Below are 110795 nucleotides of genomic sequence, written 5' to 3'. Positions count from 1 at the left end.
AGGAATTCAGGGAATTCTGTGGCAGTGTCCACTTTGAGAAACTTAACCATACCCAAACCTAATAGTCAAAACCTTGTAAACATTTTAATATTCAATTGTTTTCTGAGAGTGGAAGCAATAACCAATATGTTTTTTAAGATGCTCTGAAAGCCGAGTCTCTGTGCTGTGATCATGACTGGCAGCACGTTTGGGACCACATTTTTTCTTCTATGGAAGATTTTGGGTCATGGAGAGCAGATCCCCACCATTGTTCCCTGCGACCACTAGATGGCAGGGATACACTTTTCTGCCAGCACAGAGGGGCTCTTCTCAGCCAGTCTCCTGGCTTCTCTGGGTCGCATCAGAAATGTTAAGGTGTCAGTGTTACTATGGTGTCAAGGAAGTGATATGTAGCCATGGCACTGACTAGAGGGAGCAATGGCCATGGTACTGTAGAAGAAAAAATTTTTTAGAATTGTACAAGTCCTCATTCTCTTGCAGAGCTAGATGACCATTTTTTCATAGCCCGGAGTCCTGGGGGCTGTCAGAGTTCTGGTCACTGGCCTTAATACCCTTAAGACAAGGGCTCATAACATAGCAACAGGGTATTTTCTTCTCATAGAAAGTCTAATCTGATTGTAAAGATACCCAGAAAAGAAAAAGACCTTTCTTTTTTTGTACTTTGAATTGTTCACTGGGAAGGTAAGTGAGGAAGCAGGAGGAGAACTGGTATTTAAAACTTGGATTTAAGTCAGGCTCTATTCCTGACTAGAGAGAGCTTTTGTCTGCTTCTGAGCCTCTTCTGTGACCCAAGTTTGCAGCCGTGACAGAAGAGTGTGTGCAACAGGAATAATGTTTGCACAGTTTCTGTTTCTTGAGTGTAGAAGCCTTCCTCCCGTTGCACATCTGGCAGCCCAACTTCTTCCCCAACATTAAGATAATGAGTGCCTGTAGTCTGCCTGAGGTCTGAGTTCATGGTGACTGGATAGAAGTCTCTTGAGCTGTGTGTTGAGAGGGATTGAGGAGGAAAGTACCTGAAGTTGGAGTTGCCATGGTGATAAGTCCTCAGTGGTGGGAATTTTCATGGCAATGGCACTTAAAGTAAACAAAGGCATGATGTTACGTCTCCCTGTCTTGTCATTCAGTGGTATTGTTCTGGTAACAAGCCTCCAACATCTTGGATGTACCTGAACTCTACCTAACACCTCACAAACACAAGGCCTTGGGTTCAAGTTCCTGGCACGGCTGGGGTTGTGGCTCAGTGGTAGAGAGCTTGCCTGGCATGTGCAGGACACTGGGTTCAAGCCTCAGTACCATACACAATACATAAAGAAAATAAAGGTATTGTGTCCATCTACAACTCGGGACCCACAGTGGCTCCAGCTCTTAAATCTGACGGAGCTAGCACTCCATACACCCAGTCTGAGTTGCAGTCCAACAATAGCTCCCAGAAATCCACGATGGACACAGGACCTCATGCAAGAGATTTTATTATGCGAACAACTAGTGCGTCCACTCTGGAGTTGGAAAGAAGGGAAAGAGCAGTAGTAACTTTTCATAATGTTACCTGTTAGAGTAATTGGTGTATTTCATTTTCAGGTTCCCAGTACTGAAGGAAACTCAAATTTTGCAGAGTAATTTTAAATTATGAACTTACTGTGTCTGAATTGGGATTAGTGTAAGAGGTAGAGTTTATCACAAAATATTTCTTAGGCACATATGTGCCTACTAGCAGTGGTTCTTAAACTTTTGAAGATAATAGTCCTTGAAAAGCTAATGAAATTTATGAAACTTGTTATAAATAACTTAGCATTTTATGTTTAATCTCAGGGACTTCCTTGAAGCCACTGGGTCCATGGCCTTCGGGTTCTGCCTACAGTGTAAGAACTTGATGGTGAGCTTGATATGCTTTACAGCATAGGCTTTTCAGTAGGTCATTCACTTAAGGTTAAGGTGAGTGAAGCAAGGCAATTGTCCTGAACTTATACAGGGAGGGGGTCTCCATATGGTTGGTGCAGACTGGTATGTAGACCATAACTGGGCACCAGTTGTAGACTGCCATATGAATGATATTCCCTAGGTGTGTAGTGGCCAGCTTTTCTGTGCAATCCTTAATGTTTTGTGACCTCTTTTTGGGTTTGGGGGGTCACTGCTAGGGTTGGAACCCAGTGCCTCATGTGTGGTAGTATAGTACTCCATCACTGAACAATAAAGCTACTTTTTAATGTGATGACACAGCATAATTTTTTATTTGCTGGGGTTTTGCATCCAGCTCACGTAGAGTCTTTAGTGCCATGGTTGAGTGTTGTCTTGAGACTAGAGAAAGGTAAACTGAATCTGATAACTTGGAGGCAAAATTTAAGTCAGTGCTTGGTTTGTGTGAGGTAGGAGGGGTGCTAGAATTGCAAAATCCAACTTGTAAAGTGCTACGAGAAGTTCAAGTCATTACAGGTTTGAGGATATGGGGATAATCTTGTTATGTACATCCCCAACCCTGAACTCATTGGATTAAACATCTCTGAAATAAACCTTAGAAGGTAAAATTCTTTACTTATGAAGTGTTGCCATGAGCCAGAGATGTCTTTGCACTGAGAATATAGCGAAGAATAAGGAGAATGCTCTTGGATTGCCTGCAGTCTTCACGGCGCGAGAAGAACATGAGTTTCTTCAGGGGTCAAGGAAGCACGTGAGGGAGCTGAAGGTGAGTGAACCGCTTGTTTGGAAAATTATATTGCCTGAGAGGAGCAAACTGATTGGAGAAGTGAAGAAGGGCCTGGAGTGGCAAGGGGACCAGGCAATGAAGTGTCATATGCTAAGCTATTAAGTTCGAGTCTTAGCCTAAAGGCAGTGGAGAGCCACAAATGGATTTTAAGGAGAATGACATTTCATTTGCATTTGTGAAAGATCATTCTGGCTGTACTGTTGAGAGAAGGGTGCTGGCTGGAGCAGAGGCAGGAACAACTAGGCTGCACAGCAACCTGGCCTGGAATCGATGACACTCCTGAGGTAGTGGCAGTGGACTAAAAAGAGTAGGAACATTCACTAACCACTTAGTGGGCACAGACTTGGCATCTGTTGTCACACGAGGCATTTTAAGGTGTAGAGATGTTGAATAACCTGTCCAAGGTAACCAAGAATTGCACTAGATTAAACCCAGTATGTTTCAGACAAAAACCCCCAAAAGAAACACACAGATTTGAGAGAAATCAAGGTGGAAAATAGGAATGTGGAGTGAGGGGAAGGGGGAGCTCAGGCCAGCTTGAGCAAATGGTGCATGGTGGTGCCATTCATCAGGATTAAGAATTGGGGCAAAAGATTAGGTTTTTGGCTAGGCATAATGGTACATACCTATAATCCCAGTGAGGCTCTGGCTAAGTGCCCCTGGTTTCAATCTCTGGTATGGAAAAAAAAAAAAAAAAAAAAAAAAAAAAAGAAGTAGGTTATTGGTGGTGGTGGTGTTAAGAGGGAAAAAAATGTAATTTTTTTTTGTTTTGGTTTGGTTTTTGCAGTACCTGGGGATTAGACCCAGGAGTACTCTATCACCAAGCTACATTCCCAGCCCCCCCTCCCCCCCTTTTTTTTTGGTACTGGGAAGTGAAACCAGGATCACTTAACTATTGAGCCATATCCCCAGCCCATTTTTATAATATTTTATTTTGAGAGTGGTTCTTGCTAAGTTGCTCAGGGCCTCACTAAATTGTTGAGGCTGGCTTTGTACTCAGGATCCTCCTCTCAGCCTCCCAAGCCACTGGGATTATAGGTGTGCACCACCATGCCTGGCCTCAGCCCTTTTTATTATTGTATTTGGTGACAGGGTCTTGCTTAAAGTGCCAGCATTGACCTGGAACTTGTTATCCTCCTGCCTCAGCCTCCAAGTAGCTAAGATTAGGAACTAGGGATGTTGACTCTAGGAATGTGACTCAGTGGTAGAGTCACATCCTTGTGTGTGAGGCCCTGAGTTTGATTCCCAACACTGCAAAAATACAAGAAAAATGCCTAGCTATAGGCATGTGCCACTGTGCCTCGCTGGGTATGTCAACTTTGTGCATATGACACCATCCAAATGGAAGTGGAGATTAAGAAAGAGACCTGTATTATAAATATTAAAAACCTGTTATGTAATCTTTTCTAGGTCCTAGGTATACAGTAAAGAAAATGGACATGATTCTTGCTCTCATGACTTAGGAAAACTAGTTAAATAATATTGTACTCAGTGTTATATTGGAGCTTCAATAAAGAAGTAATTCAAAACTTGTTTAGGGTCAAGGGGTGATTGCTATAAATCTTTTCTCCAGAATTGGGACAGGTACATGTGCAAAATTTTGTATGCTGATCCAAGAAACTTGGAAGACTCCCTAAAACCATCTCTGGGACCTAGGTCAAGAAACTTGTTCCATAACAGAGGCTTTTAAGCTTTAGCAAGCACCAGAATAACCTATAGGAATTTAATATTAGGCTACCTAGAAGTTCCAATCAAATAGGGCTGCCATGTGGGAGGGTAGGGGGAGGGCTGGAAAATATCTGCATTCCTATCACGTTTCTAGGGTGATGCTGGTATTGCTGGTCCAGGAATCACACTCTGAGAACTACTGTTTAAGTGAAGACCTAAGATGGAGGGAGAGGAACAGTGGGAAGTTATGAGGGACAAAGTCAAAACCATCGTGGGGGTGAGAATGGATTTTTGTTTTGAAAAGGATTTGTAGGTTTTAGTTAGATGTTCAGTTGGCCACGTAAGAGGTCATTCAGGACTGGAGAAAAGAAGGAAGAGTGAGCACTCATTTCAGGTTTAGGGCACTGTGTACAAAAAAAAAAAAAAAAAAAAAAAAATGTTTTAGGTTAACATGACCTTAAAGATGGTATTCTAATGACCCTCACTTTAAAAAGACAAGAAGTGATATCAAGCATTCCATGGCTGAGTGACATGTTTGATCTGTGTGGCCTGATCTTGCCTCCTCTCAACCTCGAGCTTTTTTCTTTGTCATTAATTTCTGAAAGAATCACCATTGGGAAATGAACCTACATTCAAATTATAGTAAAGACTTGAAACTTCCAGTACCCTAAATTGGGAAATCTTAAACTGTAGCAAAGTACCCTGTTCAGAACTGCTACTTTATAGGAGACACATTTGGGGGATATGCATCTGCTTGCCTGTTAATTTTCTTGTGTGCATGAGGGTGTACGTGTGTGTATGTTTGTGAAACATCATCAGTATTCCTGGAACTTTTGGTACCAAATTAGGATTGCCAGTTAGCAGCTTGCTGGGTGACCTTGGGCAATTCACCCAATGTCTGAGCCTTGACTTCTTGGTGTGTAAAATAGGCATGGTTACATGAGGTAGTGCACCTGATGTCCTTCGCACCTGCTATTTCCTCTACTTGGGGACTTGCCACTTCCTCAAACTTGAATGACAAAAATCTCTGGCCTCCTACCAGTGGTTAAAACCTTTATCTTCCACCAGAGGGCATCATTAACTTATAAAATCTAGGCGTTGGGTCCCTCTGCCCTTAAAACAATATAGTGGAATCTGCCTAAGTATAACCTGCTACGTGTAAGTCTCTATTTAAATATTCTTACTCCTGGTGTTTTGAGGATCATTTGTAAGATTCACCTAAAATTCAGCAGTACAAACTTCAGTAAAAGGGTACATGGTATTTTAACTGAACACCGGCTAACAAGAGAGTTAGATTTCCATTTTTTATTTTGTCCATTTTTACCATCCGTTCTTCAACTCCTCAAGACTCTCTGTAACCTAGTTACAAATTATTCTCTCAGTAACAACCTATGGCAGTTCCTTTCTTCCTGGTTTATTCAAATGAACTGCACTGCCTTTCTCCCCTTTGATATACAGTCTCCCCTCCTCCTCCAGTTCTGTGGCCGACCTTCCTCCAAGCAGGCAGCAGGGGAGGGATCTATTTCTGAGCCTCTGCGGAGGTTCAAGCTGTTTCCTGAATCCTGTTGTGAGAGTCTGGTGATTGACAGGTGCCCATCACAAAAGGTTATTTTACATAAGCATAGAGCAGTTAAATGATACAGGACAAAATTAACCAGCATTCCATTTAAATCAGTTTCTCCATGAAGGTTGGGATTTTTGAGTGAGACAAGTTTGTTTTTAATGGTACTCTCCCTTGCATAACAAGATATTTTATATCTCTGGATCCCAAGCACTGATTGCCTGAGTCATGACAGTAACACCAAACATTTCCAAAAACCCTAAGGTTCCAGTGAGAGGAGGTCTGGCTGGTGAGACCGTTGATTTAGGTCCTTGGGTAGAGGGAAGGGAGGAGTACGCAATGCTTTGCTGGCTTGGCTGTTTTATTAATGAAGACCCCAGCCTGGAGCAGGACAAGCGGAAGGGAGGAAGTCTTGGGGGGCAAGCATGGTTCTTGAAAGGTCTGGGCTACATTATAAAGGAAGGGAATGAGCACTGGGTGAGGGAGAAGCCTGGTACATGGCCGCTGGTAAAACCTGGAGCCTGACAAAGTCTGGCCTCAAAAAACTCTTAATATGAGATCTGATAGGGAAAGACATCACCTGGGCTGGGGTCAGTAATGCTGAGGGCTGGGGTAAGCTGGAGAGCCATGCCCACATCCAGGGGCAGCCACCGCCCTACTCCAGCTAGGTGTTTAGGTAATGCCAAGTTACTGTTGCCAATTTTTTCTTATATATCAGGAGAATTTGCAAGGCAGATTTTTCCAGGAAATCTCTGTTAAATATTAAATTTTTAAAAAAAGTTTTTATAACACTGGGTAGACCAAGAAAAAAAATGTTCGTGGGTGAATTTGTGCAGTGTGTGGCTGTGGGTCAGGTCATCTGTGAGGGCCAGTCCTATTGGGAGATTGAAGGGAGGCAGGTGTGTGTGTGTGTGTGTGTGTGTGCGTGCACGCGCGCACCAGTGTTTGCAGGGGTGAGTGTTAAGATCAAACCCAGGGCCTTGTCATGTTAAGCATATACTCTACCACTGAGCTACACCGCCAGCCCCTGACACACAGGTTTCAGTGCATATGGGAAAGATTTACCACTGGTGTAAACTGGCAAACAGCAGGCAGGCTGGCCAGAAGACTGGGGAGCATTCCCTGGGCACTGGGCTCTACTGAAGTGAGGATTCTTGCACCATTTAAATCCCTTCTGGATCTGAGAATACAGAATTCTGGTGCTGATTCCTTGAAGGCAGAGCAGGGGAACATAAAAACTTAGAGCCCTACTGATGATTCCAGTGCTCACAATCCTGTCATTCCTTCTGGTGTGCAGGACCAGGTTAAAGATGTTGCTCGAGTACCTACTCTCTAGAGTCCAGTGCCCGGTTCATAATACTGGCCGCTTACAAAATCAAGCAGCTTTTATTCTCTCTCAGCTACTGAGTTCTGCCACAAACTGCAGAGCCAAACAACCAATTTTCCAACCCCACTGTTCAGCTACACCATGAGTTAAGTTTAAATGCACTCTTCTTTAAAAAACCCCAGGAGCTGTCTCTTTCTTGCTGCTCGCCTGCTCTTCTGTTTGTACAGCAGGAAGCAGGTACTGCAGGATAGCAGTCCTTAGGGTGCTGGGTCCATAGACTCTTCACTGGATCAACCCACCTTCCCCCCTGGGGCCACAGCTTGTTTAGAACAAAACACGATGCTCCCCGTGCTCCAGTGTGAACGGTCTGCCTCTTCTTTCCCAGAGGAGCCTGTGAGGGCGTCTCACCCTTTGGTTGAACAACACTGTGCCTTTAAAACCAGGGCCTTTGATGGGTTCCGATTTTAGCAGCAGTGCTGCAGTGGAGGAAGGCAGCCAGGCTTTGCCAACCAAGCTCCTGACATGGAGAAGTGGGAAACCCAGGCTGCACATGTTAGTCCCTTAGCACGTTGGCTAAGGAATCTCAGCTCCAGTTCACCAAATACAAGTCAGTCTTTTCTGAAGCCTATAAACCCTCTCCTTTCTGGCTTTGCTTACATCCCTCTGCCCTGGGTTGGGTCTCAGGGAGGCAGAAGGTCCCTGTGTACCTGTTTTCTTCACCTGCATGCCAGGGTAGACAAGGTTTTACCGAGCCTCAAACTCTTGTTACAGATAGGGAGGATCGTGTCAGAGAAGGCTGTTGATAAGCTGTGTTAGACTGTTGGGGCTACTATAACAAAATACTTTAGACCGTAATTTATAAGCAACAGAAATATATTGCTCAGTTTTAGAGGCTGGAAGTCCAAGATCAAGGTGCTGGGAGATTCAGTGTCTGGGGAGGCTCATAGACGGTGTCATCCTGTGTGTCCTTGTGAGACAGAAGAGGCAAACAGACTCCCCTCAGTCTTTCTAAAGCCTATAACCCTACTCCACCCTCATGACTTGGTCACCTCTTACGGCCCCACCTCTGCATACTGTCACATTGGGGATTAAGTTCGACATGTGGATGAGTGAGAACACAAATATTCAGGCTGTAGCTCAAGCCAGGCAGCACAGCGCACAGAATCGGGAGGCCGGCACCAGAGAAGGTGATATTCCAGCTTCCCTCCATCTCAGCCTCCCTCTGCCATCCCCAGGAGAGGAGGAGGCCATAAGTTATTTTCTTCTCCTTTGTCTATAGGCCTGTGTATCTGAGTAACTGCCTGTGCCAGTCAGCTCCTATGCTCCAGTAAGACAAAGGGAACTCTAGTGGGCTAGGGGACCGAGGCAGTAAGCATCCTTGAACCAATTTATCTAAAACACAGAATTTCGGAATTTGAACTGAATCAGTGTTTCCAGACACTTGGCCCTCACAGATGAACAAACTTAAAAATAGTGGAGCAGCAAGAAAACCATACATACTCATTTAATGTGGGGACTTAAATAGGACTGCCAGTCTTTTCTCTCATCAAACAAGAACATTTAAAAAAGAATAGCAATTACTTTTATCATGTATTACCATCCTTTCACAGAGGAATGGATATTTATTTATTTGGTACCACAGATTGAATCTGGGTTGCTTACCACTGAGCCAAAATCCCTGTTATTTTAATTTTATTTTTTTTACTTTGAGACAGTGTCTCACCAAGTTGCTCTGGTCATGAACTTGTGATCCTCCTGCCTCAGCCTCCTGAACTGCAGGGCTGCCACTGAGCCTGGCAGGAGAGGATATTTTAAAGTCACAAATATAGGAAGGATCTAACCTCCAATATGGTTCACTAAAGGAAATCATTTAACTTTGTAGAAAAACTTACCTTGTTCTCAGTTTTCTAATTCCATTTCAGAGGTGACATCCTTGTCATGGACTTTCTTGGCCCTTAGGATGGGCACTGGACTGGATGACCTTCCCTTTTCCACTTTCTGTGCTTAATTCCATCCATTCTGCTTTGTCATGAAATAGGATGATCACCATGTTGGGGAAAGTTGTGGAAGATTATGAAATGATCAAAGTGTCCTGTCTAGTTTCTCTTTGGGTTATCTTTGCCTTTCATTGTCCTTGGACTATCTCATGACTGTATGAATTATAGAAAAATAATGCAAATGATTTTGTCCATAGAAAAGCAGATTATATCTTGGAGATGTAATTGATTATTGCCCTGCAGATATTGACCAGTTTTCCATTTATTAAGCAGATTAATTTCAGCATTCCTAATGGCTGATGAGTACATCTGCTCTTTGGATTCACCTTTGAGCCGTTCCCTCATTAATCGATGAGTTAAATAAAGTCACTGGCATGTGTTGTCTTTATATTTGTACAAGGGCCTTGGTTTTACTTTTTAAAAATTGTCCTTTAATACTAACTACCTTTTAAGGTTGTGAGGGTGCAACAAAGTTGTGGATAAGAAAATGCTTGGTTCAGGGCCAGCCATGTAATTCACCTTCCGTAGCTGGGATAATCCATGCTTTCTCCTGGTTTCTATACTCCAGGGTACCCTAGATTCCCACAAACACATTTTTTTTTTTTTTTTTTTTTGGATTAATGGGGCATGGTGGCATAAGACTGTAATTCCAACAGTTTTTTTGGGAGGTTGAGGCAGAAGGATTGACAAGTTCAAGGTTCAAGGCCATCCTGGGCAATTTGTCTCAAAAAAGAGGTGGGGAGTCTGGGAGTGTAATTCAGTGGTACAGACCCTGAGTTCAAGCCCCAGTACCACAAAAACAAAAAACAACTCTTGATTAAACATTTCATATTATAGAGTCAGTGTCTTTTTTTTTTTTTTTTTTTTTTTTTGGGTGCCTGGGAGTGAACCCAAGGTCACTTAACCACTGAGCTACATCCCCAACCATTTTTTTGAAACAGGGTCTCACTAAGTTGCATAGGGCCTTACTAAATTTCTGAGACTGGCCTCAAACTTGAGAACCTCCTGCCTCAGCCTCCCAAGTTCCTGGCATGTGCCACGCTTAGCATTTTTTCAAAGGGATTGTCATGGTTCAGAGGAGATCCTTGCTTATTTAGCAGAATGTAAGGGCAGAAACTGGAGGGGTGCAGTACACCTATGTTGCAGATATTTGGGGTCAAGTGCCTTTAAAATAACGTCCCCTGCTGTAATCAGAGGCAAAGGACAGTTTGATTCACCTCCTGGAAGTGCCAGCCTTACCAATGGTTTCATTTTTGTACCGGGATCTTAGGATATTCTCATCAATGCCTCTCCTCGGTTATATCTTTGAAGTGGATGTGTTTATTCCTGTTATTGATAAGAAACTAGGAGAAGCTCAGTGACTTGCTTAAGGTGATACAGTCAGTAAGTTGTGCAGGATTTAAATCCAGGATCTGACTCCAAAGGTCACAATCTCTTTATGGTAGCCATGAAGCGGTCTTCTAGGTAAGACTCTCCTCCCCTGAAAATCATCACCACTGCTGAAATCCGCTACCAGGTGTTAAATTTGGTCAGAGAGGTTGCTCCCTGCTAACATGGCATTGACCTGGAAGTCAACACACTTGCCATGAAGATAATGTCGGAGACAAACTGAGCTGATCCTGGGAGTATGTTTTGATGTATGGGTTGGGGCACAGCCTAGAGAGGACCAGGGCGCTGGGCAGGGTGCTCCCTTAGGCAGGGTCCTCTAGACTCAGTGGGGACTGAAGGGTGGTGGTCAGTTGCCAGGAGAGAGAAGCAGTGAGGAAGATCAGAGAAGTCAGTCAGTGGGAAAGCACTGAGAATCTATGCCTTCTCTCCTCCTGGGACCCCCTAACTGGGGGAGGTACAGGGCATGTGAAGAGTGGTTTGCGGGTAACTGAGGCAGGAATGGAGGTAGGCCTCATCTAGTAATGGCTGATTTAGGCCTGGCACAGCTGTGGCAGAGCAGGTGAATGCTGGGAGAGCCTGAAGGGCGGGGTCAAGCACAGCGCCGAGCCAGTCCAGGGCAGCAGCTCTGCCGAGCAGGGAAAACTGAAGTTTTGGGCCAGGCAAATGGGTGTTTTCATGACAAATAGGAGTCTCCTGGCAGGGTCAGCCTTTCCTTCCTCCTGGCCCAGCCGACAGAGCTGGGGGCTCCAGGCCCTTGCCGTGTTCACTGATTGCTTTGTGATTAATGCACAAGCCTCATTCCCACCTCCTGTCCCGGCTCCATTCTCTCCCAGCTCCCATGGTGGACGCTTCTGCACTTAGGTAATTTACTCAGAAGTGATTGTCCCTAGAATCTCTCAGTATACTCTGTGTACCACAGTGACCGGGCTGTGCCTGTGATTTCCCTGCAGAATTCTAACCAGGGACCAGCAGTGAGTCACAGCACTATGGAGAGACTTAAGTATCTGTGATGAGTAAATCAAGGCCTAGTGGAGGGCTGACTCTGTCATGCAGGAGTTGTCCCTTCTTCCTGGCACAACGTTGGGCTCAACTGGAGAACAGGGAGTTCCCACACAATGACTCTTTGCTGGAGCTGCCTGTGGGGTCCCAACTCAGTTCCGGAGAGAGGGCAGCCTAACCCTGGTTAGGACCCTCGTGGGACCAGAGAGCAACAGTTGTGGGGCAGGGAAGCTACTCTCAAGTCCCCTACACCAAGTCGGTACACCCTGTCCCCATCCTCCCATTTTTCTTCTGGATATTGAATTCAGTGGTGCTGCTTTACCACCGAGCCACATCCCCAGCCCTTTTTATTTTGATTTTTTGAGACAGAGTCTTGCTCAGTTACTAAGGGCCTCACTAAGTTGCCCAGGCTGGCTTTGAATTTGTGATCCTGGCGTCTCAGCCTCCTGAGTCCCTGGGATTACAGGTGTGCTGGGATTACTCCCAGCTTCTTATTATTTTCAACAAATATTTTCTTTTCCTGGGCTTGAAGTAAAAAACAAAGACTGCATATGAATGAGATTTGATGCTGATTTAGGTACATGAACTTGTGATTTATAAGAGCAGGAAAGATGGAATCAGATGCTGTTAACAGTCATTCAATCAACAAATATTTACCAAGTATCAGACAGGTGAGAAATTGTGTCAATTTGTTGGGAGGAGCGTCACATTAATAGCACTTTATGCTGTTCACTCTTCAATCCTACAGCAAGACTTGCTGGGTTATCGCCCACATCCTGCGCGCCTACCCTTGCCTCCCTCTCTTCTACAGGGTGGATGAAATTGCTTTCTCTTTCTCTCTGTTGAGGGAGTTCTGTAAGGTAAAGGATGTTGAGGAGGGGAATACTCTATCTCAAAATAAGGCCAAGGTTATGAGTTCTTGAAAAAAAGAGCCAAGTTATAATAATTGGAGGAACGTGAATGCCTTCAGTAGACCACATGGGAGCTTCAAAAAGAAATTAATCTTCTGGTAACCAAGGTGTATTTAACTTAAAACTTTCTCCTAAAAAGTTCGGAAGGAGGAAAGCCACATTTAAGGGTCCAGAGTTCCTCCTGCAAGAGCACTTAGAGCTCAGCCCTGGCTTCTGGGGACAGTAATCATCCCTTTTCCCAGGACTACAGCTTTCGAGGGCTAGACAGTCTCCGCTTCTTCCCCAACTCTCCCCACCCTGCCCTGCTTAATCCCTTCCGGTGAAGTGATGGTCCTGTCGGCCCATTCCCAGATGGGGCCTTGGGAGGACAGTGCGAGTGGATGCCCCCAGGGGGCAGCGCGGTGTGGCCCATCTGGCCGAGAGAGGCGGGCACAGCAGTGTTCTTGGAAAGCAGTCTCGGCCAGCTGGCCCAGCAGGCTGTGGTCAGAGCAGTGATGTGACCTGGGGTTTCGAGGTGCACCTTCTAATTCAGTATTTATAGGTCTGAGCTGACTAACCACACCCTGCGAATGAGTGACTGCCGCGACCCAGTGTGACAGATGGGGTGCGGAGACCTTAAAGGACCTGCCCGGGTTGCACGTCTAGCTAGTGATGGCACAGGGATTTGAGTCCAGGTAGTTTGCCTCCAAAGTCCACACACTTCTCGACAGCCCACCGCCCTCCCACACTGCGTTCTCTTAAATTAGGCTTTTTTAAATGCAAGAGAAACTTTCAGGTAAAGAGGGGGCAGTTGGGAAGACTTGGAGCCCAGCAGAGACAGAATGTGATCAGTGAGGGTTGTAAGGTCCTGGGGACAGGGGTGGAGGGAGGTCACTGGAGAGATCCTAAGTGGGGTCAGGTTTGTGCAGGCAGAGGGCACACCATTTGTCACTGAGACTGGGAGGAAGAGAGTACCAGGGAACGGAGCGTGGCCAGCACCTTGCCCCTGGCCTGCGCTCCTCTCTTCCTTATCTATTTCCGTGGTTCTCCCAGTCTTGTCTGCTGCCAGCTCCCGTGGAGAGCCAGCACTCCTGGAGACAGCTTTGATCGGCCCCAGCTGCTCCCAGAGGAGCAGTCTCCGGTACAGATTAAGTGTGTACTTGACACTGGTCCCCTTGTTCACCTGGCTCTTAGCGAAAGATTCGAAAGATTGGCCAGGAGGGTGGTTCTGTGTGGGGCTTTGGACGGCTCCCCCCACCCGTGCTCCTCTTCCTAAAGGAAGGCGCCTGTGGGCTTTGCCACTCCCCTGGCGTCTCTGCCCCTTTTGATCTCTGAGCTCTCCCAGAATCCGCACGGGAGCTGGTGAGCTCCCTCTTTCCCACCACCTCCCCTACCTTTCTGGGGGGTGGTTGTTGGAGGGGGGTGGTGGGTAAGGCCAGCCTGGCTAACTCAGGCCACTGAGTGGCTTCCTCCTCCTGATCCAGGCTTGGCCTGAGTTAGCCATGCAGCCTCCTCACTTGTCACTGCTCCTGCCAAACTTCCGCCCAGGAAGGGGCTGCAGCAAATGGAACCAGAGGAACTTCAGGAAGCAGGGGCTCCAGTTGCCCAGGCAGGGGCTTCCCAGTCCCCTCAGCTGCAAGGAGTTTACAGCTGTTTTTTACCCTGGACTCTGCACTCCTGTGGTTGGGCAATGGGGTGCAGGGAGGAGCGGGGCTGGAGCTGATGTGGCAGCAGAGCCAGGGGGATGGGGATTGGCGGGGGGACACTTGCTGGAGATGCCTGGGCGGCTGCAGCCCCTTCCTGCCCTCCACACCCAGCCAGCTGTGGTGCTGGCAGCAGACACAGATCTTCGTGGGTGCGGGAGGTTGGAGGAAGGGAAGGGTCTCAGGCTGGATTTACATTTCGCCTTACTCCACCTCTCCTGAATGCTTGGGAGCCCCCAAGAATCAGGGAAGAAGGGACCTTAGGGACTTCAGTGACAACTTGATTCCACAGGAGAGGATAGGGAGAACTGGAGAGGGAAAAGGTCAGGTTTGAGGTCACAGAGCCAAGAGCTAGATTATTGAAGAAAGGTTTTAGGTATTTCTGATCATCTCTCAAAAGGATCTCCCCCAGACCTAACCAATGCCTGAATTAGGGAGGGTGGCTTTTTTTTTTTTTTTTTTTTTTAAGGGAGTTGGGGACTAGGGATTGAACTGAGGGGCACTCCACCACTGAGCCACATCCCCAGCTCTATTTTGTATTTTATTTAGAGACAGGGTCTCACTGAGTTGCTTAGTGCCTCAGTTTTGCTGAGGCTGGCTTTGAACTCGCAATCCTCCTCTCTCAACTTCCTGAGCTTCAGGGATTACAGACATGCACCACCTTGCCTGACTGGGTGGGTGGTTTTTGGTGTGGGTTCTGATTGCTGGGGGCCTTCAATCTCTAGGCACCACACCTATTCGATCATAGGTAACTTCATGGGATAGAGAAAGGAGTCGAGCCGGTCTAGGCTCTGCCACTAGCTTGCTATGTGACCTTGGCCAAATCACTCCCCTTCTCTGGGCCTGGTTTCCTCATCTGGAGTAATTACACTTGCCTCTGTGCCTCATGAGGTCATTATTGAGAATTTAGAAAAATTTCGTTCCAGGTTCTTCGTAACTGTTGTTCATGTAAGAGTCACCATCTCACCATTTATTATTGTCCTCATTCTACATTCAAGGACATGGACTTGGATAAAGTAAATGTGTCAAGTTGCACTGTGGGTAAGCGGCAGAGCAGGGACTCAGCATGGGATTTTAAGTCTCCAGCTGCTTCCCTCAGCCTCCATGAGGCCTGGGCCAGATGGACTAGCACAGCAGTGAGAGCAACCCTGGGTGGCCTCAGGAGGCACAGGGCAGGGTGGGAGCTTTCCCTACTTGTCCCACAACTGAAGGAACGGCGGGGACACAAGGGCCAGGGCCAGGGCCAGGGAGGGTGGGCCCTGCCCAGGCTCCCCAGAGTTTCTTTTTTATTTTATTTTTTTTGCGGTGCTGGGGATCAAACCCAGGGCCTTGTAGGCACTCTACCGACTGAGCTATCTCCCCAGCCCCCCACAGTTTCTTGACAAGGCAGAGCTCAGCCACTCCCTCCGTGGGAGCCTTTCTGAAGCCCCCCGGGGAGCTGTTCGGGCACCACTTGCGGCCAGCCTCTTTTATAGCCACATTTATGTTAATATATTTGTGTTATTGTCATTTGTAGGTAATAAAGTTACATCATGGCTTCTTTCTCGTTCCCCTGTAAAGTCCTCGAGGACAAGAGGCTCCATTATACCTCGCCCAAGGCCTGTGGTTGAGCCTTGCAAAGATTAGTAGTTGATCAATGAAAATCTGCAGAATGAACTGTTAATCACGATCATTCCTGAGACAGTGAAAAGTGGCCTCATATACAGTACCTTGTTTACTCCTTCAAGTTCACCGGCATGTCTGGCCCACTGTAATACACTTCACTGGGGTCTGGGCAGGCAAGGACAAAGTTAGACTCTGTCTGTGCCCAAGGAGCTCATAGCAGGGGCGGGCACCCGGAGAACAGGCTAAAAGGAACGAAGCAAGATGAAACCGAAAACGCAGAGGACTTCCTACATGCAGCCAGGGGTCACCACAGGCTCAGGCAGAGCCCCGCGGGGGGTCAGGGAGGGCTTTCAGGAGAGGAAGCAGGGCTGGACTTTGTGGGCCAGGAGGAGCTGTGAGCCCAGGATGAGAGGGGAGTTGGCAGCTGGGGGCACTTGGGGAGCCCGTGGGGAGACTGTATTGTGGGTAGTTCAACATGGCAGCTGCCCTGGTGTGGGGAGGGGAGTTTTGAGGCAGGAAGAGGGATGAATGGAAATATCATCTTTTATTTGAACATGGAGTGCTTTGTATTTCTCAAAGCACTTTCACATCTATCATCTCAAATTAGCCTGAAAGCAGCAGCAGCAGCACATGCTGGCTCTAAGGTCTTTTCCTATTTTATCTTTTTTTTTTTTTTTTTGTACTGGGGATTGAACTCAGGGGCACTTAACTACTGAGCCACATCTCCGGCCCTTTTTGATATTTTATATAGAAGCAGGGTCTCGCTGAGTTGCTTAGGGCCTCACCAAGTTGCTGAGGCTGGCTTTGAACTCAAGATCCTCCTGCCTCAGCCTCCTGAACCACTGGGATCATAGGCGTGTGCCACAGCGCCCAGCTCCTGTCTTATCTTGCTGAACTCTTGCCCTAGTCTGTGAAAGAGGCACTTTTGTCACCTCCTCTGTAAAGAAGATGACACTGAGTCCCCGAGAGAACTGGGAAGGACAGTGGAGTGTGGATACTGTCCTTACCTTGCAACCGAGGACACGGAAACTCGGGGAGAAGGGACATGAGTGGGATCCCCTGGGACTCCGCTCAGGCCTCTGCATTCCTTGCCTGGCACTTCCCTCCGGAAGCCTCTGAACCAAAATATGTTAGAACCCAAGCAGGTCATCAGGCTGAGTAGAACTCAGCTCAGGTTTTCCTGGTAACTCCATCTCTGAAGGGGCCAGGGCGTCACCACCCTGGGCAACGAACCCAGAGTGTTTGAGTGGAACATTTCACCCGGACAGCCAGCTGTTGGGGGAGCAGAAATGAGTCCCTCCCAGTTAGACTGCCAGGCGGCTCCCACATAGGCATCTGGTATAGTTCCATTAGCAAAGCGAATCCGTGATGGCGAGTTCCGGGTCTCCAGCTTTACTCCTGGGGCTTTCCATTCCTTCGTGATTGCAAGCCTGGCTTCTTGGTCCCTGAGGAAGCAGGAACCTGCCTGTCAGTTTCTCTGGGAGGAGGCCATCTCAGTAGCTCTTCACAAGCCCGAGGCCCCCTGGGCTTGGGTCTGTGGCACCTCATTTCCCTCTACTTGCCCCTTGCTATTTGGAACCTTCTCTAGTAGACCCACCTCTGGGGCGGGGAGATCTTGTTGGCCGCAGCTGCAGCTATGCCAACTGCGTCAAGTACTCTTCTCCTAAAACCCTTTCTTAAGTGGTTTTTGCTTTTTCTTCTCTTTCTTTCTCCTTATGAGCCGCTAAGAGCACAGCTGTGACATTGAGGGTCCCTTCGGCCTCAGCCCCTGGCCCCACCACCTTCCCTAACACTGCAGATAACCCTCCCACCAGATGCCCAGTCACCTGCCTTTCTTTCCACCTCTCCTGACCCTAAACCTGCTGGGTCATCCGGGCTTTTACACCGAACGCGGTTCTACACTGACCCTCGTCTACCTACCCAGCATGCTCGTGAATCCTCCACCAATAAGGCAAAGAGGGGAGCAGAGTGGAGGTTGGTTCTGGCAGTAAGTGGATCTGGATCGAATCCTGGCCATTGCCCACCAGCCATGGGACCCTGACCAAGGCTTAACTGTGTTTCTTTGGGATGTCATATAGAGGTCAGGAGATCAAAGCTGTAAGACATCTAGTACCTACACAACAAGCTCTCAACACTGGTAGTAGCTATTTAACTATGAATAACAGGCTTTCAAAGGGTTTCTACGATAGTAAATTTCAAGTAGCTGGAAATTACCAAGTGCTTTCCCTTCGTGACTGAAACCCCACAAGGGCGGGGCCTTATCTGTCCCTGTTCACAATGACTGACACATGGTAAACCCCCAGTGTGTTCATTTATTTTTGGATGAATCAATAAATCGAGGCTGTCCTCAATTCTAACATCAGGATTCCTTTTTAATATTAATTTTACCTAATTATAAAAGTAATATGTGAGCTGGGGAATATAGTTCAGTTGGTAGAATGCTTGCTTCAAATGCACAAGGCCCTGGGGTTCAATCCCTAGCACCACAAAAAAAAAAAAAAAAAAAAAAAAAAAAAAAAAAGGTATTCATTGTAGAAAAATGGAAAATAAATTAAAAAAATAGGAAAATAACAACCAGCTGTGATTCTACTCCTGAGATAGACATGGTGTTTTGTTTTTTTAAATAATTTTGTGCCTCTCAGAACAATGGTCTTTTAAAACTTTTTTTTTTTAAGTCGTAGATGTGCACATCTTTTATTTATTTATTTATTTATTTATTTTTATGTGGTGCTGAGGATCGAACCCATTGCCTCACCTGTGCTAGGCAAGCGTCTACCACTGAGCCACAACCCTAGCCCCCCCATGGTGGTTTTGATATATTTCCCTACAACCTTTTTTTCTGTGCTTATATATTTTTCAAAAATTTTATATTCTGGTTTTCCAGTGAGCATAATGAACATTTCTCTGTGTTATTAAATGATCTTCACAAACATGATTTTAAGTGCTATATATATTATTCTGTGCTATGAGTATATCGTAATTTATGTAACAGATACATGATGGTTGAATTTTTAAGTTGTTTCCATTTTTCATCATTATAAATAAAGCTGCAATGAACATCCTTCTGCATAAATCTTTGTGGATACCTCTGACTTAAGATTTTCTACCAAGAATAATCTCTACAAAGCAAATTACTGATCTAGGAGTGAATATGTTAAGGCCCCTGATATCTAGGTTGTTAAATGATTCTTCAGAGGGATTGCACCAATTGACCCTGCTTCCACTATTTAAGGTCTGAGAATTCTCACCACCAGGATATTATCATTTAAAATAAAAGAATCATTGCTAAGTGGAGAAGTGAGACATGATGTTGCTCCTATCTCACACAGACATGGTGCATTAAATTATATCAGGGATCCTTAGCCACAGCACTCTTGGCATTTTTGGACTGGGTGATTCTTAGACGTGGGGGACTGTCCTATGCTTTGTAGGATGTTTAGCAACATCCTGGCCACCTACTAGATGCCAATAGCACCCTCTCCCCTCGGTTATGCTAACCAAAATTATCTCCAGATGTCTTCAACGGCGGGAAAAAACCAACCCTGCTTGAGAAAAACTAGGCTATATTGTATTAACTTTTTATTGGCTCCAAGTAAATAGAAACCAACTCTAAGCAAAAATGGGGACTAAAAAGAATCTTAAAGTATCATGGAAACACATAGAACAGATGTGACTAGCCTCCTCTTGTACGTCTGACCCATTCTTTTCTCTTGCTGCAGACTGGCTTTCTCTGTACACTTGATCACATGTAGGAGAAGGCTGCCACAAACAGAGCTCACACTTACAAACCTTTTATTTATGAAATCCAGGGGCTGGGGAGATAGCTCAGTCGGTAGAGTGCTTGTCTTGCAAGCACAAAGCCCTGGGTTCGTTCCCCAGCACTGCCAAAAAAAAAAAAAAGTCTTGAAATCCAAATTCTCAGGGCAGACTCCACTGGCCCAGATTAGGTGGGCTGTGTATGGCTGGTCCAAACAATGTGGCTGTCAGGGGAGAGATGCACTTGGTCCCTGGGAGTCTTGCTATAATCACATGGATGTGCAGTTTCCAGGAAAGGGACCACAGGGCAGCTGTTCCTCTGGAAGTCTTTTGGACACCCATGCATCCGAAGGAGATTCGTCAAATGCACCCATGTACACCTGCACAGGCACCCAAATTGGATGCTACCTGAGAAGGCAAGGACTGTGCCTGAAATGGTGTCTCCTTCCAGTGTGGCCTAGACTTACAGGCTTGGCAGTGACAACCGCTGTGTCCGGGTTTGGTTTTGGGCCTCTTACAGAGGAGGAACCCCAGAGGAGAATCTCAGTGATGACTGACAGAGCTTACTCAGGCAGGTCCAGCCTGGATGGCCAGCTTCAGAGTCTGGCGTTTGGGAGTCCATAAAAATGTTTTATGCAGTCCTCCTTCATAAAGCCAGCCTTGGAGTGTGCAGCCACTGAGGCAGAGGAGCCCCAGCCGGGCCTGCTGTGCTCCGAGCGCTAGCCATTCAACCTCTGCCTCCAAGAAGGGAGTAGGCTGGAGCATGGTCAGCATGGCCTTGAGACCCAGCCCCTGGGACACAGATCCCTCCACCTATGGATACCCTGAACTGCTGGGAAACGGGCAGCAAGGCGTGGCTGTCCCCTATAGTCAAACTAGAGGAACTATCTTATTCTGAAAGTTCAGCTCACAAAACTTTAAGTGAATCATTTCTCTCAGGGCCTCTGTTTCTTCATCAGAAATGGGAAGGATATTTGCCTTCCTTTCTGCACAGCGTTGACAGAGAGGTTTGGTAGGCAAGTGCTTTCAATAGTACACCGCAAAAGCTTGTGTATCTTGTAGCAATGCAGGTATTTACAATCATTAATTCACCCCCAGGGAAATTCTGAATCCTTTGAGGTCACCTGTTGCTCAAAAGAGGTGGAGCAGGACCAAAAATGCTTCAGCAGAGCCGTACCTCCCAGACCAGGAGCTGGCTCCAGGTTTCTGTCACTAAGTGAGTATTTCAGGGAATTTCCTCTATAAACCCGGGATCCTGAAAATGAATTGAGTTTCTGTAACTTGTATAACTCTGGGCATGTTAATTAACCTTCCTGGGCTTTGACCTCAGCATCTGGAAGCCCTGTCCCCAGCCCAGGTAAGGGGGCACTCAGGGAAACACCTCCGTCTCGGGCTGCCCACGTGGCCACTCTTATCTGCAAGTCGTGGATACAAACGCATGCCGGAGACCTCCACCTGGGTGCTTCACACTTTCCCTGAACTCCGTGTGTCTAAGGCAGAAGTGCCTCATCCTGCTCCCAGGCCTCAGCAGACTCTCTGTGGGACATCGCCAGAGCCCCAGGGACTGGAGCCCAATCCCAAGCAGTTTGCCCCTTCATCACCCCAGCCTCCCCCCCAGCACCCCTCACATGGGTAACTGTCTCTTCCTCTCCTCCTGCTGGGGACTGCCCTGGTTGACTTCTGCCCCTCCCTCCTGCCTCCTCCCTGTGGTTCATGGAGCCCAGGTGTGCTCTACCGCTGAGCCACATCCCCAGGCACTTTATTTTTATGTTTTATTTTGAGACAGAGTCTCGCTGAATTGCCCAGGCTGACCTTGAGCTGGCGATCCTCCTGTCTTGGCCTCCTCCAGTAGCTGGGATTGCAGGTATGTCCCACCGCATCTGGCGACTTCTTTTTCTTTGTCATAGGCTTTATTTTTGAGAGCAGTTTTAAACACGCAGGAAAATTGTAGAAGGTACAGTGTGTTCGTGAGCACCCTGGCCCCCATGCCCAGAGCCCCCTCCTGCCAGACTGGGGGGTGTCACCCCCAATCTCCACCAGAGTGGTCCACCTATTACAACTGACGAACCTACACTGGCACACAATGTCACCCAGAGTCCACAGTTCACAGCAGGCTTCTCCATCGGTGGTGTTCATCCTGCGAGTTTGGACAAATGTATAATGACACGTGTCCACCACCTTATGTCACGCAGGGTGCTTCTACTGTCCCCAAATCCTCCTTTGCCCCTGTGCTCTTGACAGCCATGGAGGTTTTGACTGTTCACGTAGTTTTGCCTTTTCTAGAATGTCAGGTAGTTTGGATCACAGTATGTAGCCTTTCAGACTGCTTCCTTCAGGTGGTGATATGCATTTAAGTTTCTTCCACTTTTCTTCTCCTCGTGACCTGATGGTTTATTTCTTGTTAGCACTGAGTGAAATTCCATTGTCTGCTTGTACCACAGATTATTTATCCACCCGCCTGCTGAAGGACACGGTGGCGGCTTGCAGGTTTGGGCAGTTATGAATGAAGTTGCTGTAAATATCTGTGTGCAGGTCTTTGTTGGGTTGGAAGTTTTTAGTTCGTTTGGGTAGATGCTGGGAGCGCAGCTGCTAGACTGTATGGGAAAAGCGTGTTTGCCTTTGTAAGGAAGAGCGAGCCTGTCTTCCAAGTGGCGGTACCATTTTGCATTCCTACCAGCAATGAAGGGAGTTCCTAGTGGTCCCTGCGTTCCCTGGTATTGGTGGTGCCAGTCGCCGATGTTCCGTAGGTGTGTAGTGGCATCTTGTGGTCATTTTAATTTGCATTTCCCTGATGACATATGATATGGACCATCTTTTCATTTGCTTTTTTGCCATCTTCATGTCTTTGATGAGGGGCCTGTTAGGGTGCTGGCCCACTGTTGAGTCAGGTAGTTTGTACTTTCCAGTTGAGTCCAAAATGTTCCTTGTGTATGTTGGATCACTGTCCTTCCTAATCATGTCTTATGCAAATGCTTTCTTCCAGTCTGACTTGTCTCCTCATTCTCTTGGCAGCATCTCTTGCAGAGCGGAAGTGCCTAATTTTCGAGCGGATGGGCTCATTGGCTCTTTCTTCCATGGACGGTGCCTTGGTGTCACTTCTCCTTTTAGGTAGAGACTAGTGCTCCAGTCCCAGGCCTGCCCTTGCTCCCTCTCCTGCCCTCCTTGCCCTGCATTTGGAGAGTCCTTGCAAACTCCATTAGCACCGGCCTTTCAGTGCCAGAGGCTACGCCCCTGCCTGGCCCAGGCCCCGCTCACGCCCATGCTCTTCTCGCCAGCTGTTTGCCCAGCCAACTCCCCCAGTCCTTTGGAACTCAGCTGAAGGTCACTTCCTTGATGTCTCAAACTCAGTGCCCCATTCTCTCTCCCCGGCCCATGTGCTTCTACCTCCTTCCGCTTATCCCAACTCACAGATACAGTTTCAAGATTGAGTTCCTTGAGGACAGGTGGCATTTCTTTGTTGATCACTATTTTTCATTTTTGTTTTTGTTTTTATTTGGTACTGGGGCTTGAACCCAGGGGTGCTTAACCACTGAGCCACATCCCCAGCCCTCTTTTGTATTTTATTTAGAGACAGGGTCTCACTGAGTTGCTTAGAGCCTTGCTAAGTTGCTGAGGCTGGCTTTGAACTTGTGATCTTCCTTCCTCAGCCTCTGGAGCTGTTGGGATTACAGGTATGTGCCACTGCGCCTGGCTGGTCATTGTTTTATCTCCAGAGTCTAGTATTGTGCTTTCTACAGTGATGATTATTAATATTATTACTAATTTTATAGCAAAAGCATCATGCTATGTGGCAGAAACCCTTCTAAATGGGTTGTATATTTAACTCATCTGTTCTCTGCAATAACTCCATGAGTTAGTATTTGATTATTGCCAATTTGCAGACAAATTTGCCCAGGATCACAGAGCTAGTAAGTAGGAGAACTGGGACTCAAACCCAGACCACCTGGCTTCAGAGTCGGTGCTCTGTGGTATCGAGTTGATTCTCAAGTGCAACACATCTTTGTTGAATGAACGATTGCATGAGGGACAGAGGCGGAGATAATTAGGCAATAGTATGAAATCGTTATTTGTCTCTGAAGGGCACCTTAATGGTTGCTGACTGACTGACTGACTGACACACTCTGGAACGGGGACATTTATCCCACCCAAGCCCCTCCTTCCTTCTGGGTAGGAACAGCATGAGGCAGATAATTGGGGGGACATAGCCTGAGTCCTTTTCAAGGGATGTGTTGGAAGGACGCCACAGGGCATATTAGTATTGAGTCGCCTGGGGAAGAGACAGCCTGAGCTGCAGATAATTACTTCTGAGATGTCTAGGACATCAATTAGAGGGATTCAATTCGTCATTCCTAGCAGCTCCAGCTCTGCTCCAGCCCTTTTTAGGGAAAGACACTGGAGCATTCACATGCCTGAGGTCTCTGAGGTCATTGCTCCCCTTCCTGCTTCTGATCTAGTCCCGGGCCATGACAGAGGTCTCCGCGGTTGCTGACGCTTGGGGAATTCCCATAGCCTCCCCCAGACAAACTGTGTCAGGAAGTTTTTCTATCCATTTGTAATGTATAAAAGTAATTTCCCCAGAGGGTAAAAATATAATTGAGGTGCCTTGGGGAACGTTGTTCTCCTCTCTGGGGAACACCAGGGTGTGCTGCCCTCAATCAACAAGGCTGGTTCTCTGAGCTAGTTTGCTCATTTGGTGAGTTAAGGCATTAGGTAGGTCCACCCTTTAAAGGAGCAGAGAGGCAGTCTTCACACAGGAAACGGGCATGGTGGGCCTCCAGAACAGGAACGGAGGCTTCGACAGAGACAAGGTGCTGACTCACACAGAAGCTGAGAGAAGCTAGAAGACCCTGGAAAAGATGGTGTTCACCTTAGAGGCCACCCAAGCTTCTAGAAAGCCTGAACCAAGATGGCGCCCAGGACCTTGAAGAAGAGGACGGGCCTGGGCCTCTCTGTTAGATTCCTCCTCCTTGGGGACATAGAAGGTGTGGTGAAGCAAGTAGAGGATAGTCAGAAACACAGAAGAATCTGGAGGCCAGTTAGAAACGAGCCTTTCTTCCTCAGGAAGTTGGAGTGAGCCTACTGAGGCCTAGCACCATAGGAGAACAGACGGCTAGCCTAGGCCAAGTGTGCCCCTTACACCTTGAGAAGAGGTAAGGGTCAGCCCCCAGAAGGTCAGATGCTTCTCTGACCCGGAATGGTGGGGGCCCAACCCCTGAGCGTGTGTGGTTCCACTTTTCCCACAGAGGGTGCAGTGAGCAAGAGGAACCAGGAGCTGAGTGGCCTGGGCCATGCCAACCAATCCACCCTATTCCACAGTTCCTTCTGGGCTGAACCAGAACTTGGTAATCAGTCACTTCCCTGTGTTTAGTTATCTTTGAAGGATCACCCTTAACTTCTTACAAAAGTCCCCTTTTAAAACCTTGTCTTCTTACGTTAAGAGAAAAAGTAATTTGCATTTTAAGTCCATTTACCTAAGTTGGAGAACTGGCCAAATGAATCTGTGGTGATCGGAATTACCACCTCTGTGGATTCTGGTGGGAACTTTCTGGGTGCTAGAAATATTCCGCAGTGTCATTTAGACGTTGATCCCGTGGGTATAAACCTTTGTCTAAGCTTATTGAACTACCCACTTAAAACCTGTGCATTTTACTGAATATAAATGATATCCCAAACAAATAAACAAAATAACCTTGTCTCACTGTCCTTACGGGGAAAGAGATTACTCCACTCTTTGTCACTCTAGAGTGGTAGATGACTGGGCCCCTGAAAAGCAATGGAATGAAATGGAAAGCTCATTGTCTCTGGACTCAGTCTCTGGTTTTACTTTTATTCTGCCTTTACTACTGTGACCTTGGATGAACCGATCTCCAACTTCCTAATCTTGAAAATGGGCAGTGAGGGTGTTGTGATCACCAAACGAGCTAATACAGCCTGACATATAGGTAGTGCCCAGGCACTGCTTCCTATAGGAAGCCGTCCCTGATTTCTCCAGGCCTTGTGAGGTTTCACCTTCATTTCCACACACCAGCCCTGGCACATGTGTGATTCAAATCTGTGTCTCAACAACAATGCAAATCTCTGACAGTTACAGAGCTTTGTGGGTATTTATTGAATAACCAAACTACAAACATGGAATCTGCAAATGCCAAGAACATACTATATTGTAATTTTTTTTTTTTTTTTTTTGTATTGGGGATTGAATTAGGTGGTGCTCTATTACTGAGCTACATCCCTGAGTCTTTTAATTTTTTATTTGTTTTTATTTATTTATTTATTTATTTATTTTTGGTGTGGGGATTGAACTCAGGGGCACTTTACCACTGAGTCACATCCCTGGCCCTATTTTGTATTTTATGTAGAGACAGGGTCTCACTGAATTGTTTAGCACCTCACTATTACTGAGACTGGCTTTGAATTTGCAATCCTCCTGTCTCAGCCTCCCGAACCACTGGGATTACAGGCGTGCACCACTATGCCCGGCTGTTGCACCCTTTTATTTTTTGAGACAGGGTCTCATTAAGTTGCTGAGGCTGGCCTCAAACTTGTGATCCTCCTGCCTCAGCCTCCTGAGTAGCTGGAGGTCACAGGCACGTGCCACCACTCCTGGCTGTATTGTAATATTTTATCTTTCTGTTCCCATCCCCTCTTAGACTTTCAGCTATTGAGGCCAAAGCCTGGGCCTTGCTCAGCTCTGAATCTCCCCAGTTCCAAGAAGTCCAAAATAAATGTTTGACCAGTGAGCGAGTAACTAATCAGGAAATCAGTGCATGCAGGAGTAACTGACTAAATGCGTGAAAGAATGCGTGAAGGAGCGAAGGTGTGACTGAGCGGCCGCTTAGTGCAGCAGCGGGGGACATGCGCAGGTGGATCAGTGAGAACTGGAGGGGTGAGATGGAGACCAGCGTGGAGGATGCCGCTCTCCTTCCTCCCCAAGGGCTGCATGCAGCGGGGAGTCCAGGTGCGCCCGTTCAGAACCTTAGGAGGGCCAGACCTGGGGCAGGCTGCAGGGAGCCCAGCTCCTGGACCCTCCAAACACTCTCCATCTGGAGATGGACTCCTCCCTCCTCCCTCCTCCCTCCTTCCTTCCTCCCTCCTTCCTTCCTTCTCTCCCTCCTCCCTTATTTCCTCCCTCCCTCTCTTATTTCCTTTCTTCCTCCCTCCCTCTCTCCCTCCTTCCTTCCTTTCTTCCTCTCTTCTTCCTTCCCTCCCTCCTCCCTTATTTCCTCCCTCCCTCCCTTATTTCCTTCCTTCCTCTCTCCCTTCCTCCCTCCCCCCTACTGCCCTTTCCTCTCTCCCTCCTTTCTGCACCATCTCCGCTCTTCCAGGGAGATAGTGGTGCTGAGGGTCTGAGATGATACAACCCCAGGGGGCAGGGAACTGGGCCCAAGACTGCCCCCTCTCCTTCCAGTCCTCCGCCACAGACCCAGAGAACCCACTGCCTCCCCCGACACCATGTCCCGGAGCAGATGTCTCTCCTGTCTTGTCAGCCATAGAACGACTGTCAGTAGTTTGCATTATTTATCTGCTCTGTAACATTTACTGGGATTTAGTGTTTAATAACTGTCACTCCAATATATCTTTTCTTAATCCCTTCAGATCTGCTGCTGTAGCAATTTTAAATATTTATCAACGCTGTTCGTGTGCTTGCTGGTTCGGTTGCAATTTTCTTGTAATTAAAGATTTACAAGACACTGCTTGAGATTTACGAAGGATTGGTGGAGATCAAAGGGGGAGGCGAGGAGATCTGGTCTTGGAATCTGTCGCACGTTTGCTCAGCATCCCAGGCTGGAGTTGGCTCTCTGGGAGGAAACTCATTCATTGGTTCCCAGAAGCTCTCTTGTCTACAGCCTGGTGTGTGGAGTAAGCAGACCTCATGGTAAGAGAGGGGCCGCAGGGTGACCTTGCTGTGTGGCAGGCTAGGTGCTGGAGACAGGCAGTAGCGAGCAGGACAGAAAATCCCTGCTGACAGGGAGTTGACGTTCTAGTGGCAGAGTCAGACGATAAACATACAAAGAAACTTTAAAAAATCATTTCAGATTTTGAAAACAGCTATAAAGGGAATAAACAGGTAACAACTGAGAATGGAGATACCTGTCTTGCAGATCAGGACTGGGTCCCCGCCCCCCGTGTGGAAGATGAAACACCCGAGAAGCACCAAGGCAAGCGTAGAAGGCAGGTTTAAGAAAAGAGACAGTGGCAGCAGACTTCCCCAAAGAGAAGGGGGCCCAGAGCTGGGTGTCTGCCGGAGGGGGTGTGTCTTGCTGTTTCACAGACCCCAGAACATTCCACCCCTTCCTTCTTCAGGAAGGGGCAGGAGCACGGCAGGGGGTGATCGCTGGCAACTCCTTATGCTTGGGAAGACAGCTGCTAGCAACCCACTGTCTTTTCTTTGCCAACCAGCCCTCATCTTCTCGACCCCCATCATTCATCACCTACACTGACTGCCAGACCTTGCCTCCTGCCTCAGTTTGTCAGTTTGCTGAGGAATGTGACATATCCTGTCCCCTCAGGCCAGCTGGGGCTGCAGGCAGATTGCTTTTTGGCAAAGAAAGCATGTGGGGAGTCAGTAGAGCGGGCTCATTTTATAGACTCATTAACCTCCTGTCCCCACCGTCCTCATCTCTCTGTCCCCTTGTATCAGGATACCGAGGATGGGTGTTTTTAATTGCAAAAAATAGAAACTAGCTCTAGAAAATGTAAGCAAAAAGAAATTCTAGAAGGATAGAGCATAGGATCAAAGGAGAAAGAGAAAAAGAGGGTGTGGGGGCAGGAACAGAATAGAAGGCGGCACAGGAACCAGGTTATTTTGGGGATCTTTGTGGCCGGCCCTCAGAGGCAGTGTCTTCAGAACACACGTCCCCCTGGCTGCGACTGGGTTCTGTGTTTGCGGTACTCCGCTCGGGATTCACAAACCCAGGCAGAGGGCCTCACTCTGGCCAGGCCAGACCAGGATGCCAACCAGCCAAGCTGGACGGACAGTTTCACCAAAGCTGTGTCTACAGGGGAGGGGCAGTGATCCAAAGCAAGAGCCAGAAGCAGGGCGGGAGGCACTGGGCACAGCCAGACAGCATGTGGTCATGACGTCCCAGGCCTCTCTGGGCACATCCGAGAGGAAACGGAACCGTGAGAGGAGCCAGATGCTTGAAGAGTTAGGAAAGGGGACCAGCAACTGCAGAAGCCCTGAGGTGGGCGTTCCAGGGTGACGGTGGCTGAGTTCTGCCTCTCCTCAGGGACCAGTCTTGAGAAACAGGCCCATTTTCAGTCCTCGGTCTCCTGGGTCGTGTCGGGGGGTCCGAATATTGTTTATTCCAGATGGAATGGAATACATGGCCTGGGTCCAGAACAACCCCAGACCTCCTGTGACCGGGAACCAGTGTGTCTGACTGAGGGAACCACGTTGTGATCCTGGAGTCCTGCAGCAGGCCAGGCGGGGCATGAGGCTCTGTGGGCTCAGGAAGAACAGGTGTGGGTACAGTCCCCAAAGCACCTGCAGTCTTGAGGTGGGATAGAAACTGACCATTACAACAGGGCAGCGAGGGAAGTTCAGTTGGAGAATTGATTTGAAATCTTTTCTTTTTTCTTTATTCATTCATTTTTTTGGTCCTGGAGATTGAACCCAGGGGTACTTTACCATCAAGTCACAGACACAGTCCTTAAAAAATGTTTTTAATTTTAAGACAGTGTCTTGCTAAGTTGCTGAGTTGGCCTCTAATTTTCAATTCTCCTGCCTCAGCTTCCTGAGTCACTTGGGATTATAGGCATGGGCCACTTTCTTTTCTAAAATGGTGGCACTCTTTTTGGAACTGGGGATTGAACCCAGGGGTACTTAACCACTGAGTCACATCCTCCAGCCCTTTTTACTTTATATATTTATTTTGAGGGAAGTTCTCACTAAATTGCTGAGGCTGGCCTCTAACTTGTGATCCTCCTGCTTTAGCCTCCTGAGTAGCTAGGATCACAGGTATGCACCACCTCCCCCATCCCACACATTTTAATTTGTTGTGTTTTTACTTTTTTTCAATTCAAAATATTTTCCAATTTTTCTTTTCTTTGGCCCATGGATTTTTTCTTTGAAGACTTTATTTTTTATTTTTTTGTGTTACTGAGGATTGAAGCCAGAGCCTCTTCCATGCCAGGCAAGTGCTCTACCACTGAGTTATATACCCATCTTTGGCTCATGGATTTTTAAATGTGTGTTATTTAGTTTATTTGGCTGCCAAATACTTAAGAATTTTCTAGTTGCCTTTCTGTCATTGACTTTTCATTTATTCCCATTGTGGTCAGAGAACACAATTAGTATGATTTAAATCCTTTTACATTTATTGAGTTTTATTTTATGGCCCAGAAGATGATGTCTCTTGATAAAAGCTCCTTGTTTGCCTGAAAAGAATATGTATTCTGTCATTGTTGGGTAGAAGGTTCTATAAATGTTTATTAGGTCAAGTTGATTGATAGTAGTATTCAAATCTTGTATGTCCTTGTTAATTTTCTGACATTTCTTCTGTCAGCTATTGAGAGAGGGGCATTAACATTTCTGGCTGTCTTGGTGGAGTTGTCCCTTTATCTATCCTTGCAGTTCTACCCATTTGGGCTTTATTATTTTTTTCTAATTATTATTATTTTTTAAATTTTTTACAGACTGCATTTTGATCCATTGTACACAAATGGGGTACATCTTTTCGTTTCTATGGTTGTGCACAATGTAGATTCATACCATTCGCGTAATTATATGTGTGCATAGGGTAATGATGTCTGTCTCATGAAAAATATGGAACGCCTCCCGAATTTGCGAGTCATCCTTGTGCAGAGGCCATGCTAATCTTCTCTGTATCGTTCCAATTTTAGTATTTGTGCTGCAGAGGTGAGCCCTGGACTTCGTTATTTTGAAGCTCTGTTATAAAATATAAGGATGTTAAGAACAATTATACAAGAAAGCACTCTTGGGCCCCAAATGCTAATTGAGAAGGTTGAGAAACCATGGTCGAGGGCTGATTATTACCCACTACTGAGGCAAAACCCTTTTATGGAGTCTGTTGAGTGTCCCTGGAATGGTGGCGCTTCTTTGCTTGGCCTGTGGGGGCGATACTGATCCCAGCTCCGGGGGGGGGGGGGGGGGCGGGGCTCAGGCCCCGTTCCTTTCATCTTTGCGGGAACTTTCTTTAGCCAGGTGCGGGTTCCTCATGGCTTGTGCTGATCAAGGCTGAGCTGAATACACTGAGGGATCCTCCTTACATTTCCAGAGTCCTCCCTCGGCAATGCTGCCCTCTCCAGCCTTCTTTCCCGTGAATTCCAACTGTCTTGCCTTCTCAGCATTGACCCCTCAACTCAGAGACTCTGTCAGGTTCCACCCAGGTTCTGCTCCCTGCCCTGCAGCTGGGAAGCTCCCTTGAGACAGTAAGGTGGGGCAATAATGAAGGTCATCTTACTTATGTCCCATCTTTTGGGGTTCAGTGTGCTTCATGGTCTGGTATACCATGGGCTTAGGAATGGTTGTCTGGTTTTGGTTATTTTTGGTGGGAGGGCAAGAGCTGTCTCTTTTCTCCATTTTGGCTGTAAGCCAGTCTCTTTGACTTTGGTAGACCAGTTCTGAGGTGCTGTGTGGAGCCTTTGACAAATTCAACACAAGAATCCCCAGTAGAGGTGATGAGGTTTTGGGACCCTCTCTGTCAGGTCACTCTTCTCCTTTTTGAGAAGTAGCTTAGGTTTGTGGCTGGTCCTGAGAGACTAAACCTCCCACCACTGCACACCACATGAACATCCCAGGCTGCCCATCATGATTGACAGTCGTATATTCAGGCCCAGTAGCACTCCAAGGTCAAGGGCAAGTGCTATAGGTGGGAAGGGGTCAAGCAGATACTGAAGGCTCACGTGATGGTGTGAGCAAGTCACTCAGACTCTGGGTATCCCACACTTCCTTCTCCTCCTCCACTACACCTGTGGCTGCCTGGAGAACTGGCGAAGGAGGAAGACAGCCAATGCTATTTTGCAAAACTCTTCATGATATGTTGGAATCACTGAAAGAAAACTACTCCAGCATTATCTCTCCATTCAGGAGCGCCTCTAAGGGAGAGAACAGAACCCCGCCCCTCCAGTGGTTGCTACTTGGAACAGTGCAGCTTGTTGACTAGTTTGCTTGGAAAGAGAGACAGCCTGTGTCTAGGTGTTCACTCATTCATGTGCTTTGCTAATGCTTTGGCCAGATGGTCAAAATTTTGGAAAGGGTAAGGTACAAGAATTGGTTCCAAAGAAGCTTAGGAAAAAAGTTTTGTGGATGGATCTCTTGGAATGGGCCCAGAATATGATAATATTTGTGTTTAATGTGGATATTTACAAAGTGCCTTTGGTCATCAGGTAGACAAGAAGGCCCACTTTGTGGATGCCCATTAGTCTTTCTTCTCAGGGTTTTCCCAGTAGGCTTGTGAACAGAGTGGACCTGGAGGCTTAGTTGAGGGCTTGGCATGAGCTTAACCACATGGACTTACCACCACTAACCTGGATACTGTCATCATTGAATGTTCAACATTCCGAAGCAGAAACCAGTCCTGAACTCCTGATTTAGTCCCTTACCCTGGAGACCAGCCGGTTGCTTTATGCCAGGTTGGTTATTCAGATCCCAACTATGGAAGGGCTATTAATTGTCCTCTTGGAACAGATATTCCTGGTGGAATGAGGCGCTTCACCAACCAGTGATTTTGTAAGGTGTGGTGGTGGTGGTCTGAGGTCTGTAGGATTTATTTGTTTATTTATTTGCTTGTTTGTTTCTTTGCCCATGGAGTAGATTACTGGTGAACTAGGAAAAAGGGTCCAGAGACAATGCGTGAAGTGATATAAGAGCCAGAGACAGCTACAGGAATCAAGGAACTGTCGAGTGCTGACACATTTATACTTTTCCCAGGGTTCAGAGTTTGTGCCCCTAGGAGGGCGTGGGCATATGGCAGTGGGTATGTGCTGCATGCTAACATCTCATCTTTCTGATCAGTGGGGGGAGGCCACAGAGGGAGAGGAGAGAATACCCAGCAGCCTATGCTCCCTTGTATATTCCATGTCTAATGGTTTCTGTCACACAGCAGTTTCGTCTGTTGAGTAAGAAAACAGAAAAAAGCCAATAAAAAATGTGAAAAAAAAGAAAAAAGAAGTGAATGAATCTGTATATCCTTTGAGCTGGAAGGGACCTTGGAGAGGATCTAACCCCGTCCCCATCCTCTTTGTTGGCATCCCCTGACTGGCAGCCACGTTCTTCTTGTTATTATAATGATAGTTGGAGCTGAAATTTGTCAAATGCTTACTCTTATAAGGTGCTCTACTTTCTATGCATTAACCTCACAGATGCCTAAAAACCCAAGGGGATAAGTACTATTATGCATATGTACCAATAAAGAAACTGAGTTTTAAGTAACTTCCTCAAAGTCACACAATTAGAATTAAAGCCAGGGAATTAAAGCCCGGCATATCTGACTCTGAGGCTTAAGCTCTTAAACACTGTGTGGCTCTGTTTGAAGGTTTATTGTGGCAGGGCCCTCACAAGATGCCCTGTGCTATTGTTAGCCAGCTTTGGCTGTCAGGAGATTTTCCACGTTGCTTGGGAACCTTCGTCTCTATCACATAGATGGATGCGCTATTCCCTGAAATGTCTGAGAACCGTTCTCCCTCTATTTACTTCCACACAACTGCCCCACAACCACAGGGCCAGGGTTCCATTGGGACCTCCCACACTGGTGGCCTTGCTGAGGGAGCCCAAGTTAGCAATGTCCTTAGAATGGGGCTCTCTGGCTGAGCAAGGTGAGGCCCGACCCGCGCAGGGTTTCAGGATCATTACCTCCTGTCTAGACACTGCACTGTTGTGAGTGCCGTTTCCTCTCACATTAGCTTTCTTGGCAAGAGAAATTCTTTCACTGCTCTGGCCTCTTGACTGAACTGCTGTGGAACTTTTCTGGAAGCAGGAAATAATATGAGAGGGCAAGACCCACGCGCTCCCCGGGGTCTGGCCTGAGTCATCTGTGATTCTGGTGTCTCAGGACCGGAGTAGGAAAGGAAAGGAGGGAGGTTGAACGTGGCTGCAGGGCCACCCTGCTTTGTGCGGGGACGCTGGCTGGGAATTCGTCTTTTCTAGAATGGTGCCTGAGGAGTGCGTGTGCACGCATGTGCACGTGTGGGTCCGTGTGTGTAGGTGTGTGCGTGCATGATGGATGTGTGAGGCACACCTCGGGTGATCCAGGACAGCTCTTGAGCCCTCATCTATCTGGGCCTTTACCTTCTCCCTGGGTCTCATTTCACTGGAAAAGCCATCTTCCAGACAGAACTCAGCTGTGCATATGAGCTGGTTTCCAGGCCTGTCCCCAGCCCTCCAGCCCCCAGGGCAGAGAGACAGAAGAGGCTGCACCTGAACCCAAAGGCCCGCTCTGAAGGCAGGCTCTGGCGGCCTGGTGGCAGGGTGGCGAGCAGTCCCGGAGCCCCAGGCCTGGGCGCCCTCTGGGCAGATCCTGACCAGCCTCTGCGTGCATGCTGCTGGTTACTGCTCTCCAAAAACGCTTGCCTCCCCTGGAGCCCATGCTTATGGCCTCAGACATCCTCCTAATTAAGATGTAATGTAGCTCCTGATGGAAAGCAGGGTCATGAGGGCGAGAGAAGGTCTTGGACTCTCTGTGAGACCTCTCCGAGTCCCCGGTGGGGAATGCATAGTGTGAAAGCCCAAGTGTACGCAGGGGGCAGAGGAAGCTGGAAGGGGCACAGGTCTCCCTCACCTGCCACCCTTTCAGTTTGGGGGAGAAGAAGCATAATCCATGGAGAACTTCAGGATATTCCCCTGTCAGGCCTCCCTTCCTCCAGTGGGGTAGGGAAAGACCTGTGTTCTCTCTCATCACACATATTTGTGTTTCCAAGCATCATTATCTCTGAAGCCTGGTGTTTTTTCCTGTAACTGGAAAAGCAATTTCATGTGTGGCTGTAGAAAGAGGTTTAGATTTGAGTCTCAGCTGTGTGACCTTGGGTAGATTACCTGACCTCTCTGAGTCTCGTGTTTCCCATCTGCCAACTGGGGAGACAACTGTGCTGTGTTTGGGAAAATGGTCTATGAATGGTTTTCCAAAGGTGGGGGTTGTGATGGCAAGGATGACTATGACGGAGGGTGTTAGCACTCACATGCCGGTTCTGCCCTGCTGGCAGGGTACTCTTGCATCTCAGAGTGACAGTTTAGTGACTATTGTGGGAGGGAGGGTCCCTTGGAGAAGATACATTGGTGAAAGTGAGACTGGTGCCTGGGCAGGAGGATCAGGAGCCTGTGCCACCTCTGCGTTAAGGAGTGTGTCGTGGGGTGGGGGGGTGCCTTGGTGCCAGGCAAACCCTGCCTTTGAAGGAGTAGGGTCGGAACAGCCTCTAGCCCCAGCCAGGCCATGTGGGCAGAGAGCGATGGGGTCAGGGCTCTGGGCTGGGCCCTTTGGCATCTGAGAACAGGAACACACAAGACTACTTGGAAGCTTGTTACCACCTCACCCAGCCCTACCCCTCAGTGGCACAGAGGGGACCAGCTGCCCTTTTCTGGGCTGGGACTGCAGGCCCTGGGGTCAGGAGCAGGCTGGCCTTGAGTTTCCAAGCCTGATCCAGCCCCGAGGGGACACTGGAGAGCAGGCTCTTCCCTCTAAGCTGAAGGGCCAACTTGGTATTCTGGGATCTCTGCTCCAGTGGTCCCAGATGGAGTCTGTCCCTGGCTCGCTGGCCTTTTGGTGCCTGCGGTTGCCACCAGGGCAGGGAGCCACCCGGCAGGCATCTGGTCTAGGGCAGGTGTTCTGGGCTGTCATCCAACACTGCCCACAGCTGATGGAGTGGCCCAGGACCAGGTTTCACCCACCTGTCAGAGGGCAGAAAGGGCCTGGATCTGAAATCAGTCCTATTCTGGACCTGGTACTAGGTAAGCCACGTCCGTTTTCTGAATCTCAGCGTCCTTGTCTATAAAATGGCATTAAAACTCTCCACCTCAGCCGAGGAGTTTTAGCAAGTGGGATTGCTCTTGAGATGCTGAACTGGTGGCCAGTTGTCATTATACATTTGTCCAAAGCCACAGAATGCACAGCACCAAGAGGGAGCCCTCCTGAGAACTGTGGACTCTGGGTGACAAAGGCATCACCCAGACATCTAACTGACCCCTAATCGATGACCATGAGTTCACTGGACCTCCCTGGTGAGGGACGCTGGGCGCAGGAGGGGGCTGTGTGGGAACTCTGTACTTTCTGCTTGGTTTTGCTGTGAGCCTAAAACCGTTCCAAAAAGTAAAGTCTATTAACCAATAATAACATGATGGCACTATGCAGGCAATGCTGAATAATCTTACTATTTAGATCGTGAGTTTATGTATTGCTGTAGATTAAACAAAGAAACAAAGGATTCTTCTCTGGGGAGGATTGAAGAGAATGTGGACACAGCACCTGTCTCTCAGGGAGCACCTGAGAAACAACGGCACCTTGGTCCTAAACACCCTGCCCAGCCCTGCCACCTCTCAGGGATGGCCTGGGAGTGGAAGGACAAATGGCTATGGCAGTTCTTTGGGATTCTGCATGCTGTTTTTAGTTCGAACAATAGTGTTCACGTAAAATGCCCTGATACTCTGTGTTCCCAGAATGGTAAGCTCGGGCCCGCAGCAGGTGCTGGCACTTGGGGATGGATCCCTTCCTCCCTCTCCCCACATCATTTCTCTTCCTTTCTGCATGTTCCCAGTTCGGGGACTTGCTGTTTATTAACTGTGGGAAAGGATTCAGGAGGCTACAGGGGAGTTTCTGTCTCGCGAAGTCTCTATGCTCCTTGGGGAACGGCCAATTAGAGCCAGCTCGGAGAGATGCATCACTGTCACACCTGGCTCCTTGGCCTCAGGGCCAGGCTGGCTCCCAGGGAGGCGCCCATAGATCACAGTCCAGTAAGGAGAGGAGGACGTGCGGGGAGGTGGAAGGGGTGTCCAGGGGCAGCACGTGATCATTGGTCAGGAGCTAGGGAGTGGGGAAGGTACTGGAAGAAGCCACGAACCTCCAGAAGCCCTAAGCAACTTAGCAAGACCCTGTCTCAAGATAAAAAATAAAAGGGCCAGGGATGCGGCCCAGTGGTTAAGTGTGTCTGGGTTCAATCCCTGGGAAGGAAGGAAGGAAAGAAAGAAAAGAAGCAAGCATAAATTTCACTGTGCAGTGTCTCAGGGCAGAGGGAAGACAGATAAATTTAAACAGTGCAGAGCTTTGAACAATTTTGATCACCAAACTAAATGGTTTGTTTCAATTGTGTGACATGCGCCTTTCTTTTACCTATCCTTATTTCTCTCTAATTTTGGGGAGACAGTAAAAGTCAGGAAACAAGAAAGAAGCCCAGAGGTGTGCCCGGCCTCTCTTCAAGTTGCCACGGTGTCTGTGAGGGAGCGCTGTGTGCTGTGTGGGCGGGAGGGAGGGGGATGTCTGGAATCCCTGCTGATCCCAGGTCCCTTCAGCCGCGTGTTCGTGTTCACTCGGGCTTGGTTCATTCATTCCTTAAAAAGCTTTGAGTAAACACCTACACTGAGCTGGGCAGTACTCTAGGCATGAGGGGCGGGAGGGCCAGAGAACCCAGTGTTTTAGGACGTCCACAGGAAACACTCCCAGTGTGCTAAGTGCTGGCTAAGCCCCGTGGTGGGCCTGAGAAGAGGCCCCGACTCAAATAGGAGGAGGCCGCCAAAGGCTTCCTGGAGGAAGTGACCTCTGGGCTGAGACCCAAAGGATGAACGAGCTAGACAGAGAGCGGGGCAAGAGGGTGCTCGGGCAAACGCTATGCAGGCAGGATGCAGGCCCAGTGGCGACCATGGTGCGTTCTGGCAGCTGAGGCTCTTGATGTGGCTGTGTCGAAGTAGGGGGAGATGCTGTGGACACAGGTGGGCCAGGGCGTGAAGGGCTAGCATTGCACACCAAGGGGTTTGGACTTCAGTCTGAGGGCAGTAGGGAGCCTCTGACATTACATTTTAAGCAGACAGCTGATGCAGAGGTAGGACCAGACTGCAGATCTGGCCTGCAGATCCCCCACACCCCGCAAGCAGAGAGGCTGGGCTGGATGCTGTCATGGTGGCTCAGGGCGAGTGGACAGTGACCTGGACTTCCATATCCATTCTTCCCAGCCCAGCCTCCCCGTACCATGCACCCAGCACAGCCAGTGCAGGAGTGGGAGGGGGCCGCTCCCTCCTCTTCCCTAGTCTGCTCCCTGCTGAGTGCTCCTTAGTTGATTTTCTTGGCTCCTCCTGGGCCTGCAGGAGGGCATGACTCCTCAGGGGCTGAGCAATGCCTTGAGACTCCTCCAGAATTGGTCAGGGAGGCAGCGGGCTCTGAAGAGAAGGCAGGGAGGGGCAGAACTGCCGGCGGACAAACCAAACCAAATGACAGTCCTGGGTTTTCATTTCAAGTCCAGGGGTGCCAGTGAACTCCCAGTTCTCAATGGCCCTTTAAAGAGCAAAGGAGGGTGTAGCACTGGGAGCCCTCGTGCCCTGCTGGTGGGAATGTAAGATGACGTCGTCACCGTGGAAAACCTTCTGGCTGTTCCTTACGAAATTAAGAACAGAATTACCACACAACCCAATCCTGCTTCTAGATTTGTACCCAGAAGGATCGAATGGGATGTTTGCACACCAGAATTCATAGCAGGTAGAAGCAAGCCAAATGGCCGTCCACAAATGAATGGATAAACAGGATGTGGTGTAGCCATACAACAGGACATTGGTCAGCCTTGGAAAGGGAAGGAAAATCTGACACAGGCTACAACACGTTTGATCCTTCAAGACATCCTGCTAAGTGAAATAAGCCAGTCACAAACACTGCAGGAGTCCACCTACATGAGGTGCCTGGGGTACTCAGATTCATACAGAGAAGTAAAGTGGCGGTTGTCCAGGCTGAGGGGGAGTGGGGATTGCTGAATGGGAAGTTTTGGCAGTTTCAGTTTTGCAAGATGAAAGGTATTCTGGAGACCGATTCACAACAATCTCAACATAACTAACACTATGGTACACTTAGAAGGGGTTCAGGTGATAAATTTTGTTATGTGGGTTTTGTTTTTTTTTTACCAAGTTAAAAATAAAAAGAAAATAAATCAGATGAGTTAAATAATAATAATAAGACAAAACAGAGGCAAGGGCAGTGGCAGGATATCAAGAGCTCTCCCTTCCTGGGGCAGCGGGAAGTGAGACTAGGTAAGCCGGATTCAGACTCCCCTCATCCGAGCTGCTCAGGCCAGGGCAATGGCTTCCAGGCCCCTTTACCCTCCCTGGGTGTTGGTGGGGACTCGAGGGGCAGGAGCAGGAGAGGAAGCTGAGCGCTCAGCGGGCACACAGATGGCCGAGGCTCACGGCAGCCACATGCCCTGACAGCGCCTCCTCCGCACGCACACCACCTCTCCTCTCTGTGCGCATATTTATAACTTACTTTCCCCTTGATATTAATCTTGGCCTATTTTTTCTCTGTAAAAATAGTGGAAATGTTGAGAGGTAGAGACACAGTGTTGCTTTGGGTCCTACACCCGTCCAGGAGATCTTGCCTCTTTCCTCTCTCTGGCTCTCTGGGGTCCCGCTGGAGGCAGGGGATGGGTAGGTCCTAGGTGGGAGCTTCTTCCCACCTTGGGGAATGGCAGCATGGAGGAAAGGGCTGCTAATTGCCATCACTGTCCCTTTTGCTCACGAGTGATTTTGCCCTTCCTTGTTCCCCTCTGGTGAAAACAGCCTGACCGGCAGGGGCCCAGGGCAGCACTGAGATGCGCTGGATGGAGGGCACCTCAGGGCTTGAGTGGTTTCCCAGAGGTGCCCTCCTGGCCACCCTCAGGGGGCCTCTCCAGGTCTCAGCCCTTCTCTCTGGGTGGCAGGATCCATTGCATGTCTGTCCCTGAGATCTTGACCATAAACCTTGTGACATAATTTCTCAGTGCATTAATTTCTCAGGCATGTTCTGTGTCCTGGGGTTTCCTGAGCTTTGGGGGCATCTCTTGATTGAGGTGTGGTGGGTACCACAGAGGAGCAGGAAGGCAGATGGCGGTGGTGGAGATGGGGTACACCCCTCCTCCTCCTCGACTCGCCAATCCTGTCTTCCCTGGGTCTCTTCTTTCCAGCTCTTAATCTGTTCTCTTTAGTCTCCCGGTCACTGCAGCCTTATATCATTGACACAACCTAGAAGTTCTTTTATTGGGTAAGATCAGACTCTTTAGCCAAATGGTAGACTTTTAAAGGGAAACACTATTTCTCGTTTGACTTTTCGGCAGGATCTTAGAGAGGATCTTTATTGTACATAGTATTGTATTGCTCCATTTATTTCCTATAAACGTCTCTTGATTTTTCATGCCCAGATCATTTACTTTCTTTGCAGGATGGAATCCAGAGCCTGTGCACGCGAGGCAAGCCCTCTGTCGCTGAGCTACGCCCCCAGCCCCCCAGTCATTTACTTCAGAGGTCACTCTTGGGCCATGGTTCTCATTGATTTTCTCTTCTTCAGTTTAATTGTTCTCCCTCAGATCTTTATTATTTCAGTGACTCTAAACACTTGTCTAACATCAATTTCATCAACCTCATTAAAATCTACATTTTGTAGGGCACGCTATGCCATTTTCCTTTGCAGTTGGCTCCGTGATACTCATTCCGTGTAGAGGTAACCACCCACAATCCGCAGAGGCTGACGGAGACCTTTGACGCAAGGGGTTGAGTCAGGCAGAGGCTGGGGTCAGGGGGAAAGAACACAGGGGTGGGGCGTCTGTGTGAGAGCTTGGTGCTCATTAGTGGATATTTCTGTGTCGTGCTGACTTTCATTTCCTAGCACAACCTCTAAGAGCTGGAGAAGGTACCCTGTCTTGCCCTCTGACTCTTGCCCTCTGACCCTTGGATGGTACTTATGAATGTGCCCTTGATTTTCCCCATTCCAATCTCTCCCTATAGGAGAGGGGTCTCCACAGAGCTCCTGGTGGAGGGGGCATCTGGAATGAGCAGCTGTCTGAATTTAGAGCTGAAGAGCGAGAGTTACAGGGCAGAGGGTTCGTTTATCTGAGGAAGCTCTTCCCAGCAAGCAGAATGGGCTGCCTCTTGAGGTTGTGAGCTTTCCGTCACTTCAAGGTATTAAAGCTGGGACAAAATGATGGGCATGTCATTAGAACTTCTGTGACAGGTGGGAGGCGGGCTGGGTCGTGCTCTCCCTGCATCCCCAGGCACCTGTGGGCTCAGGGATGGCAACTCGGTTGATAGGGACGAGTGCAGGAGCTTCTGCCTGAGCCGGTGTGTGTGAATGAGCCAGGTGCTACCTTCCACCTGGTCCTCAGCACCCTCTCTCGATGGCGAAGCCTAGCTGAGGCTGCCCCATGGGAGCCAGAACTCAAGATGGAACCCTGGAGAGAGAAGAGGGGAGGGAGGCTCTGGAGGGAGGGGCAGCTGGGTAACTCATAAAGAGAATTTTAAATTTATTGAGCTCTTACAGTCACTCTCAACCTTGACTGCGTACTAAGTCACCTGGGAGTCTTAAAAAAGTGGTAATGTCTGTATCTCATCTCTGGAGACTTTGATTTAATTGGTCTGTGGTGCTGGGCATCTGAAAATTTTTAAAGCTCCCAGGTGATCCCAGTGCGCAACCGTGGTGAGAACCACCACCTTAGTATGTGCCAGGGCCTCGCAGTGTTCTTCCTCATTGATTCCTCACAAACACCTCGTGAGTTAGGTCACCGACTCTTGGAGTGTGGTCCCTGAACCAGCGGCCCCTGGGAACTTGTATCAGAAATGCAAAATTTTAGCCGGGTATGGAAGTACATGCCTGTAATCCCAGCAGCTTGGGAGGCTGAGGCAGGAGGATCATGAGTTCAAAGCCAGCCTCAGCAAAAGCGACCTGTGAAACAACTCAGTGAGACCCTGTCTCTAAATAAAATATAAAATAGGGCAGGGGATGTGGCTCAGTGGTCGAGTGCCCCTGGGTTCAATCCCTGGTACCTGCCCTCAATAAAAAAAGAAAATGCAAAATTTTGAGCCCACGCCACACTTAGAGAACTGGAAGCTGGGGTTTCTGAGTGTTAACCCCCCTCTGGGTGATTCTGATGTGTCCTCAAGTTTAAGAACCTTGGAGCGAGGTGCTGTCAGCACCCCCACCCTTTCATGGAGATGGAGAGATTCGGTTATTAGCTCAAGGGCACCCAGATGGCAAGATCAGAGCAGAGGTCTGAATGCAGGTGCTGAGCCCTGGGTCTGTCCTTCCCTTTCACCGAGGTCTTTGTGGTCCAAGCTGAGATGCAGCACACTCCCTGTGGGGAGGTCACTGGGGTCTCTGGCTGGCTAGACCTCGGTCTACTATCTTCTCCTTTTTGCTTGGTAGCAAATTTTAACTCCATCTGGAAATGAATTGCTCTTGCCCTGGGGAAGCAAAGGGCAGATCACCCCAGGAATCATTCTGAAACCGTTTTATTAGGTGCTTAAAATAGCTTCTGGCAGATGGTGTGTAGAAGGGGGGACGGGAGCAGAGCTGCCTATGACATTTACCAAGTTGCGTGTGTTTGTAAAGCACGTGGGTGTCCACGTGTCCTTGCACCTGTGTGGGGGGTGGTCGGAGAGGTTGAGAAATTGAGGAAGGGGCTAAAGGAGCACAGGGTGGGGGGCGATTCTAATGTACCCAGAATGAAAGAGGAGCAGGGCTTTAGACCAGGTTTCCTATGGCATTTGGGTGAATCCCCTGCCCTCTCTGGGCACATGCTGGTCAGATAAGTGTTGGTGATTGTCAGAGTGAGCTCTGTTGTGGGCGTGAGGGGTCGGCGGACCCATGGAGCTGATGTTGCGGGCACAGCAGAGTTCCGGGAAGCTGTAGGTTTTGATGGGTTGAAAGCTTGAACTTTGATTGTAGGTTAAAAGCTGACACAGGAGCCCTGCTTTGCAAATAAAAGCACCAAGAACTCACTTCAATTTCCTTATTTTCAAAGAAATGGCTATCTATGTAAATCTGAATCCCATTTAAGTGCAGAGATGGTAGATGTTCATCAAGCTAATCCTCCCTGACAGACCCTCAAATTGTTGTGGGTGGCTGTTTCCCTTGGCAACTCTCAATGGCAGTCTTGAATTCTGCAGCTGTAAGTATCATTCCCGGACCCTCTAATGCAGTAGTTCTTGACCTTTCTGAGTTTTGGACCCATTTCAGAATCTTATTAAATCCAAGGTGTCCTCTCCAGAAAATTTCACTTATACATATTCGCAGAAAGACTCGTCAGCAACTCGCAGAGGCCCATGACTCTCCGTCTTTGAACCACAGGCGCTAGTGGAGGGCTTGAGAGGAATGGCCACCCGTGTTCCAGTGGCTCTTGGTCCAGCCCTGCCCTGACTCCTGGGTTCTGGTTCCCCTTCACCTCTCATTGTGAAATGAACAGATAATGATACCTCGGCTCAGCTGCCGGGGGCCTGATCTCCCAGGCTCCTCGAGGCTGCCTTCAGCTGTGGACGGTGCAATATGACCAGCAATGGCCTTTGAGCTCTGGAATGGTGAAGCACATGCTCCCCAGTCATGGATCCTCTCTCTGGTCACCCCCACTCATCCTGGGTCACTTCACACAAGGGCTCTTGCTCCTGCCCACCACACACACACACACACACACACAGCTATACAAACGATGCTGTCTCCTCTTTATCTGTTTTGCCTGGCATCACATACCTCTGAGAGGAGGACCCTCCGCCTCTTTTCTTTGTGCTACATGAATAGAGTATTGGAATTTGGAATTAGAAGACCTGGGTTCAAATTCCAGCTCTACCCTTGTTGACTCTGTGACCTCGGGCAAGTTATTTAAATTTTCTAAGCCTCAGTCTTCTTACCTGTAAAATGGGTTTCCTCCTCATCATCATCTGTTCTGCCTAACCCATTGGAACGTGTGTAAGAGCAAATGAGAATGTAGTTCAACGAACTGAGTCATATGCCACCATAGACCACACATTATTCTTTTTTTTTTTTTTTTTTTTGCGGTGCTGGGGATCGAACCCAGGGCCTTGTGCTTACAAGGCAAGCACTCTACCGGCTGAGCTATCTCCCCAGCCCTCACATTATTCTTATACAGGCTGAGCATGGTTCTTTCTTCCCACCTCACGGGCTGACAGCCTGACCCTTTTGGGTTCCTGAGGCAGGCAGCAAGATGAGGCATAGCTCCTCAGCACCCCCTCAACCTACTAGTGCTCCCTGTTGCCAAGGAAGCTGCCATTTTCAAACAATGGCTCTTTCAGAGCTCTAAAACATCCAGAAGGAAGAAAACCAGGGCTCTTTTTGTGTGCAGTGGTGCTGAAGATGGGGGTGGGGAACGCGGTGATCGGAGATTCTACAAACGAGGCCAAGGGCGCTCTGGGTTCTTTGGCTGGGGATGGTGGAGCATGGAGGTTGTGCAGCGTTGGAGGTGGTGGTAGGGTAGTGGTCACGGCTGTGACTGGGCAGCGGAAGGTCCAGGAGGAGCAGAGCAGCCTGTGGATGAGAGCCAGAGAATGGCTTGGGAGGCATTACGGGATGAGAATGAGACAGGCTGGAAGCAGAGGGCAGGGACCACGTCTCCCAACTCCTGCTGTAAGAGAGGCCCAGAAGCCAGATGAAGCAGTGAAGGGGACCCACCCTCTAGGCACATGCAGGCTGTGTGGTTGGGCTCAAAGTTCAGTCTCTGCTGAGCTCTTGACTTGCCCAGCTGACATCTGAACTCAGAGGCCAAAGAAGCCCATGGGCAAAAGCTGATGTGGACTTGACTCTAACCCGCAAAGGAGGACTGACTGGTTTCCGCCACTTCCGGATTTTAGAGTTGATAGGATCCGGAGAATGAAAAGGTGAGGGTGCATGGTCACAGTGCCACCAAACTGTCTCAAAACTTCAGAGAAAATAATCGTCAACCGAGGTTCTCAAGATAATATCATCCAAGAGGTTTTAAAACTGAAGTCCTGACAATAAAGTCACAAATTATCCTGGGTTAAAAAAAAAAAAAAAAAAAAAAGAGGACAGTGTCTAAAAATAAAAGTGGCTGCCCAGGAGCTCTCTAATGCACACAGATTTTACAAGTTCCAGTGTTCTCGAAAACCTTCTGACATACTTTTAAAGTGTATGAATTTGAATGCAGCCGAGGAGAGTGGTGAAGATGAAGTTCAGTCTCTGATGAGCTCTGGACTTGCCCCGTGGACATCTGAGGTCAGAAGCAAAAGCAGCCTGTGGGCAAAAGCTGATTCTAACCGGCAAAGGAGAACTGAAAGCATTTGAATCCTGACTCTGCCGCCTATTTGCTGTGTGACCTTGGAAATATCATTCAACCTTTCTGAGCTCTACTATCTAAATCTAAAAAGTGGGGAAAATAGTATCCACTTTATAAAGTAGCAGTGGATGAAATGAGAGGGTACACGTGACATCTCTGCTATTGTGTGGCAGGCACACGGGAAGCGTGCCATTCCACAAAAGATAGGAGATGTTCTCAAAGAGCAACCGCGAGAGAATAGTGCGAGTGGGTAAGAGCCACGCGGGGCAGGTGAAAGGACGGGTGACCTGACACTGGAGAAACTCAGGAGGGCTCCATCCACAGAACCATCAGGAATGTAGATGTGGCACCTGGGCCAGACGAGGTGCTGGGAATGGCTGCAGAAGGGCAGGATGGTGACTTGCTCATCCGCTGCGGTCCCCTCAGAATGATGTGCTTTAACATCAAACAATCAGGCAGAATCGAAGGCCATAGAGGTCATTCCTGTCCACCTTAAATCAGTTCCTGCCTCGGTTATGAGGCCGCGGGAGAGGCCCGGGGGGCGTGCGGTGGGGGGGTCTTGAGCAACGTGAACTACTTTGAAGAATCATGGGGCGGTGGAGAGGGGCCAGAGCCTGTGAGAGAGTAAACGTGCCTTCAATTTGCTAAAATAAAGCGTAGACTTAGAAAGCAAGGAGCTTGTTCAGTGTCCAGCCCCGGCAAAGTGCTAGAAGAGATTGAATAAGCGGATCTTAGGGTCCCCTCCTAACTGATGTCTCCACTTCTGCTCTTGTGAACCCCAAACCTCCTTGCTTTGTTCTCTGTCTAGCAACCAGAGGGGCACCCCAAAGTCGAATCATGCCGTGTCCGCTCAGAACCCTCCAGCAGCTTTCTGTCCTACTGGAAGAACAGCCACGTCTTTACAGTGGCTGACAAGGCCCAACAGGGTCATGGCTGCTGCTGCTCTGACCTCCGTCTGACCGGCGCTCTGCCCGCAGACCCGCTTGCTCCAGCCTCCCCGCTCTTGGCCTTTACCCTTGCCGTTCTCTTGGCCTGGAGCTCTCTTTCCTGATATCTGCTTGATTCACTCCCCCAGGTCTTTGATCAAACGTCATCTCCTCAATGAAGCCTCTCATACCATCTATATAAACACTGCCCTTCCTTGTCCCTGGCTTAGCTTTTTCTGCATAGTTCTCATGATGATTCAACACATTGTACATCTTTACTTATGTCTCCTCTTCATCAACTTCTCCCCTCACTAGCATGCAAGGTCCCTGGGCTCAGGATTTTTGTCTGTAGAATGGTGGCCACCACATAGTCAGGTTCATTAACTCTTTGCTGCTTGGGAGAGAGGGAGAGAGATGGCTGCAGCAGACTTAGCTCACTGGCTTGGAGGGACCCATCATTCCAGAGTTCCTGAAACGTGGGACTTTCAGTGCTAAGACAGGAAAGTCCCACTTGGGCCCCTACCCTGGACCAGCCAGTCTCATCTACTTCCATGATCCAATGACTAGACCGAGAGTTCCTAGGAATGCCACAATCTCACTATATCCTCATTTTGGCACAGACTCCCACGAAGTCTGCCTTGACAGCCCTGCAGATGGGATGCAGAAATGTGGGCTGCTAGATGGTATATTTAGGTGGTTTGTAGCTGGCTGAGCAGCCAGACATGTTGATTAATGGCCCCATGTCAGGCTGGTGGGAAGGCTGCCGTAGAGAGTCATAGAACTGTCTCCTGGCCCAGGTCTGCTCCACATCTGTTGGGATTGTGGCTGAGATGCAGGAGGCATGATGGAATTTGCCAGCGGTGTGCATTAGAGAAGGAAATACTCAATAACTGGGCTGTGTTTTGAAATCATCTCAATAGATGGAAATGATAGGCTTGTAAACAGAGACTTAAAATCCAAACAGAAATAGTTTTCTATTTAAGATTTAAGAAAAAACAACCTTTTTTTTTTTTTTTTTTTTTTTTTTTTTGGTGCTAGGAACTTAACCCAGGGGCGCTTAGCCACCAAGCCACATCCCCAGACCTTTTTTTATATTTTATTTAGAGAGAGTCTCGCTGAGTTGCTTAGGGCCTCACTAAGTTGCTGAGGCTGGTTTTGAACTTGCGATCCTCCTGCCTCCTGAGCTGCTGGGATCACAGGCATGTGCCACTATGCCGGGTAAAAGCAGCCATCTCAACTGTACAGAGAGACAAGGCTTAATCATATTTTACTTGTTGTAAACCAAGTATGTTTAGTTGACCACGTGTTCCGTCTCCTGTGAAAGCTAAGGCTGCAGATGCTACCTCTGGCTGTATTAATACAGCTGTGACGAGGTCAGGGGAGGGTCTCACTGTCCTCCCTCCTGGTGGACACAACTGGGCCCCGTGTCCAGCTCTGCACCAGGCGAGAGGCTGATGGCTTGCATTTGCTCCGTTTCTAGTGATTCCAGGACACAGCATCCCACGAGTACCTTTCCTCCCTCGCACAGCTGGCTGTCTCTATAGCACCATTTCCCTTTCTAGGAGAAAAGAGGTCACTGGCTACCTTTCTCTCCCCACCTCCCCTAACTTAGTTCCTTGGAGTAGCCACTCGGTTCAGGACCCATGGAGTCAGTTGAGAGACAGAATAAATCCCCATAATGACTTTTCCCACCAGAAGCAGAGATTCATTTCAAGAACTCCAACAGCTGTGAGCCACGGGGAAAGCAGTGGTGCCTGGGACCTGAGAGCCAAAGTCACATCTGCCTGGTTGAGTGACTTCTTCCGTGTCCCAGGGAATCCAGGCTTCTCTTGGTTTCCTATCAGTAAGGAAGGAATCTGAGGGAAACAGGGATAGGTCAGAGGCAGCAAATTATCCGGGGGACTGGGGACACTCCCCCTCACCCCTTCTAACCACGGGTTCATTTATAAGTGTTTTGAGCCTAAAGGGACCTAAAGAGATTCTAGATCTGCTGGGATCGCTTCTTAGGATGCTATAACCCAGTCTAGGGCTGGCAGTGGGGATGGGATTCAGGAGCATTACAGGGCTCAAGATGCTTATTTAGGGGAACAGGATTTTCATTCTCCATATAATGTGGGCTGCCCAAGAAGGTGGCAACTACTGATGGATGGTCCTAAAGGAAAAGAGACAGTGACTTCTGACTCTGGCTTCATATGATTGACACAGGCCCTGTCCCGCCTCTTCCCTGTAGAACTTCCTGATCATGGAGGACAGCAATTAGGTTACATCCCACAGGCCAGCTCCAACAAATGATGGTGCTGCTTAGGGTGTGGATTTGATTCCAAAGCTTATCTGGAAAGAAGCCTGGGAGGTATCAGGAGTGTCTGCTGGGCAACGGAAGGGTCAGGGAGCATGTAGTGATGTAGGAAGATCTGCACCGTTCCCTGAGGACCACATGCCCTGGGAAGAGTGTCTGTGAATGGGTGTCACTGAAATGGGGGCTGAGTGGGAAGGAGCAGGGGGACTGTCCCAACTACCTTCTGCTGACTATAAAAAAGCTGAGGCCTGGAGCAAGTGTGAAAAATTCTAGCCACTGCAGACTGACCACCAGCAGTTCTCAAAGTGTTGTCCCTAGTCTAGCAGCATCACCTGAAAACCTGTTAGAAATGCAAATTCTTGGGCCTCACCCTCTGTTGTAGAGCTGAGAGCCTGGGGCGGAGACCTGGCTCATCTGTGTGACAAGTCCTGTAGGGGAGGCCTGCTCAGAAGGACGGAGCCTTCTAAAACAGCCCGCTGATAACCGTCTCCAGAGCCCTGCTCTTGGTGATTACTGATGTGGCCACTGGCTCTCCCTCTGCCTTTGGTGAGTATTATTCTGGGGCTGTGGACTCTGATGTTCTGTCTGGGCCTGGTCTGACATCTGGGTATATGTTTGCAGTTTTGGTTTAGAACTGGCTTCCAACAACTCTGACACATGTATTCTCTAACACGGGGGGCGGGGGGCGGGGACCCGAAAGCTCGCGGTGGCATTATTTTAGTCTTGGGAAACCCGTTCCTTTCCCAGCCTGTTTCAGAAACAGAGCTCGGTCACCCAGTGGCCTCAGGCTCTGGTGTTACCCTCTTGTTGGCCCACAGTGGCCCTCCCTGCCCTTGGTTCTGCTGGCTTTCCAACAGATGTTCTTCTTCGCATTGGGTTGTCAGGGGTCACTCAGTTAAAAAAACAAACAAACAAAACAAACACCACACACACAAAAGCAAACCAGGTTCATTGCAAATTATACTGAAATGGAAAGATAAACGCAGCAATTTCCTATCCCACGGTCTTCCCCTCCTCAAATCCTCTATCACCCCACTCCCCCTCCTGCCCCAGTGAGCCAAAGTTCTTGCTGTCTTGATGATTTGCAATTCTCTGCATGACTCTGCCTCTTGGGTTTGTTTAATTAGAAATAGGCAGGGGAAGTGCTTCCTATGCACTGGCATGTTAATTGCTTATCAGAGAACGAGACGCGGGGACCGTGTTTGGTGATGGAAATTTCCGCTCTCTCTCTGCATCTTTATGTGTGTCTCCATTTTTCTCTTCCACCCCTCTCCTAGCCTGCAGTGTGATCTTCCTCCTTCTCTTCCTTGCTGGACATCATCAGCCTCTTTTGCTCTTTGTCCCCTCTCCTGCTCATAACTATAGAGGCTCTCTGGGGGTGGGCAGACCCAGAAGCCAGAATTCAAACTTAAAAGGAAAAACTGCACCCCCCCCACCCCCGGCTGTCAGGCTCTGAAGAATCCCAGGGCAGAGAGCTCTTCCCTCGCGCTCAGAAGGCAAAGGATTCTTTCCTTTTCATTCTGTTCCCTTCCCCCTTATCGTCGTTGTTATTTTATTGTTTATTTTTATTTTTTACAAAACAGGAGAAAAGAGTGAATTGAGTTGGGGCAGGTGACACATTTCTCCACAAAGGTACAAAATTGCCTATAGAAAGTCAGCGCCGGAGAGCCCAGGCTGCCAAGATGCATTCCTGGGCATCCCTCTCCCCAAACATCCTGCAGGCCCAGCTGGGGTCACTCCCACTTTGGGGTGGTCACCCGAGATGGGAAGGAGAGGCCTCCTTCAGCCCTTGCCCAGGAGGGGAATGAGCAAGCAACTGAGACTGTACAAAGAAAGAGAAGAGGAAGGGGTGCATCCTGTGGGCCACGGCCTGGGGACACAGGCAGGGGACAACCGAGCAGAGGCCCAGCAGCCTCTGGGCATGTAGATAGACGGGAGGTGGGAGGCTCTAGCTAGAGTCCTTCCTGTTCCTTGGAAATGTTCCTCATAGTGCAGCAGAGGACCCCAGAAGGTAAGAGCAACATTTTGGAGGCCTCAGGAGACCCCCTGGGAGCCACAGGGCCTCTGTGTCCCGGTCCAGCTGCCAGGCCTCAAGCACGTGGGTCCATGCCACTTTCCTGGCAGGGCATCTGGCCCAGATTGCTTCCCTTTTGATAAAAAGTAGTCCTAGTTATTTCTTTACTGCTGAGAACTGGCCGAGCTTCAGGAGTTTTGAGACAATGGTGGTGACAGTGTCTCCCCTTCTGAGGACCAGGACAGCTTCCTCCCTGGATTCCAAGGCAGGACAAGGGGTGCAGACACCACCCGGATGGACGGGGCGCTCCAGCCCCAGAATGCCCAGACTGGAAAGAGAGGCCGCCCACCCACCCCCTGTCTGGGCTGGCCTGTGCCAAGGTGGGCCATGAGCCCAGCTGCCAGCAGGAGGACAGCAAGAGCCAGGATGGCTATGAGCCCAGGCCGGTCCCCAAGGGCTCTGTGGCAAGGAGTGGCCTCTTTAGTCCTGGCCCATACACAAGCCAACTGGGTGTGAGCATCAGCAAAGGCCACTTGCAGGCAGGCCCAGTACTCTGTGGCCTGCAGGAGGCGGGTGATGTTGTAGCTGTGGGTGCCCCGGGGTAGGCGGGCCAGAGAAGTGGCCCCCTGGCCCCGGAGAGAGGAGGCAATGGACCAGGTGAGGTTGGTGGAAACTGTGTTGGGTGGAGGAACCCAAGAGAGCAGAATGTGATAGGGGTGGGTCTCCTGCACCCGGAGCTCCAGTCCCCGTCCCTCATTCCTGCCTGGCTGGGGAGCATGGCCAACCACCACACTGACCGTCTTGGTGTCAGCCCCCACCAGGTTCTGGGCCACACAGGTGTACAGCCCTGCGTCTTCCACTGTCACTCTCCGCAGCTCCAGGGTCCCTTCGGGGTATACTCGGTATCTCCTGCCTGCATGGGCAGGTGTCAGTCGAACCCCAGTTGGAGTGACCCAGTAGATCTCAGGTTCTGGTTCAGCCAATGCCCGGCAGTGCAGTACCATGGTCCCTCCACTGGCCACCTGGAGGCTGGGGGGGAAGCTGCGGGGGGAGATGAGGGGCAGGCAGTGGTTCGTCATTTCCCGGAAGGGCACCTCACGGACAGGGCGGCGCTGGAGGTCTGGTGGCTCAGCACACAGGGTGGACTGTGGCTCGATGAAGCGGACCCGGGTGCCTGTGGCGTTAGCCCAGCGGATGACACAGTCACAGCGGATGGGATTGCCGTGGAGTCCCACCTCCTGCAGGTTGGGCAGGGACTCCAAGGTCTGATGGTGCAAGGCACTGAGAGCATTGTTGTTGAGCATGAGGGTCTCCATCTGGGGCAGGTGGTGGAAGGCGCGGGGGTGGATGAAGGACAGACGCGGGTTGTTGGTGATGTCCAGCTTGGTCAGCTCGGGGAGGTTGACCAGGGCGAACTTGTCAATGGAGACCAGCTCCTCCATGTTGTTCAGCCCCAGCTCCTTGAGATGCAGCATGTTAGCAAAGTCCCCCGGCCCCACCCGCTGCAGCGGGTTCTTGTTCAAGTCTAGGAACTTGAGCCCAGGCACCTGCTCTAGGGCCCGCCTGGGCACGCGGGCCAGCTGGTTGTCGTAGAAGGAGAGGCTCTCCAGGCTTTGCAGCCCCTCCAGGGCGTAGTCAGAGATCTCTCGCAGGCTCATGCCCGCCAGAACCAGGCTGCGCAGGTTGGCCAGGGGCCGGAAGTTCATGTCCAGGATGGCGTCCACCTTGTTGCCACCAATCATGAGGATCTCCAAGTTGGGCAGCATCTCGAACCAGCGGCTGTCGATGGCCCTGAGCAGGTTGGAGTTCAGGTGCAGCCTCAGCAGGTTGCTGAGCCCCGCAAAGGCCCGGGGTGCGATGCGGTAGAGCTGGTTGTGGTTGAGATAGAGCTCCTGCAGGCCGGCCAGCCCCGCGAAGCTGTGGTCCTCCAGCCGGGCCAGCTGGTTCTCCTCCAGGTGCAGGCTCAGCAGCTGGGGCAGGGCCCGGAAGTCACAGTCACGGGCATCCGAGAAGCTGTTCTGGGACAGGTCCAACTCCGTGAGGTTGGCCAGGTAGGCGAGCTCACTCTGGTCCACACGGACGATGCTGTTGCTCTGCAGCAGCAGGGTCTGTGTCCCCGCAGGGAGCGCCGGGGGAACCGCTGTCAGGAATAGGTCATTGCAGTCCACCGTGGTGGCCTCTCGGTAGGATGAGCGAGGCGTATACCAGGGCCGGATCTGGCAGGCACACTGAGGCGGGCAGGGCACATGCCAGGGCACCACGGGCACAGCAGCAGTGGCACCAGCCACACAAGCTAGCAGGATGGGGGCCACGAGGAGCCTCATGATGGGGCTGGGGGGCAGAGGACCATCCACAAGTAGAGTCCAGTCCTGCTCTTCGTATTTGGCAGGTTGAGGGTCAGCAGCCCGGCCAGGGCCTGGGGAACCGTCGTCCCAGGACAGTCATTCTATGTGGCCATGGGTGGGCGTCACTCTGTGCCCTCCTGGGTGTGGCTCCTCATTCCTGTGCGCCGGGGCTGGGCCTGCTCCCTCATCGCCATGGCCTGTCTGGGGCAGCCCTGGAAGAAGAAGGTGAAGGGTTAAGGAGCAGCAGGAAGTAGACTCTACCCGCTCCCTCCAGCCTCCCTGCTCAAAGGGGCAACAGTGCACCGACTGGAGCCAGGCTTCTTGGGTTCTGTCCTACGTCCTGAAGGCTTTAGTGTCCTTTTCTACCACCTGCTTGGGAAGCAATCGACTGAGTCTTCCAAGAAGAGTCCTGGGGTAATGAGAAGGGCTGGGGGAGAGATGAGAGAGAGAGAGAGAGAGAGAGAGAGAGAGAGAGAGAGAGAGAGGGGTGTGTGTGTGTGTTGGGGGGAGTGTTTTTGGGAGGGAAAGCAGATGAGCTGGGATTATTGTCTTCAAAGTCATTCTGAGCCCACAGGATGTGGAATAGATACTTCAGCCTTTCTTACCTCTTTCCTCCTTTCCTTCTTGGCTCACTTGGTAAATGCAAGACAAAAGATAGTTTCTAGAAATCCCACTGGTTTTGTGGGTGGGAAGGGGTGGTAGAAACAAGTCCAGCTTCTAAAATCTGGAAGGGGCTCCCCAGGTCTTGTAGCTGAACAGCAGCAGACCCTGATCCCACATCCACAGAGGCAGGGGAGGTGGGCTGGTCCTGCCTGGAATATGCCTGGACTTTCTTGGGGTATGTCAGGGGGACTGCTTCAGTCTGTGGCCATTTCCCACCCTGGAGACAGGAACTTTCCCTCTCCCAATAGCTGTCAGAGGAGCCCAAGAGGTCATAGGGTTCAATAGCCTGGGTCTGAGCTCAGCCCTGCGGGTAAGACCTCTGTGACTTGGCCTGGCCTGGCCACTTCTGGCTTTTCTTGTTACCACCTGTTCACCCACTGTGCACAAATCTTCCAGGTTGAAGTCACAGTGACATGCTACCACTTCTTATTGTCTCATTGTCTTTTAGAAAACTCCTACTTGTTCTTCAAGACTCAAGTTCATCGCCTCCTACAGAAAGCTTCTCCTGACCCTCCACCCCTGCAGGCTGAGGGGCTGGCCTTCTGCTCCAACGGTGTCCATGCTCCCCACCGTCACAGCCCTGACCACATCCTGTGCAAATTTTCTTCCAGCTAGAGACCTGTCTTGCTAATTGTTGTTAATTGTTAAGCCAGGAGCCTGGGACAGATCTTCAGTCAGTGCTTATTATAGGATTCAAGTCCCTTCCCCTAGAAGGTCATCCCCTCATCTGGAATCAAGCCTCTGCTGTTCCTCCCTCCTGGCTGTGGTTAACCAACCCAGGTTCTCTCTCAGACCCCAGGACCAAGCCATGTTGCCCTGGATGCAGGACCAGCCTTGGCCTAGAACCAAAGATGGAAACAAAGCAGGTTAGACCCCATGCTTCCTTCTTAACCTGGTCTGACTCCTGAGTGGAGTCTGATTCCAGGTGGACTTTCAGTCCCAGTTGTCAGGGAAACACAAACACTTGTCAAGCACCTACCATTGATTGGCCAGGACTCTTTGAAGACTCTAAATGTCTTTCACTTAACCTTCATAACATGCCTAAGAGATTTCACACCCTTAGTTTGCAGATAAAGAAACTGAGGTTCCTAAGAGGCCAAAGGCCTTGGCTCAAGTCCCGTAGTTGCTACACTTGTACGCAGCAAGAGAGAGGAATCAACCTGTCTGCAGCTTGTGCTGGCTACACCTTGCTTCTCTGCTCCCAAGTCTGGTCCCAACCTGCCTTGGGCCCCGAGACCCGGGAGTGCACTGGCTGCTGCAGCAGGAGACTAGTGGCCGTTCTGTCCCCAGGGTGAGGACTCCTTGCCAGGCAGCTGCAGAAAGCCCAGAGCTTTCATAAGAAGAGACGACATGCCTCCAAGCTCCCAACCGCTCAACTCTCCGGAGGGGCTCTTGGCCACCCCATTTGGCTTCCAGGATGCCAGGGAGGGAGCAGCCGAGGCAGGAGCAGCTGAGGCAGGACCCTTCCTGGAGCAGGAGAGCAGTGTGCCTGTTTACATTCCACGGCTTCCCACTTTCCTCTGCAGCTATTTCTGAAGGTGGGAAAAACAGCCATGACTTGAAAGGCACAGAGGTTTGCGTAGGGGTGTGTGTGTGCTGACACGTCAAACTCAGGGTAAACAAATACACATGTACACACGTGCTCACACGCCAGCACACATGTACAAGGGAAGCCTGGGGAGCCCAGCTGCCCAAGCCAGTGAATGGGGTCAGGAACGGGATGTGGGGGGGGCATTTCATGGTGTGCAATGTGGGCTGAGAGGAAGCAGGAAAACAGCTGAGTCCTGAGGTGGTCCCTGCTGTGGAATGGGACCTAAGGTCAGTGGTTCTGCCACATTAACATGTACCGACTTGTCCAGCCCTGGCATGAGAGAGCAGACCACCACCTGCAGACAGATCGGGACCCAAAACTTGGCTGTAGCACTCACTAGCCTGGGAAAGTTACTTGACTTCTCAAGCATCCATTTCCTCACGTGGAAGACTGTTGCTAGAATTCCACCAGTTGGGTGTGTTACACAGAGTCCTCTGGACATCTCCCGGGGTTGGGAGGCTCTCTGGCCACAGGGCTTCTTAGGGCACACAAAAAGTTGGATGCTAGGCCTGGGCATGGTAGTGCACGCCTGTACTCCCAATGGCTCAGGAGGCTGAGGCTGAGGATGGAGAGTTCAAAGCCAGCTTCAGCAATTTAGTGGAGCCCTAAGCAACTCAGCGAGACCCAGTCTATAAATAAAATACAAAAAAGGGCTGGGGAAGTTGCTCAGTGATTAAGTGCCCCTGGGTTCAATCCCTGATACCAATTAATAAATAAATAAGTTGGATACTAGGACTCAACTAGTTCCCAATAAGCTTACCTGCTGGGAGTCGGGGGCAGAAGGGGGCCAAAGTGGGTGGGTGGGAGCTGTGGGCTGAAATAGATCACATGTCACAGCTTCAGAGAGTGCCATGCTGGTTGTAGCACCAAAACCACAAAATGATTCTGAGTCCAACACAGTTCCCAGGTGGAGAGGGTCTAGAGCAAGGGCCCCAGTATGTCCTGGAACTTTAGATTCCGCCTGGGTCAGGCTTCTTTCTCCTCCTCCAACACCTCTGTTCTGAGTGCTGAGTCAGTGCTCAGTGACACAGAGGGGATCCAGAAAACACTAGAAACCTCCACTGCAGGCAGCTCCCACTCCCGGCCTCCTTGGCTGCTGCGAGGTCTGGGTGAGGCAGAGCTCACTCCTCAGGGGCCAGGAACCTAGAACCGGGCGCTGGGATCCAGCTAGAGGCAGCATGGGTGGCTCCTGTTCACGCTGCCCCTCTGACTCCCTGGCATGGCAGAGGCCCAGACACGTCCTGCCTCTCCTTGCTGAGCATGCAGCCCCTTCCAGGGTGGAGCCGGGAGCTGCCCACTCACCTGCCATCACCATTTACGGCTGTCTTGCACAGGGCCCACGCCTGCAGGCTGATTAGCAATTCCTATCGGGAGTTGCGGAGAAAGCTAATTGTCTTTTATCTATCATCTCCTGGGTGATCAGGAGTTCAGACCAGCACATGGACATTTTCCCTACTGGAGTGCAGGCTCCTGGTGGCAGGGTCCATGTCTTACATGCTTTCTGGGTCCCCAGAGCACCAAGTGTAGGAAAACATGTAGATCACACCTACATTTTATTTAATCCTTTTATCAACCCTGTGTGCAGGAAAAGAAGGGATTCGTAGTTTCAGTTTGCCTAGGAGGCAAGTGAGGGTCAGAAAGGTTAAGTGACTTGTCAGAGGTTGCACATATTCTACCGGGCAGGGACAGAATTCCAACCCTGGGTCTTTGTATAACCTGCCCCATCAGCCCAGCCAACGAGGTGGATCAAGGCCTGCTTTACAGAAGCTGAGAGAAAGGTAGGCACATGGTGCCTGTCTAGTAGCAAAATCTTCTAGAGACAGACCTGGGTCTGAAAATCTACCTGACTACCATCTGCAGGGCCATCAATCCCTCTCTTGACTCCTGGCTAGAGTAACCCCCTTGAAAGACAATGTGGGGAAGAACTCTGTTCCTGTGTAAGGGTCGGGGTGGGGGGTGGGCAGGCATGGAACCCAAGGGACAAACAGCCAGCTACTGCACACACCTGTCTGCCTTCGGACTGCAGTGAGTGCTGGCTCGGAGACAGGAAGCCCTGGAGCCACAGCTGGAAGCCAGGAGGCAGTTAGGGACCAGTTATCCTCTTGGAAGGGCTTTGTCTGCAAACCCAGGTGAACCACTTCCTCCAAGGAGCATCTCAGATGGAACAGGAAGTATGGAATTGATCCTCTGGACCCCCGTGAAACTAAGCCCCTTGGCAAAGCTCTGAAGGCAGAGTTCTGGAGGCACTGTTGTCGGGAGCTGGAGCTTGTCCCTGCTCCTGCGGCCCCGCCCCCCGCACCGCCCGAGCCTCCTGCCCCGCACCCAGGAGGCGGCAGGTGCAGGAGGCGGCAGTCTCTCCCCCTCCTCCCCTCCTGGTGCCCAGCCCAGCCCGTGGGAGCTGAGGGTCCGGAGGGAGGACGGCAGGCGGTGATCGATCGCCTGGCCTTGGCTGCGTCGGTGCCAGGTCCCCCTGAGCTGCGGAGACAGATGGGCAGCATAATTGAGTGTAGCGTTGATAAACTCCGGCCTCCTCGGCAGCAGATAAGCGCTGGGTGGGAGGGGAGCACCGGAGGAGGAAGGCCGGCCCTCCACCTGCACGCGGGGCCTCCAGCTCCTCCTGGGAGTGAGCGGCCCGCACTCCCACCTCTCATTTAATCACACACAGGCAGAACCTCGGGGCTGGAGGAGACCTCAGCGTTTATCTAGTCTTCCAGAGTCTGAATTCCATAAATAACTTACGCCAAGGAGGAATGGTGGAGGGGGAGAGCCTGGGCCTTGCGACCAGGGGGGCCTGGCTCTCTGGCTTGCTGTGTGACCTTGGGTAAATTACTTAACCCTCTGAGCTTCAAATGCTTTAGCTAGGAACCGGAACTGCCATGAGGACTACCGGAGTGAGGCACGGGAAGGCTCTCAGTCCCGGGCGCCCCGCCCCTCCCCCGCCCTGGTGGCCTCTCACTTCATCCTTCTCTCTCTCCTTTTGCAATACTTTCTTTTCTAAAATATTCACAGCAGTGTGCCAAGGGCACAACCCCAAGTTCACGAATTTCTGTGTATGTAGATACCAGTGCAGCCACCACCCAGATCAAGATGTCAAAACTCCCAGCCCTCCAGAAGGTTCCAGTGTGCCCCTTCCCAGCCAGTAAGCAACCCCTGTCACCAACTCAGTTCATCTTTGAAGTTCCCTATCATTTCTGTCACAACTTGAGACCAGGGGTTTTGCCCTTTAGGTGACTCTAGCACTGGGGAACTTTAAATCCACTGAGTTCATCCTGTGACTTCAGAGCCAGCCACAGGTTCTCAGGATCTCACGTGTAACCAGTGGTCTCCAGAAAGAGATCCTGAACCTTCTTTCCCGTTCTAGAGTTCCCATATCTAGAAATTGCTGTATACCTTAGGGCCCCAGCTCTGGCTGGACTCCTTATGACCTGGGCTTGCCTGTGCCAGGCCACCTTGAGGCAGGAAGATGGCCTGGTGACTTTCTGGCCCTCAGGCACCTAGCTCTTCTTATCACAGAATTCTGGGGCACTGGGTAGGAGGACAAATCAGAGGTGACTGGGAAGGAGAGGCCCAGCCCCATACTCCTAGCCCCCTCCCCCCACTAGATGTCCCCATCTGGCAATCTCAGAGCCCCTCACGTTCAACTTGTCCCAAAGTCAATCTCTCCTCCAGCCAGACCTGCTCTTGCTTCTTTGGTCCTATCTCTGCCCCCACCACGGCTCAGGACCGGAAATTCCCATCTCGATCTGCGGTCCCCCCCACCACCACATACATACTTTCTCTTTCCATTTTGAAAGAGAAAGGGGTCTCTCTTGTGTTCTGCTGCTCCCTCCAGGGGGACCCTCTCGTTCTCAGGCACGCTGTGTTCTCTCAGGCAAACTTGCTCTTCTCTTCCACACCTTGCAATGCCCCTTGTCCGAGTCCAACCATGAAACTCCTCTTGAGTCATAAAAACCCATCCCAGGGCTGGGGGTGAAGCTCAGGGGTAGTGGGCTTGCCTAGCATGCGGAGGCCCTGGGTTCCATCTGCTGTCCTGTAAAACAAACACACCATCCCAAATGCCACCTTCTCTTTGCTGATGTACCCTAATCACTCCCAGTGCTGCCTGAGACCCAACAGATCCCACAGCGCCTTCCTCAACAGCCAGCAGTGAGTCTGTCTGCCCAGTCAGGCCGTGAGCCCTGTGACGTAAGCATGGCTTACTACCCATTTCTGAGTATCCAGAGCCTGGCAGCTCATTGTTCCTGCAGTGGATGGGGTTGGGGCATTCTGCTGTGAACTGTGAACCCAACCCCACCGGTGGGCCACAAAAACAACTTAAAGTGGGTACAGCCTGCATTTTTAAAAAGATGAAATGGAGTAGAAGATGTATGTGCATCGACTAAGCATTGTTTGAGAAGCTTCCTCCCCAACCTCACTTTTACAGTCACTGCACTTATAATGGGACAGGATGCAAAGTGCCAAAGTTCACCTGGCCTCAAAAACCATTATTCTCAGCCCAAAATGGTGACACATCCTGTAATCCCAGCAGCTCAGGAGGCAGGAGGATCACGAGTTCAAAACCAGCCTCAGCAACTCAGCAAGACCCTAAGCAACTCAGCGAGACCCCGTCTCTTAATATAAAAAAGGGAGTGTGGCTCAGTGATTAAGATCCTTTGGGCATCTCTTTTGGTGAGGCGAGTCCCTTCAACTCTCGCTGAGGCCTCTGGGATGATGACATACAGCAAAGTCTTAGGGAAAAGATGTACATTCCCGTAGGGCTTCCACATACCAGGATTTTTATTTGATATTTACTATATTCCCTTGTCACATCCCCCCAACAGCCCTGTGAGGCAAGTGTTTTCCATTAGATGAGAAACTTAAGCTCAGGGAAGCTGAGGGACTAGACCCACAGCTAGTAGGTGAAGAAGCGGGGTGGACCCTGCGGGTCTCATTCACCAGTCCTGTTTTGATGATTCTGTATCCACAGTTCACCTGACAGGGTCGAGCAGGTGGGGGGCCTCTCTTGGACAAAGGCTGAGGTTTCCTTTGGCCTTTCCTTCTCCTCCTCTCTGGGATGCCAGGGGCCAGGGTTCCAGTACAAACCATTCCTGGGCCTGGGCAGGAAGGAACTTGTTGGCTGGTCCAGGCAGAGGGCATGAGAGCTGGATGCCTGGAAGGGAGCCTGCCTCGTTATTTCTTAATTAGGATGGAGGGCGCCAGCAGGTAGCACACAGTCATTTCCGTCTGATTGCACTGCACCAAAACAGGCTGCAGGGGAGCCGAGCCAGCCTGCCAGGCCACGGAGAGCAGCGCCAGGTTGAGCCCACTGCCTCTCGCTGCCAGGGCTTCGGCCAATCCTCAGGGAAGCTGTTTCTGACCCCTGGTACCCCTCTCCTGTGGTGCCCAAGTCCCTCCATCAGAACCTGGTGCTTCTCCCTGCAGACCTGGGGCAGAAGCTGTGCTCTAAGCCTCCAGTCTTGCAAGAGGCTGGCACACAGTAGGAGCTCAGAACATCTGAAGGAGAAGGAGGAGGGGAGGAAGAAAAGAAGGGCAAGGAAGAGCGAGGCAGGGGGCAGGGGCTGGTTGTCTCAGAGCTCAGGAGAGGACAAACCGCCTGGGAGGTAGGCTGGCTGGGCTGACCCTTCTGCCTCTTTCCTTGCCAACTTCAAGGAGACAAATGCCACCCCAGAGCCTGTCTTCCCTGGGTACACACCCTGCTGTCCTTCCCTCCATGGCCATGTTAGTCTTTTCCCATCTTTGGCCTCTGGGTGAGGAAGGTACTTTCCTCGGAGTCAAGTTTCGGACTCTGGACTTCACATAATCCTGTGCTAACCTTCACCATTCTGGAACTCTCTCCAGAATCCTGCACACTCTACCAGCCCCTCTGGGAGCTCAGGGTAAAGGTTAAAATATGAACTGAGTTCTGTTGCTGGCTGGCCCTGTGATCTTGAACATCTTCATTCGGATTCTTCATCTATAGGATGGGGGAAAGACCTGCCTCACCTGGGAATCTAAAGATGTCTATAAAGTACCTGGGTTCGGTGGGTTTTTTTCTCTTATCTACCTCAATTTTTTGGAGATACTGGGTCACACCTTGGCTTTGACCTAGGTGATCAGGAAACCCTCTTCGAGTTTTTCTACTGCAGGCTGACACTCCTTCCTAAGAGAATCTGTCCTCTTCTGTCACTGTAAGCATGCCCCAGGCCCTTCAGTCCTCAGGACCGCTCTAGGACTCAGTGCATTGATAGACCCCTGATGTCTGATCCAACACTCAGCCAATAAACCCAGTTACAGCTGCTCCCATGGAGGTGACAGAGTCCCTATTCCCAGGGGCTCCCTGCAAGGATTGACAGGGCTGCTCACAGAGGACCTCTAACCATCCTGCTTGATGACATCCTACAGACATTCCACCTTGGCCACAGTCACCAGCCAGATGGGCAGTCACGCCCAGCTCCTGACCCAGGAACTCCTCCAGCTCCCTTCCTGGGATCAAGTCGGGTGTGCTGGGTAGACCCTGCTACATTCTTTAAAGGCTCCCTCCCATAGCCAGAGTCTTGGGGTGCCCCCTTAGCCACAGTGAATCCCTGTGAGCTAGGGACCAGGCAGGGGAAAAAGAGAGACAACTTCAGAGGGAAGTAAGCAACACTCTTTCCCATCCTTCACACACACAGAGCCCTTGCCCAGAGGGCCTCTTCCTTGATTGTATGTTGGAGATTCCTTTCTGTCTCCAAAGCCTCATTGGATACTGCACCTTCGTGACTATTCCCTGACCACCTGTACCCCTCCATTAACCAATTCCTTGCTGCCTCCACCCTCCAAGATGATGCTTGGCTCCTTTCTGACTGTAAGCTGCTCGAGGGCAGGCACAGTGGCTTGGTGGCCCCACACTAATAACAGTGACAGGGGAGTCCAGAGCTGCCTTGTGAGGAGTTTCCGAGTCTCCCAGGGCTGTGGCACAGGGGGCCGGACCCTCGGGCGCGGCAGGGAGGGAGGCACAGCGAGCGGGGAGCAGGCCAGTTAAACACGGAGAAAGGCCAAACCCTTCTAACGGAAAAGGAAAATGAAATCAGAATGAAAATTGATGAGGCGGAGAGAAAAGGAGACTCGTTTCATCAGCAGGTTTGCCAGATGAAGCTCGGAGATAAATCACGCAGCGGAAGGAGCCTTGGTCTCGAGCAGGCCTCGCGCCTTCCCCCTCTGTCAGCTGTCTCGGGCAGGCCACGAGATAAATGGCTGCAGCTGAGGCCGATGGTGCTTTTTTTTTTTTTTTTTTTATTCCTTCCCCCACTAACTGCAGTGAGAATGGCCTGTCAGTCCTCACCACCTCTTTTAGGGCTGCCCTGGCCAGTCCCTCACCCAGTCCTCTCCTTTGTCCCTCCCCAGTCACACAAGCCTCTGGCAGTCCCGCCTGACCCAGCTCTCTCCTCCTTCTCCACCCCTCATCCAGCTTCTTAGAAGCTACAGAAGAAGCAGAGGGCAGGGGTGGGGAAGCAGTGGCAGAGGACACAGCACAGACAGGACTGGAGACAGACTTTGCAGTCGGGTCTCTTCTTTCCCTAGGCCTTGGGCTCCTCATAGGCAAAGCGAAGGGATTGGGCTAGATAAGTGGTTCCTAAACTGTGCTCCCTGGACCAGCAGTACCAGCAATAAAAGGGAAACTTGTCAGAAATGCAGATTTAGGTGCTCGTCCAACCCTCCCAGGTCAGAGCCTCTGAGGGTGGGGCCTTGTAACTTGTGACTGAACAGATCCTCCAGGTGATTTTGATGAACACCTGATAAGCTCCAAGGTCCAAGTCTATACACCAAGGACAGTGACACCTAGAAGTGCTCAATTTAAAAATATATGTAGGGGCTGGGGAGATAGCTCAGTCGGTAGAGTGCTTGCCTTGCAAGCACAAGGCCCTGGGTTCAATCCCCAGCAACCCCCCCCCCCCCAAAAAATAAAAATATATGTATATATGAGGAGCTTGTTACTACCCTGACATATTATTCTAGAACCCTCCTCTGTCCTGGCCACAAGGAAACTCTATCCAAGGAGCATTCACAGAACCCTGACTGTATGCTAGACACTTCATGCACATGAGGGGATAGGGATACAAATTACAGGGAAGACCGGTAATAGATACTCCCTATTAGGGTATCAAAGTTGTCACAGGCAAGGCACAACCTAGGGGAGAGACCACGACTCCACCTTATGGAGGAAGTTGGTCAAATCAGAGGACATTTGCTTAAATACACTGCATTGTGCACGAAAAAATGGGCAAATTTGATGGTATGCAAATTGTCCTTCCATGAAATTGTTTTTAAAAACTCACGGGGAGTGTGGCCTGGAGCAGCAGGCCTGTGGAAGATGTTCTGCACCAGGATCTGAGAGCCTGGATGAAAACAAAGGAAGTGAATTCCAAGGAGAGATCCCTGGAGGTCCTGGAAGTGTGAATGAGGTGGTCAAGAGGTCATTGCCTGCACATGAGACTGCAGACAGAGGGCGGTGGACCAGGGCAGAGGAGGCAGTGAGGACTACAGCCATCAGTAATCACATCTATCAAGACGGATGCACCTTGCAGGTGAAATGCTTCCATACCCAGCATCCTGTGTCGTGTGGTCTGAATGTAGGTCTCAAATTCATACTCTGGAAACTCAGTCTCCAGTGGCCTGGAGTCAGGAGGTGGGGCCTTTGTGAAGGCCTTCAGATAGTGGAGGCTCCATTGTCCTGGACAGATTAATGCCATTATGAAAGGGAAGGTGTTTGGTCCCTTTTTTTGTCTGTCTCTCTCCATGTGAGGATGCAGTGTCCCAGGCACTATCTTGGAAGCAGAGAGCAGTCCTCACAGATGCTGGCATCTTGATCTTGGACTTCCCAGCCTCCAGAAATATGAGAAATAAATGTGTTCTTTATAACCACCCAGGCTGTGGTTTCTTTTATAGCAGAATGAATAAGACATATTTGATTCTCACAGATGCGAAGACTCCCATTTTAATGGAAAGAGCATTGAGTGTCTTGCCCAAGATCACAGCAAACAGGTGATGGGAACAAGGCTTCCAAGTCCAGTCCTCGTTTTCTCAATGGGAGGGCAATGATGATAGTGGTAGTCATTGATGGAGTCTGACTGCAAACCAGGCCTTGGATAGGGACCTGACCAGAGTGTCAGCACTATGTTCACAAAAATACTGCCGTGGAGATGACCAGCTGCATCTCACCAGTGGTGCCCAAGGACATTCAGCCAGCAAAGCAGGTGCCAAAGCCTGTGCTCTAAACCCAACCCCACCTCCTCCTCCAGCCCCCTCCTTCCTCAAGATCAGAATGGAATGGGGGAGATTTTCACTTGACTTCTCTTTTTGGTACTGGGGATGGGACAGGGCCTCTTGCATGCAAGACAAGCACTGAGCTATAGCCCTAGCCCAGCTTCTTCTCAATCAAGCTCCCTTGGGTCTGGGTCAACCCAAGAGAAAAACCAGGCCCCTGGCTTCAGCTCAGCAGCCCTTCTTCAAGGGAAGGAAGGTCTTTGCAGTCGGGCACAGGCTCCCTTTCCTCCATGCCCACCCCTGCCTTCCGAATCCAGCATGCTGGCCGGGGACCAGTGGAAGGAGATGCTCCCATCTGTGATCAATAACAGGCATAATTCAGTGACTGTGGCAGGTACCAAGGAGTGCAGGTTAAATCAATATTTAGAAGCTTCAAAATTAAACTAATTAAGAGCAAACCTTAATGATTTTTACTATCTGGGAATAAAAAAAGATAAAAAGCCCACCTATATTTCATGATTCTACTTTAGTAGCTGGTAATAATGTGGAAAGAACAGAAAATGGAAAGTGCTCCCAGCCCGCAATGTTCTGCACTGGGGAGGAAGCACTCGTCCACGGGAAGGGAAGAGGGAGGGGAGATCCGGTGGGTGGATGAAGCAGGGTGCAGACAGCGCCTGGTGCAAGGCCCCTGGCTTGGGAGCTGGATGCTGTCATGGGTTGAACTATGTCCCCACAAAAAGGCATATTGAAGTCCTAACCCCTGCACCTGTGAATGTGACCTTATTTGAAAATAGTCTTTACAGATCAAATTGAGCAAAGATGAGGTCATCAGGGAAGACCCTAATCCAGTGTGACTAGTGTCCCTATAAGAAGAGGAAAATGCCACGTGAAGACAGTCACACAGGGAGAAAGCCCTGTGCAACGGAGGTAGAGACCGAAGTGCTGCAGCTGTGAGCCAAGCAGTGCCACTGTGGACGGCCACCACCAGAAGCTAGCGGAGGCCAGGAAGGATGCTTCCCTACATCCTTCAGAGGGAGGGAGACCCTATATTCACCTTGACTTTGAACTTCCAACTCCAGAGCTGTGAGACAATATGTGTGTGCCATGTGAAGTCACCCCTTTCTGGTACTTTGTCATGGTGGTGAAGCAAGTGAGTAGTGACCTGGGCTGCAGTTCCCACTCTGCCACCTACCAACTGTGCAAACTCAGGCAAGATGCTTCACCTTGGAAATGCCCAGTTTCCTCCTCTGAGAGGTGGGCATGAGACCACTGCTTCCTGTCTTTTTGACAGAGATGTATAGATGACTTGAAAACACGTGTGAGACACTCACTGTGAGCTGGGAGTGCCATGTAAGCATCACCAGGCTGGTTGCTTGGTGGAAAGAATCTGGGAAGAGCCTTGGGAGCCATCTGTCAGAAGAGCAGAGTGTCCCATCAGCTCACAGGAGTGAGGTCACTTTGCGTCATTGGAGATGTTATATACAGTGTTTTCAACGTAGCTTTAATTTGCTGTCTACTTGACCCTGGTTTTCTTGTCTGTAAAATGAATGGGTTGGACATTATTTTAAAAGAATTTTCAGCATCATTCTCTGGGCTTGTATATGAATACGTACATCTGCAGTGTGTTTTAGCAGCCCAAATTTTGGTTCTTATCCTTGAACCTTTCTCTGCAACCCAGTACAATTCAGAGGGGTGCCAGCCACGCCCTGCTGAGCGAGTGAGGAGTTCTCTGGGACCTGGCTTCTTTCTGCCCCTGCTGCCTGGGTTAAGCCTGGGGAAGCAGAGCAACTGCTCTTTGTCCTCCCTGGGCCTTAGTAGGCATGAAGGGAACCAGAAACCTCACAGGTAGCAAATAAAATCTCTATTGATCATGAGGATGGCTGGCACCCCAGGTGTTCACCTTAAATACATGTATATTCCTGGCGATCCACCAGCCTGAACCTGGAGTTCTGTCCTCAAGTGCAATGGGACAGGCAGCTGAGCAGGGGCTGCTGCTCTGCAGGAGCCTGTTCTCGGGCTCCATGGGGAGAAAGTTCTCAGGTGGTCTCAGAATTTCAGAAGGAGCTGCACTTGAAGCAGATGGGGGTCCCAAGTGTCTGTGTAGGGGCCACCTTCCTGCCATGTGCCAACCAACGTTCTTCTCAGACAGGTACCACTAAGGCGAATAAACATATTGGCATAAAAGTCTCACCGGGATGGGCAACATCACCATGGCAGCCACCATCACCTCAATGCCACCACCTGAGATTTACCACCATGCCATTGCCACAGTCAGCCCACCCTCTCTGTTAATGTCACCAGTCCCATCACTGCCATATACATTGTCCTCAGCTGTGACCCACAGCATCCTCTGCTAGCTGCCATCATCATGCATCATGGTGAGCACCCTCCTCTAGCATCACCTTCCCTGTCCACGGCCACCATCCTGGTCATCGTAAGTACCCTGGTTATCATGAGAACATGTGTATGGCCTCACTGCTGTGACAGGCATGGAATCTGAAATAGATGTGGATTCTGCCATCTGAGAAACATGCATGAGACCTCAACAACATTAATGTGAGAACAAATGGTTTCACATGCACACAGAAGTGCACAGGAAGAGAAGCAGGAACATGCACACGGATGCACACACACAGAGGGCCAGAAGGGGAGGGGCACTGGAGAGTAAGCAGGGGAAGGCCTAGATGAGGCCAGGAGGGTTCTGCCTTCTGCCGAGGGGACATAGAAATGGCAATCATTTGCTTCCTGTTATCTCCGTTTCTCAGCTCTGACTGCAGTGTAGACTCATTCGGGATCTTTAAAATACACCAATGCCTACATCTTCCTCTAGAGCATTACACCAGTCTCTGAGGGGGAGGAGCTGGGCATGGTATTGAAAAGAACCCCCCCCCCCCCAGGATTTCTTTGTAAGTTTTGATCAAAACTAAAGAAACTATTAACAAGACATGAACCCCGCAGTTTCTGAGGTATTCAGAAGAGCCTGGTGTCTGCAATTTAGTTTCAAATACAAGAAGAATAAGATGGATGGACGGATGGATGGATGCAGAGAGATGGAAGAAAAGGCAGTGTAGTGAAAAGTCCATAGTAGAAGCTGGGTGGGCGCGGGCGGTTGCTCACTGTGAAATTCCTTTAACCTCACTGTTGGAAATTTTCATAATAAGATATTGCGGGGGGCGGGGGATCCCCGACTGTTTTACTGCAAAGCCAGGGCTGAGAACCACTGCCTCTGAGGGAAAATCCATAAGCAAGCCAGTTTCTCTTTCCACTCCCCGTCTCCCACCAGGAGTCAAAGAACAAACCCCGTTTCTCATCAAACCAATCAGACTCTAGTCTAGGGCTTCCCGACCTTTCTAAGCCGGCGCACACAGACAAGCATATCCGTGCGGCGCTCCAGGGGAGGAGGAGGCGCTGCTTGCAGCAGGAGGAGGGGCGGGGGGACGCCTAGCGGCCCCGGGCTGGAACCCCCACAGCCAGACCAACTCCACTCTGCAGACACCCCCAAGTCTCCCACTTCCAAGGCCCCGGGCTCAGATTCTTAGCTAGCTTCAGTCCTTTCCGAGGAGGGGCAGCCCGGAGCCTGCCTGCTGCAGCCGGTGCGGCTGTGTGGGCGGGGGCAGGGCTGAGGCGCTGGTGGGAGGACGCGGCAGCCAGGGCCGCCCTGCCTCATCTGAATGCTCCCACACGCCCTGGCCCCGGCGGGGAGCGCCATGGCAACACGGTGCTCTTTAAACACAGGGGCTTCTGCTGCCCTCGCAAAGCAGCATTAGGCAATTTAATTAAGGAGCTGGCAGCAGACAAACTTTGTGAGTTAAAGGCATTTTATTAAATCCCATTGTATTATGCAGCTCAGTTCCCCCAGGAGCTGCGGAGCTGGGAGAAGACGGGGGAGCATTTGCTGGGGTTTTCTTTTTCCTTTCTTGCTTTTTCTGGTCCTCCCTCCTGCTCCAAGAAAGCATGGGGTGGGGGGACCCCAACTGTGATCGCTCGCTCCCCCTAGCCTAAGGCTTCAGTATCCACAGCAGTTAGTGTATGTATGGGTCAGCACTAACCTGGGTGCTTCTATGTGTTAACGCATTGAGCCCCACCGCCACCTCTGAGTGGGAACTACTAGCATTCCCATTTTACAGATAAGGAAACTGAGGCATGCAGAGGTTAAGTGACTCGCATGGAGTTTGGCTCAGCCCCTGTGCAATTCTGGAAAGGTCCACTGCCTGCAGTCTCCAGTGGGCTCTGGGGCTAGGAGGACCTCTCCAGCCTCCCCAGGTGGTTAGCCCGGCCTGACCCAGAGAGCTCAGCCATCCAGAGCTGTGCATTCCAGTGCCAGCCCCCACGTCCCTGCCCCAGCAGAGGGACATGGCTTTCAATATTCAAATGTCCGCTGAACCCCACCCTGTGCACAGCATCCTAGAGGCAGACAAGGCACCTGCCTTCCACGCTGGCACCCAGAGGTGTCCTCAGGGGCCATTTCCTCAGCTCTAAAAAGGGGTAATAATATATGCCTTGTCTAGCAGAAATGGGTGCAATAAAATTAGCAAATTGCATTAAGGGCTTATTCTTTGCCAGACACTTGCCATTATCTTTTTAAATCCTCATAACTCTATTATATTATTCCCATTGAGCAGACAAGGAAACTGATGTTAAAAAGAAGTTAAGATTCTTGCAGCTAGTAAGGGGCAAGAAATAGTGCTTTTTTTATTTTTATTTTTTAGCACTGGGGATTGAACCCAAGGGCACTTTACCACTGAGCCACATCCCCAGCCCCTTTTTATATTTTATTTAGAGACAGGGTCTCGCTGGGTTGCTCAGGGCCTTACTAAGTTGCTGAGGCTGGCTTTGAGCTTATGATCCTCCGACCTCAGTCTCCCAAGATGGATGTGCACCAACAGGCCTGTCTCAGAAATAGTGCTCTTAACAATTACACATATATGTGATTACACATAGATATCTACACATGTACTCACATGTATGCACTGTACACAGCATGCATGTACATACACATATTTATATAACTATATAAACAACAGCTTTGAGATATAACTCATACACTACAAATTCAAAATTCCCTTGTATTTTATAGCTCAATTTGCCACTGTCTTAGTCCATTTGGATTGCTATAACGAAGTGTCATAAACTGGGTAATTTATAAACAACAGATTTATTTCTCATGGTTCCAGAGACTGGAAAGTCCAAGATCAAGGTGTCAAAAGATTCAGGATCTGATGTGGGCCTGCTTCCTGGCTCACAGAGGGAAGGCTGTGGTCTCACGTGTCCTTGTGTGGTGGTAGGGACTGGGTGGCTATTTGAGGCCTCTTCCACAAGGGCACTAACCCGACTCATGAGGGCACCACCCTGGTGACCTAATCATCCAGAAAGGCCCCACTTTCTAAAACCACCTTGGAGATGACTTCATGTGAATTTGGTGGCAGGGGGCACATGTACTCAGACCGTGGTAACCTCCAGACTTAAGCACATGGCATTATTATCTGATAGGAAGAAACAGGTTTTCTGTGGGAGGCTTCTCCTGGTGGGGCTAGCAGGACCCAGCCACACAGCTCTCCCTGAGTCAGCTGTGAGGCCTGTGCCTGTCCCCTCCCTCACTGCTGCCCCGACTCCCCTGTCTCTTCTCCACCCTCCCTTTTCCTTGCTTCTCATCTATCACCACCTTCTCCCACCCCATGAGACCTCCAGGCTTCTTCCTGCTTCTGGGGTCTCCTCTACCTGCCCACACTCCCTCACCCCACCTGGCACCTCACTGCACCACAGCGTTGGGTACCAGATGTGGGCACGTCTCTGAGAAGTCCCCAAGTGGGCAGACAGGTGTGTGGGGCAGGCTGGGGAGGACAGAGCTGTCTGCAGGGGAGAGTCAGATGGCTAACTGGAGGGGCTGACTGGTCCCATAGCGCCACCACATAGGCCTCCCCAGAAAGTGACCCTCAAAGGCTTTGGCATTAGGAGATCTGATCTGGCTGGATGTGGGGGTGCACACCTGTAATCCCAGCTGCTGGGGAGGCGGAGGAAGGAGGATTGCAAGTTCAAGGAGGTACTGGGCAATTTAGTAACACTGTTTCAAAATAAAAATAAAAAGAGCCCGGGGCATAACTCAGCGGAAATTCCCAGGTTAAAAAAAAAAAAAAGGTCTGGCCTGGGTGGAAATCAGGTGTTCTAATTACAACTCTACCCTGGGAAAGTCTCACTGAACCTCAATTTCTTCTCTTCTTTAAATTGGGAATGAAATTATCTGCCTCAAATTATTTAACAGGTGCAATTTATTGAAAGCTTACTAGGTGCTGGACTTTGCACAAAACTTTAAAAAAAAACTAATTCACACAACCAGCCTGAGACAAATAGTGTTATATTCACTGCAGGGGAAATGGAGGCTCAGAGAGGTTAAATGACTTACCCAAGGTCACGTGGCTAGGACATATAGAAGCCATGAATCAAGTGCAGCCCTGTGTGACGCTGAGGACCCTGCTTTCCTGTAGTCTGTGAGAAAGCCCACGGCGCTTGTCAGCAGACAGCCTACGGCAGGGGTACCCCTCTCACAGCTTCATGTCTTTGCTGTAGCTCAGTCGGTTTTCTTGCTGTGAGATCAGTAAGAGAGGAACAAGAACACACCCACTGCAACGAGTGTGTGCGTGTACCTATGCACGCCTGTGCTTGTGTGTTGCATGAGGCAGCAGGCGGAGGGCACGGTGCCTGACCAGGTGGAAAAGCTTAGAGGGGAATGGATTTGGAGGCGGTATTTGCTTGCTCTCGTGGGCAACTCAGATGGTGCCAGCTCCTCTTCCCAGGAAACCAACAGGGGGACTATTCTCCCCTGTAATAATGATAAAAATACTAATAATTAACGTGGCTATAGCTTATGTTTCTCCAGTGCCTCTGTCCCCAGACCTCAAAACTCCAGGCAAATGGCACATCTGCTGGCTTTGTAGCTGTCCCCCAGAGACAGGGAAGCCTTAGCTGCTGCCAGATTCCCTGTCTTCTTCAGCAGGGAGACAGGTGCAAATGCGCCCAGGACTGTCCTGTGCCAGGAGCTGCCCTGCAAGTGCCACTGGAAGAGGTGGGAGACGACCCAAGCGCTCCACTGGTGGCTCGGCACTGGCACTCCATCACCCCCGACGTCCTGGGTTCATTCTGTGGCCAGGAGCAGCTGGGCAGGTGAGGGAAGGAGGACGTTGTCAATTCCCAGTGCCCTCGGTGCTCCCCCAGTGGCCAGCTCAGCTCAGGAAGGGCTGCCCCCCGGCTACTGCAGCCGATGGGGACCAGATCCATCCAGCAGAGTTAGTCCCTGCAGGGGACAGCTGATGGCTGACTCTGGTCCCAGCCAGGAGTCATTAGGCAGGAAATGTCTAGTTTAAACAAGTGATTAGGCAGCTGTACTACAAAGGCACGTGCTTCCTACAGGGAGGGACAGGAACTTTCTAAGATGGCCAAGGGGGACCTCAGCTCCCCACAGCAACGAGTTCTCCTCCTACAAATCATTTTCCAATGAATCCCGCCCGAGGCAGGCACCCAAGGGTTCTGAGATCCAGCAGCCTGAGGGGCTCTGAACCTGACAGATTTTCACTGGCACAACCAACTCCTGATGGCCTGGGCAGTCCCTTGCACTGTGGTGGACCTGAAGGACTCTGAGCAATTTAAATGGGTGAATAATCCAGCACTCTGGCTGTAGCCAGTGGCTTCAGCCTCCCTATGCAGGGTGATGCCAATACACTCTTAAAACCATGACTGGACCTAAGTTACATTTCTTTCATTTTCGCCAGGAGCTCAGGACAGGGAAGGGGTCCCAAGGGACAACTGTCAGAAAATATGCTTATCAGAGATTTATCCTGCTGGTGTCTCCAGAGAGAAAGCTCTCTTAACCTCTGGAGTCCTCGGCTGGAGTGGAGAGGGTCTGGGAATTAGCTGGATTGCGTGCAGACGTGTTTGTGCGTGAGCACAGGTGTGGTTTTCTGGAGCGGATACCCACAGCTTTGATCAAATTCTCAGTGGGGCCTCTGACTGCCCCCCAATGTTAAGCACCGCCTTAGCCCTTGCTGGGGTCTGAGGATGATGGGTTGGCCTCCCGCCACAACGATGACTTCATCTGTCAGAACTCAGGGGTGGATTTTGAGGCTTGACTTCCGCCTGCTTGGGGAGGGGGCTGGGATGAGCACAGGGATGCTCCAGAGCAGGATTATGACGAGGAGTCCCGCCTGGCAGGGCGGTGATGGAGTGCCTTCCTCATCACCTCGTTTTTCCCCACTGTGACAGCTCCATATCTACTGTTCCCTGTCACCCTGCTGACAGCCTTCTAATGATGAAAGTAGCATTGGTGTCACATAAATTCCTCCAGAACCCCAGGGGCTACACGGAGACCAGGTTCAGGAAGCTGGGAACTAAGTGCTCTGCACGGCATGGTGCAAAGAACAGAGACTTTAGGATGAGAAAGCCTTGAGTTCAAATCCTACCGCGTGGCCTCTTCCCAGGTGTGTGACTTTGAATGCCCTGCTTAATCTCTCTGTGTGTCAGTTTCCATGTCATAAAATGAGAGCAGCAGCTCGCAGGGTTATCTTGGGGATTCCACTTGAAAATGCTGATAGAGAGTTGGGCACAGTGTCTGGCATACAGCAGGTGTTCAATAAATGAGTTCCCTTTCCCAGGAAGTAGGTGGGGACAGGCCCATCTCCATCCATTTGCTGCACCAAGGTAGTGTCAGAGGAAAGGGGCCTCAGGGCTTGGTCAGAGGGGAATAGCAGCCAGAGTCATGTCCCCCTCCATCATTGGTCAATGCTGCCAGTTTTCATGGCTTTCCTGATCCTCTCTCCTCCCTGAAGCTGCCCTTGAAGTTCCGTCCCACGTTCCATGGTCGCCATCCCGGCTTTCCATCTGCATCAGGCCAGACCATGTGTGTTCCAGCTCTGTCCTTGTGATGAGAGGTCGCTTGCTCTCCTTTTCCAAGGGCAGGCCCTTGGGCTGGCTCTAGCCGCAGCCCCAACCCCACACCCCCAGCTCTGCCCTCCTCTCCTCTCTGCTCTACGGGAGCAGGTGGTTTTTCTGTGATTTCATGTCTTTAAACCTGGTGTTCTGGAATGTCCTTCCATTCTCTGCTCGGGGACCTCTTAATTATCCTTCAAGTGTCAGCTCAGTTGTCATAGGCTTTGTGACACCTCCCACAGCACCTACCTAGTTTAGCAGGAGCCATGGGGCATTCCTTGACCTCCTTAGGCTGAGCAGCTCAGGGCAGGGGTTGGGACCGCTCCATGCTAGTAGCCCCTCCGCCTCAGGCAGGATCTGGCACATGCTAGTGCTCACCCATGGGGGGTGAGGCAGGAGAAGTTTTGTTCCCCCTGGCTGGTGGTGAAAGTCCTCCTCAATGGCAGCTTCCTGTTAAGGTGGCAGTCTCTCCCCAGGGGTGGCTAGCTGGAGCCATAGAGGAGCAGGCCTGACCATGTGCCTTTGGGGTTGGGGCAGAGGGCGATGTGCCTGTCCCACTGGATTCTGCACTGGTCTACTCCAAGCCAGGGGGCCAGGGCAGAGGGCTTCTGCCAATCATCCCAGCTTCCTGCTCTACCTCATGCCTGCAAGGGAGAGGGCGAAGCTGGGGAAGGGACCGGAAGGGAACTCACAAGTGAGCCCTGACAGTGTCAGGTCCATCTCTGTGAGACTGATGTCCTTAGATCATTTCACAGATGAGGAAACTGAGGTGACTTCCTCGCCCAGAGACATACAGAAAATTGCACAGAGCTGAACTGGAGGCAGGTGGGTCCAGCCCAGAGCAAGAGTTCTTTTCTTTCCAAGTTGCTGCCTTCTGCGGAAACGACCACCTGGTCCCCAGAGAGACAGGGAACAGCTCACACTGAAAAACGATGTGTGCTGTATGTTCAAGATTACTTCTCCACAGATGACAGAGAATGAATGGATGGAGAATGGGTGGAGCCTGTTGCCAAAGAGGTAGGGGAGCCTCTCCTGCAACATGCTGCAGTGGGCACTCCGGGCCAGGCTCACAGGCACCTCCACACCCGTGTGATGCCACACACATGCAATCCCGCTGGTGGCCCTGGGAGGCAGGGGTTGCCACTTACTGAAGAGATGAGTGTAGTGATTCCCTTCTCCACTCAGTGATGGTCCGGGGCCATCTAGAGACCTGCCATTCATCATGCTGGGTCACCTGCACTATCTGGCCAAGGTCCCAGTCCCCAAAGTGTGAGGAGGAGTGGGGGAAAGAAGACCTCCATGGTGAGAATAGAGGGGGGCTCCAGACACCTGGGGAGATGAGGGAAGGGGTGGGGACTGGGCTGCGCGGGCTGGACCAACCCCTCTTACCAGGGACTTGACTGCATTTATTTTGGATCAGAAACATGTGATCTGAAAAAATTGGTACTTGTTGCTATGCTTCTTGTTATTTTTATTAATTTTACATGTGCTATTAATTCTCTTTAGCTTTTAGTGACTGTTTCTTTCCAAATGACTCTTGTTTCAGTAGAAATTGAGAGGAAATAGGGATGGTAGACACTTGGGTTAGCACAGCTGGGGGGCTGGAGCTACGGGGAGGAGGACTGGGGTGAGAGGGAGAGAAGGAAGAGCGAGGGAGGGAAAAGAAGGGAGGGGGTGGGAATGGCCCCAGAGAAGGCTGCGTTTCCTCCCCGAACAGTGAGCTGACCCTGAGCAGGTGACCCTGAGCACCTGCCTCAGAGCCCGGGTCCAGCATTTGCAGCATTTGCACAGGGGTGGCGGGCCTAGCGGCTGCTGCAATAGAAAGGAGCTACCCAGAGCTGTCCTCAGAGATGGGAAGACTCTGACCCCATGTAGGTAAGAAGCACCAGGGAGGCACCGGAAAGCTAGAAGGATCCAGAAGGATTTGGAGACATCAGCCAGGTAGGGGTGATCCTTTCTTTCCTTTGAGAGAGATTTCACGACACATTGAATAAATAAAATAGTTGGCAATTGCAAAAGATGTGTTGCGTAGTCTACTAGATACCACCGCGCTGTTACCTCATCTGTCAGCCACCATCAGAGTGACAGATGACTTATCAAAAGCCACTCTGACATTTCCAAATGAGATGTTTTGATAGAGGTGCCATTCAACAGGGCCCAAACCGAGATAGAACCTGAATGTCAATGAGGAACATTTGTCACCTTTGTGTCACCTTTGCAAAGGTTTCTTGTCTGACCACAGGCCTTCTCCAGGAGAGCTTAGGAGGGATGGGGGGGGTCAAGGGGATGTTAGGGGGCAGGTGAGGGAAGAGGAGCACTCACTCCAAAAGAGCCCAAGGAAGAAGGTCTGGACCCCAGGGACAGTAGGAAGTCCTGGGGAAATGGGGCCAGGCAAGGTGACAGATTTTTATGCTGAATCACTGTGTGACTCAGCAGAAAGGAGCAGCAGGAAGGACAAAGACAGCAGCAGCTTCTAATACGACAGCCCCACACACCTGCGCCCAGCATTTGTGATGTGGTAGGTCCTGCTGTACATGTAAACGCACACCAGATCTTGAAGTGTTAATGTGAAAAGAGTGTCGTTCAGCTCATTAATAAATTTGAACTGTTTTAAAAAATTTTTTTAGTTGTAGATGGACATAACATCTTTATTTTATTTTTTGGGGGGTGCTGGGGATTGAACCCAGGCCCTTGTGCTTACAAGGCAAGCACTCTACCAACTGAGCTATCTCCCCAACCCCTCTTTATTTTATTTATTCATTTTTATGTGGTGCTGAGGATTGAACAGCGCCTCATGCATGCCACGCAAATGCTCTACCACTGAGCCACAACCCCAGCCCTCACCTGTTCTTTTTTACTTTTTAATGTAGCTCCTCAAATATGAAAATTACAATGTGGCTCATGTTCTATCTCTATTGAACAATGCCAGCAGAAACTCTGGATCAGAAAGACTCAGGTTCAAATCCCACCTCCACCACTTACTTCTGGAGGCTACAGATGAGCTTTGAGGAAGAGGCACAGGGCTGGAACCGGATGGGCCTGGGGTTGGCAGTGTGGCCAGGAGACAGGAAGCTGGGGAGGAGCAACCACCTGCCTTCCCTCTGGAGACAGAGGGTCAGGGACCTGGGCAGAACACAGATGAAGCAGGTCTCCCATGAGGCTGCCCTCACTGTTGGGCAAACATCAGAGTTGGAAGAAGTCTGAAAGATAATCTAATCCTGGAGCCCCCAGAAGACAGCCTAGAGTAGGGAACGCCCCTCTTCTCTTGATTCCCAGTTCCACACCGTTTCTCAGCCCCCCAGCACCTCCAGGTAGTGTGTCCCCCCAAAACCAACAGTAGAGTCCTCATAGTGCTCCCTGGGCTTGTTCAAGGGGGCCTTCACCTGCATGAGTTGTTACTATGCAGTTGGTCCCCACCTTTTTCACTTTCTAGATGAGGAACCCGAGGCTCAGGGACGCCAGGTTACCCAGTGGTGGTGGCAGGCCCAGAGCCAGGCTGTTCCCGACCAGACCAATGGCCCTGGCTTCAGGAAGGAGGAAAACAGGTGATGGAATTTGTAGACAGCCACAGAGCAAACCAACATCAGAGCCAGGACAGGAACTCAGAATTCCTGACTTAATACAACTCCTCAAGCAGCAGCGACTCAGAGAGGAGGGTCCCTCTGCAACAAGGGGTAAAAGTTGAAGCCTTACCATGCCCTTACCCGGGCACTAAAGGGCGACCTGCTAAGAGGGGGCTCTGGGCTGAACGGCTCCACATTTGGAAACCGCTAGACTGTGAGGCCCTGGAGGGCAGAGACCGGCGACTCAGCTCTGTCTCCCCAGCCCCTGTTCTCAGCACGCAGCTGCAGTGCATGATGGGTAGGTGGATGGATGGACTGAGGGACATGAAAATGAATGGAGTCATCCCAACTGGTAATGAGGCCCATGGGGGTGGGGGTGGGAGAACATTTTTCTTCCTTCTCGCATCTTGAATAGACCAGACATGTACTGGGTACAAATCATGACAAGAGTGGAGAGAAGCATCCAGAGGAGAGATGGAACAATTAAAAAATCCTGAGAAAGCAAGAGGGGCTGTGTGGTCTGGCTGGCCCCGTCCCCATGTGACCTTGACCAAGTCCCTTCGCTCTTTAGGCCTAAACTTGTCTTAGGAGTCAGGGTTAGACCAACCAGTCCAAGGTCACTTCCCACACTGACCCTCAAAGATGGGCAGGAGTGGACACTGAGCCCGCTCCCAGCTGCAGAAAGTCAAGGCCTCGATATCCTTCACAGCAGGGCAGGTGGAGGATAGCACAGCCAGGCAGAGGCGCCCTGGCCCTAGGGAGGTAGAGAGATGCTTGGGTCCCCCGAGACTGCGTGGCCACAGGTAACTGGCTGTGACAAGGAGCCAGCCAGTAGTCAATTCTGCTCAATAAAACTTTGATTGCCTATGAGCCTTGTAAACAGGCAGCTCCCCTGTGGCCTGGAGGCGCTCTCTTCCAGCTCCCTTTCCTGCCGCACCTGCCCCGGGCCCTGTGCCAGCCCTACAGTGTCCCTCAGCCTCCACTGAGGGTGGGCAGCTGGCAAGTGAGGGCCCTGGGCCTGGGGCGGTAGGAGGGGAGGGAGCTGGGATCACTTAGCCCTCATTAGTCCAAATTAAAATCAGGAGTGAGATGACAATTACAATTTGCAGTGGGCTAATTGTTTTTCCTCAGAAGCTGATCGTTTTGCAGATTGGGGAAATTAATTGTTTGAAGTCCCAGGTGGATTGGCTTTGAACCCAGTAGAGGCGAGACAGGCAGGCCTGCTTCCACCAACACCACCCTGGAGGGCAGCTGTCCCGCCCCAGCTTCTGCCCTCAGGCAGGGACAGGTGGAGGCTCTGGGGTCCTAGCAGTCTCCCTCCCAGTTGGGAGGAGGGGAGAACACTGGCACACAGTCAGAGCTGAATGGGCGACTTTGGCCTACCTGGCACAGCCTACCATCAGCCCGGATGAAGGGTGGGCTCTGGGACACTTTGGATTTGTTCCCATTTCCACCAAACTGCCAACAGTCTCTGTGACAGTCATTTACTCATTCAACAAACATCAGCCTCCGGGGTGCAAGCACTGTGTAAGGGGAGGCTGCAGCATCCCACACAGATGCGGACCGCCGTGGGGATGGTATAAGGGCACAAAAACGTCTAAGAAATTGAGAGATCGGAACAAGCCCTCCAGAGCCATCCACACCCTGTTCCCTGCACCTGGTGACTCTTAGCCTGCATGGCCCAAAGCACTCTGCAGGTGTAGTTAAGGTTACAAGCTTTAAGATTAGGGAGTGTCTTGGATTATCTGGGTGGGCAGCTCTAATCACAGGAGGCCTTCTAAGCAGGGAACTTTCTCCATCTGGAAGCAGAACAAGCATGCCCAGCATCGAAGCGAGTATTTCACATCCTCTCGCTGGTGCTAAGATGCAGGAAGCTGTGCATAGGACAAGAAAGAGTCCGCTGGGGACTGAGATGGCCCTCAGTGGATAGCGAGCATGGAAACAAAGATGCTGGCTTACAACCACAAGGAACAAGGTTCCACCCACCAGGAATGAGCTCAGAAGCAGATTCCCCCAGGGACTCCAAAGTTCAGGGTGGAGACACCTTGAGTCTGGTCTTTTAAAGCCTGGAGCAGAGAAACCAGCCACATCAAACCCCACGGACATCTGACTGACAAGACTGAGATGTCAAGTGTGCATTGTTTTAAACCTCCGTTGCTTATGGTGACTTGTTAAGGCATCTATGAAAAGCTGACTCTGGAACCAATCAGGGGACAGGATAGAATGACCTGCTGCTCTCCTAGCCTGCGTGGCCTCTTTCTTAGAAGAGGGGGCTTGTGGACCTGTGTGAAGAAGCAGAGTAGGGTGACCAACTTGCCCCTATCTTTCAGATTTAGAACAGAAGTCCTGCATTCCCCCGACCCCCAGCTGCCCCAAGGGGTGGGTGGTCACAGTAAGGCAGAAGGAACAGCAAGGACAAAGACTCTGTGTGGGAACTCTCAGGTGAGTCACTGAGAAAAGCATTGAGGTGGGGGGGGAGCTCTGTCAGATCCAAGAGATGGGGGCTGCTGGGGACTCTGGGAAACATTTTTCGAGGGCAGGACCAGCTAAGAAGTGAGACCTATCCATCCTGAGTCCCAACCTCCCTCCTTGCTGCTGGCTGCCCTGCCCCTGGGCGACTTCCTTTGTAGCTGCCTCCCTTCCCCAGCTGGCCCCCACCAGTGCCCAGGTGTCTCCAGGTGCCAGGGTTCCAGGTGCCTGCTGCTGCATTCCCAGTGGGATGTTGGCACACTGCCAAGCAGTGCACGCAGGGGGAGTTTTTCAAGATGTCCTTAATTAGTGAGACAATAGGAGGCTGGGAAGATGGGGAGACAGTTTGTGGCCGGCTTCATGCCCTGTCAAAACAGTGGCTGTGCACCTGAGGAATGCCAGGGAGGGAAGCCAGAGGGAAAGACAGAGATGGGCAGTGGAACATGGCGTGGCCTGTGCCTCTGCCTTTACTTTACTTTTTTAAAGTATTTTTTGGTTGTCAGTGGATTTTAATTTTATTTATTTATTTATATGCAGTGCTGAGAATCGAACCCAGTTTTTCACTTTAGAGAGGCAAGTGCTCTACCACTAAGCTACAACCCCAGCCCTGCCCTCGCTTTAACCCACCCCTTCCCAGCCGGTGGGTCTCCCTGTCTGCTTGGAGTGAGGTAAGAAGCATACCTGTAATTCCTTCTTGGGAGGCTGAGGCAGGAGGATCACAAGTTCAAAGCCAGCCTCAGCAATTTAGCAAATCCCTAAGCAACTCAGCATACAAAAAAGGGCTGGGGATGTGGCTCAGGGGTTAAGCAGCCCTGGGTTCAATTCTTAGTACCAAAAAAAAAAAAAAAAAAAAAAAAAGCGGCTATTTAGTACCTTGGTGAGGAGGCAGAGTTGTCTAGTGGAAAGAGCAAAAAAGGACTGAGTTAAATATTTGGCTCTTTGTCTCATTATCTGTTTGATGTCTGGCAAGTTAATTGCTCTGGGTCTCAGTTTTCTCTTCTGTACCATTAAAGTAATAATACCTCCTTTGCAGGGAGGTTGTTGTAAAAATTAGAGATGTCAGAAAGTGCTCCACATGGGAGCAGGCATTGGATAAATGGTAGCTATTTCTATTACAAGGGCTGCACCTCCCACGCTGGACCCCAGTCCCCTCCCTCAACATTTCTGAAACCCAGTGCCCCAGAAGCACCTGAAGCGCCATTTCTGTTTACTTGCAAAGGCCCACCCCACCCCTGAGAACGCTGATCTGGAGGGGGGTCCAGACCGCCACAAAGCCAACTAGCTCCTGAGCTGGGGTTCTGATGATACAGCTGGGCCCACCCTTGCTGTCCCAGGCCAGTGACTGCCTCCCAGGACAAAGAGCTGGCCCAAGATGGCCCTGCACCTGCACCTGTTTCAAAAGCCACCTCCACGGATGGAGAGAGCTGGCTGGGAGATGAAGTCTCCCCTGCCCTCTGCCCTCACCTGAGGGTCTGTCCCTTGGCAGCTTCCACATCTAAGCTAGTGAGTTGGCCCTCAGAAGGAAAGAGGAAGGGACCTCAAACTCCATGACATTTTGCTTCCTTGCTTTTCAGTGGAAGAAATGGAGGCCCAGAGCAGAGAAGTGATGTGTTTAAGGGCATTCGGAGAATCTGAGCTTGCTTCACATTTATTTATTTATTTATTTATTTATTTATTTATTTATTTATTTATTTATTCATTCATTCACTTATATTTATTTTTATTTATTTACTTATTTATTTATTATACCAGAGCTTGAACCCAGGGTGCTTTACCCCTGAGCCACACCTCCAGCCCTGTTTTTATATTTTATTTAGAGACACAGTCTCACTGAATTACTTAGGGCCTTGCTAAATTGCTGAGGCTGGCCTTGAATTTGGGACCCTCCTGCCTCAGCCTTCGGAACTGCTGGGATAACAAGCGTGCACCACTCACCTGATGGGACTCCGGGCTTCTGATTCTCATTTGCAAGATAAAAGTACCGGGCTACAAGATAGCTAGTCGCCCTCAGCTCTGAAATTCAGGGATGGTTGACTTCAGGAGTCAGTGTCACTGGGCCACGGTTGGGGATCCCTGAGGGGAACCCAAGGCTGACTGCCTTCCTTGATCACCAATCAACTTCACCATCATATTTCTTAGATTTCTGGACCAGAAGGCCTCTCCCACTTGGTCAGGTAACGATAGGCTGTCCTTGCCGATCACTCAGCATGCGCCGGGAACTGTTTTACGTGCTTCAAGGGTATTAATGTAGACAATTGTACATCAGCCCCGTGATGCTTTTATCCTTATTTATAAGTGGGAAATAAGATATGCAGACATTAAGTCAATTTGCCCAGGGTCACACAGCTAAAGCTGGGATTTGACCCTTTGCAGTCTGGCCTCAAAGTCTGGGTGCTTAACCACTAAGCAACACTATCCTTGATGCTACTAGGATTTTCTCCTCTTACTTGTTTTTTTTTTTTTTTTTTTTTTTTTAACCCCTCTCTTGCTCTTTCCTCTCCACACATTTATTTCTGTGCCTACTCTCTGCCCGGCATGGGGGACAGGTAGATATACAAGATGAATAAGACTTAGACTCTTTTTTTTTTTTTTTTTTGCAGTGCTGGGGATCGAACCCAGGGCCTTATGCTTGCAAGGCAAGCACTCTACTGACTGAGCTATCTCCCCAGCCCTAGACTTAGACTCTTGAGAAAGCTCTCAGCATAGCAGGGCAGATAGACATGGATCTGGCTGCAGCTCCAGAGGCTGTCAGATGTGTTGGATGGGGCACCTGCAATGCAGGACGGTGGCGTTTGGAGCAGCACAGTGGCCTCAGAGCTCCACCCCTCCCTCCAGCCTCTACTCTTTCTGTTTACTCGGCATCTCTCTCCTTCCTCTGGCCCTCTCTATCTGCATGTGATGAAGAGGTAGCAGGTGGCAGGGACAGGGCAACATTATTGTTAAAAATGAGAAAATATAGAAAAATGTGGAGAAAAACTTAACAACCCCCCTTTGTACCTCCCAGTGCTAACCACCACTAATATTTCAATATCTATCTTTTCAGGTAAATTCTCTTGCTATTTGTCTCTCTCCCTGGGTTCCACATCATCTTTATTTTCCATCTTGTTTTAGTAGAATACATCCTTGAGTTGTATTTGAAAAAGAAGCAAATTTTTTGAAAATATGCATGTTTGAAAATGTTTTCATTCAACCCACATAGTTCCTTGATAGTTTGGGTAGTTCAATGGATATAATTTCACATTGAAAATGACTTTTCTCATCTGTTTGGAGGTGCAGTTCCATCATCTACTTGCTATCAGGGTTGCTGTGGAGAAGTCTGCTGTTAATCCTAAAGCTTGTCTTTTTCTTTCTGGATACTTGTAGAATCTTTGCTTAATCCCTCGTGTCTTTGTAGATGGGTCTTTTGTTTTGTTTTGTTTGTTTTGGTGCTGGGGATTGAAGCCAGGGGTACTTTACCACTGAGGTACATCCCAGCCCTTTTTATATTGTATTTTGAAACAAGGTCTTGCTAAGGTACTGAGGGTCTCACTAAGTTGTTGAGGCTGGCCTTGAACATGCAATCCTCCTGTCTTAGTCTCCCAAGTCCTTGGGATTACAGGTGTGTGCCTCTGAGCCTGGTTTGTTCTTTTTTTTTTTTTTTTTGAAATGGGGAATGTCTCATTCTGTTGCCCAGACTGATCTCAAATTCTTGGACTCAGGTGACCCTACTGGTTCAGCCTTCTGCATACTGTGACTTCAGGTATATACCACTCTGCCTGGCTTTTCAGGGGTCTTTTTTCATTAATTGCACTAGTCACCTAATGTACCTTTGCAGTGTGGAAAGTAATCATCTTCATTTAAGGAAACAGAATATGTCTTAAATTTGCAAGAGCTCATTCTTCTTTTCTGCATCTTCCTTAAAAAGCAAAAAAGTCAACCAAATGCCCATTAACTGATAAATGGTTTAAAATAAAACAACAACAAAATGCCCCAAGTATTTCCATACAAGTGGATATTACCATCCAGCCACAAGAAGTAATGAAGTAACAATATACACGACAATATGGATGAATCCTTGAAACATTATGCTAAGTGAAAGAAGCCAGATGCAGAAGACAACATATTAGATGATTCCATTTATATGAAATATCAGACTCGGCAAATCCATAAAGACAGGAAATAGATTAGTGGTTGCCAGGGGCTGGGGGAGAGAAGAATGAGTGACTACTGATGAGTATGGGGTTTCTTTTTGGGATAATGAAAATATTCTAGAATCAGATGATGGTGATAGTTTGTGCAACTCTGTGAATATACTAAACTCCACCATCTTTTGCATTTTAAAAGGGTAAGTTTCGGGAGGCCGGGGATGTACCTTAGTGGTAGAGGGATTGCCTAGCATGTTCAAGGCCCTGGATTCCATCTCCAGTACCACCAAAATAAATAAATAAATGGGTGCATTTTATGGTATGTAAATCACATCTCAATTTTAAAAAGTCCTGTGTTCTTATTTTTGAGCATCATATTCTCTTTTATCTTTCAGAGGATAGAAATTATAGTGGTGTCTGGTTTTTTTTTTCTTTTCTTTTCTCCTCTGCATGGTATTTGTTCAAGTTGTTTTCTGTTTATTTTGACCTGTGTTTTTTTACATTTGATTCTTCTTTTAAAAAGACCTAATAATCCTCAACCAGTGGTTGGTATTTATGAGGGAGGCTGAAAAGCTGAGTGGAGTTCTAGAGTGAGCATGGCAGCTTGCTGGCTGGTGGGCTCACCAGGGAGGTCCCACGGGGGGGGCGTCCCCTAGTGTCACCATTTGTCCAACTGCCAGCATTCCTAGAGCCAACTGGAGGAAAGAGGCCAAAGGTCCTCATCTAGCTTGGAAACTTCCGGTGAATCCCTATTTTCCAACACATTGCCTCATCTCTACCTATACTCTCACCCTGGTCCCCACATCAGCCCTTCTGGGGTTCAGTCTCTCTGGAAAGTAAAGTTCTCTCCAGGAGACTGAGGTGGAAAAGCAGGGACAGTCCACGGGGTGAAGGGGGTGAAGAAGGGATCTGGTGTAGCACTCTCCTGTTTTGGGTCCCACCCCACGCCCCAACTTAGATGCCACCAATGGCTGAGCCTTTCTGCAGTTCTACGGCAGGAATCGGCCTATTTCTCACAGGTTACTCTCTTTGGAGGTCTCTAGGATTTTCCTTCCATATCAAAGACAGGTCAGTAAACTTTTCAACTTCCCAAATTGGATTGAACAGCGGTGGGGTCGCATGTGCCTATGGTTCCAGTTACTCAGGAGATTGGGGCAAGAAGATCACTTGAGGCCAGGAGTCTGAGACCAGCCTGAGCAACCTAGCAAGACCCTGTTCTGAACCCAAATCCAAACCAAATGAACAAAACTGGATCCATGTTACTTATGCCCTTTCGTCTCCTCTCCCTTGTCCTGTGGACTTGCATCTCCTTCACTCCTGTTTTAGAGTAGTTTGGGGAGGTAGCACGGAGACACTTAGAGATGCTTAGTCCACCATGTTTAACTCGAAATCCCTGCTAGTTACTGTCATTGGAAGTGGGCAGCAGGCACTGGAGGTCTTAGATTTATCTGAAGGTGGTCTCTGCTGTCCTGACAACTCTGATCTGACATGAAAGAGTAGGTGCTGCGGACCTGCAAGTGCCGTGAGGCGCGTGCAGGGAAGCCTCCTGGCCAGCTGAAGAGTGAGGTGACTGTACCCTCGCTAGCCATCCTCATTACAGTTCTTGGTCACACTTTACTGCGTTTTATAGGGGAAATTATGTGGTAGTCTCTAGTCCATGGACTCGTGAAGGGCTATGATGTATCCCTTGAGAATGTCAAGGGTCTACTGTACCTCTGTCACTATGGAAACCAGTTCCCTGGTGGCAATCAGGCTTAGCAACATCCAAAATGCTGTGATGCACATAGATTCTGGCTCTGGTAACGGACAGGGAGCAGTCCCTGGAGCGAGGGCTACATTCCCCCTAATGACCAGCCACATCCTGGAGACATCTCCAGGGTCTCCTCCCAGCCTGAGCACCTTGCACAGGGCCTGGTCTAAGTGCGTCAGGTTAGAGGAAAAGGAGAGGTTGAGTCTGGCTCACGAAGATCTGGAATCATTCAACTGTCCTGGAACTGCTTCCAAATCCAGCTTCCCAGGACGTCTGCCTCGTGGTCACCCACGGGGAAGAGGGCTGGCTTGGAGCTCTTTTGGTGCTCAACGGTTCATGATCAACTCAGGATGTGTGTGCAATGGGGAGTTCAAAAGTCACTTGTGCTTGGCTTTGAAATGCATGGTAGGCTTTTTTCCCCAGCATATTTGCTATGCAAATGAGTTAATAGGTGTGAAGTGCTTAGAACAGCCTGGCTCATGGTAAGCGCTATAGAAGCGTTTGCTATTATTATTATGGCTAAAATTGTATTTAGTCAGGTCCAAATTTGAAAACAAATTTGCATTCCCTGCCTTTCTGCAACACCCTTAGCAAAAACAACAACAACAACAACAACAAAAAGATGCAAGAGAGACCCAGGGATTGAAAATTCTTGGGTCTTTGATCCCTCTTTACATAATAGGGGATAAGCTACCATTAAATAGTTTGTTTACTGGTTCTCCCTTCACTGGATTGATGAATTCACTCCCTGCACTACCCTCTGATACTTTACAAGAACCAACATGGATGCCTGCAAAGGCATTTGTGGGCTCTCCTTTCCAGAGGGTCCAGGGGGATAGGCAGATCCAACTTCTTCCCTGCTTTCTTCCTAATGCTCCAGCACCCCGACTTCTTGCATAGTGTTATGGCTTGGGTGTGAGGTGTCCCCCAAAAGCTCACATGTGAGATAATGCAGGAAGGTTCAGAGGAGAAATGACTGGGTTGTAAGAGACTTAACCTAGTGAATTAATCCCTGATGAAGTGGCAGGGTGTGGCTGGAGGAGGTGGGGATTGGGACATGGCTATGGGGTATATATTTTGTATGTGGAGAGTGGAGTCTCTCTCTGCTTCCTGATCACTGTGATGTAAGCTGCTTCCCTCCACCACCCTTTCCCGCTATGATGTTCAGCGTTACCTTGAGCCTGGAGGAATGGAGCAGCCTTCTATGGACTAAGACCTCTGAAACAGTGAGCCCTCCATTACAGTTTTCCTGGTTGGGTTCTTTAGTCACAGCAGCAAAACAGCTGATTAAAACACCTGGCCTTGGCCTGCCCACAGGGCCCCTGCTCCTCCCTTTCAGGTGGATATGCTGATCTCCGGTTCTCCTGCTGCCTTTGCTTCTTCTCCTACAGACGCGTCTCCATCTCCCTTGTCTTCTGCCAACACCTCACTTTCCTCCCCTGGGCTGGGAGGCTCCTTCCATCAGGTCTCATTTATCTTTCTAGAACACCTCACATTGGGCCTGCCATATATAGTAGATATTCAAAATATATATTTTTCTTTTTGGAATGACAGACTCCTTTCTGTAGTGCCTGTTTCTTTGGTACCTGCGGGTGTCCTCTGCCTGCCCCGTCCTCTTCCTTACACACACACCCCATACCCACACCCCTGGGTTTCCCCCAGAGCCTCCTGGCTCCTCTGGGAGAGGGAGGGGTGTACCCCCTCACCAGGAAAGTTCTCTTGACCCCAGCTGCAGAGAGAAGCCAAAATGGATCCTGCAGCTCTGGGTGTCGGCATCGGTGTCACTGCTGAGGAGTATGCTTGTTCTGAGCAATTTCCATCTCATTTGTCTCTTCATTTGTAGCTTAAATTGGCCAATTTCATCTGGAATGTGCCTGGACTCTAGCAATCTACACCCAAGTGAGCTGTCGAGAGAGCAGCTGGCAAGGGAGCTGGCCTAGGGCCTCCCCAGCTGCTGGGCCTCTAGAGTCTCCAAGGATGGTGGCCGAATGGGGTCTCCACAAGGCTGAGGAGGGAGGCTGTTGGAAACTGCCATGAGAGGAATTTGGGGCTAAACCTGGAAAAACCTGATTTCTCTGTCTTGGGAGAGGGTAAAGCACAAAGAACGAGAGAGAGGTTGTTCACCTTTTTAAGAGTAGGCAGAGTTGACAGAATGTGGAGTGAAAGGCACCAAACGCTCCATTCACAAAAATCCCAAACAGGCAAACCTAATGTGTGTTGCTAGAACTCCAGATGGTGGCCACCTCCTCAGGTGTTAGGGAGTGTCAGGGAGCAGGGAGGGCCTGGAGTGGGAGCTGGAAAAATTCTGTGCCTTGATCTTGGACTGGTGATATGGGGCATTGTATACCCCATGTACAAATTCATCAAGTTGGTATACTTAGGAGATTTGCCTCACTACGAGTTCTGCCCCAATAAAAATGGTGGAAAAACCCCACACCAGTAGTTTCAAAAACTTGACTGTGCATAAGAATTCGTGGGAGCTTATTTTAAATGCAGATTTCTGCACCCCCCTGAAATCTAGTTAATCATTCTGGAGTGGTGTCTGAGAATCTGCACTTTTAATGTCCCCATACACCGAAGGACAATTTTGAGGCAGGTGGTCCATAGATTAGAAAGACCACACAGGGGCTTGGACATCTGCCTAGTCAAATAACCCAAATGACCTAAAGACCATCCTTCTGGGAGCCGCGAGGTGCAGCTGATGGTTAAGGGCTCCCAGATTTTCTAGAGAGGCAGGGTTAGAGCTGGCCAGAGGCAGTGGGAAACAAAGGGCCATTCTCTCGGCCAAGTAGGATCAGGGCAGGGGGTGGGTCATCAGGGAAAATTTCTTTGAGCAAAGAGTGCTCTCTGGCACTTCTGTCTCCTGGGCACTTGCCCCAGGATGGCTGGGCAAACCTCAGGGAGTGGCCCACTGCCCAGGAGGTGTAGCAGCTGAGAAAAGCTGGTCCCCAGCACAGGGAGAGTGACACAAGATGGCCTAAGACTCTGCAGACTGGATTTGGTCAGTTGTCCATTCCTTAGCCATAGCCTGCTGTTTGCCAAGAAGACGAAACCCATGTGGCCAGGGACACACGGCTGAAGGTGAGACCCTGGGGAGGGAGCAGACAGTGTGGCATTTCCATAGGTAAATGCCAGGGAAAGCTGAGCGTCTGGAAACATGTGCAAATGGTGGCTTTCACGCTGCCCTTGACTTGAAAGTCTGGGAGGCCTAGATATAGGGAGGGGGAGCCACACACAGGCCCGGGGACAGGGAAGGGACAACATTGGGGGGAACCGACCATATGCCAGACCCTTCACGAGTATCATCCCACACCCAGCCCTTCCAATCATTCTCAGGCACGGTTTATGGATGTTCCTTTTAGAGACAATGAAGTTCAAGAACTTGTCTCAGGTCACACGCTCTCAAATGTTGGAACTGAGGTCCCTGTCTCTCAGACCTTAAGAGGTTTCCATATTGCCTGCCACCACCCCTCCTTTCAGCCTCTAACAGCAATCAGATATTTAAGAATGTGCAAAATATTCTCTCACGCATGATCTCATTTGGTTTTCACAACACCTTGTGGGGGCAGGTGTTAAGTCCTAGTGTATGACTGAGAAATCGATCTTCAGCTGAAGAATAACCTGCCCAAGGTCAAAGAGCTGGTCAGTAGCTGGGAACTGGAACCTAAACACAAGTCAGATGGCTCTAAATCTGCCACAGTCCCTTGCCTGGAGACTGAGAAACACACCCCAGCCCTATTACAAGTCCAGGAGAATCTGCAGGTACCCCTGCTTAGGAACTCGCTGGATTTCATGATGAGAAACCGGCTTTCCTAAACCCTTTTCTGCTCTCTCAATGGTTCAGGGACTGAGTTGGGGGAAGAAAAAAAAAAAAAAGAAAGAAAAAAAGGAAAAAAGGCCTCAGTAGGGAAATGGAGGCCCAGAGAGCTTTGGTAAAGTAGCTCAAGGTTACACAGGACAGGGAGGCCACAGTGAGACCTGAATCCATGTTTCCTCAAATGGTTCATTGCCAGAGGCCTTTTAGGATGTTCCTTCAATCTCAAGTTCTCCTGCGCAGGACTCTCCCCTCCATCCTTCTTTTGGACTATGAACTGATGTAGACGCCGAAGATACAAAGGAAGCATGAGCTGAAGGTAGGGGTGGAGAGGCAGGACGGGGCAGTGGCCCCTGGAGTCCTCTGACAGACAGTATCCAGAGGCATCGGCTCACAGACTCGGGGCATGTCAGCCATAGTGCAGGTAGGGACAGGGATGTGTCATTTTGAATCATAGCCTTGACACATCCCGTAAGGAACTTTCCTAGGCATTCTCCCTGGTGAACCGAACCATGAAGGGAGTCAACACATGACATCCGAGGAATACGCTGAGTAGGGGGCTGTGTTTTGGGGTGACCCTCCAGTGTCTGGGTTTGTTTAGTGCACCAAGTTTTCAAATAGTGGCAGCCTGCAGCCTGCTTGTGTGTGCACGTGGGGACCGTTCACTTGCTTCTCCGCAGCCCCTCCCGGTTCCTCCTGGCCGCCAACTCCACTCTGGGAAATGCACCCTGCATTCTTCAAGTCAGACCTAATTATCCCAGCAATCGGGGGCTCTTAAGTCATCACAGCAAACTCCAAGCACAAGTGGAAAGCTGTTTGGATTATCCCGTGAGCTGCTTGTCGCGTCTGTTTGTGTTTCCCTGGATTATCCATTCTCTGCGCCCTGCCTTCCATCACCTCCCTAATGGAGAGGCAAGACACAGTTCCCACAGCCAGCATTCATCTTCCTGCCTGGTCCTCCAGAGGCCATTAAGCCGCTGTGGCCAGATGGAGGAGGGGAGAAGAATACAAACAGCGCTCAGGGAACAGTGAAGGACACATGAGACTCCTAGAACCAGGCCCATTGTTAAGACAGGCCAAGGAGAAGAGGTTTCAAGCTTTAAAAATGGGGAGCTCCCCAGACAGCCAGGCCAGGGAACTGGGCTTCTGAGCTGAGCTGTCCACAGGAAGAGGCCAGGCTAGGAGGGTCACTCTGCAGCAGGCTGAGGTCATTGTTACCCCTGTCTCAGTTGAAAAATTAGAAAGCGTCCCTTCCCGAAGCATAGAAGAAAATCCAGAAGCGGGCAGATCAACCCTCTTAGAGATTCATGCTTCCAGCTTCTCCCGATCCTCTCTCTCAGCTGCCATCCTTCTATTCCTCTCTGGCTGCGGCCCCAGCACACTCTGCACAGTCCTTTCGAGATGTGCCCCTGACTGTGCGCCATCTGCACCCTGCCCTCCGAACAGATCACCTTGCCCGACCTCATGAGGCAGATGGCGATGGCAGGTGTGACCTCCTTCGCCCCGCATCGCACTGCCTGCCACACCTCTGCCCAGCCTGCTCCTTCCGCCTGCCTTCCCTCTGACTTTCAGGGCCTCCTCCTATTCAAAACCAACTTCATTCCTTCCCACCTGCTCAGGAAACTTGGTCCTTTACTAAACCTCTTTCACCATTAGAAACACTTGTAAAAATGACCCTTTGGTCTGTTACTTCTCCCCCCCACCCACAGTGCTGGGGGTCAAATCCAGGGCCTCGGGCATTTGAGGCAGGTGCTCTAGAGCTGAGCTGCACGCGCAGCCCTCTGCGACTTCTTCCTGCTCCAACCCTCTGAGCTGGGTTTCGATCTCACAGCTCTTCCTACTCCAACCAGAGTCCCCCAGCTTTCCGCCCCTGAGAACCCACACAGCTAACCACCCTCCTCTTGGAACTCCAGAAGTACCTGCCCTGTGCTCATCCTTCCCTGGGGCTAGTCCTCTGTTCTGCAGGCCTCTGCTCCCCTTTCCTTGAATTCTCTCCTGTGACCTCCCACGGTCTCTTATGCTGTCGGTGTTAATCCGGTGACCATCTCTCACTTTGTTCTTTTCTCCCCTTTCAGTTCCCTTAAGTACCAAACTTCCACTTGAGTCTTTGGAACACTGGTCCTAAATCAGATGTATCACCCTCTCTACCCTAGTTGTGAACCCACTTCCTAACCTTCCATTCTATCTTCCCAACTGTGTTCCATCTGTATTCATTAGATTTCCTTTACTGTAACAAAATTCCTAAGATAACTAACACGTAAAGAGAAAAGGTTTATTTGGGATCACAGTTTTGGAGGTTTCAGTCTGTGATGAATCGGCCCTATGCTTTGGGCCTATGGTGAGGCAGCATATTATGGCTGGAAGGGTATATTGGAGCAAACCATTGCAGAAATGTGAAGAGAGGAAGAGGAAGAGACTGGTCCCACAATCCCTTTTGAGGGCACACCCTGCAATGACCAACGCACCCCCCCCCGCCCCCACTAGACCCTACCTGGTAAAGTTTCCACCACTTCCCTATAGTACCATGTGCTAGGGACCAAGCCTTTAATAGAAGGGCCTCTAGGGAACACTCATCCCAAATAGCACCATCTCTTTGGGAAGACTCTTCAACCCTCCCTTTGAATTGCCTCTAACCAACAGCAAGAGTGATGATCATGCATTCATGGGGTCTACGGCCCAACCCCAAATGGCCTGCCAAAAGGCCAACCCTACCCTGAAGTCTCCTTTTAAACACATTCGTGAACTTCAGACTAGATCCGAACTTGCTTTCCTCTGACACGCCCGCCCTTAGTTTCTGAGTCAATGGGGTTCCGCCAGCCTGAGCCCCACCTCCTCCAAGACAGGCCTCCAGCGTTCAGGTAATCTCCGTCTGTCCATGAGCTACTGCTGGTTCTAGGGTCTGTACAACTCAGTTTGGCGGTTAACTCTTCAGAAGTGCCTGAAGGTGAGCGCCGCCCACTGGCAGAGCTTTGAGGCAGGGCCTCCGTGTCCCTCCTATCAGTGCCTTCAGCCGTGGCCTGGGTAAGGTCTTTGTGTGTGTGTGTGTGTGTGTGTGTGTGTGTGTGTGTGTGTGTGTGGTGCTGGGGATCGAACCCAGGGCCTTGTGCTCAAGCACTCTACCAACTGAGCTATATCCCCAGCCCTCTGGGTAAGGTCTTGATTGGCCAAAACCACAGGCTCCCTTCCAGACCACAGGACACATTTCCAAACACCTTTTATGAAGTCCCTCCTTGGGGACCCCACTTTTCTCCAGTGTGTCCCTGGAGACAAGGGTTGTCTCTTTTGTCACCCTGTGTCTCTGAAGAGAGGAGCAGCAGGAGGTGCTCAAGCAGGCCCATCCCCTGGGCGCCAAGCCGGGGGCCAGACTAGTCCAACTCGAGGTTCCCTTCCGGTCACTTAATCATGTTTGGCTCTCTACACCTGAGGTTGAGGACTTCCACAGCTGCACAAATCCTCCTTAATTAAACCTCCTGAGGCCCCTGCAGAGTGGCAATAACTTGTCACCTCTTCCTTGAGCAAAAACACCCCGGCAGACTTTTCAGCTTAGAATTGGCACTTTCAGGACCCAGCGAATTGTTTCTGTAGACAGCACCAGCACAGCCTGACCCAGCACCAGTTTGGTGGCAAGAAGCAAGAGCCAGAAAGGTTGCTTTGCATTTTGATAAAATGAGCAATCTGCAAATTAGATGCAAAGTACCAGGCAAATATGGCACATATTAATTTGGAGCCAATAGCTTTGGGCATTTTAGGCAGTAAAATGCCAGACCTGGATGTGATCATATTTACTATCCCAATTTTCCTTTCCTGATTTTCCAAGTAAACCTTGGAAGTGCAGTTATCATGGGAGATAATGAGAGGTATACACTCCTCTAGTGTGGATGTCTAGATGCAGGCTCAGTTGGACATGACTGCTCCCTATGTAAATGTAGATGTCATTCTATCCATCCCTCACTGGAAAACATTTATTTATTGAGCATCTACTACATATAAAACCACATAGAGCACTTAGAGAAGAGCATAAGGTCCCTCACACAGTTGAGCTCAGTACAGTAACACACAAGTTGGTACCTTACTAAGTGCCACAATTAGTAAACCCTTACTAAGTGCCACCTGCCAATTGTGTGACCCTGGGCAAGCTCGTTTTCTCATCTGTAAAATGAGGTAATGCAATCGTCCCATGGTGGGTGTGTGATGAAACAAACTAGCACATCCTTATCTTGGAACGTTACTCAGCCATGAAGGCGAACAAACTAATGATACAGGCAATGGTTTGGATGAACCTCAAGGAAATGATGCGGAGTGCAAAAAATTCCATAGCAAAAGACTGCAGCCTGTACGATCCCATTTATAAAACATCTGAAAGTGATAAAGATGGAGAACAGGTACGTGATTATGAGTGGGAATGGGTGGTTATAAAGGGGTAGTGGAAAGGGGCCTGGTGAGTTAGGTATCTTGATTGTGCTGGTAGCTACGCCAAGCTACGCACACACTCACACACACACACACACACACACACACACGCACACAAATGAGTGTGGAATTTGGAAAAGCTCCATGGTTTACACCAATGTCAGCTTCCTGGTTTTGATACTGCCCTAAAGTTTGGGACGCCGTTAATGAGGAGGAGGTTGGATGAAGGGCATGTAGGGCTTCCCTGTGCATTTTTTGCATCTCCAGTGAATCAGTATAGATTGATTTTAAAATTAGAAGTTGCTCTAGGATTCAAGGAGTTAGTCTAAAGGGTTTAGGTAGAGTCTAGAACACAGCAAGCCTTCAGTTCATGTTATTTCATTACTACTACTACCGTGTGCCTGTCACTGGGAGTACCCGCATGAATAACTCACAGCCTCTGTCTTTGAGGACACTCCAATTCAGCAGAAGAGAAAGACCCAGCAAAGAGGAACATTTGAGAGACTACACAGGGAGTGCTCAGTATGTGGGAGGAGTCCTCTGGGCTTTAGGGAAGGTTTCCTGGGGGGGGGGGGGAATGTCACCAGAGGTGAGTATTAAAGGATGGTAAGAGTCTGCCAAAAGGGCACTGTGGAGGCCCCAGGCAGAGGGCACAGTCAGCAGAGCTCAGGGGCATGAGGAGCATGGGATGGCTGGGAACCAGGGCCAGGTGTCTTTATTTGGGCACATGGGAGGCAGTGAGGGGCAGGGAAGAGGCTAGCTGACCAAGGGAGGGCACGCGTGTCTCTACAGCCCTGGACATTAACCTTTGGGAGATGAGTGAGGAGCCACTGTCCTCCATCAACTTCACCCACTTTTGTTCTTTGCTCTGTGGGTCCCCAGGGCACTCTGTCCCCAGCACTGAATGAGGGATGTGAGGATCTAGGAGAAAAGTGAGACCCTGTGGCTCCACAAAGCCAGCTTAGCGATGGAGGAGGTATGTCTGCTGACTCTGTAACTAGGGCGGTCACTCTGCTATAAATCAAGCTACACATCACATTCCAGACCCACCTTCCTTCCAACCCCACCTGGGTCCCCCTTCCATTACTGTGGATGATCTTGAACTTGCAACAGCCTCCTTTCTATAAGCGTGGATTTGCAGGAGCACAGAGAGCATGGAAGTGGGACCTCAAGCCCCAGATCTGCCTAACTGTACTGATCAGCCAGGTGACTGTGGGGGGTGAGCCACCAAAGCCCTCTGAACTGCAGCTTCCTCCCCTGTGGAACAGGGGTGCTTCCTCATAGGGGTGGTACAAAAGATAGACACAATCAAGCACCGTAATGTATGTCAGAAGGGTTTGCAGGTTGTAAAAAGCTGTTCAAATATGAAAGATTATCTCCATTGTTCCTAAAAGAACTATCAGTGAGGAAGAGCCTATGCTGAAAGTTCAGAGTGAGTCTCCTTTGAATCTGGACAAGGTCTTTATCTGGGAAAGGGCAGAACTACAGACATCCACTTCTTTGTTCAGCAGCCCACTGGCCAGGCACGGTCATCTGGTCTACCAATGCTGTGCTCAGGGAGTGGCTTTCCCTCGGCTTCTTCCATGAGATCCTTTCTGTGTTTAAAGACCTTTCATTAGTGAATTCGCTCCTGAATATTTTCGAAAGCCAGATCTGTGCCAGAATGCCAGTGATACAAGGTGACTAAACAGGGTCTCTACCTTCATGGGATCACAGCCTCGTGGCAGAAGCAGACATTTATCTAATAAGCACCCAATGGTATAGTTAGATATCATGATGTGTGTTACAAAGGAAGCGTTCAGGACGTGGTGAGAGTTTAACAGGGGCCTGATAAAATTCTGGAGGCCCAAGGCAGCTTTTTTTGAGGAACGGTTATTTAACCTTAGATCTGAAGGATAACCTGAATTTAGGAAGAAACCTGGGACAGGAGAGTGACTGAAGGTCAGAGAACAGCACGTGTGAAGGTCATGGAGACAAAGGAGCACAGTGTCCAGGGGACTGAAATAAGCCAGGGTGCTGAGTGCAGAGCCTGAGGGAGGCGGGTGTATGGGGCAGGCCCGGGGCCATTCCTTTGCGGGGCTGCTCCACTGCTCATCCTGAAGAGTTTTGAGATTGTGGGATAATATGACTGGGTCAGATCTGAGTCCTTAAAAGGTCATTTCAGCGGGGATTTGGAGACCAGACTGGAGGCACCAAGGGTAGATTCTGGCTAGTTAGAGGGTGAGCCCAGTGGTACGTGCAGGCAAGAGAGGGTCAGCCTGAAATCAGGCAGAGCCATGGAGCTGGGGTGGAGAGGATCTTGGTGCTGTTTCAGAGGCAGACAGGACCCGCTGATGGGCTGGATGTAGATGGAGAAGGGAAAGGGGAGAGTGGACAGAGTCCCAGTTTATGGCACCTGGTTTATGGTGTGTAGTGGAACCATTGGCAAACACCCGAGGAGAACGCGGCAAGGGGTGGGAAGGAGTGGAGATCTGGACGGAGAATGAGAGTCTGGCTTTGGAGGGGCCAAACCTGAGGTTTCTTGGGACATACAACTTAGTGGACTAGGCAGGTGGAGATGAGGATGCGGACCTGAGATAAATGATGCAGACTAGAGATCCGGGTGTCATCTGCATGTGCAGGGTAACAGAACCCTCCCGCCCGTCAGACCAGAATGACTTCAGACCCTAAGAAACACCAACACTGGAAGATGGAGAAGGGAAGGGGGAGTCAGCGAAGATGACGTAGAGAAGCCAGAGACGCTGGGAGGCTGGGGTCAGAGAGGCCCAAGGAAGAGAAGCGTCGAACAGGAGCTGGGAGGCTTCTGAGAGCTGAGCCCGTCCGGCTCAGGCAAGTCCGGCTCAGGCAAGGGAGCGGAGAGCTGCTTCGGCAGCGTTGGGGGAGGAAGCCAGGCGAGCCTGGAGCAGCGGGCTGAGGAAGGAGTGGGCGTGCAGAGACGGGAGCAGGGAGCCAACTCTTTCAAGACATGTGGCTTGAAAGGCGAGCACAGTCGGTGGCGGCAGCAACCAGGCTGGAGGCAGGGTTTTGTTGTTGTTTTGTTGAAGCTGGGAGAAGCTTGAGCTTGATGGAGGACGGTTCCCAGAAGGCCAGGAGAAGAGGGACAGGTGGCGGAGGGAGCTCTGACCTGTGGTGATGAGGCCACTGCCTTGGCTGAGCAGGAGGTGGGGAGGAGGGCTCTGATGCAGAGCAGGTGCGTCTGAGGGTGCGGTGGGGATGCTGGGGAGTTCTGCCTGTTTCTTTGTGAAGTGGGAGGTGAGGTCCTCAGCTGAGAGCAAGGGTGGGGGCGGAGGGTTGGGGAGGAAGGTGTGAAACAGTCATCATGGAGTCAGGAGAGGAGGGAACCAGGGGATGTGGCAGGAACACCAGGCACTTTTGAAGAACAAGTTGGGTTGGGCATGGTGAGTTTGTAGAAGTACCCATCTGCTCACCGTGTGTGTGTGTGTGTGTGTGTGTGTCCAGCAAATTCAGCTGCCTGAGTGCAGGCAGAAGAAGCAGCTAGAACGATGACACAGAACTGGGACAATAAAAAGTCAGAGGGTCAAGAGAGTCCAGGATAATGGCAGGAGGATTCTTAAAATGATGGACCATGGACTCCACTGGACTCAGAGAAGAAACACAGAGGAAGGCAACACAGAGATGCCAGTGGACCCCAAGATCCCAAGGAAGTGAAGGAACAGTGGTGAGAGAGTCTTTGGTCAAGCAAGGTGGGAGACTGGGAGGTGGCGCCAGAAAACAGGCGCTCCGCCAAGCGATTTTCAGGTGATGGCAAAGGTGTGGCCTTGGGAGCGAAAGGCTGAGGTGGGGGAGCCAGTGAAAGGGCTGATGTGTCCCTGAAGTCACCGGTGTCAGGATGACGGCGGGACCTGGAAGGGGAGGGTGTGTATGAGCAGGTGCCAAGGACTTCGCTGATGAGGAGCGTGGCTGGAGAGGAGGGCGTGGGGCCCAGGCCACCAGGTTCTACCTCCGAGATTTGGAGAATAAAGTTCTCTTAGAGAAACGGCATTCCCTTCCCTGAAGTGGGCTCTCCAGGGTGAAAGATCAGGAGAGAGTAGAAGGAGGAGCTTTGAGATAGGTTGCAGATTAGCACAAGGCTGGAAGTCAGAAGCTTTATGTAGTGTCTCAGTGGCACTAACAGGCTGTGTGACCTCAGGTGAGTCCTTTCCCTTCCTTGAAGCTTAAGTTTCTAATGGATAAAAATAGGCCAGGCACTGGCTGAGGCAGAGAGTCACAGTCAATGCTAGTGAGCTACAGATGGTTCCAGGTGTGCCCATGTGTCAGTGGGTTTCAGGTGTGTCCAGGTGTCATTGGGCTTCAGGTGTGCCTAGGTGTGGACCTCCCCACCAGCTCTTGAATGAATTGGAGTTCCTGGGCCATTGTCACGGTGCACATGAGTTATGATGTGAACAGAGCACAATGGGTCAGTCACTGCCCAGGTACACAGCCATCGCTGATGTCCCCTTGGTGCATCTCTGGCACGCCGTGTTGGAGCAGGCTGCAGGGAGGCTCAAAGAAGAACGCTGGGCTGCAGGCAGAAGTCCATCTGCTGGCAGAGCTGGAAGCCAAGTTTCCTTCCTCCCCCTGCCTTCCAGCACCAGCAGAAGGAGCTGCGATGTGCTCAGGTGCACAGGTAAGAGCAGGTGCACCCTGCTCTTCTTCTAGTTGGTGGTTGAATGGTCCTCGGTGGCCCCCTCAAGTCTCAGGAGCATAAAGGTGGAGAAGTGATCACCACCAGCTCTTCATCTACTGCATCCAGCTTTGAAAATAAACTCACTCATTCTGAGGAGCTGAGTCGCATATGTATCCCATTGCACACAACCTAGAGAAAGCTTTCACAAGACAGATCTTTCTCTGGGGGCCAGTCACTTCTCAAAAAGTCATGTAAACTGGGGGTCATGGCATATGCCTGTAAATCTCAGAGGCTGAGGCAGGAGGACCACAAGTTCGAGGTCAGCCTCAGAAACTTCACAAGGACACACACAACTTACTGAGACCCTGTCTTGAAAAATAAAAAGGACTGGGGATGTAGCTCAGTGGTGGCAAAGCACCCCTGGGTTCAATCTCCAATTTAAAAAAAAAAAAAAAAGTACCAGCCCTCCTGGAAGTGAATGCACAGGCCACCTAATCTTATCCTAATCATGAAACACCAGAGAAGACCCAGCATCTGGTCCAGTACTTTTGCACACAGTGGATGCTCAATAAATGTTTACAGAATAAATGAATACGATTCTCAAATGTTTAAAAAAGAATATCCCACAAAGTGCACTAGAATTCTTTAAATCGTCAATCACATGCTCCTGTTTCTTTGGGTAGATAATTAAAAGGCTCCTTTAAACATTCTCTAACATTTATTGGGGCTTACTCTGTGCCAAGCATTTCACAGATGTGAGCTGTGTGTGCTAATCCCATTTATTGATTTGTTGTTGTTTCGTGGTGCTGGGGACTGAACCCAGAGGTTGGCCCATGCCAGGCAAGCACCCTGCCACTGAGTTTCGTCCCCAGTCCTGTTTTAGAGACGATTTTAGAGACGAGCAAACTGAGGCTCAAAGAGAGGCGAAGAGAGATGTCCAAGGTCATAGGGCTGGTAGGCGTGGTCACAGGATTCTAACCCGGAAGGACCCAACTTTAAAGACGGTGCTCTTCTCAGCACACCAGCTGCCTCCGGTAAGTGCACAAATGAGAGTAGCATCGGAGTGACAGAAGCGGAGAGGGAGGCAGGGAAGTCGTGTGCAGGAAGACTGCAGCAGCACAGACAGCCTGAGGCTCCCCCCGCCTCCCGCCCTGGGGAGGCGGTATTAAGGTCGGGGAAGGGTCAGCCCCTGCTCATCTCGCCCCCTTTGATGGCTTGCCTGGTCCCCCCTCCTGCCCCGGCCTCCTCTGGCATTTCATTCAGTGCTGTCCTGCTTGTTTCTCTGAGTGTCTGAGAGGCCTAGAAACTGCTAGAACCTGACCTATAGCTCCACAGTCCTCACCCCCTTCCCCATGGGGCTGCCTGAGCAAACCCCTGGGCCCAGATGGGACCCTTGTTCTCAGAGCTCAGGGAGCAGGCAGGAGAGTGGCGAAAGGCAGGAGCCGACTGACCTGCCTCGGCCCAACACGGCTGTCAGCTCCCCCAGGCTGCCCAGGTCTGCCTGACAGGTGAGCAGCTGTGAGCCTCATCTGTCTGTCCATCTGGTTCCCTCACAGGGGCCTGGAAAGAGCTGGTGCTCCTCAGGGAGGGGAGGCCCTGGTCCCGAGGCAGCTCCCTTCCTTGGGATATCGATCAGCAGGGATCAGGAAGGGCGGGGCAGAAAGAACTGTGCCTCTTCCTCGAGCCCCACACTGGAGCCCCATCCCCACCGCCAAGTCCCCCTAACCGCCCCTCCCCTCCTCCGGCTCCCCCAGCTCTGCCTGCCAAGCTCTGCAAATTACCACACATGCCAATAAGTCATTAGAAACCAGAACAGCAAATGTGGGGTTGCCATGGAGACCGACACCAGGAGCTGGCAGCCCTGGGGGCCGGCCAGTGGCTCAGGTGTGCCGTGGGGAGAGCCAGGAAGACCAAAGCGCCTGGCAGAGGGGCGATAACGTGCTATCCAGGTGCTGATTTCAGGCAGGCACCTCCTCTGCTGCCTCATGTCCCTCTCCTTGCCTGCCGTCCCCAAGGCTCTATCCTGCCCACCTGAAGCTTTCTAGAGTGGTGGATACCACACAGGCTGCAGGACACAGGTGCAGCCTGCTCAGTCAGCTTAGTCTCTACCTAGCGGAGGTGGCTGTGATAAAGCCCAGCTGGGGACCAGCTCCAGGACAAGGAACGCGGACATCACTAAGCAACCTGGACAGCGCTAAGTAACCTGGGCTGGTTGTTTGTCGGGTACTGAGGCCCAGTGAGGGGCTGAAGGTGGAGCTCAAGCAGTACTGTCCCCATCTTCCTGAGCTGGAACTCACTTTGCCTCTGCTCAGTGTTTACTATGGCACCCGGTCTCTGCAGGTAAAAACGCCCACACATGTTTGTTAAAGATGGACAAGTGGAGGAGAGAATGCAGGTGAGCATCTGAGATTTCTGCAGAGAGAAGCAGGCCCTAGACTGGAGTCCCAGTTTGTCCACTGCCTCACTGTGACCTCCAGCCAGCCACTTCACTCTGGGCCTGGGTTTCATTGTCTGTAAAACATGGAGGTGGTATTTCAGACACAGTAGTTTTCGAACTAGGTTCTTGGAGCCACTGTTATAAAGCAGTTGCCCAGCGTCACTGGGAGGCGAGGAGAAGGTTCGGTGGGGCTCTGGTCCACCTGCTCTGCTTTTGCCTGTATTGAAATCCCTGTGGCTGCTATGACAAATTGCCACAAATTTAGTGACTTAAGACAACAAAAATATATTACAGGTCTGGATGTCAGAAGACTGACATGGGTGTCGCTGGGTTAAAGTCAGGGTACTGAGATTGCCTTTCTGGGGGCCATAGGGGAGTCTCTTTCCCTGCTTTTTCCAGTTTCCAGGGGCTTTCCACAGTCCTCAGCTCATGGCCCCTTCCTCCTCCAAGCCAGCACCTGCAGGTCAAGTCCGCTCCTGGCAGGACTCTGACATTGACTTCTGCTTTTCTCTTCCATGAGGACCCTTGTGATGACATTGGCCCACCAGGATAGCCAGGATAACCTCCGGTCTGAAGGTCAAATGGCAACTGTAAACCCCACCCCCACCCTGCAATGCTGCACAACCTACTTGCAGGTTCCAGGGATCGGTGACATAGGAGGGCCATTGTTTTACTTACCACACACACAATTTTGAGAAAACAGATCCATTTGTACAAGCATTTGAAAGCCACATGCCCAGAGGACTCTGTGGTGTCAATTCTAACGTACCACAACCTGGGCTCCTATTCTCCATTCTCCTGGGGGACCTTGGCAAGGAAACACAGAGGATCTCTGGGGTCTGCACATCAAGAGTGAATGCTGACAACTTAGGCTGTCCTGTGTCACCAGGGAGGAACAAATGGCCATCTTAGGGAATCTCCCCAGCTCAGCTCCTTCCTCTCCATTTCATATGCACCCCTATCAGATTACCCTGAAATCATCTGTTCTTGTTTTTATTTCCAGGTAAGGTCAGAGGAAGCTCTGTGTGTGTGTGTGTGTGTGTGTGTCCTTGCACACTTTACCTGGTACAGAAGGCACATCAACTTAACAATCATGAACATACTATCCTTTCTTCCCCACACCTTGACCTTCAACACTCTCCACTTCCCAGATCCATCCAGAAGATTCCCCTGATGGTTTATAATAAAACAGCACCCAAGTTCAGAAAGCACAGGTCTTTAAAGAGTCTTCCCAGGCTCACCATGATCAACTCCAGCACCCGGAGGTGGAACAGCCTCCTCCTCGCCCTGGGGTGATAGTGTTCCCCTATCTATCCAACAGAACCTCTGTTCTCACCTCTGCAAGATGCCCTCTGCCAGGAGACTGGGACCCCGTGGGACTGAATAACAACACTCTCAGGAGAAAGATGCCCTGGGTATTAATCACAGCCCTGGTGTTTTATGATTTTATGCAAATGGCTTGCCCTCGCTCAGCCCTTTTTTTTCCCCTCAGTATAAACTGGCAACTCATTCCCCTTCCTACTTCTACCGAATGTCCCGGGGAATTCCGGAGAAGAAGTGTGTTGCGGCAGGGGAGAGCTATTCTCTGGAGGAGCGGCCCTGGGGAAATTGAGAAGAGGAACTAACATTTATTGAGCTTCTACTTTGTAGCAGGCACTTTACACAGATTAGCTCGTTTAATGTGGTGGTGGAAAACCAAGGCTCTGGAGTTAGAACAATTCAGGGCTGCATTCTGGCTCTGCCATTTGCCTCCTGCATGTGGTCCTGGGCAAGTTACTTAATGCTTCCAGTTTTAGTTTCCTCAACTGCAAAAGGGGGAAAAAAGAGTGTCTACTTCACCGCCTTGTGTGGATTAAAGGAGATAAATGCAGTAAAGCCTTCGGCATCTCATAAGCACTCACAAACGTTAGCTATTATTATTAACAACCCTGTGAAGTGGGTGTTAATAACCTGGATTCAGAGATGAGGAAACTGAGGTTCAGAGAAGTTGAGAAAATGCCCAAGGGCACGTGGTTAGAGAGTAACCCAGCTCCATCTGACTCCGTGCTCTGGGCTGTGAGAGGACAGGAGCCTCAGACTCTGTCCTGCAGCGTCCAGGAGCTCTACTAGAACACAGCCACGAGCCCTCCTTTCTCAGGCTCCTGAGGGCCACCACGGTGAAGAGGGCTACTGGTGAATGGCAATGGTTTTGCCCACTCGTCTCTTGGCTCCTGCTCTTGGCTGGGGTCTGGGGAGGGGTGTCTCCACATGGGTCTCAGAGGATGCAGGTACCCCACTGTCCCCTCACTCCACTCAGGGCGTCTCTCTCCACACCTCAGGGGTGAGCTCACCCCCTCCAGGAACAGGACACACCCCTCCTGGGGAGGAAGCCACCTGGTTCCCTCCGACAGGATTTGATTTCCAGTTCACTGTTTATGAAACTCCTGGAAACATTCTGGGTATAACCTACCAGATAGGACCTGGGCTGAGAGAGGAAGGGAGAAGAGAAGCTGGCTGCAGACCACGTGGGAAACCAGAGCCCAGGGGATTCCAGAGGGCCAGCTGGACATCATCGGGAGCCAAGGGTGGGGCTGGAAGGCGGGAGATCGTGAGTGCCAATCTAGGCCTCAAGAGAGCTGGCACAGGAACAGTTCAGAGCAAGAGAGACTGGCCAGCCCTGGGAAGGAGAGGGCAAGAGCACGGGAGGATGGGCTTCGAGCCGTGAAGGGCTGCTTTCCTAGTGCCTTGAGGGATTAGAGGACATCAGAAACCCGGATGGTGGAGAAGGCCGCTTCAGAGAGAACAGCCTCCACCAGGGGAGCTGATGTGCTTGGGCCTTTCACCGTCCCCCCGCCCCCCAGATGGCTGCCCTCTCCTCCTCCCACCCCCATGAGCCCCGAGTTCCTGCAAGAATCCTCCCCCTGCAGGATGGAACCTCACTCCGTTTTCTAGGCCCAAATCCGCTGCACCTCCCGGAGGAAGCGTTCCCTATATACTCCCACGCAGCGCTCACAGTTCTGATAACATTTATAGTCTAAATCACACAGTTTAGCACTCGGTTTTAAATACTGTCTGGTATTATTCCCTCATTATTTCTTGCGAGTATGAGTTGTGCCTTCCCCACCGATCTGCAGGTTTCCCGACCCGCAGAGACTGGGTCTTCTTGGTGTCCTCCGCAGCCCCACAGCCTGCTCCCCATAGACGAGCTCAGCAAACACTTGGGTACACACGGAGTGACTGAAATCGCTTCAGGGGCCAGAGAGTCCAGGGGTTCAGAACAAGCTCGCTAGCCACTTAGCACGATGCTGGAACGAATGGCCCAAACCCCAGGGCTTTCAAGATCCGAGCGTGTCACCCCACGCTCCAAGCCCTGCAAAGCCTCCTTCCCAGAACAGAAGGGAAACTCCTCACCCAGCTCCAGAGCCCTCCACGCTCTGGCCTCATCTCCTGACTCTGTTCTCTCAACCTCTGCAGCCTGGCCTCCTCCACGCCCTTCACCCCCACCTAGCCATCCTGCCTCTCAGCCTCTGCACCTGCTGCTTCCTCTGCCTGGATGACCTCGCTGCCCCTCATCTTTACTCAAATGTCACCTTCTCAGCAAGCCCTGTGGCCACCTGTGCAAACCTACAGCCTGGTGTCTCTTGGTGTTCCTTCCTGTCTGTATGTTTCTTTGGGCCCCTTGTCACTCTGATATGCTATTTGCTTTCTAAGTTTACTGTATCCCCACACAATAAAGCAAAAGTTCCTTAAGGGCAGGGATCTCTGTTCCTTACTGCCTATGCCCCAGGGCCAGGTGCCGAGGCTGAAGAAATGCTGGCTAATGAAGAGACTCCAGTCCTACCCTGTGTCTTCTGGCAGAGGCACAGCTGTGCTTGGAGCCAGGCAGCACGATTCTTCAGGTCCCTTGGGTTGTGGGGTCCACCCTTCCATCCCTGGGTCACTCTGGGGAACACCTTCTGGAGCTCAGGGACCTCCTCTCACTAGGAGGTTTGTTCAGAAGCAGAAGCAGGAGAAGAGTGGTGACAGCCAGACAGGTGAAGTGTCAAGGGCCCCTGGCCTCCTTCCTTCTGCGCAGCTTTCCATTTTCTGGCCGCCCTCTGCGGTCATCGCACTTGTGGGCATCTCCACCTCTGCGCTCCCAGACCAGGCGTGAGAACACTTTCAGGAGGAACAGCACCTTTCCTGCCTTTCTTCTCTCTTCCTCCTTTTTCTTTCTCCCTGGAAGCATCCCACTTTCCCTGGGGGACCCAAGCTAGCTGCATTAACAATCGCTGTCCCCTTCTTCCATATGCTTTGTCCCCAAAGGAGCTGCCTTGGGAGACGTTGGAAGTAGAAAAACTGCACTCAATCCTCCCAAGACAAGCAAACCTGCCTTGTTAGAGGCACCCTGCAGATGGCACGGACCCCAGGGCTTCCCCGTCTCATCTGGCCTCTGTCCCATTCTCACATCTCCCAGCAAGTCACCCTTATGTCAGGTCCCATTGTATGTCCATGGGCACCAACTTTTAGAGTCCTGCTTCTCTGAGGCCCCTGAGGCACTTAGCTGAGACAGAAAGAAGCAGCGCTGGATCTTAACTAGCAGATCTTAGAGGAGCAGGAGGAAGGGGGCCAGAGAGACTGTCTTGGAAGATCCCCAAAAGGGGCAAAGCAGACACTGGTGTGGACACAGTTGGAAGGGGGCCCTTGCTCCTGTACAGAGCTAGAGGAATTGGCGACTTGACTGCAGATCACCTTGAGGCCCAAGGAGCGCTGGATTCCAAGGGTGGTGAATGGGTGGGACCCTGGAGAAGAGGGCCAAGTCCCTCCCTGGGCTTCTTTTCTGGTCACCTGTCTTGGAGCAAGTCTGAGCTTTGGTTTCTCGGTGTTTAATATGGATGACAGGATCGTCTACCTACCTAGTCAGGGTGTGTGGGGGTGAAGTGGGGTGAGGCAGGTTAAGCCCTCGGCACGGTGCCTGGCACAGCTTAAGTGCTCCGTGAATGCCAGGTGCTGTGATTTGTGTCATTACGAGGTGAGAGGTGGCAGCTGAGAAACCGTTCTTGCCCCAGGAACCCTCTTTCTACTCTTCTTTCAAGTCCATCAGGTGCTGACAGCAGGGAGGGTGTGGATCCCAAACGCAGGGATGAACTGGATCCCAAACCAACCTGGCTAAACTCAACCTAAAAGGCAGCTACCTCAGGCCAGGGCATCTCCCGGGTCCCCAGGAAGTGCCAGAAGCCAAAGGACAAGGCTGGGGCAGCTCTGGATGTGGGGCTGTCTGTGCAGCAAGGGCTTAGGATGTGTAGGAGGCCAAGGTCACGCCCAATCCCAGCAGGTCGGCACCGGGTCCCCTGCCCAGAGGCTGGCTGTTTTAGACCACAGGGCGTGGGGCTGTTCTGGGCAGACTGCCAGCCCCATGGGAAGCCCAGCTCTCAGAACTGGGGACAAAGAGGCTGAGGGGTCTGGTCATCAGCGTTAGTGATGCCCATAAAGACAACACATACACACCCCGGCGCCTTTCCCTACACGCTCCCGTGTCCCAGATACCTCGGCGCCAGCATCCCCAGGCCTACCACCTCTGCTGGCTGATTCCTTTTTAAGCCTTGGCCCAAATATCATGTCCTGAAGCCAGTCTTTTCTATCTGCAGACAGAGGTAGTTACCTCTGCTCTTCCCTGTACTCCAGCACTTGCCTCAGGCTCCAGGACAGCTCCCCCACCTAAGATAACAACAGCAATAATCATACTTATACAGCACTTACTAAATGCCAGAGGCTGTTCTGAGTTCGCTACATGTATTACCTCATTTAATCCTATAAAAACTCTATGAAGTACTAGGAACTACTATTATCTCATTTATAGATGAGGAAACTGAGGTACAGGGAAATTAGAAGACTTGCCGAGGGCTCCCAGCTGTAAGCATGAACTCCAGTTCCAAAATCCATACCCTTTCTGTGAACTCCTCAAGGGCAGGGGCAACATCTGATTTGTCTCTTTGTTCTTAGCACTGGGCTCAGCACACAGTCGGTGCTTAGGAAAGGTGGGCCAGTTGAATAAGAACCGCCTGAACGGGGCTCACGTGGTGCGGTATCAGCCCCTGAACTGCAGTTCAGAGACCCCAAGTCCCCAGGAAGTGTCAGATAAAGGCCTCCTTCTGATCTGCCCTCTTAGGGAGCCAGCCACAGGGGCTGCGCACGTCCTGTACAGTCGTGCCTGTTTACATGTCCGTCTTCTGGCTTCTGTTTCTCAGTTACCTTCTACCTTTGTCTTCCTCCCATCTGTGTCTCAATCACTCTCCCCATTTCCTGCCCCATTCCAGCCTCTGACCATTGACCTTTGTCCTTCCCTGTGGTCCTTGCAGGTCTGAACGTTTTCTGTCCCTGTCCTTTGCCTAGGAGTTTTGACAGAGTCCAGGCTTGCCCAAGGAGGCTGAGAATGTAAGTGACACTAACTCATTAGACTAGGCACGGACCAAGCTTCTACACTCCAACCCTGAATGGAAACAACAAATTTCCCACCACTCTACCTGGATGTGGTGGGGGTGGGGAGGGTGGCTGCTGACAGCTTGTTGCACATCTGCAGAAGATCAGAGAGATTCACTGTCCTCCTTGCCTCCTCTCCAGGGTCCCAACTCTTCCAATGCCTTCCCTGATCATTTGAGGCTTATTCATATGACTGTTCAGCAAATGCGTATATAGTCTAGTATTCTAAATGGGGAGCCAGGGCACATTCCTGAAAAGTTAGGGTGAAACGTGAGCTTTGGTAAAACTGTACAACTCATGGACACGATAGGAGCCAAATGAACTGCAGAGAATCAGTGATTTTGAAATGGAGACATATGACTTAGAGCAAGCCCATCCTCTCAATTCCCTCAGCTGGAAAACAGGTGATGACAGGGCAGACTTTAGGAGGTTGTTAAAAGGATTGAAAGGAATATTTTTTTTGGTAAAGCTCTTAACAAAATGGTGCATAGTAGGTGCTCAATAAACAATAATCATTGCTTCCTTTTTCCCTCTGAAGCACCAGCCTTCTATTCAGCCCTAGATCCCCAGATAAACATGAGACATGAACTAGTTCATCCTTTCATGTCAGAAATGATGACTTGAGCAGCGCCTGGTACATGGTAAGGAGTTGGGACTCACATGTTAGGGGTCATTTAGTGTGAGGATGATGATTCGCTAGGGTTGTTCATACTGCCCACCACCCCCTACACCAGATCTTTGAAACAACCTGGTGTGCCCAGAACGACTAAACTGGGGTCAGGGAAATGCAGCTGCCAGGTCCGCCAGCCTGGGCTGCTCCGTAAAGAGGATGCAGCAGAGCCGAGAGCGCGTGCGCTCCTGCGGTCAGAATGTGCCGGAGTCACACAGGCCTGGCTTATGGTTTAAGCTGCAATGCCCAGAAAGAGAGGGGCAAAGGTGGAGACCTGGCAGGGAGGGAGGGAGATGTCTGGGGGAGAAGGAGGAGGGTGAAAGATGAGGGGGAGCAGTGTGAGGGCAGAGGGAGACAGAGGTGCTTAAGGAGGAGAGTGAAGAACGCAGGAGGGAGAGAGGAGGAGGAAGGCTCCGGTGAGAGAGGGAACCTGCTGTCCCAGCCTGGCTGGAACGCACCTCAGATCTCTGAGTTCTCACTGCCACTCTCCCCCTCTCTGTGTCTGGGGAAGGTGATGATTTGGAGGTGCTTCTAGGTGCTAGGCCCTGGACAGGCCACCATCCCTGAAGCACTGAAGTCTTTCATTCCATCCTTTCCAAACAGCGAGGTCCCATCCCAGGCCCAGGGGGGCCCCAGGCAAGGAGAAGACAGTCTGAGTCCACCCAGGGGAGCAAGAAGGCCCAGGAGGCTCCAACCTAGCTGTGCCCTTAGCCTTCTGTTTGCCCACAGCAGCACCTGGCCGGAAAGTGGGTCAAGCCACCCCATGTGATTTTCTGGTAGCAATAGGACCCATAGGCAAGGGGGCCTCCATGCCCTGTGCCCAGCCCAGTCTACCTCTTCTCTTTTTCAAAGAGAACTTTTAAGGAGCAGTGGGCAATGGGAGGAGATCCTGGCTGTCTCATTTGGCTGGGAAAACACTGGGCCAAAGCCCCTCCCTGGCTGGCCAAGCAGGGGAGCATGGAGCCTGTCATTGTCCTGGGTGAATGAAGAGACCTAGATCTTCCCTCCCCCATTCTCTCAATGATAGTGACCAAGCTGGCAGGGAGCCACTTCTACTGCCCAGACCTGGAAAGGCTGTTCTCTCCACTCCCCCACCTCCTGGGGTCTTCACGCAGAGGGGTTGCCCGCCCAGCTCTGGCAACCAGCGCTGTGCCCAGCCCACCCCCTCCAACCCTGCCAGCCGCCCAATTAGAAGCTGCGTTGGCTCCAACAGATGGGAGCTGCGGCAGCCTGAGGAACAGAGCACAAAGCCCAGCTGACATTTTCCTTCCTGTTCCTTTGGTGGGGGAGGAAGGACAGGGACAGAGGGGAACACAGCAACACCCCTAGGGCCCATCCCTAGGGTGTAGCTCTCGCCCACTTCTTCAGCGTCTCAGTTCAGCCTCGAATGGAGCCTCAGTTCCCCCTCACCCGGCCACTCCTTGCTCCTCGCTGGCTGGGCAGCCAGAGCCTGCGCCGCCCTTCGCCATGCCAGCAGGACAGACGGCCCACCTGTGGCTGGCCAACCCATCCTGTCTCCTGGGTGCTGCGGTGGGCTCAGAGTTACCCCGGCGTTTCCGACGCTTCCCACTCCCCGAGCCCCCAAACTGAGCCCAGAGCCGGCCCATCCCCCATCCCAAATGTCCCATCCCAGGTAGCGATCAGACCCCAGCTGGCCCGTCCCGGAGGAGCCTGGCTCCTGGTGCCATATACTTCGGACAGACGCAAGGCCACCTTGTCCCTCCGCACGAACACAGGAGCTCCAAGGAAGGGAAAGTCCCTGAAGCTTCTGGAGCGCTTCCACCCTGCTGGTCGGCCCGTCACGCCCTCCCTAACCTTCCTGGCACCCCTCGGCTCCTCGACATCTCCTGGGCCCCGCTCTACCCAGCAACAGTTTCGGGGCGGTTCGGGCCTCTCCCCGCAGATTCAGGCCCAGACCCTCCCAGGTCCAGCCGGTGCAGCCGGCCACCCTTTGCATTCTCCAGCTCTCCTCCGCCCCCCCCCCCCGGGCCGCCTTCTCCAGGTCACCAGCTCCTCTGCAGGCATCTCGGCGGAAGGCAGCGGCCCGCCCCTGCCCCGACCCCCCACTCGGGTCAGGTGGAACCGCGGAGCGGCGGGGGCAGAGGCTGGGCGTCCCGAGGCGGCTGCTCCCGCCGCATCTCCCGCAGCCACGCCGGCGGCCTCGGAGTCCACGACACCCCGGCCGCGGCGGCGCTCCCCGGGTGAGCCCCGAGCCGCACACTCACCCGCGGGCGCCGTCCGCCGTCCGCCGCCCGTGGCGCGGCGCTCCGATCGCCTTCGGCCGGCCGGGGCTGGGCTGGGGGACGCAGCTCCGCGCCCTCCCGCCGCGCGCGCCGCCGCACAGGCGGGGGAGGCTGGGTGGGCGCCTTCCCCAACGTGGACTTATCCTGGGAGTGGTTGTGGGGCCGAGCGGGTGCGGACGATGGCAGAATCACAATCGGTCCCCACCCGCTCCCCGCGTCTTGGCCCGAGGCTGGCGGGCGAGGGCCGGGCGCTCCCGGTGTGCGCCGCGCGTCTGCAAGTGCACCGAGGAGGCCCTCCGGCGCCTGGAGCCCCTCCGCGCCCCTCCTCCCACTTCTCGCTCGCCTTCCTCACTCGCTTCTCCGCCGCTCTCCCAACCTCCCCAGCCCACTCCGGTCGCCTCCTCCCAGTCTGCATACCACGCCAACCCCCTCCAGTCCCGCTGCCATTTTAACTCCTGAGTGGCCGGAGGCCCCCTCAGCCTAACACGCACGCACCCCAGAGGAAGGAGCTGGGTGGGGCCGGTGCTGAAGCTGAAGCCCAGAGATGTCCTTGTGCATTTAGATCCGAGGCTTGGCTGTGGGAGGGAGAAAGGGTATTGCCCCCAGTCTGAAGGGAGAAGCAATGGCTTTTCTGATTCTTCCTCTGACCCTCCTGCAAGGGCCAGGAAGACAGATGGGATATTCAGCAGGTTTTAGAGGACAGGTGGTGCAGCTGTTCCAAAGTTCACAGTAGACTAAGGAATGCAGGTGGGTTAGAATGCATCTGTGGGCATAGGCACCCCTCACGCTAAAGAGTGGAGTGGGATAGCTGGAGTTCTCCTGCCTTTCCTGCATTGCTTCTTGAGCTGGGCAGCTTCATCATTCTGGAAGATCCCATCCTGGTGCTCAATAAAGGAGGTCAGTCTCTGTATGTCTGAGGCAGGGATGGCAGGCGGTTGGGGGCTTGACTGTGGGGTTCTGCACCCTGCAGGCTGGGCATCTTGAACAGGAAGGAGCCCATCTGTGTAGAAAGTAGGTGCTGGGCTGCTGCCTGGTGGCTTGGATAATTTGGGTCACTGCCACTAAGTGGGGCTTTGGATTATGGTTCTCCTACAGGGGCAAAGACTTCTGGCTCAGGTCTCTGAGGGGCATTCAGCCTGTACCACTCAGAATGGACGCCCAGGAGATCAGCTCTATGACAGTACCACACCATTGATTGGCTTGAACAGGGCCTGCAGGTCCAACAATGCGGGAGCAGAAACCAAAGTGTGGGGAGCCTGCAGGGAGTGGCATCCTGGGGCTGCCTTCATGCCCCTATCTAGACCCAGCCCCAGCCAGGTTCTGGCCCTGTCTCTTCCAAGGGCACCATGCCAGTGCCTGCCATACTTGGAGGCTTTGTAAAGTAGGCCCAAGGTCTTTGCCTTCCTCATGCATGGACAAGTTTGCAACTTCACATGGCCAATAAGCACATATTAAGTTCCAGCTGAACCACCCCCCACCCCTGCTGC

At 50.8% G+C, this 110795-nt stretch overlaps 1 protein-coding gene across 2 annotated transcripts; it reads right to left on the bottom strand.

Annotated features, from left to right (window-relative positions):
* Positions 1 to 49006: 49006 nt before the first annotated feature.
* Positions 49007 to 110158, bottom strand: LRRN2 (leucine rich repeat neuronal 2). Of its 2 annotated transcripts, none has more exons than XM_079107064.1 (2): positions 109291 to 110158; positions 49007 to 52583 (listed from the first exon to the last, which is right to left on the bottom strand). In XM_079107064.1, exon 2 carries the CDS (start codon positions 52348 to 52350, stop codon positions 50215 to 50217), a length of 2136 nt encoding a protein of 711 aa, XP_078963190.1. In that variant the 5' UTR covers positions 52351 to 52583; positions 109291 to 110158; the 3' UTR covers positions 49007 to 50214. The 2 variants fall into 2 exon arrangements, with proteins under 2 accessions (XP_078963190.1, XP_078963191.1); XM_079107065.1 differs by having other exon boundaries at positions 109514 to 110158.
* Between the last annotated feature and the right edge of the window lie 637 nt (positions 110159 to 110795).

Source organism: Sciurus vulgaris (genome assembly GCF_902686455.1).
Source record: "Sciurus vulgaris genome assembly, chromosome: 12".
NCBI classification, from domain to species: Eukaryota; Metazoa; Chordata; class Mammalia; order Rodentia; family Sciuridae; genus Sciurus; species Sciurus vulgaris.
The sequence above is the reverse complement of the archived record's forward strand: the minus strand, read 5'-3'. Positions and strand labels throughout refer to the sequence as shown.

What these genes read in the sequence shown, in the direction of transcription:
- LRRN2 (XM_079107064.1), bottom strand. Translation starts at nt 52,350, where the DNA reads ATGAGGCTCCTCGTGGCCCCCATCCTGCTAGCTTGTGTGGCTGGTGCC.